Here is a 126,954-nt window from a genome sequence, read left to right as displayed (position 1 = left end):
TCTCTCTACTTCTTTCGACACGCTTTTCAATTATTTGTCGTAGGATAAATATATTATCAAGGCAGGATCTCCCGGTACGAAAGCCGCTTTGTTCTTCAATATCTTGTATCTGTCTTTCAACCCTCTTCACTCAATCGGCCCACAGAGCTCGTCACACTAATACCTCTATAATTGGAACAGTCTCTTTTATTCCCTCTCTTATATATGGAGCTTATATAAGATTTATTCCAATCTTTAGGAATTTCCTGGTCTCCACACATACATTTATTGAAAAGGTCTACTATTAATTCTAAAAGTGCAGTCGGCCCATATTTAACCAGCTCTATGGGAATGTCTCCAGGCCCTGCGGCTTTTCCGTTTTTAACCTCTTTTAAGGTTTCCGTCAATTCAGATAATGTTATTATAGGGATTTCCTGTCTTTCGTCTCTGTTGTCTATTAATTCCCTTATCTTTTCCCATCTGTACTCTACTCTATCCTCTTTCAGCAGTTTCGTATAATATTCTTCCCATTCATTTAACTTTATGAGAGAAATGTTGTCTTCATTTTTCCTAAACTGTTTTAATGTTTTCCAAGCTTGCGCCACTTTTGTTCCACCCATAAATCTGTCCAGTTCATCACACTTAGCCTCCCAGTTTATATTTTTCGCCTTATCCACGTCTTTTTTAACTTCTCTATTCCATTTAGCGTATATTTCTCTGTCTTGAGGATCTTTGGATTGAAGCCATATGTGATATGCTTGTTTTTTCTTGAAAACTTTCTCTTCTAGTTCCGTTGACAACCATTCAGGTTTTCCTTTGGTTTGAACTTTGGATTACATATGCTATTTATCGATTTTAAACAAGCATATGACTCTCTAAATCGAACGATGCTATATGAGGCCATGAGAACATTAGAAATACCAGAAAAGCTTATAGGAAAACAATGGAAGGAAACTTTTAAAAATAGAGTGAATAGAGGTTTAAAACAAGGGGATCCGATCAACGAATTTATTTAACCTAGTATTAGAACATATCGTAAGAAGATCAAATATGAGCACAAACAGTGAAGCATATTTAAAATTTCTTTAAATTTGAGCTGTAATAAGAGCCCCAACCAAGAGACCTCCACCAGATTGAAGCCCGAGCCTAGTACCGTTCTTTGTGTAACCTCTAATCTGTCATTAAAGAGGGTACAACAGGACTATTTTCAATAGCAGGGAACAGTGCATAGCGTACGCAGATGATGTGGTAATACTAGCGGGAACAAAAGCGGGAACATTTAGAAAAAGTATTCCAGAAATTTGAAGAAGACGGATTCAAATACGGATTAATAATAAACCAAACAAAAATGCAATATATGAAAATGAGAGGAGATATAACAAATAATAACAAATATATCAAAATGAAAGGAGCAGAGACTGTCTATAAAAATGTAAATTATAAGAAAAACAATAAAATATAAAAGATAGACAGAACCGTCTTACACACAGGCTAAAAAAGGGAAAGTCCCTGGAAATGATAAAATAAAATAACAGAAATTATGACAAATATAAGAGGCAGCGCAATAATTATGCTATTAGAACCATTTAAAACTCTGCCTGGATTGGTATGGGTTGAACTGAGTAGCTCTATAACCGATGCAGCCAGTCCCAAGCCCCTATAAAAGAGGAGGTATAGAGGAGTAACACCTCTAAAAAAAAACGGCTGATAGCACCCTGTGAGGGTCCCTGCCTGGGGTACAGGTGAAAACCGGTCAACGGTCTCAAGAGCAGAGGATGGCTGGAAAAGTCACTACGGTCGAGAGGGCGGAAGAACCAAGAGCGTCTGATCCAGAATGGGCGTCTAAAGAATAGGTCCTCCAAACGGGGGTTGTGGCGTTAGGAGTTAGCAACCTAACACACAGAAAAACATAAGGGTAAGAAGAACGAAAATCACAAGATGAAAAAGCCAAATACGGAAACTCATCCCTGGGTGGAAATCCACACGTCTGATAGAGGGAGCCCCATCGGATACGGGGGGCAATGTTGCAAAGAGTTCGGAAGACCCAGTCTTATCAAAGCTCAACCAAAAATCAAAACGAAGAAAAGATAGAACATTCATATGTGCAACATGGAATGAGGCCTAAACAATGGAGAATTGAGAGAGCTGGAAACGGTTGAGCGAGGGAAGGCAGTGAATACTGTAGAATCCCTGAATATATATAGAAGCATTTAAGCAAGTATGACAGGAAGAAAGAGTAGCAAAATTAGATTTAGAGATGCAGATTTACAAGAAAGTGCATAACAAGGATTGTAACAGTTAGGCAAGCGGAATACTTTAATTAACACTTGCATTCATAACATCAGAATCCCCGCCATGGTCTAGAATACCTTCTTTTATAAACACTTCCCTCTGTAAAGTTAATAAGCAACAAACAAATAATATTATTTTTCGACAAGCTTTCAAGGATATTGTGAATACATCCCACTATGATAAGGCGCTTTATACCGTTGCATCCCGAAACGCAGATGGGGTTGACTATTCTATCACTACAGTTGATAAAGTATTAGGACAATACCGAATATCCAACGAACATAGCGTGTTTTCAGGAGAACTCTTCAGTATTTAAAAAGCTCTCGAGTTTCCTTTTGACAATCATCATAGTGTAGCTTTGTGCACCGATTCCTTATCCGCAATTCATTCGTTAGAAAATATTTTCAATCAACATCCCCTTGTTTACAACATACTAGAATCGATCCATGTCCACACTTCCCGAGGGACTTCAATGACAATAATATGGGTGAATTCTCATATCGGCATCCAAGGAAATGAGGTGGCTCGATGGCTGACAGCGCTGCAAAAGACGGAACCAGTGCTGTTCAGTGATATTTTATCTGGTGTGCATAGAAAATTAACCCGGTTTAATTTATTTACGGCAACCATAGACATAATATGCACTATTTTATTCGTACTTTTAGTTGAAGAATAGATTAAATTAATTCAAATTTACTAAATTATTAATATCTAAAAATTTAAATTACAGTTCTGTCGTAGTTTGTCACAAATTTCTCAATCGGAGTCTATGTTTCCGTTTAAAACATGGCGATCGCGTTCTGACACACTTCAAATGCGTTATCTGAGAGTGGGCATTGTGATTGTTATTTTTATTTTGTGCTAGTGCTCAGTTGTCTCAGTTAAATTAAAAATCACCGATAATGTAATAATATACGTCAATTTTTTGTTGCCAATAAAAAGTAAAAAAAGCATTTTATCAAACGACTTCAGAAAAAAATATAGGTACAATTTATTAAAACGAATATTTCATAATTTTAATATTTAATGAAAGTGAAATTAAAGCAGTAAAAAAATATTTTAATGTGAACACACACTTGGGACCACTTTCATTTATTTTATAAAAAATGAATTTGTATTTTAATGCTTCGTTTTTTCTTCTGACTAAATGTAAAAGATCTAAATAAAATATACCTATATAAGACTGTAATTCTTAATAGAATGTAAAATATACGAGGAGTATTCGATAGGTATCTAAATAGTGTAAGGCCTCGTTCGGAAAGTAGAATAAGCCTGTTTCGTAAGAGCGTTTTAAACTAATTACTATTTAGTTTTTCGCTGTAGAAAAATGTCAAGATGTAAAATTGTACATAATCCCACAAAAACAATAGAAGAATATCTTGACAATAAGCATCGAGATAGAATCTATGGAGAGGGCATCACGTGACTAAAAACGGCCTCACTTCGGCCATATCGTTAAGATTGTTTTGACACTTTTGACAGATCGTATATGTTTGTTTACGTTTGTTGTTTTTCGAATATTTTTAGTTTTATAATACTTTTATAGAAACTGTAATAATATATTGTGATAGTGCATAATAATGGTTTCTTGTTCTCAACGTAGTTGCAGCAGCAGAAGCAATGTTAATAAAAAATTTTCAGGAATAACATTCTACAGGTTAGTATACAAATATGTAAACAAAGCAATGGCCCGTACTTCAGAGAATAAATTAATAGTATTTGACTGTATTAATTTATCTTTATGTATAATATATCGTGTTTTTAGTGTTTACCGCGGGACAAATAAATCATAGTTTATTAAAAATGTATTGCACTTTGTAGATTATGATTAAATCTTCTGAATAACTAGTCATATTTTTATAGTAATTTTAATATTATTGAGTCCGGCCATGATCCCACCGCCATATTGGTATCATCGTTAGCCACGCCTACCTACGCCGTTTTTAATACACACGTTAATATGCTCATAGCTTCTCCATAGATTCTAACTCGATGGCAATATGACTGAGACTGACTTAATATGCCAAACACTGACAAACCTGTCAGGATAAGGTTGTCTACAATATTCTAAGTCTACAGCCAAAGCTATACCAAAGAGATTAATATCGCATCAGATATTTACTACAATCACTTTTTCCTTCCAGGGATTTGTCATTTGTAATTTAATGGATAGTTTATTAATTAATTCTGTTTATAAGTTGGGTATGGGTATATTTTTTCCTATATTCTTTATTTTTTTCATTGATTGAGTTCCTCGGTTATTGTCTTATGCATAGATCACAAATCACCTACGCATACAGTGTGTAAAAGCCAAATGGAATAAATTCATTATTTAGGTTACTGTACATATTTATAAAAAATCCCGAAACACGTCAAATTTAAATTATAACTTGACATTCTTTAACGTGAAAATGCAACCCCTACCTTCAACCCCCTTAGAATGACAGGTACAGCCACCAATTTTTAAATTAGGAAGTATAGCCTTGTGATATATCGTGTGAAAGGTCTTTTCATTCTCCATTCAAAAATGTTGTCGCTTTCAAGTTTATTAAGATTAATTAAGATAAAATAAATTAAAATCATGTGGTTACCGAAATTCGCTACAATACAATCAAAAACTAAAATGTAATGCAAAACGTAATAAAATGTAGAACACGAAAAAGAACTATGAATGTTAATGAAGTAGATGTTAAAAATGTTCACCGCGAACGTCTTGGCAACATCCTAATCTCAAATAAAACTGTCTTCTAACATTATTTAACATAACAGGCGTGATCGACCTAATCGCAAGCGTTATTCGTTCTTTTAAGTCATTTAAATCAGAAGGTTTAGTTTTGTACACATAGCTCTTCACATATCCCCATAAAAAGAAATCTAATAATGTAAGATCAGGTGATCGCGCTGGCCATTCAATCGATCCTCGCCTCCCTATTGGGAAATATTTTATCGAGGTACTGCCGGACATTAAGTTGGTAATGTGGTGGTGCTCCATCCTGCTGAAACCATATCGTATTCGCTGGAACTTGAAGGTTTCCTGGATCAGGATATAAATTTGCCAACGTTGGAGTGACATCATTTTGAAGTAATGCCAAATAATTGTTGCCATTCAAGTTGCCCTTAATGAAAAAGGGACCAATGATATTGTTTCCTACAATCCCTGCCCAAACATTAACCTTTTGAGGATATTGAGTGGGTTCTTCTCTCATCCAGTGAGGATTTTCCGTGGCCCAGTAGCGGCAATTTTGCCGATTATCATGACCGTTATGTGAAAAAGTAAACTCATCAGAAAACATAACGTTTTCTAATTTCATAATATTGTTATCCAACATGTCCATCATTTGCTCACAAAAAAAAGTTCTCCTATCAAAATCGTCTTCCATGAGCTCCTAAGTAGGTATCATCTTATAGGGATGCAATTTATTTTCTTTTAATATGTTTACTATCGATGTATGGCTAGCATTGAATGTAGTGGATGCCTGTCTACTCGATGTATGTGGATTTTCCTGAAACTCAAGCAACACATCTAATTTGAGTTCATCACTCAGTGCATTGGCAGCTGCTTTTTTTATCTGCCTTACATGACCAAACTCGCGAAACTGCTTCTCTATTTTACTTATTGTTCCTTGGGATATAGGTGGTAAATTAGGAAATTTCTCATGAAATAGGCGAGTTACTTCCTGTTGTGTTCGGGTGTTATCTCCGTAACCAATCATTTGTAAAACTGTTATTTTATGCATTTCCGTTAATCTAACCATTTCTCAGAATTGAATTGAACGAACTTTTTACTTAAATTAAAATACTGACAACTTAAATAAAACAATTTACTAATGCGTGTTAAAATAACGTTGCCACGGAAATTCTTTAAAGTTTTTTAATGGTTACCATCTAAAAACCACATTGCTATGGTTTTTGTTCACTTTCTCATTATCAAGACCTAAACGGGAAATAAGTTTTGAGTATATTTTAGCGAATTTCGGTAAACACATGATTTTAATTTATTTTATCTTAATTAATCTTAATAAACTTGAAAGCGACAACATTTTTGAATGGAGAATGAAAAGACCTTTCAAACGATATATCACAAGCCTGTACTTCCTATTTTAAAAATTGGGGGTTGTACCTGTCATTCTAAGGGGGTTGAAGGTAGGGGTTGCATTTTCACGTAAAAGAATGTCAAGTTATAATTTAAATTTGACGTGTTTCGGGATTTTTTATAAATATGTACAGTAACCTAAATAATGAATTTATTCCATTTGGCTTTTACACACTGTAGATTTAATATACTCAGGACGGAGCATGTTGATAATTTTATATGTAGCTGATAGACGATGGAACATATTTTCCAAAATATGTTAATGTTAAATAGGTAAAATTATGTGTTAAGTCAATCATTTAATGTATCCTTTTTGGTAAATTAATAAATTCGTAAAATTTTTAATATTTTGCATCCAGTCACATCAGTGACGTGCGATGAGCAACTACGTACCTGTAAAATATATTTGTTGTGTATGTTTTTGTTATAAAAATAATGTTTTTTTTTTAATTTTACAATGTTACACATCATTATATCTTTTATTCAAATGTAAATAACAACAAAAATAAATAATTATTGTGCTTTATATATACCTATGTAACAAAGGAATTTTTTTTTGTACACAACTGACATTCCGGAAACAAGATCGGCCATTGTTACTAGCTACTTTGGACGCAAGTATTTATTTATAGGCTCCATCCTTAGTTTATTATATCGATGGTCTGATGTCTGAATCTCTCTATCAATCAACTCTTTTAATGCCTTTTTCTCTTCTGAGTAAAATAGGTAGGTTAACTCAACTCATTGGAAAAGTTGGTTCAGCAGTCAAAATAACTGTGATCACAGCCAATCTTGCTGTGCTAATAACCTGGCATATTTGATGAAAAACAATTAAATAGAAAAAAAACAATATGAGGTAATACTAGTTCTGTATTTCATATAAAAAATTTACTTTTCAAAAAATCATCTCACCATAAACGTTAAAATTGTTACTATCAGCGCGAAATCTTATTTTTAAATAACAAATTGAAAGTTGATAATATATGAGATACAATATTTATAAAATTTTAGTAATTTATTTCATCTTAATACAGGTTTCACTTTTTTACGATGTTACAAAATATTGTTTTAATGTTCCTCTTATAATACGAGCAATATTGCAATTTCATTGCATTTAAATTATATATTATCAGTTTTTTGTAGACATATGTCACTCTAGAAGTATCTTGATTGTCTAGAGCTTATTCTGTATACAGAGCCATCCAAAAAAAAATAATAATAATTAGATAGACCATAGATAATCGTGAATGGAAGGAGTTGGGAGAAGCCTATGTCCAAAAATGGACGAAAGTAGAAAACAGAGAGAAAGATAGAAAATCTACCTCAGAATAGGATGATATGCAAAAGGGTAAAGCCGAAATACAAAGGAATTGAACACCGACGATGGTGATGATGACAAAACTCCAAACGACACTAGCATACACTTTCCCAAAATCCATAAAACCATATTTTGCCTTGTCATGTCAATAATAGCATTACAATTTTTATAAATAGTATAAATAATAAAAATTTTCTTTTTTTAGAGACCTTGGAGAATCGTGCTTTGGAAATAGCGCCATTCCCAACGACTTCGAGACACTTTGCAAGCAAGCGTACACCGTTGTCAGATTGCTAAGCGTTACACACACTGGTAAACTAGAATACAGCTATTTTCCAGTTCCCAGCACTTGCGTTTGTTCGTACAGAAAACTTAATGATTATGGTTAGGATAAAAAATTTGATTGTATCGTTAACACCGTGTTCAATTTGCTGTTCTCTTTAATTCTAGAGAGCTGACAAACTTGGTTTAGAACAATACATATGTGTGAATTTTTGTAAGTGATAAAAAACTTTAATTTATTTTAGTTATAAGTTTGCACTATTATTTAAATAAAAAGTAGCTGTATATTCTTCTTTTTATTATAAAAACCTCGGTCGCCGAATCAGGAATTCGTCAGCACGGAAATTATGGAAACTATGTCTCATTTGGTACATCAACTTAGCAATAACCATTCTTTTATGAAGCAATTCAGCTTGGCGAACAATTTAAGAAAGCAATTTCAGGACCGAAAGGTGGAGTAAGTTGGTGGAAGGACTAGACATACTTACTTACTTACTCCGTGGCGTTACAACTCTTCGTGGGTTTTAGCCAACTCGACAACATGCCTCCACTGTTTTCTGTCTTGAGCAACCTCCATCCAATTCTCCACGCCCATAGTGCTTAGGTCTCCTGCTATATTATCTCTCCACCGGAGACGAGGACGTCCGCGTGGTCTCCTTCCAGGTGGGACTTCCTCCCACATGAGTCTTACTGTTCGTTCGTCAGAATGTCTTCTGAGGTGTCCTGCCCATTGGAGCCTTCTGGACTTTATTTCTTTCATGATGTTGGCGTCTGAGTAAAGTTCTTCGAGCTCTTTGTTAGTTCTTATCCTATATTGTCCTGATGCTTCATCCAGCACAGGGCCAAAGATCTTCCTTAGGATTTTTCTTTCCCAAACACATAGTCTCAAAACTCAAAACTGAACTAGCAGAACTAAAACAAGAGAATAGTGAAATCTGGAAAGAAAATGAACAAATCAAAAAGGATCTGAATGAGACAAAAGGACGCCTTGAAAGGCTGGATAGAATAAGAAGAGAAAATAATGTGATAATACAGGGAATGACAATAGAAACTGGAGATAGAAGAATACTAAAAGAAGTAATAGGAAATTTTATGACAAAAGAGCTAAATATTACCGTAAATATAGAAGAAGCAGTGAAACTAGGAGATAAAACATGTTTAGTCAGACTGCCAAACAAAGAAGAAAAAACAAAAATTATGGAAAACAAAAGTAAACTTAAAGAAGTGAAAAAAGAAAAAATATATATAAACAATGATCTAACGACAGAGGAATTACAAATACAGAAGGAAATACGAAGAATAGCAAAAGATGAAATAAAGAAAGATAAACGTGTCCAAACTAAAGCCAACAAATTTATAATAGATGGTCTAGAAAGAAGATGGAATAGAAACACCAACCAGCTGGAGGACCATCATGGAGGTGGTTCAAAAAACTAGCAAGGGATGAGACGATGCAATATTCGTTGACGGACAAGGCAAAGAAACAGGAAATGACTGCAGATAAACCCGGGTACAACAAAAGTGTAATAAAGAAAGATAGACAAGAAAACAAAAATAAAAAACGAAGACAACAGAACAAAAAAAATAAAGAGTTGAAAATAAGCACATGGAACATAAGAACCATGCTAACTTCAGGAAAAATGCTAGAAATAGAAAAAGAACTCAAAAAGTATAAAATAGATATTGCAGCACTGCAAGAATTACGCTGGGAGGGACAGGGACAGATTGACAAACAAGACTTTACAATGTTATATTCAGGAGGAAAGAAACAAGGGCAAAAAGGCGTGGGATTCATGATACTAAGGCACCTAAGAGAGAAAATTATAAATTTCAAGCCAATATGCGAAAGGATGGCCTATGTTAGAGTCAACAGCAAACCATTTAATATATCAGTCTTGAATTTATACGCCCCCACAGAAACAAGCAATGCAGACGAAAAAGAAATCTTTTATGATAGGGTCGAAGAGGAGATAGAAAAAATACCCAAAGAAGATGTCATATTTGTACTAGGAGACCTCAACGCCCAGATTGGAAAAGAGGACTTTTTACAACAAATTGCAGGAAAGCATACAATACACGAAAACACGAATGACAATGGGCAAAGACTATGGAACCTAGCAACAAGAACAAATTTGTTAATAAGCTCAACAAAATTTGAACACCCTAAAATACATAAGGTAACATGGAGGTCACCAGATCAGAAAACATATAGTCAAATTGATCACATAATGATTAATAAACGAAAGCAATCGTCAATAAAAGATGTAAGAACGTTCAGAGGTGCGTGTGCAGATTCAGACCACTACATGGTCACAGCCACTATAAGACAAAAAGTTAAAATTGAAACAAAACAAAAAAACCAACATAAAAAGTGGAATGTCAATAAAATGAGTAATGAAGAAGTAAGAAAAAAATATGAAGAGGCAGTAACAGTTCAAATAAAAGAGAAATATAAAGCAGAAGATATAAACACAGAATGGGAGACGATCAAAAAATCAATAGAAGAAGGTGCAAATATGCAGATAGGTAAAAGTCAGGCTAAAACAAAAAACGAATGGTATAACCAAGAATGTAGAGAAATAACAGGAAAAAAAGTGCAAGCCAGAAATAAATGGCTAAGAACAGATAAAGAGGAAGACAGAGAAGAATATGAAAAATTAAGAAGGAATGCTAAGAAAGTGATAAGGCAAAATAAAAGAAGATGGGTAGACAAAAAAATGCAGGAAATAGAGCAGGAAAGAACAAACAGAAATACGAAAAGTTTTTACAAAAAAATTAAAGAACAAAACAAAAAATACAAGGGCATAACAAACGGAATAAAAAATAGAGAGGGAATAGTGATAATAGAGGACCAAGAATACAAACAAGTATGGAGAGATTACTACAGAGAGCTCTTGACGGAGGAAACAACAGAAGAAGAAATGCATAATGAGGAGGAAACGGTGCACGAAGAAGAAGCAGATGAAGTAGATATCGAAATTTTAAAAGAACCAACATTAGAGGAATTGGATGAAGTAATACAGAGAAGCAAAAATGGAAAAGCCCCTGGTAAAGATGGCATTAATATGGAACTAATAAAATACGGGGGAAGGGAACTAAGAGGAAAAATACTGGCACTATTGAAAAATATATGGAAAGAAGAGAAAATGCCAGCGGACTGGGAGGTAGGGCAGATCATAACAGTACATAAAAAGGGAGACCAACAAATCTGTGAAAATTATAGAGGAATAACGTTACTAAATACAACATATAAAATAATGACATCGATAATAAAAAAGAGGTTATCAAAGATCACAAAGAAGACAGTAGGACAGTACCAATGTGGATTCACAGAAGGAAGATCTACAATAGATGCAATACACACAATAAAACAAATAATGGAAAAAGCAAACGAGTATAAATTAGAATTGGAAATGTTATTCATAGACTTCAAACAGGCATTTGATTCAATTAAAAGGAACGGATTAATGATAGCACTTAAAAAATTAAAAATTCCACATAAACTCAGAAAATTAATAGAAATGACAATGAGAACTACAAAAATAAGCATAAAGACACAAAGAGGAGAGACAGAGGAATTCATTATAAATAAAGGGATGAAACAAGGAGATACCTTATCAACAACGCTATTTAATCTAGCATTAGAATATGTACTACGAAATATAAATAAAGGAAATCTCAGAACAAGAGGTGGTCAAATAATTGCATATGCAGACGATATTGCTATTATTGCAAAGAACAGAAAAATAATGAAAGAAATGCTAGAAGAAATAAAAGAGAAAGGGGAGGTAATGGGGCTAAGATTAAATCAAGAAAAGACAAAAATATTAAGATTAGGGAAAAAACCAATGAAAGAAAAAATCAAAATAGGAAGTTCTGAGTTTGAAGAAGTAGAATACTTCAAATACCTAGGAGTTACAATAAGTAAATCCGGAGAAAGGAAATCCGAAATAAAAGAAAAAATATTAGCAGCGAATAAAGCTTATTTTGCAAACAAAACATTACTTAAAAGCAAAACACTGACTAAAAAAAGTAAGATGAGCATTTATAACACCATAATTAGGCCAATATTATTATATGCAGGAGAAACAATGACGATGGTTAAAAAAGATGAAGAAGACTTAAGAATAGCAGAGAGAAAGATTATGAGAACCATACTAGGACCAATTAGAACAGAGCAAAATGAATATAGAAGCAGAACAAATGCAGAAATTAAGGAAGAACTTAAGGAAGACATCGTAACTAAAATAAAGCAATGCAGAGTTAGATGGTTAGGTCACATTTGGCGAGCAGGCGATGAGGCAGTGACATACGCAATGATGGAATGGAATCCAGGAGGAAAAAAGAGAAGGGGAAGACCTAGATCAAAGTGGCTGCAAGAAGTTGAAGAAGACCTCCAAAGGGCAGGAGTCAGAGAATGGAGAGGAAGAACTAGAGACAGGAAAAAATGGAGAGATATTGTCAAGAAGATAAGATAAACAAAAAAGACTGATCCACTTAAGAAATCGGATCTAGAAAGCATTTGCGGTTTAACCCCACACTGGGGTGTATAGCCATTATATATATATATATATAAACACATAGTCTCTCTTCGTTTGCCTTTGTTATTGTCCACGTTTCGCTGTCATGTCACGTTAGTTGTTTCGATTTTATAAGGTTTTGGAGGACAAAAAGACATCTGTTGCCGCTCTGGATCCTGTTGTTTATTTCCTGTGATCTGTTATTGTCTTCAGTTATTGTTGTTCCAAGATACTTGAATTCTCTAACGCGCTCAACGTTAAAGTCATCGATGGTGATGTTCTGACCGATTCTGTCTCTGCTTTGGTTATTGCGGCTCATATACATATATTTCGTCTTGTTTTCGTTGATTTGGAGCCCCATCTTCTCTGCTTCCTTCTCGAACCTCACGAAAGTCTCCTTCATCCTTAATCGTGTGTTTCCTATTAGATCGATATTGTCTGCAAATGCCAGTACTAAGTTTGGCCCTTCTCGATGAAATACTGTATTCGGTTTTTCGATTCTTGCACTTCTGATTATGTGTTCCAGAGCTAAGTTGAAGAGTTGTGGTGAAAGTGCATCTCTCAGCATTTTTCCATTATCTGTTTTATTGTGAATATCTGGTCAATGGTAGAGCGACCCGGTCTAAATCCGCATTGATAATCTCCAACGATTCCTTCTGTACCTCGGCCACGTGATGCGGAACGAAGAAAAATATCGAATTCTTCAACTTGTTATGCAGGGTAAAGTATTTGGCAGAAGAGGACCAGGGCGCCGTCGTATCTCGTGGTTGAAAAATCTCCGACAATGGTTTGGGATGACCTCAGCGGAGCTGTTTCGCAGAGCAGTCAACAAAACCATGATAGCCTTGATGATCGCCAACATCCGGACCGGATAAGGCACTGAAGAAGAAGAAGATTCCTTCTGTGTATGTTTTGGTTTTTTCTAGCAGGATGTTTGCAAGTATTTTGTAGGTGGTATTTAGGAGTGTTATTCCCCGATAGTTAGTACATTGCTTTTTGTTTCCTTTTTTGTGTATTGGTACAATAACCCCTTCTTTCCATTCATCTGGCATTGTTTCTTCTCGCCAAATGTCAATAGACATGGCGGAAGGACTAGACATGGCAAAGAATATCTGCCATGCGTCGAAATTGTTAAAAAATCTTAATTTTGGCAATATTCTTACAACTTTACAAGAGGGCATGTACCTAAATTACGAAACATTGGGAAGGCAAGAAAACTATTTCACATTTAAACAGTTATAGCGAAGATTATCTATTGTTTTTGATAAAGCTAAGCGTAAAAAGCTTTTAAATAGCCAAGCTATTGCGCAAATCCAGAGTGGCGACACTATTGAAGCCAGGCAAAGTCTCAACCGAAGCCAAAAATTTTTGACGTTTCTTAACTATGCCACTTTTTTAAACTTTTTGAATGACACGCAATCGAATCTTTGTCACTATTGATAAAAAAACTCATACCTGAACAAGCTGGATGTAAAACTGGCAAAAATCCCTGTGGTTAAATAATAAACTTTGTACAACATATCGCAAATGTTGACTGTTAACTGCTAAAAATTCTTGGTAAAAGCTTAATGACCAGAGATTTTGGTTTGATATGCTTGTGAAAATGTAATCCTTAAACTCTTCAAAAACCTAAACTTACTATGTAAACAACCAGCATGCTAGGAAACAGTTGAACTGTTTGATGGGGATATCAACTATTAGAGTATTGCAAAGAATGCAGTATACTGCATTTTAAAGCCACCGCCAAGATACAAAACTCAAAATTTCCTCAGGAAATAACATATTTCGAAGGTTAACTGGAACTCAGCCCTGGTTTTATGTTTTTCCACCACTCTTCACGTTGATCGCGCTATTAATGAGAAAAGCTAAGTAATGTTTGATGGTTTAAAATCGATTCTAGTCTTTCTGCCTTCTTGGTTATATAGTGCTGGACATATGGAAGCTTTTGAAAATCCCTTGGACTATAAAAGAGAATACCTCGACCAAAAGTTTCTTATTAATATACGATACGGTAACTCTACTACTTACTCAAATATCAGCAAACTGAATGAAGAAAATTTAACTAATAAATATTGGGGACTCAAGAACTTAACTCCAATTTGTGAGGCAAAACGAAACTTTAATCACATTTTCTTCGAATGTGAATAATACATAAAATCTATAATGGAATCTAGCTGTAAAAGCAAGGTTAATATTTAAGTATAATTAGAATCCTTACCTCTATTTTATATCATTTGTCTTTACCTCCTGTCCGCGAGCCAGTCTTTTTTGTCTTAAAAAACAATGTCTTCGTGGGTCCCTAGACGAGAAACAATTATCCATGTTTTATCCCTCCTCCTCTATCTCTTCTCCTTCGTAAGGATGTAGTGGGGTCATGTAATTTGTTTGACTATTTCTATCCAATTATCTCTATCCTGTGCTTGTTGTTTTGCTGTGGAGAATGAGTAACCAGTCATGTCCTTTATTTGTTCCGACCATCGTACTAGAGATCTTTCTCTGGGTCTTTTGTTCGCTACGATAACTTCAACTATCATTAGCTCCATGCCTTCGCTTCTTCTAGTTATATGTCCAAAATATCTCAGTATATTTTGGTTGAGAGTTGTGATGAGTCTAGTTTTTATGTTAAGTTCTGCTAGAATTGAGTTATTTGTGCGATGGGCAGTCCATAGTACGCGCAATATTCCACGGTACACCCACATTTCAAATGCCATTATGCGCTTTGAATCGGCTCTTTTTAATGTCCAAGTTTCTGAAGCATAGGTGGCGATAGGAAATATCAACGCTCATAGAAGGCGTAACTTTGTGTTTTTTGTGATGTCAGTGTTCTTTCAAATTTTTGTGAGTTTGCCTGTTGCTGATCTGGCCATTGTGATGCGTCGACGGATTTCGTCTTTCTTCGCATCCTCCACTGCTTGTAAGAATGGAGCCTAAGTACTTAAATTGCCTGACCACTTCGTAACATTCCATGATTCTTTTCTCTGCCTGGTTGTTTCTGATTCTAGGGATGATCATCACTTTGGTTTTCTGCCATATTTATTTTCAAACCATATTTCGTACTCACCGTACCTAGCCTATTCATAATTTGTTCCAGTTTTTCTAGTGATGACGCCAATATAACAGTGTCATCAGCATAACGTAGGTTTTTGATTTTTCTTCCTCCTATCGTTGCTCCACCTTGCCATTCCTCAAAAACTTGACGCATAATATGTTCACTATGTATATTAAATAGAATAGGGGATATTATGCATCCCTGTCGAACTCCAGATTTTAATTTGAAGTTTTTCGAAACCGCATTATTAACTCTCACATTAGCATAATTTATACATAATAGTTTTATAGTATTTTTTATATTATTTACATAATAGTTTTTGTAATAAATAGATTAGATGTTCTGGCGTACCCATTTCTTTAAGTATATGCCACATTTTATCCCATTTTAAGGTATCGAAGGCATTGGAATAGTCAACAAATCATAAATATGTTTCTATGTTAAACTATTAAGATTTTTCGATAATTTGACGAATATTAAGAATATGTTCTCTTGTTCCTCTACCTGAGACGAATCATCCGCATTGTTCTTGAGGAATTTGTGGTAAAAAAATTGATTTTAATCTTTCATTGATGATGGTTAGAAGTACTTTGCTCGCGTGTGATATCAATGCTACTGTACGGTAATTACTGCAATCTGTCGGTGAACCTTTTTTATATATGGGAATAAACGTGAGTTTACCAAAGGCATTTGGCCACTTCCAGATCTCATTGCAAATTATAAGCATTAATTCCGTCTCTACTTCTCCCATTTCTTCGAGTGTTTCAGCTTTTATTCCATCTTCTCCTTCTGCTTTTCTCAATTTCTGATTTCAATATTTAAGGTTTTTTTTCATAACTTCTTTTCTCTGTATTAATGTCTTGGTCGTTGTTAGAGAATACTATTTCGCAATATTGTTTTCATACCTCCGCGACACCGTCTGGGTTTGTTATGGTGTTTCCACTATTATCTTTGATGACCTGTGTCGGCGGTTTGAATTCTCTCACTAGATACTTAACTTTTGAGAAAAGTTCTATAGATTCTTGGCGGTCAGCGTATTCCTCTAGTTGTACACATGTTTTAATATAATTATTTTTGTCTCTTCTGCACATCTTCTGTTCTAGCCCTATCTCACCCTTAATAATAATTTTAATGCTTAAAATTTGTAATACTACTTAAGTTTGAAGTTTGTATTATAGTTTTATATTATACATATTGAAATTGCTGGTTAAATAATTAAAAATAATAAATAATTGAATAGAATAGATAATAGAAATAAGCGAAATACCTGGCGTAACTCATTAAATATTATTAAATCGTGAAAAAAAGATCGATGACTACGACGTTGCACAGGGCCGCCGCTAAGGTATTGGCCGCCCGTGTGCAACTTAATATTTGCCGCCCCTCTTCCAACACTTTAGACATACATATATTTTTATTTAAAGAAATGTGCAGAAGATGCATAATATAACAATAATAATTTGTAAATAGATAAATACTTACTTGAACATTTAGACTAATTTCTATGATCCAACGTCCATATATTATCCTAATGTATATCCTATGTATCTCCTATTATCCTTATATCCTAATTTAAACGTTCTTTATCCTAATTTGATAACCATGATCCAACGTCCAGAATGTGTATATCGTAATATCCTAATTTAAACGTCCATTTAATTAAAATAAACCGTGAATAGAAACATAAACACATAAAAAAACTAAAAACGCACTTCGGGCTTTCGTCTCGGAAAACTTCTATAAGACAATATCTATAATGTCCAATGTCGTACACACTTCATGTTCTATAGATAAAATTGCTAAAGCAGAAAGTCTATCTTGCTTCATTGAGGATCGCAAATAGTTTTTAATAATCTTAAGTTTTGAAAACGACCGCTCACCCGTAGCTACAGTAACAGGTAGAGTTAGGAATATACGTACTATTATAGTTAAGTTGGGAAATGTTGATACAAGATTATTTTCGTAAATATATTCAAGAATATCACTAGGATTTTTTCTGCGGAAAAAAATGGTTGAATAGCTTTAATTTCTTCATATAAATCGGTTGCACTAATGTCACTATCTGAGCTGTTTATGTCTGTAAGGGCTTGATTCACTTTCTCACAATTGGTTTTAAGTTCATCATCGTTTTAAACTTTGGTTATGCCATATATTACACTAAAAATGTCTGTATGGTGTTGAAATAATTGGAATCGTTCTTCAATTGCTTTTATGGCAACATACAAAATCTTAAAATAAAAATTTATTTTAAATGACAATTCCGGAGATAATATAGGTTCATCAGCTCCTTCATACTCAAAATGCACCTTCTTCAATTTATCGAATTCTCAACTAAGACTGAACAGAAGACCCATCTATAAACATAACCATAGAAACAATATTATAACAGAAACTTTACAACCACTTGCCTAAATTCTTGTAAAGTATCTACGTGTGAAATCCCAAATAACTGAACTCCAAAAGCCGCCAGCCGCTTTGAATTAAAAAGTATTCACGAAACTGCTTTAAGACTGTACCTGCAAAAGGGCGACAGTTCATTCAATAAATAATATTTTCTGACATTTTTTTAGATTAGGATAAAAAAGAAGTATACATGATAAATGAAACGCATTTGAGTATTATCCCGTACTGAATAATTATTATTGTTTGGAATATTAGAGTTCACAGAATTATCTGAATTATTACTATTTAATTATTTGAATTTATTTTCGTTTTAAAAAAGTATTAGAATCAGTGGACTGCTTTTGGCCGCCCCTATTGTTGGCCGCCCGTGTGCGATGCACACTTGGCACACATGCTAGCGGCGGCCCTGACGTTGCAATACATAAGGGCTCGGTGTGGTACCTACTACCGCGAGAATAAGTCATCGTAAACGCGAGACTGTGGGTCTAACCGTTTCGAATGCTTGTGAGCTACTGCTACTGGTGCACTGGTGGTGTCTGGCTTGTGGCTTGTCTGTTTTGCACCACCCCTATTACGGAGGTGATCTCACTCGAGGAGAGTTAAAGGAAGCGTACCCTAATAAATTAGGATTTTAAAACTGTCGCCTTCGACCGTGATACCAAATTACGTACCTACAGAAATTCGTAGAAATTTGATATTTTAAAAGTTTTTAAGCTTTCGAAGTTACAACTAATAGTTTCCAAATACATGTGGGAATTTAGCAAATGACTTTACATATATTAAAAATGTGTTGTCTAGTTTGAATGTGGAAAACTTTGAAGAAGATAATTTAGATATATAATAAAGTAATTAAAAGATAAAAGATGGCCCCTAAAAGACAGAACAGAGAAAATGCTTAGAGCAACAGAAATGGATTTCTGGCGCCGCTAGCGGGAATCTCCAGACGCGACAGAATAACAAACGAGAGAGTCCGAGAAATCATGGGGGTTACACATAATATTGTCGATGACATCAAAACGACACAACTCAAATGGTACGGACACGTAAGGAGAATGTCGGAGAATAGAATACCAAGACAAATTCTTGAATGGCAACCAAGAGGTAGGCGGAGACCAGGAAGGCCTAGAAGAAGTTGGATAGAAGGAGTTGATAAAGAAATCAGGGAAAGAGAACTGGAGGACGATCTATGGAACGATAGAATGAGATGGAGATTGGAAATCGGAAGACGTCGAAGAACGTTGTAAACTGACATTATATATAATTAAAAGATATATAACTAAAAAAACGGGTGTGGCAGTCCAGTGGGACTGCTGGTAGAAGTTATACTTCTACACAAGCGTTCGCCGTTAAAAATTTATATAGGAGTCAATCTGCACAATCATTACATATGTAATGCTATAGGTAAGAGAGAGCAGAAAGAGAAAAATAATTAGTTATATAGGTATATGGTGCATCGTTTGCTGTATATAAACATTTGACCTATAATAGGAGTATAGTAAATGAAGGATTGTATCAATATTTTAATGAAAATATATATTTTTACTTTTATATATGTATAAAAGGAGGTGAATGCAAAAGAAAAAATTTACACATACTCTGCAGTAAAATTCATTGTTTATTTTGTTATTAATATAAAAATTACAATACAATAAATACACTGCAACATAATTCAATATAATAATACAATATAAATTAAAATGTAATATTCATAAGTATTTAAAACTGCCAATATACATAACTTACTTTACGAAGATAAAAATAAAAAACCAACAACTCGGATTATGTTGTAAATGTTTCTTTTATTTTAAAATTTATGTTTTTTGCGTATATTACATATATTTAATAAGATTAACGTGAGGTTTTTAAATATTTCAAAAATAAAAAAGGAAATTCATAATTGGGATTCGAATTCACAACCACCAGCGTATGAACCAAACACGTAAAGGCTTTGCCAATTAGACATGACACTAACGGATTTCAAAATTGACAGTTCTCGGTAAAACAGTGATTATTTTGAAATACAAAAGCCTAAAATAATTATAAACGTTTATTTTTAAATAATACAAAACATATCACATAAATAATACTATTATAATATATTATATTATATATAATATTATATATATTTATATACAATATTATATATATAATATATATAATATTAAATACAAAAGGAACATTTTTATTCTAGAGAGAGGAAGAGAGAGAAAATATATCTTCTGTCTCTCTCTTACTCATTATCTTACATATGTAATGGTTTCACAGATTCACTCTCATGCAAATTTCCAACGCCGACCGTGCGTATAGAAGTATAACTCCAATAAGGTCGTAGTTTCTTCTATTGCTTAGAACATATAAGCATGTTGTGACTGGCTGTATAGCACTTGCCTATACAAAAAAAGTCTCCAGTGTTCAAGATATACCCTATAATTGGAATTATCTCTCGCAACATTGAAAATACCTATATATTTGTTTTTTAATTAATTTCTTTCATTTCTAATTCCCGATGTATCTTCTTTTTCGTTACTCCAGAGCGCTTTATTATTATTCCCAAAACCATCATCCAATTCTTGTCAATATTCCTTGGAGTTATCACAAGCATTGTAACATAAACTAAGCCTTGTATATATCGATTTTATTTGAACATCATTTGCGCCTCATTGCATCACACCTCTAATTCGTCGCCCTATGTCTTAACATACGGAAATATGACTTATGTATGTAAAGTAGGCGACAATTAACGATGCATTTAACAATTAAAAGGTGATGGCAAACGATCGATTAAATTTTGAAATTAATTTTGTAACAAATATTCAAATTATTGTAGCAGGAACTACGAAAGTTACCGTCGAGTGAAAGTGGCCGGTCAGAAAGTAAAAAAATATTTAAATGCGGAGTTTTTATTAAAAATAAAATTAATGGAAATCATTGGTAATAATAGTTAGTATGAATATACAATGGTCGGTATAAATATTGAAATTCATCGTATTATGTGCTAACCATGCGGCAATAATGATACGTTGGTTGTCCTTGTTTTGGTGAATGACATTCTTGTGTGGTAGATATTGAACTGAATCGAAAGACACGTATGAAAGTGAAATTGAAAAAAATAATATATTAAAATAATATACATAAGTTACAAAGCATCAACAATATTTACCTTACAGAAAAATCCTTCGCCTTCATTGCAAAACGGATTGGAAAAGTTAAGAATTACCTACTAATATGATGAATTAACTAAGAAACACCCAAAGAAATGGAAAAACCCCACTAATATTCAGAAGTTTAAAAAATATATTGATGATTCATTTAAAGACATAAGAACAACAGACATCAATATATTTAACAAATAAGTAGTCAACATAATGCAACAGAGACAAACTAAATATTGTCCAACAAACAAAAAGGATGAAAAACTAAGTCAATCTATGAACACCTTTGTAGAACTAAGGCGACAGATGCAAGAAGATAACAGTAAAAGCAAAGAAGTGCCAATAAAATAAATAAAAAGACATAAACTGCAGTGGCGCACCCAGAGGGGGTTTTGAAGGTTAAACCCCCCCTCCCAGGCCACTATTCCGACACTGTTACTCACAAATTTTAAGGAGATTTAAAATGAAGTTAGCATAAAAAAAATCGGTGCCCAACCAAAACCCACCACAGATAAATTTTAGGTGCGCCACTAATAAACTACAAAGCAAAAAACTAAACAAGCAATAGAGCAAAATAAGGACATGAAAGTTTTAAGAAGGAGTGTATTAAAGGGAAAAATAGAAATTAAAAACTAAGAAAAAGAGCTGAAGAAGAAACTAAGAACAAAGATGAAATATTAACAATAGTCGAAGAGTCGGTTCTACATAGAGCTATATAGAGCAAGAGAAAAAGAAACGACACGCAACCTCCAATTACAATAAAATCTGGAATATTAAACGGCTGTGTTCTTTTACATGTGCTGGCAGGTGAAAGGGCCAGGATTCATAGTCGTAGGGGGTGGAACACTGACTGAGATAAGAATGGCCGAGGGATTAGTTTCAATCGGTCACTGACAGCGAGAGTGGGAGGCAACACGTGATGTGGCGGAGTGGACGAAATCACTAATCCCGAACCTTCGAAGCTGGGTGGACTGTGGGCATAGGCAGCTGGATTATTATCTGAAGCAAATGCTCACGGGCCATGGTTGCTTCCGTAGCTACCTTTTTAGGTTTAGGAGGGCTCAGTCCGTTTAGTGCCGTTACTACGGTATCTCGGAAACTGTGACACACACGATGTTGGAGTGTGATTGTTGGGCGGATAAAAGAGAGTGTAACTGCAGAATGTTCAATTCTGAGAGAGAAATGGTGGAGAAAATTATGAGGGATGAGTGGTGGTGGACACGGATCCACAAATTTATCAGGGAGCTGTTCTCTTCAAAAGAACGAGAGGAGAGGGAACTTGTAACAGAATTTTAAAACCAACGAGTAGCACCTTGGTAGTGTTCGAACTGTCGCAGGCCGAAATAGGAGCGAATGAGAGACAGACGACGCAAGAGAGATAGCAGCCTCGCTAATGAAGGGTAACGGGTTATTCAATTCACTTTCCATTCCCTTATCGAGTTTTCCTTGAAGTCGGTTTTTATGTAGAAGTGATTCATTTCAGATGCCCATAATATCTTTTTCCTCTCCGTTATTTTATTTACTACTTGTAAATAAAATAATTAATTACTAATGTATGAAAGTTTTCCATGTTCTTTTCCATGTAGTCAAGGCTTTCTCTAAGTATATTTTGAATAGGGTTGGAGATGTGGATCAACCCTGCAGGAGTCCTTTTGTTGTGGTGAAGTCTCCTATGATTCTTATTCCCATTTTAATGAACACTTTATTTGTTTATACAGAGCTTTTGTAGCTTCTATGAGTTCCGTCGGTATTTCTAATTTGTACATTGCCTCCCATAGTTCTGACCTTGGTACAGAGTCATACGCCTTTGTCAGGTTCACAAATGCTAAATGTATATCTCTATTTTTTGATTTTTTTTCCAACAGTTGTTCCAGTGTGTATATGTGCTCTATGCATGATCTTACTGCCGTGAAGCCTGCCTGATCCTCCCCGATTTTGCCTTTTATTGCTTGCTCTATCTTTTCTCGCAGTATCTTCCCATATAATCTTCCTATTGATGATATTACGCTTGTTCCTCTGTAGTTTTCGCATCGTTTTCTCCTTTCATAAATATAGATGTCATATATGCCTCCGTCCATTTTGGAGACTTTTGGAGAGAGTTTGGGAGCTGTTCTCCATTATGGCTTTCTGAAATATCCATTGTATAATCCGGTGTAATTTTTTTGATCCGTATTTTATAAGCTCAGGTGAGATGCCTCCAGGTCCCGGTGATTTCTTAGTTTTGATTGCTTTTAATGGCCGTTCTCATTTCCCTATCTGTTATTTCTATTTCTTGTTGTGGGGATCTGCTTCGTCTTCGCCTGTTTTCTTTTCCAATGAATTGTGGTCTTTGTTCTGTTAACAGTTCTTTGTAATAGTCCTACCATTCTTTGTCCTGTACATTTCACAATTTTTTTTTTTTTGAGTTTTGTTTCAAACCTCTCAGTACTTTCCATGACTCCGAAGTTCTTGTACCTCCTATGTTTGTTTCAATATTTAAGCAGGTTATTTCCCATTCTTCATTCTTTTGTTGTGTTATTTGTTTTTTCACTTCTCTATCTTTTTCTCTATATTCTTTATAAACTTCATCGTTGTTTGTAGTCAGCCATTTTCTGTATAGTTACTTTTTTTTCTTCAATTATTCGTTTTGTTGGTTCATTTATTTCATTATAGTGCTGTTTATTTCTTATATGTTCTTTTTCTCCAAGGGCTTCGAATTCTGCTTGTTTTATACTCGCCTTTATATGCTCGTATATTTCTTCGATGTTGCCGTATCTAAATTCTATTAATTTTTGGTCTAGACGTTGTTGGTATAGTTCTCTTATTGATTGTTCTTGGGGTAGTTCTATATTGTATTGTTTTTCTCTTATAGTGTTCAACGGTTCTTCTGTAGAGGGGGTCTTGTTATGTTTCCAATTAATGCCCATTTTTGCTGTCAGTAATTTATGGTCCGTTCCATATTCTGTGGAACGGATAATTTACAACATGGAAAAGAAAATGCGAAGGCATGGGAGTACCGGTACGGAACGAATACCTATATACGTTAAGCTTTGCAGACGATCAAGTAGTGATTGCACAAGACCAAGACGACCTCAGCTACATGATGAAGAAACTACAAGAAGAATATACCAAGGCTGTCCTAGATATTAACCTCGCGAAAACAGAGTACCTATCTACAAGTGAAAAAGACATAGAAGATCTACAGATTGATGACAACGTAAAAATCAAAGGAAATGATAAATTCAAATACTTGGGGTTTATAATCACGAAAAAGGCAACAACAGAGGAAGAAATTACACAAAGATTAGGACAAACAAGAACAGCAATCCGACAACTTAACTCAGTATGGTGGGATAGACACCTAAATATGAAGACAAAAACACAGATTTATAAAACATTAGTGCGAAGTATTATGACATATGGGGCTGAAGCTGAAAATTGGATCATAAACAAGAAAAACAGCAGTAAGATAGTAGCAACAGAGATGGAATGCCTGCGAAGATGCTGCAGAGTAACAAGAATGGATAGGAGAAGTAATGACGAAATAAAGCAAAGAACATCAATAGAAACATACTAACATATATAGAACAAAAAAGACTGAAGTGGTATGGACATGTAAGAAGAACTAGCGACAGCAGATGGATAAAGAGAATAACCGAATGGAGCCCCATAGGAAGGAGGAAATATAGGAAGGAGGAATATATATATATATATATATATATATATATATATATATATATATATATATATATATATATAAATATATATATATATATATATATATATATATATATATATATATATATATGTATATATATATATATATATTTATTTAAACTGCAGTTAATCATACTATGATCTTTTGTCTAGGTGTTTTATTATATTTCATGTCTTTCAATACCCTCTTTATTTCTGTTTCATAAATTTCTAATTAAATCTAAGAATTAAAGTTATTTTAGCCGTAGATATTATTTGTGTCCTCTAATGTACATCCATGATTGTAATTTGTTTTAAAAAAGCCAAAGAATTATCAACAATAATAGTTGCCGCTTGAGATAGACTATATATTATAAGACTCTGACGAATTACGTAAAAAACACATAAATTATTCGTCTTACATTTATTTTAATTTTTAACTGGACATTGCTTCAGCAGTTCTCAATATTTTGGTATTTGTGCTACATACGGTAATTTTTATAATACCAAATAATCGCAAACTAACAAATCGCCACCAATAAATCTACTGAATTTATAAACTAACTTAAGGATAACAGATGATATTCTAGGTGATTGATTGAGAAAACAAAATTAAAACTCAAAAAATATAACAAAAAGAAAATATTTACTAAAATAAGAGAGTGTATTTGTACTACAAGAAATTTAAAGACAGAACATGTATTTCGGTGAGGATCAAATCCTACTAAGTTAAACTCTGCCTACTATCTTCAAAATTATGAATTAAAATGCCATCCTGTCACTGGCAACAGTAGCGCAGTGGGTATGTTACTAGCTTGACAAGTTAGAGGGAAAAGAATATTCTTTGAAGATAATGAAATAGAAACTGACATAGATCTACTTCCGTAAGAGTTGGTAGGAGATGAGAAATCTAAATTAAAGGATTAGATAAGAAGTCCAAATTACTCTTAAATCAGGACACGTATTTCATTTTAGAGGTGAAGAAAACACTTCAAATGCTGGAGTAAAATTCAGTCAGTATCAGTATAGTCACATTAAAATTTGTTTTTGCACTTTCCTATTTGAAACTTGTTTACCTCAACTCACTTAAATCTATTCCAACGCCTCTTTTGCCATCATAAAAGGCCGATATTATTTTAAAACCCGCATTTTTTAGTTGGTTTTGTGATGAGTTTGGCAAATTACATACCTTAGCTTCAGTCATCAAATTTTCGTCGGTTAGTAATATCTCAATAATTTTTTTTACGCTGGTTATAGAATGCCTAAGTTGTATCACAAAATGAATCACAATCATAAGCTGTCTCAGACTTTTTTTACTTTGCTGCGCTACTAAAAATAAATATTGTTTTCGCACATGCACGTAATGTTAATATAACCAGCACGTCGATATCTTCAGCTACTATAATAGCAGGTTTATCATCAGGTATTACATTCTTCTTCTTCAGTTGCCATCATAACCCTGGATGGGTCTTTGCTTTTCTGGCTATGTCCTTCCATTCAGATCTCTCTTGGATCCTTCTCCTCCATTGTCTTATATTCATGATTTTCAGGTCGTCTTCCACGTCATCCAACCATCTCGTCCTGGGCCTTCCTTTTTTCCGCCTTCCTACTGGTTTCCACTGTAACATCTTCTTTGTTGTTTTCGTGTCTTCTTGTCGCTGAACATGTCCCAGCCATGACAGTAGATTTTAACAAATCTTACAATGTGATTCCTTTCATTCAGTTCATTAACCTCGTCGTTTCTCCGGATTCCCATGTGCCGTCTTCCTCTTGCACCGGGCCATATACTTTTCTCAGTATCTTTATCTCGAATGTCCTGAGTTGGGTTTCCTCTTTCTTCGTCATTATCCAGGTTCACAACCATAGGTTACTACGATCTAATCAAAGTTCTGTAGATAGTCATTTTGGTTCTTTTGTCTAATATTTTCGATCTCATCATCGATTAGCATAGTATGTACGATTTTTACTGGAAATACGTGCATTAATTTCGATACTTACGGAATTCTTCTGATTGATTTCTGTTCCCAAATATATAAAGGCATCCACACGTTCAATAGTATAGTTGTCTATTGCTATATTATTTTCATTCTCAGGTGTTCTTTTGATGGTCATGTACTTAGTTTTTGTTTCATTTATTTTAAGCCCTCTTTTTTGCGCTTCATGATCAATTTCATTAAACGTTTCCATTAGTCGTGTCTTGCTTCTACTAATAATGACGACATCGTCTGCATATGCAGTAATTTGTACTGTTTTGTTGTTTATCTGGCCGGTTACATTGGTTTTTCTGATGACTGCTTCAAGAAGTAGGTTGAACAGCATGGTTGAAAGTGCGTCTCCCTGTCTCACCCCCATGTTGATGTCAAATAGGGGAGACAGTTCTCCATCTACTGTAACTGCGGCTTTTGAACCCTGCAACGTCATTTTTATGAGGATATATCTATTATTGGAGACTGGTTTCAATCAATGTGTGTGATCCACTTCCGCAGTGCTAACCAAGCCTATTGACTTTATATACATTTCTTGTCAAGTTCAAAACATGAATAAATTGTAAAAAATCCTATACTTATCGTATTATTTATTCAACGGTACATTCTTATTAATTTCTGTGATGAGCAGTGAAAGAGTGACAGGTGAAAAAATGTTCCTATGCAAATATACATTGGATCTTAATTATTGGTTCCTGATTTTTGAACGTGTACCGAATACGACGTGCCCCAAATCAACTTTTATCGTGAAAAATAAAGAAAAATGATTAATTCATTCTTATGGGAAAAAACTGTTTTATGCACTTTATACACGATTTGCAAATGCAAATCGCACAGATAAGTACAAAAGAAATCTTCAAGATAATGGTCCATTTCATTAACATGTCTTTATAGTGTCATATTGCTGAAAGGAAGTATTTTGAATACATCATGTGCTGGCTGGTTTAGAAAAGTTTGAACACCTCTTCAACAGCTGGCAAAATCAGTTGCTCTTCGATTTCATGAGGTTTTCCTGATTTTGCTATGAGTAGTGCGAAGAAGTAAGCATATGGATCAAGGAAATTGCATAAAGGAATCCTGTGAAAGCATAACAATAGCTATAAACAAGGCTCACGAAGCAAACGCAAATAAAATAAAAAGAAATCACAAAAACAAGTGGCTGACGGAAGAAATACTTAAAAATCTACGTAAGACAAGAGCAAAAATTAAAAGTACGTTGTAAAGAATTAGAATTAATAAAAGAAAAGGGAACAGCTTTGAGACTACTGTAACATTTATTTTAATTTCCATTTAAAGTTTTCTAACACTAACACTAAAACACAATTCAAAGAACCCAGTAGAATTTCCTAGGCGTTATTAAAACAGCTGCAAAACGAATCCTTGCTTAGTATATTTGATCAAATGCGTAGAAAAGGCTTGACATAACACTACATAAAAAGTTAAAAAAATTCCGGTTGTGTAGTTACTCGATCGAAAAATGATTAAAGAGACTACATACCCAGGAAGAACTATCTCAAATCTGGAAATACTACGATTCTTTCCTCTTTAAGCATAATAGACCGAATCTCCCACCTTACTATCTTTCCCACAGACCCACAGAAAATGTATCGTTCTCTTCCATTATTCGTGCCAACGTGGAGTACGCTATAAAAGTAGAAAAGGTGCGCAAGGCTTCTGGATCGAATGGCATTACTACGGAAGCCATAAAACTATTTTAATATGACAACATCAACATGTTAGTAACAATTTTCAATGCCCTATAAACAACACCGGTCATCTTCCAGTAGATTGGCTTTAGTCAAAATTTATTGTTATTCCTAAGTCACCAAGAGCGGCAAAATGCAAAGCCCATCGACTGAGCAGTTTAATGAGCCATCTGCTTAAAGTATTCCTTCGCATCCTTCACACAAAAATGTTCAGAAACTTGGAAGAGCTAAGCAGCGAGACATAATTTGGTTTTAAGCGCGGAATAGGTACCAGTGAAGCAACTTTCTACTTGGATACATACTGATACTTGTTCAGTATCCAGAGCACTTAGATACTGAACAAGGCTTCTCTCGTACCCAAGCCACTCCCAAATCCGAATTTTTTGGCGTATATACGGTTTTATAAAAATTCATTTTCAATCCCATCTTGGTGGCAAACCTTTTTATATATAAATACAAAAAAATTATAAGAATAAACATAGAAATAGTATTAAAAGAAAATAAAAATATTAGCAATATAATAAAAAAAACCATAAGATTTAAAAAAAACATATGCGATTGCAAAGAATACTGTATGAGATATTTGGTAAAAATAAAAACTGGGAGGTCACAAAGAAAACAATTATTTCGAAACCATTTTATACATTTTGCGCAAATGAAGGAAACTCCTCACACGTTGTTGAGAACCTCTGAAATAGTTCAAATCAACCAAGGAGAAAGTTTAATTAAATTACGGAAACATGTTTCACAAAATTGATGTGATATTTGTTGATGATGTGAATAATTACAACGATAATATTGTTATGCTATAAAATAATCTGTGTATACCACTTAACAATAACAAACACGATGTAAGTGTTTCAACAGTTGAAAGAAACAGCATACAATGACTCAGTACAGTATGTAGGTGTCATTGAACGAGTAATTATTTCAGTTTTCGCGGAAAACAATGAGGTAATAACTATTTTTAAAAATAAAACTAAGAAACTTTATTACGCAATGAATAATTATAGCTCTATAGGCTATGCACGCCTGTGAGTTGATGTTTTTATACTGACAATGAGGCTCTTGGAGTTCTAAAATAGAACTCTACTGTAACTCTCTATACTTCATTTGAAAATAATTGATTGTAAAGTTTTTATGATACAACTTATAGTCCTCAACGTAATGACATGATCAGTGATGAAGAATTTTAAAATTATTTGAAACTTTCTTACAGAATAGAATAGAAATATGCTTTATCGTCACTGAAAATTGTACAATTTTATAGACAAAGCTTACAAAAAGTCAAAAAAATAACAATAACAATTAAAATTTACTAAAATTACATAAATCGTCAATATCACAAAATAAAAGGTAATAAAATAAACAATCCATTGCAAAATTTAAATTAATTGCAAATTGGAACTTGGAGAAAGATTTTGCAAATTTAAGTTGTAAAGAGAGATGATTGTATAGTTTTTTTGCAGAATATAATGTAGATTTCTTTACGAACTCAGTGGACGGGATCGGTAAATAATCATCTAAGGTTGAATTTCTGGTGGAGTAGTCATTATTAGGTCTTTCTTGGAAAACATGTAGGTGTTTACGAATTAAGCAAACAGTTTCTAAAACATTTAAAAAGGAAAGCGTTAAAATCCCGTGATTTTTAAGTAGCTTCTGCAATGTGTTGTTCTTCTGAGCCAAACAGCTACCGTATTGCTCTTTTCTGTAAATTAAAAATAACATCAGATTGGGCAGCTGTACTAGAATACCAAAAAGGAAGACTATATCGAAAGATGCGACTTGAACAAAGAAAAATATGCTGTTTTGAAAGACGATAAATTGATTTACTTCGAAACAGATCTTATTGCACAGCAGGCTGAGGCTAGTTTCTTACTTAATAAATCGATTTGAAGGGACTATTTAAGGCTACTGTCTACCTATAAAAATAGCAAGAAATTTCACAGAATCAACTGATACTGTCTTATCCACTTTAAAAGAGAGTAAAGTAGATCAGAAGTTATAGTTGTATGAAAAATTGAAATATTAGAGTTTATCCAGGCGATACTGGTATCAACAGAAAAAAGAAAATATTTTCCATTGCTTTTTAAATTACTGGCGTCATTTATATGGATAAGGAAATGTAGAGGAGCCAAGCGTGACAGACGGAAGAAGAAAGAATGGATGTCTGATGAGATAATGGATATGATGGATGAAAGACGTAAATTCAAGAATAAAAATGAAGAAAAATACCAGCAGATCCACAAAATCATAAGAACGAAAATTCGAGAAGCCAAAGGAAAATGGTTTTCCAACGAATGCAGGGAAATAGAACAAACGAACGAAAATACGACAGTTACAATATGCACAAAAAAATAAAATCAATGACAAACAAGAGGAAATTCAACAAGTCACCCAACAGCATAAAAGATGGCAATGGAAATCTTATCTCGGAGCCATCAACGATCTTAGAAACATGGAAATCATACATAGAAAAATTATTTGCATCTGACAGGACTGATGATCACCTATATGGAGAAGGAGAAACAGGACCTTCAATCCTTAAATCGGAGATAGAAGATGCCATTGCAGCACTAAAAAACAATAAGTCAGCAGGTCCGGACAATGTACCCTGCGAAATATTAAAGATCCTATGTAAATCAGACAAACAGTTCCTTGATAATCTAGTTGAACTTTTTAACAACATATATAATAGCGGTAAAATCCCGGAGAACTGGCTGCAGTCAACATTTATTACAATCCCGAAGAAACCAAATGCCCAGATCTGTGATGACTACCGGCTTATAAGCTTGATTAATCATGTCACTAAAGCGTTCACTAAGATCATTCATAGAAGAATATATGATAAATGTGAGTCAAATATTGATAGATCGCAGTTTGGCTTTCGGAAAGCACTTGGAACTAGAGAAGCAATTTTCGCTCTCCAGGTGCTTATACAGCGGTATAGAGACGTTGATAAGGACGTGTATTTTTGCTTTGTGGATTTTAGAAAAGCATTTGACAATGTCAATCATGAACAATTAATAGATATTCTGCGAAAGACAGGTATTGACGACAAGGACATTCGAATTGTGGCAAACCTATACTGGGGTCAAACAGCAAGAGCAAAAATTGGCAACGAACTCACTAAAAGTGTGCAAATCAAAATAGGTGTCCGTCAAGGTTGTATATTATCCCCACTCCTATTTAAATTTATTCCGAAGAAATATTTAATAAATGTATGGAAAATGCAAATGAGGGCATAAAAATAAACGGCGAGTTAACGAACAATATAAGATATGCCGACGACACGGTGATCCTTGCCAGTACCATAGACGAATTACAGCAGGTAATGGAAAGAGTTTATTCAGTTAGTGAGGAATACGGCCTGAGCCTCAACTTCAAGAAGACAAAGTGGATGCTGATAAGCAGGAAGCAACAGCCTGCTCGACAGTTACGGATAAGTAACATACTAATTGACCATGTAGAATCTTATGTGTACCTTGGCACCAACGTAAATGCAAAATGGGAACAGGCCACAGAAATTAAGGCGAAAATAGAACGAGCTAGAGCAGCATTTAGCAATATGAAAAAGCTCCTCATAAGCAGGGATTTGTCTCTTCCCCTAAAACTACGTCTAGTTAAATGCTACATTTTTCCGATCTTACTGTATGGTGTGGAGGCCTGGACGCTGACGGAGACGCTCAAGAGAAAACTAGAAGCATTCGAAATGTGGGTGTACCGACGCATTCTTCGTATATCCTGCACCGAACATGTCACCAACATAGAGGTAATCCAAAGAATCGGAAAGGAGAAAGAAATCGTGAATACAATTAAACAAAGAAAGCTTGAATATCTAGGCCACATATTGAGACACGATAAGTACCGTCTACTGCAATTGATTGTCCAGGGAAAAATAGACAGTAAGCGAGGAGGAGAAGACACTCGTGGCTCCAAAATCTGAGGAAGTGGTTCGGGCTCACATTGGTCGAACTATTCAGAAGCGTCGCAAACAAGATCAGAATTGCCATGTTAATAGCCAACGTTCGCAACGGACAGGGCACTTGAAGAAGAAGAAGAGGAGCCAATACTGAACCATGTGGTACTTCGCATACAATGCTTTTGTGATTAGGGTCAGCATTCTTGTATCAAATGTTGCAGTAATTTTAACATGAATTTTCTACCTCTGAATTCTGTCGTAGTTATGAAACGGCAGTTACCATTCAGGCTTAAAAAAAGCATTGGAATAACTCTAAAAAGAAACAGATCACGAAAAGAAGCTTTTGTACAGCTGTTTCCTAAAAAACTGATACGACTCTTAGAAAGATTTGATCATTTTGAGCAGTGTATTTGATTGTTCTGACATTATATTATAGTTATTATGACAGATAAATAATAAAATAAACAAACAAACAACAAACAATTGATTATATATGTTAATTCATAAATTGTAATTATTAAGGTCTAAATTTTGATATTATTTTGAGTTCCTCCATTTTGTAAAGAGTATATAAATGATAGTTTTTACATAAAATAGGGAACAAGAAACTCTCGAAAGAAAGCGAGGGTCTGGAAGACCAAAACTATACAAAAATAAAATTAATATTTTGTAATATCTCTATCAGCATTGATAACAGCTTGAAATCTTCGGCTCATCTGCGTGAAAGGAACTATGACATTGTCTTCTTCAGAGAGCTCTTACCAAACCTGTTATATATCGTGACACAGCTCTTCAGTATTTTGAAGTATAAAATTACGCCGATACAACCGTTTAATAATAACCCCCCACACCTTCTCGATTAGGTTTAAATCTGGACCGTAGCTGGGCCATGGTAAGGTTTCGATGTTGTTATCCTGGAGCCACTGTTTATTATATTTGCAGTGTGAACATGACAATTACCTTGTTGGAGGATACAATTATTTTCAGGATACAACTTCTCTACATTAGGAAATATGATGTTTTTTTAGAATATTCAGATAAGTCTGCCCAACAAACCTGCCATTAATACGGTATTCTTTTTCTTAACGTGCCCCATCCCTAAGGACATTGGCGATCATCATTGCCCATTTGACTCTGTTTGCAGCCGTTCTGAGAAGTTCTATTGACATTTTTCCACTCCATTGTCCCAGATTCTTCAGCCAGGCGTCTTCTCCCCGGTCCTCTTTTGCCTTCCACCTTTCCTTGTATGACCAGCCGCATCAATTCGTATTTCTCATTTCTTAGTATGTGACCAAAGTAGCTCATTTTTCTTTTGTTTATAGTGTTGACTATTTCTTTATCTTTTTTCATTCTTCATAGCGTTTCCGCATTTGTTATGTGTTGTTTCCAAGATATTTTCCACATTTTTCGATAACACTACATTTCAAAGTTAATGAGTTTTTTCTCTGTTGCCTCTGTAATTGTCCATGTCTCAACTCCATACAACAGGACAGAGAACACGTAGCATCTCAATACTCTAGTTCTAATTTCGATGTTGAGTTTTCCATTGCATAATATTGCTTTCATCTTATTAAAAGCACTTCTAGCTTCTAGCTAGATATCCATATACGCTATACCATTCCCATTCCTCGAGATGAAATCCATCCTCATACATTGGCGCTAAAATAATCAGCTGCTCGATATTTATCAACATAAAGAGGATTAAATCTATTATTATCTGGTCTATACACCCCAACTTTGCCTTTTGTAGAAGATTGAAAAATGGTCTCATCTGTAAATATTACCCAAAAAATCTTGATTTTGTAGCTGATGGTTTAAAGCAAATATAAGTCTTGATTGCTTCTGTTGTGGTGTAAGAGCTTGTTTTTTGCTGCAGTTCTGTACCTAAGACACGATGTTTTAATTCTGCGCCAAGTTGTTGACTTTCTTCCCGGAAACTATGACATAATTCTTGCAGTTTTCGCATCTCCAAAAGGATTCTCTTCTAATCTCTCCAAATGCGTACGATCTTCATAAGCGGTAGATATTTTTGGTCTTCCAGAACCTTGCTTTCTTTCGAGAGTTGCTTGTTCTCTGCTTCTTTAATTAATATTAAAAACTGTTTTCCTGCTTACGTTAAAATGGCGACCAATTTTAAGATTTGGCAGTAATAGTGACAGTATGTAAATAATAAGTATTTATCCTTCACAATACACCGCTCAATTTTCTACAAAATACGCTTTAAGAGTCGTATGAGTTAGAATCGTCGTATCCAAGTAGAAAGTTGCTTCACTAGCTCTTGAAACCAAACTATGTCTCGCTGCTTAGCTCTTCCAGCCTTCTGAACATTCTTCTGTGAAGGATGCGAAGGAATATTTTAAGCAGGTGGCTCATTTAGCTGATCAGTCGATAGTCTTTGCATTTTGCCGCTCTTGGTGACTTAGAAATCACAATAAATCTTGATTAAAGCCAATTCATTGGAAGATGACCGGTATTATATATGGCATTGAAGATTGTTACCAACATGAAAATGTTGTCATCTTCCAATAGTTTTATGGCTTCCGTAGTAATGCCATCCAATCCAGGAGCCTTGCCCAGCTTTTCTACTTTTATAGCGGACTCCACGTTGGCACGAATAATGGAAGAGAAGGATAAATTTTCTGTGGGAAAGATAGTTTTTGGAAGATTCGGTCTATTATTCCTAAAGAGGAAAGAATCATAGTATCTCCAGATTTTAGCTAGGTCTTCCTGGGTATGAATGTAGTCTCCTTGATCATTTTTCAATCTAGTGACTGTACACAACCGGAATTTTTTAAATCTATTTATGTAGTGTTATGCCAAGCCTTTCCTACGCCAAGAAAATTCTACTGGGTTCTGGGAGCCTTCTAAACAGCGGGGCAAAGTACCTACATATAAGAGCAATTTATATTTTTTAGAGTAAGTCTAAAATATAAAATTGTACGATTTGATAAGTAAATGTTATCAGTTAATAAGTTAATTGCGTTTTAGTGTTAGTGTTAGAAAACTTTTGAATGAATTAAAATAAACGTAACAGTATTCTCAAAGCTGCCCCCTTTTCTTTTATTAATTTTAATTCTCCACGACGCACTTTTATAAGCTTCCGTTTGCGAATTTAATTTTTGCTCTTCTCTTACGTTGGTTTTTCTTATATTTTTCTTGGTTATGATGTAGTTTGTACTGTCTGCGTTGCTCCATTAGATCAAGTATTTCTTCCAGCCACTTGTTTTTGTGATTTGTTTTTATTTTATTTGTGTTTGTTTCGTGAGACTTGTTTGTAGCTATTGTTATTCTTTCACAGGATTCCTCTATGCAATGTACTTGTTCCATATTCTTACTTCTTCTCACTACTCATAGCAAAATCAGAAAAATCTCACGATCGGAGAGCAACTGATTTTGCCAGCTGTTGAAGAGGTGTTAAAGTCTGTTCTACACCATCTAGCACATGATACTGTCAAAAAAATTCCTGTGAACAAGACAGTGTTTAGCATAATAATGAATTTTTCTTTATTTCTCACAATAAAGGTTGGTTTGGGTCACGTCGTATTCGGTATAAGTTAAAAAATCAGGAATATACCAAGCTTCCACTGTATATTTTCATAAGAACATTTTTTTCACCTGTCACTCTTTCACTGCTCATCACAGAAATTAATAAGAATGTACCGCTGTATAAATAAAACGATAAGTATAGTATTTTTTACAATTTATTCATGTTTTGAACTTGACAAGGAATGTATATGAAGTCAACAGGCTTGGTAAACACTGCGGAAGTGGATCACACACGTTGATTGAAACCAGTCTCCAATAATAGATATGGTTTTAACAAGTTTTCTTTAGAAAATGTCAAGCGGGTTATATGTATAGCTTTTACATTTAGTTTATTCATACCCAGTTAGTATTTATTTTAGTATTTTCTGTATAAACAAATGAATAGAATTGAAAAACAGTTTGTTAAATTTATTAAAGGGTCAATTTGATTTCATTTAAAAAGATATATCTTGGCTGTTAATATGATTTTTGTGCCTCTACATTTTATCAACAGAAAAGGATATTATTTTGATTGATAAAACTTTAACCATCTTTACCTTCTGTTTAAAGATTTGTGAAAATTTGCATTTTAGATCAGGCGGATCTGTTTTGAGATGGATGTGATAGGTATTCTGATTTTTGCAGAAAAAGTTAACTTCATTGACAACTAAATTGATAACTTCAATAAGAATAATTGACTCATCCTCTCTCTAAAATAGGTCGGGAATACTTTCTATTTTCTATTTTCCTTGCATATAACTTTAAAACGATTTATTTTATAACAAAGTCGTAATGAAATAAAATAGTAATGTAATAATAACATTTACTGTAATACCTGATAAAAACAATAATAACGAAATCTACGAAGGAAACTGTAGGAAAAGCCAAAAGGCAAAGAAATGCGGAATGGTATGACGAAGAATGCAGAACTGCAGTAGAGGAAAAAAGGCAAGCTAGGCTTAATCAACTTCAAAGAAACACAATAAATAGAGAAATTTATAACGAAAAGAGAATACAAGCGACTAGAATATGCAGAAGAAAAAAAAAGAGAGGCTTTGAAAAAACAAGTACGAGAAATCCTAGAACATAACAACAGACACGAGAGCCAAAAATTCTATAAAAGAATAAAAGAAAGCACACAGTCATTTAGACCAAAATTGACAATATGCAAAGACAAGGACGGAGAACTACTAACAGAAAAACAAAAAATTAAAATGAGATGGAAAGAATACTTTGAGTAAAACCTAAATGCACCAAAATTCAAATTACCTGATAAAGTTGATATGGACCAAGGAGCAAATGCCGGAGGAATGGGCAGTTGGTCTTATACAGCCAATATATAAAAAAGAAGATAAGAGGGAGTGCCAGAATTACAGACCAATTACATTGTTAAATGTAATATACAAAATATTGTTCTAAAGCTGTTTTCTTGTGGCATTTTAAAGTAATTAATATTTAAATGGGAATACGCCACAATCAAAGGCTAAAGCACGTTTATTGACGTTTCAATTTCCACTTCGGAAATCGTTTTCGATGCAGTTGAAGTGACGATATTGGATCATTTACAAATGAACAGTCTATCAGACAGCCTTCGTGTGCATCTTTTATACCAGAATCTCGTGTTTATCGAATTATAAAATCCAATAAATTCCACCCCTATAAAAGACGATTACTTCATCAATTAATCAAAGATGATTCTGATTGTCGGCTTCATTTTGTAAAAAATTTAGTGAAATTATAAATAACAACCAACATCTATTGTACAATACGTGTTTTTCGAGTTACGTGACGAGTGTACTTTTATGTTAAATGGTAAAGTAAATAGACATAATTGTCGTTATTGGAGTAACAGTAATCCTCATTTATTTATGGAGACACATACACAATCACCTCAGAAATTAAATCTATGGGTTGGCAATTTAGGGAATCACGTTATTGGACCATTATTTCTTAAAGGAAATCTCAATAGAACAACTTATTTAAACTTATTAGAAGACGTTATTGATCCGCTCATCACTGACAACAATTTCCGAAATGGAAATTGAAACGTCAATAAACGTGCTTTAGCCTTTGATTGTGGCTTATTCCCATTTAAATAGTAATTACTGTAATATACAAAATCCTTTCTGGTATTAACTACATTAGATTATCAGAATACTCCGAAAATATAATTGGTGATTATCAAAATGGATTCAGGCCAAATAGAGCCATTACAGACAACGTATTCATACTTAGAACAATACAAGAAAAAGCTTATGAATACGACATAGTTTCATATAATATGAATATAGACTTTAAACAAGCTTTTGATAGTGGGAAAAGAGACAAAATGCTGGAAGACCTCCGAAATCTGAAATCCAAATCTAGGTATGGCAAAAAAATATATCAGCTTCATAAAAATTACGTTGCAGGGTTCAAAAGCCACACTTACAGTAGATGGATGAATGAATACAGTCTTCACTGTTTGACATCAATATGGGGGTGAGACAGGGAGACGCTAAGAGTCTGCTAAGAGGGTTCCTCAAATTAAACTCTTGTATTTCATTAGGGATTTGATCTACAACTAACTCTAGGTTATGAATCTCCCTTTCGACTTCGCTACTGATGGTATAGCGTCTAGTCTCTGGGATAAGATTACTTCTTATAATTACCTGGTATTGATCTGCTATTCTTTATTCAGATACTTGAATCTCTGGGTACTTCCTGCAAAATTCGGCATACAGATGTTGTCGATAGCCGATCGTTTCTTGACCGAGATGCGTCACCTTGGAATAGAAGCGCAAAATGTTTTCGTTTATAGACATAGTTCATTTCATGCGCTGCTTCGGTCGTCCCGCTTGAGTGAGCGCCGGGTGATGTTCCAGAGCAGCAGTTCAGCGAGTGGAGCTCTTGTTGTTGTTTAGCTTGCTTGTGGTTGTTGTTCTTGTTGGGCTGTAGATGATTGTATGACAGGGGCCCGCCTCCTCAACACCCTGCCACCGACATCCCGCATGCTGTCACGTCCAGCGCCGGCTCCAGACGTGCCTTGGCGATTCCCAGGCAGCGACCCTAAACATAAATTATTATACTTCATTATCATGCGTGTGCATTTTATACCTATTGCCAGGTGTCAGTTTTTGTTACACGGCAGGTATTCCTGCTACCCTCTGGGTATCTGCGCTACGAATACCCAGATAGCATCTCCCATTCGCAGGGGGCCGCAGCTGATAGAAGAACTGACAAATAATAACTCCCACAGGTCATAAACTCTATTATTATTATTATTTCTTTTGTTGACTAGTACTCCCAAATATTTGAATGTTTTAACCTCGAAACTGTGTGCATTTATTGTCAGTTATGTCATTTGTGTCTTCTTTTTCTTGCTTACGTTCATCTATTTTGTTTTATTTTCATTTCTTTCTAGTCCTCTTAGTTTGGCTTCGTTTTCTATTTCTTGGCAGGTTTTCTTAAATGCCTTTTTATCTGTTGCTACTATGGTTATATCGTCCGCATATCCTATTATTTGTACTGCATTCTTGTTTATAGTTCCTGCGTTTGACAACTTTTTTATTATCTTGTCCAGTGATAGAATAAATAGTACCGTTGAGAACGCATCTCCATGTCTTACTCCATTTATTTGTAATATTTCTGTTCTTTCTCTTCCGATGTCTATTATTGCTTAGGAATCTCGCTGTATTATTAGTATTAGTAAAAGATAGAAGGTATTTTTCTGGAATTTGTTTATTATTTAATTTAGATATTATTCTGCTATCTTCGTCTTTATATTTTGTTCCTGTTGCATTTATTTTGAATCGCGCAAGCACTAATCAGAAGTTTGTTATTAATCTTTGCATTTTAGTCTTCTACTACAAATTTGTACTTATATCTGATATTTCTCATCATAAAGTGTTCACTATTATCTAATAGAACATTGTTCTGTTATTTCTATTAGCAATATAAACAAATAAAAATATTTGTCTGCAAAAAACCCCACAATGAAGTTGTTATGTAATTTAACCCGTTCCATTGAACCCGACAAGGATGCAGCCGTTGGGAAACACATAACTCATATCTTCGGCCGTAATCCTCGATTAGCGTACCAACTTTCCGGTTTCTTATGCATAATTTGTGATCACTACCAAATTTTATCAAATGGGGATGAAGTAACAGTGGGGGTATATAACGAAGTGTGTCAAATACGCCGAATGCAATTTTCAAAGTGAGAGTGAAACTAAGTGTGTGTGTGTGTCACAATCGTATGGTGTATCTTCTTCGCGAGTGAAGTGAATGTGACCTGGACCTCGACTTTGATACCGCGTCGCAACTATGAAGGTGAGTCTTTGCAAGTAAAAGTGCTTTCTGTCCGCCGGACAGCTTTCCAAACGTGAACAATTGGACTTTATGTCTACTAATTCATTAATCGTTGTTTTATATGTCTTAATTTTTTTGCATGTCATTTTTATAAATTTAAATAAGTTTTAGAAGTTGAAAACTGTTTTTTGATTCAATGCATTCATAGACCAGGGAATTATTTTCCCGTGACATTCGTTGATACAGTTTTCTAACGACTGTTTTTGATAAATTTTGTGATAAAAATATGTAAGCAACAAAATATGCAAAAGATTAAACGTCATTTTTTACTTATAAACAATATAGAAACAATGTAAGATGACTATTTGATTTTAAAAGATGAAAACCGGTAAACTATATGCCAAAGTGACACAGTTTTACTGAAAAAGTATAAAAAATCCTTTAAAATGAGGGTTTGTAAAGTTATTTTTATTAATTTGTTGCTTAATTATCGTAAAAATAGCTACAAACGGTGATTTTTTGTAAATTATTAATAACTTTTCTCAAAATGCACAACAAAATTTGATTTTACTTGAAAATAAGGATCATGTTACAAATATTCAGCTTTGAAACTTTCAAAAAGTATTTTAATAGTAGTTATTGCAAAATTGAAATTATTTATCCCAAAAAGCTTTTATCTACAACGTTATTATTCGTAAACCATTGGGTCTACATGAATTTCGAAAGCACCAGATTAAAGAAAAAGGTCTTTTGATTTTAAGCTTAGAAACAATTAATTAACTAGACGCAATAACATGTAGGAAGTTATTTTTTTTTAATCGCCATATTGGCATTTTTTTACAAATTCAAAAAATATATAATAATGTCCTACGACTCTTTAAACCAGAGTTGGCATTTTTTTTAAATTCACCGAAACTTTGTATATAAACAATAAGCAATTAAAAAAAAAAACAATTTGAAACATTAAAAGTTTAGACAAAAAAAATAAAAACGATTCCTTTAAAAATGAGGCGTACATGATGCGCCAAATTTATTAAAGTCGCAATATATCTCGTTCTAATCAATAAAAATTTATATTGTTTTATTAATTTGGGGTACCTGGTGTCATATATCATAAAAATGCATTTAAATAATTTACTTGTGTATTGTATATTTAACCGAGTAGGCAATTTATTAAAATGATTTAAAATAAATATTTATTTTAAAAAATTTTACTTTTCTCTTATTATTCCTAGTAGTAGAAAAGGTTATAAAATAATAAGCAACTTAAACATTTATGTATTATAGTTATAAAAAATATCTTTTAAAAATAAATTTTACAAAAATTATTCCCAAAAAACAAAACAAAGAAAAATATCCTTATAAAACTAATACCAATTATAAAGTAACAATTAAGTACATCATACAGAAATTGTAAAACAATAAATAAATAAAGTGGTCCTAAAATAACACAATCCTATAAGTAAAATAAAGAGCTATCAAGTTTATTTTTAAAGATGTTAACACTAGTTGCCGATATGGTGTCTTGATCAAAATTATTCCAGATATTAAATATTCTATTTGGCAGGAAGTTCCCCCAGGACCTTGCAGTAGTTTGTTCCCTCTTTAATTTGTAACGATGGACTCTTAATCTTTCGCCTTGATTTAAAGTGAATATGGTGTTAAGGTAATTAAAATTATATTTTAAAATACGTAAGGATATAATTAAGTCACCTCGAAGACGTCGCTGCTCGAATGTCGTGAGATGAGCCATGGATAGTCTATCATCATAATTAGGTCTTACAGGACCGTATGCCAGTCTTGGCTAGCTTTATGACGAATATTTTTAATTAGGATTTTATCGCGATTGAGATCTGGATTCCACACTTGCCCGGCAAACTCAAGAGTAGGTCTAACGTATATTGAGTAAAGTTTAAACAGAGGTTAAAGATATTGGCGTAAAAGATTTACGGATCAAAAACAGTTTAGAGTTAGCACGTTTACATACCGACACTATGTGATCAGACCAATTTAAGTCACTATTAATTATCACTCCGAGATCGTTGTGGGCGGTTACCGAGGTTAAGGGATGTCCATTAAAAAAGTACGGTAGTGATGGGTTATTTTTGCCGATATGTAAAACAACGCATTTTTCAATGTTAAGCGGAAGTAACCATTCTGAGGACCATTTGAATATTTCATCAAGATCGTGTTGAAGAACATGTTGGTTAATAGTTGGATTCACATATAATTTCTATCATCTTACCTTGAAACCTTACTGGATACAATGAGCGGAAAATCACTAGTGTAGACACAAAAAAGTAGCGATCCAAGTACTGATCCTTGTGGGACTCCACTCTTGACTGGCTTATCTAGTGAGTGGGCTTTCCCAACACGAACCCTGAAGTATCTGTCGGATAGAAAATCTTGAATCCAAATGTTTAACTTTCCGTGGATACCACAGTGATCCAATTTAGCTAGTAATCGACGTTTTGGAATACGGTCGAAAGTTTTGGGGAAGTCTAAGTAGACTACATTCACAGGATGCTGTTGGTGAGGGATGACATTTTCTTGAAGAAGAAACTCAGACATAGCTTCCGAAATAATCGATTCCATGACCTTGTTGACAATAGGAACCAGGCTGATTGGACGATAATTATTGCAATCAAGTTTATTTCCTTTCTTGAATATAGGAGTAATCGAAGCCAATTTTCAGGTCGAGGGGAGAGAACCTTGATTAAAACAAGCATTCATTATGAGAGATATAGGGATGGCTACAGATTCTGCATATTGTTTGAGGAAAAAGGAGGTAAGTCCGTCTAATCCAGGTGATAAATTATTTCGTAGTTTCCATAAATGATGTTTAATTGCATCCGGTATAAAAGATATATTGTCAAGAGTTTTAGACAATCGTGGGCACATTATTTGAGGAATGGTATTGTTAGGTTCATATTCTACTTTTTGAAGTAATGGTAAGGAGACTTTAGAAGATAAAGATGTGCGAATGCACCGATAAACTTTTTACTATTACCACTTGCAACGATAGATTCTTTAAATTCTGTTCTTAACTTTAGCTACAATTGTTTGACTTGGTTAGAAAAATTACGGTAGGCGAGAAAATCATCAAAGAAACCAGTAAGTTTATATGTTCGCCAAAGCTTTCGCTTATGTAGAATTAAATGGGTAGCTGAGAGATTAATCCAAGGTTTTAGTAGATTTCTGTATAGCTGTCGTTCGGTTGTATGATCAGAAATTGTTGTAAAAGCAGTATGAAGAAAAGAGTCCCACATTGACGATGCATCAGAGTGATTAAGAAAAATAGATTGTCACTTTAACTGGGATAAAACGCTTATTCGTTCGCTTATTATTTTTATAATTACTTTTTCTCTAAAACAGTTTAAACATATTTTACACAAATTAATTGTCATAAACTTTGTATTATTATAAATAAAAATTATGGAATTATATGTATATATAATTAACATATTACAATTTTCACTATTTTTCTTTATATCACGCTCATGAGTCATTTCACTTATTATTTGCTAGACTCTACATTAGTTATAATTAACACAATGTCATTTAATACCTTATCTCCACTGATTTGCATGGAAATTTGAATTTAGGTTATACTTGGCTCCACTTCAAAATTGGACTTGTACTTTTGGTTGCTTTTAATTTTTTAGGGGTGAAAACGACCCCTATTAGAAAAAATTATACATTGATATTAAATTTAGATTTCTTTACTGTTTTAATGTATTACCATATAATTTCTACCCTTATAAAAACCACCGCTTGCGAAAAAATTCCAATAGTTGCAGTATTTTTTTTTTTTCATTGAAACTATAAATACAATAATTTTTAATTTTTAACCAAAATGTTTATGAATGAAATAAATTTATTTTATTTCAACTTAAAAAAAAACAATCCTTATTTGCAAGGAAGGGTTATAGTTTAAAAGGCTTAAACGAGTCACTAATCACGAGTGTATGTAAACTTTGAACAGCAATATATTAACCAATTGTTGTCTTACAGAAAAACTAAAAAAAAAAAAACGAAAATATTCAGAAAAGTAAAACCTATATTTTTTTACTCTTAATATTTTTCGTATCACTAATACTTTTTAAGTTATTTTGAAAAATAAGCAACTTTTTTTCCAAATTTCATAAATTTTTCTTTTACTTTAAAACCGTATTTTTTTAAAAACAAGCTCTTTGAACTGGTTAAACATACATATCATATAAACAATACACATATAAAGTAAATTGTAAAGCGGTAACGATTCATTTTTCTTGGAGTGCTAATTAGGGGGTGATTTTCTCGATGTTTTTACCAAAAAAAAAGGAACCAACTTGAATTTGAGCGTAACTCACTTAGTATTGGCACTAGAAACTTAAATAAAAAAAAGTGGAACAGTAGGTGGTACCGTAGATTAGCGCGGAGCTTCATACTATCTTTTCTCTATTTTTAAAATTTAAAAATGTTTGAAATTAAATAAAGTACCTAATTTTTTGGGTATTTATTTTTATACTTTAAACAAATTCAATAAATTATTATGGTTGCTCCTAACGCCACCTGTTAACGTATTAACAGAGCATACGTTGCTTACTTGTAATAAACCTGTCAAATTCAGACCACATATTAATAATAAAATAAAAATAAATATTTTTCGATGGTAAATTTAGTTATTATATGAACTAAATAATATGTTTAAAATTAATAATTGTATTTATATGAAATTATTTAAAAACGAGAGTTATTATAAAAATCGATGTTAAGAACCGTTATTCTATGACGCTACCCGTGACGACGCCATCTTGTAGCGCTAGTTCCGTGACGCCTGCCCCAGCGTTTTACTGTAGAGAAAACAAGTAATATAATATAGGAATACATGCTTGGAATTCTACACGCAGGGTTGTAAAGTTAAAAAGATGATGATGATGATGATGATGATGATGATGATGATGAAAGAAAGTAATACAACGCCGGTAGAGAAGCTTCGCTTAAAAAAAAACAATAAAGCTTTTTTAAACACTATCAAAAAGTTTTGATGAGTTTTTCCTGAAAAAACCTAAATTTTTGGTGATTTCCTGTTGAAATATTCGATTTGGAATTTAACAAATAAGCTTTGGAATTTAATAAATAACCACTGTTCATGAGCTACAATTCTGCTTCTACTGGATCTATAGTCTTCATAAGTACACCATTTTTTTTTTGTTTTTTTATAAGCTACATTTTCTTCAAGAATATTTTTTCGATAAATACTTACTTTTTGAGTTACTTGTGAAAAACCGATTGAAACCGTGGTTTTCATTTTGAAAAATGATGATTTTAACTCGTAATTAACTCAAAAAGTATTGACTTAGTGAAAAAACTCTATAGCACATGTAAAATCAACCCTGGGCGTAAGACCAAAAGTAAAGTTGAGGGTAAGAGTAACCTTACTCCAAATTTTCAATCAAATCTGTCCTGACGAAGAAAATTGGGCTCCAAAACGGTCATTTACTGGAGTACAACACAAAAACATTCAGTGAAAGACTCTGTAGTGCTATTAATTTAACATAGATATAATTATTATATATTTCATGTTTTTATTATGTTATTCTTGAATGTTTTTGCTGTCTATTATGTTTCTTGTGACGGTATTATTAATTTCCGTCCAATTACTTCACATATTAGAACATACGCATATAATAACACCCATTTCTGGTAATATAATATTTCTTTAGTTGTTTCATAATGTGTTAAAATTTAATTATAACTTGCAATCAAAATTTATGACTTATCCCGACTTGTATAGGCAAATGCATAATGCACTTTCTATTTATAATTACAGATAAAAACTTATTGTAAATACCTATGTCAACTCATCAAATGATGCGAAACGTATAATTGATATCACTGTTTAATTAAGAGAGAATTTATCCATGTCTTTTAAATTTTTGCATACATTAACTAAAAATGCCAAGAATAGTATAGAAGTATTTTCATATAAGAATCGTTCTTAAAATAGTTTTTGAGGACTCTATTACAAACCTCGAAATTTTTCTTTTTGTACTTTTATTAGACTACCAATATAGCAAGAATTCCAAACTCTTGTTATTTGAAAACACTTCTGTAATCCAGAAAAATGAGGTTTGTTTTTAAGTTATATAAAACCTAAAGCTCTTGTGTGTGGTTGGGATATTGACTGCGAAACCTATGGTTTCATTCGTCTAATCATGTTTGACTTTGATTCTTAAGACAATAATTAAAATAAAATCTATTAATATTTGAAATTTACATTATTAATATTGTACATAATTTTTATAATTATGTACAATATTAATAATGTAAATACATTAATAATACAATTGGTGAACTTACAAAAATCATATATTGTTTATACAATTTTATACAATTTTGTATACAGTTTTGTATACATTTAGTAGTAGGTATTCAGTCTCGTATCCATGCATCCAGTGTGCAGAAGTTATGTTTTTCCAGTATTATCCAGTTCCGCAGGCAATGTTATTTTTTATTTTTTTTATTTTTTTTTGTTGTTTTCTTTTTTTTTCAATATTTTCAATATTTTTTATGTTTTTTTATATTAATATTATTTAATATTTTTTTTTTGTTTTTTTATTAAAATGCTTTTTTATATTTTGTTTTAGTCTAAAATGATAACAAAAGAGAATCCCAAATATATTCTGAACATATCGTTTTAAGGGAATAATTTATAGAAATAAATTAGGGTAAAGAAATAAATATTAGACTTACTTACATTTAGTTTATTGTATTTCAGACGATCGGTTTTGAACATTAAACTTTGCTGTTCACCATCAGGTTTCCCTGAAAGGCTACTTAAATGCTCAAAATTACAAATTGGGTAGGAATAGTAATCTTTTATGCATATTTTTTGGGTCCCAAAATTAACATTCTCAAAAAAATTCAGCTTGTTTGTATGAGTTTTATAGATTCAGTGGCATTTTCGTCTCTGAGGCCTGGACTATAAATAAATTTATTTATTTATAACAAAACTAAAGCCTCTTTGGCATTTGCTAATTCATTTTTTAGATGCTTCTATTCGATTAAGGTCGGATTAAAAAAAAAATTGCTTTATTGGAAGCCGAGAAAATACATTGTTTTTACGTAAACCGATTTTGACAGTTGAAATTCAATTTTATTTAAACATTTTTTTTGGAATTTTCCAGGCGTAATACCGATGGTTTTTATTATTATAATGTATGTTGTAAATACCTTGAAAATATGAAATATTTTATCGAGAACGAGATTCGAAATAAAAAAAAAACGGGTGTGGCAGTCCAGTGGGACTGCCGGTAGAAGTTATACTTCTATACACGCGTTCGCCGTTAAAAATTTATATAGGAGTCAATCTGCACAATCATTACATATATAATGCTATAGGTAAGAGAGAGCAAAAAGAGAAAAAGAATTAGTTATATAGGTATATGGTGCATCGTTTGCTGTATATAAACATTTGACCTGTAGTAGGAGTATAGTAAATGAAGGATTGTATCCATATTTTAATGAAAATATATATTTTTATTTTTATGTATAAAAGAAAAATTTACATATACTCTGTAGTAAAATTCATTGTTTATTTTGTTATTAATATAAAAATTACAATACAATAAATACACTGCAACATAATTCAATATAATAATACAATATAAATTAAAATGTAATATTCATAAGTACATATTTAAAACTGCCAATATACATAACTTACTTTACGAAGATAAAAATAAAAAACCAACAACTCGGATTATGTTGTAAGTTTTCATTTTATTTTAAAATTTATGTTTTTTGCGTATATTACATATATTTAATAAGATTAACGTGAGGTTTTTAAATATTTCAAAAATAAAAATGGAAATTCATCATTCGCATTCGAACTCACAACCACCAGCGTATGAACCAAACACGTAAAGGATTTGCCAATTAGACATGACACTAACGGATTTCAAAATTGACAGTTCTCGGTAAAACAGTGATTATTTTGAAACACAAACGCCTAAAATAATAATTATAAACGTTTAAAGCAGTCCCTTAAATTCTTCAACCATGACAATCTCCTTCTTCCTATACTCTTTCCTCCTCTTATCTTTCCCTGTATTATCAGCCTTAGCAGTTCATATCGCTGTCCCCTCATTACGTGTCCCAGATATTGTAACTTTCTTATTCTTATTGTGTTTATTATTTCGTATTCTTTGCCCATTTCTCGCAATACTTCCGTGTTAGTTTTCTTCTGTGTCCATGCTATTCTAAACATCCATAACACCACATTTCAAAGGACTGTAACTTATTTATGTGTTCTTGCTTTAATGTCCAGCTTTCAAGTCCATATTGCAGTATCGAAAACACGTAGCATCTCAGAGCTCTTACTCTCAGTTCTAATCTAAGGTCTTTGTTGCAGAGAATTGTTTTCATTTTTACAAACGCATTTCTTGCTATTTCTATCCTGGCTCTTATTTCGGTTGTTTGATCATTATTGTCTGAAATCCAGGTTCCTAGGTATTTGTATTTATCAACCCTTTCTATCGGTACATTTCCCAAATGTATGTTTGTTGGTATATTTGTTTTCTTTGTTATTATCATGTATTTGGTCTTTTTTATATTCATTTTTAGTCCATATTTTTCACAGAAACTGTTTGTTTTGTTTAGCAGTAATTGGAGTTGTTCAGCAGAGCTTGCCATAATCACGGTGTCATCTGCATATCTTATGTTGTTAATAGATCTTCCGTTAATTATTATTCCTTCACTTTGAGATAGTAATGCTTCTTCAAAAATGACTTCACTATATACATTAAATAGTAATATATTCCTGCCTAACTCCTCTCCTGATTTCAATTTCTGGACTGGGTTCGTTATCTATTACGATTTGTGCTCTTTGATTCCAGTAGAGGTTTGTTATTATTTGTAAGTCCCTATGGTCTATGTTTTTTGTCTTTAGAATTTGGACTAATTTTTCATGTCTTACTTTGTCAAATGCTTTTTCAAAATAAACGTAACAAACATGCACATCAACATTCATATATATGCATATTTAAGCTAACACATTAAAAGTAAATAACGCTTCTCTGGTTCCTTGTCCATTTCTGAACCCAAACTGACTATCATCTATTCCTTCTTCTAGTTTTTTATTTATACGACCATGTATTACTTTCAGGAATAATTTGAGAATGTGACTTATTAGTGATATTGTTCTGTATTCACTGCAATATTTAGCGTTTGTATTTTTAGGGATAGCACAAAAGGTGGAGAGTAACCATTGTTTGGGTATGTGTCCTGTTTTGTATACTGAGTTAAATAAGTCTACTATAATGTCTAAGGTTTCATCATTTATGCATTTTAAGGTTTCTATAGGGATATTGGACTGGACCTACTGCTTTATCATTTTTGCTGTTTTAGAATACCATTTTAATTTCCTCTTTTAATATCTTTAAAACCATATCCTCTTCTACTTCTATCTCCATCTGTTCTGTTCTATGATCCTTAAATAGTTCATTGATGTATTCGGTCCATCTCTTTAATTTGTCGTTAGTATTCAACACAAGTTTCCCATTTGCATCTTTCAGTATTTCCGGTTTTCTTGTTCTATTGTTGTGAGTTAATTCTTTAATTTTTTTATGTGTGTTGAAACTATCATGTCTTTTCTGGTATTCTTCTAATTCTGCGCATTGTTCTTTTAACCATTGTTCTTTCGCTTTCTTAATTCTGTATTTTATTTGTTTATCAACTTTTTTGTACATCTGATCATCTTTGTTTTTATATTGACGTCTTTCTTCCATTAAATCTTAAATTTCTTCCGTCATCCATTGCTTCTTTTTATATCTGGTTGATATTAGAATTTCTTTCTGACTTTTATCTATTTCTGTCTTTATTAATAACCATTTTTTATTCGTCTCAGTATTTTGTAGAATTTGTTCTTTAACATTCATTAATTCGTTGTTGATTTCATCTGCCAGGCGTTGCCTTATGTGTGGGTTCCTTAATTTACTTGTATCGATTTTTGCATGTGTTGTTCTTCGTTTTATTATTTTCATTTTGAGCCTAATTTTGGTCACTACTGGGTTGTGATCTGATCCTATTTCGGCACTTGGATAGGTTTTTGAGGATATAATTGCGTTCCTGTATCTTTGTCTAACTAATACATAATCTATTTGGTTTCTTACAATTCTCTCTTCTTGATCTGCTGGTTTCTTCCAGGTATATAGTCTTCTCTTTGGCATTTTAAATAATGTATTAGCTATAACAAAATTATTGTTTTGGCAAAATTTGATAAGCCTGTCACCCCTTTTGTTTCTGTTGCCAGCAATCAAAGCTTCAGGAGATAAAAAATTAGATTGGACCATGGCAACCACCCGAGGTATCCAGACGAAAGCAAATAATTATTTCCCGTTTACGACTTGGATATACCCAGTTTTCTCATGAACATTTGTCAAGAAAGAAGAACGCCCAATTTGTGATGAGTGCGGTTCACCAGTTACGGTAAAACATGTGCTAAAAGTGGAAAAGTGCGAAAATTTCAATCGTCACAGGATTAAATACCATTTTCCAAACAATCATAAAGACATTTTAAATTTAGAAAACACTATAGATAACCTACTTTTGTTTTTAAAAGATTTTAATTTACTAAGCAAAGTGTAATTGACTGTTACCGTTCCGCTAATAACTTTATTATTGAAGCGGTTTTTTGTAAATAAAAAAAAAACAAATAATACCGATAGTGTTAGTCAGTTTTAATTATTGTATGTTTTCTACTGCATAAAAACATACTACTTGTAATGTGAATATAAATTGTTGTTTTCCTAATTAAAATGTTTCATGCAACGTGTTTTTAGGTAATTGACTAGAAAATTACGATGCCCATTGTTAGATTGCCATGTAGATCTCGTGGATAATGTCGTATCCACTTTTGTTTTTAAATAAACTATTATTAAGTTGGTGTTGAAAGAAATCTAAATATTGTAATTTTTTTATTATGTCTTTACGATAAACAAGCCTTTGCCTTGGTTTTTTGTTATCGAACTGGCCATCTTATTTTACTGTGACGACATAGTGCATTCCAATTAACATGGACCATCCTAAGTAGGTAAGTTGATATTGGTTCATAATTGACTGGACAATTCTTTATGGATCTTGGTCTGCTTACAGAGAAGTTGCAACTTTCATCGATTCCTAGCAACTTTGTAACGATATTTATTTGCCTACCATAGGGTAAGATTATGGGTGTAGAAAATTGGGGACAGAAACTATGGGGGCGAAGATAGGGCAAGCAAAACAATCGTTACTTGTGCGAACGGCACTCAGGGGTTAACTGGAGAGCTGGGGTCGTGGATAAGTTGAAATAAATGGCAAAGGGGTCGGATTGGGGTAACTAGACAATGAAACAAAGGGGTTACTTACGTAAATCTCCTGGACAAATGGGCAAATAAAGACAAGAAGAAATACCTCTAGCTATTTAAAATGGGACGCCGCTTCGAGAAAACTTCCTGCTGGAGGAAAGAAAGGTTCTTCCTTCTTAAAATAAAGAAACACGAACAGGGGTTAGGAGATTTTTCTAAACTAAAATAAACAAATGGATCAGAGAAACAAATCAAACGTTTATTTTTGTAACAATAAAACACTGAAAACTTTGTTTTCAAACTTCCACAAAATTTATTTTAAATTGTTATCACTACAGCTGTTTCGGCTGATTGCCTTTCTCAAGTTGAGAAAGGCAATCAGCCGAAACAGCTGTAGTGATAACAATTTAAAATAAATTTTGTGGAAGTTTGAAAACAAAGTTTTCAGTGTTTTATTGTTACATAAAATGAATTTCCATCAAGTAACGGTCGAATCCATCAATTGTTTATTTTTGTCTTAAATAAACAGTTATCAAAAATACAGATTGCACAAGAAGCATACTAAATAACATAATAACAAAATTAACAAAAACTTACGTGCTTATCTGTTTACAAAGGAGATTGCTACAAAAATTTTCGAAATGGTTCCTAGGTTATTTATTAATATGGCCAAATTAGATTATTAAAAATTAAAGATATCCTTGTTTATGAAAATATCTTAAAATTTAACCTTATATATGAAATATCTTTTCTATATAATAGTCAAATTAGAATTGTTTCACAACAACAGCAGATTTAAGCCAAAATGTCATATGTCAACATAACATTGTAAGACAGAATAAATTATGACATTTTGTTGGCCACGCCTCTAACACAATATAAAACTTTAAATATTACAAATTCTTTTATTTTAATGAAAGCAATTATCAATTATCAAAAATAATGTCTATTTAATTTCATCATCATCATCATTGGCTTTTACAACTCTTCGTGAGTTTTTTCAGCGTTTACTATTGCCTTCCATTGATTCCGATCCTGTGCTATTATTTCCTATGGCCTTACTTCCATCTTCTCCAGGTCTTCCCTGACTGCGTCTTTCCACCTTTTTCTAGGCCTTCCTGTCGATCTTCTACCATCTGGTCTTTCCCAAAACACATTGCTAATCAGTCTGTCGTCATCACTACGTACCACGTGGCCTGCCCATCTTAATCTATTGGCTTTTATGTATCTTACGATGTTTCCTTTCCCGAAGAGAGTCTCTATTTCATTGTTGTATCTGCTCCTCCATTCATTTGTCACGCTGTCCCTGCAAGGATCATATATAATTCGCAGGATTTTGCGTTCCCATACTAATAGCTGATTGTTTTCTTTCTTTCTCAATGTCCATGTTTCACTTCCATATGTCACTGCTGGTCGTATTATGGTTTTGTATATTTGGATTTTGGCACGCCTTGAGAGAAGCTTTGACCTCATTAGATGTTGAATGGCAAAGAATCATTTATTCCCCGCCAGTATTCGTATTTCAACCTCCCGTTCTCCTGTGTTTTCACTGGTAATTGTTGCTCCTAGGTATTTGAATTCTTTGACCATCTTAAAATTATGATCGTTTATGGTAATGTTTTGTCTTATTCGCTGTCGTTCCTTTTTTGATACGACCATGTATTTAGTTTTTTCTTCGTTTATTTTCAGGCCTACGCTTAGTGTTGCTTCTTCAAAGTTCGATACTATATCCTTAACTTCCAGTGTTGTCTGTGCTACTGCATCTACATCATCTGCAAATGCGAGAATAATCTTTGCTCCTCTGGCAGTTATGTCTGGTTTGACTCTGGTATAGATTTTTCGCATTGCATATTCCAATGCTAGGTTAAATAGTAATGGGGACAGCGGGTCTCCCTGTCTGAGTCCTCTAAGTGCTTATGCCGAAAGCCTCTATTTAATTTGGAAAAATTAAAATGTTAATTGTTACCTTAATTCACAAACTTTGCCACTTAACTTTGAGAAACTTGCTACTATCTCTGGGATTGGAGCTGCAAGGACAAAACTATCAACTGGAACAAAAAGGAAACCATTTCTATACTCAGGAACGAAGATCTGACGTAGATGGGGTTGGATCAAGCAGGCAAACGACAACAAAGCTGGTGGGACATCCTATATAATCATTTTCAAAATTTCATCAGTTTCGGTGTACTGCACAGATCTTATGGTTGATACTCTGTTCTAAATTGCATTATTGCAAAAGAGTATTATCCAACCTTTCACCGGTCTTAAGGCATAACACAAAAAAAATGAATCGACTCCTGATTCAAAATCGCCCAAACATCTTTCTAGTCTGAAATCTCTTGCTTGACTCCTTATCTGCCTTACATTTTACAAATTCAACCCAAATAATTTCCCTTCACGTCTCGCAGCCAGTTTGTGGTCTACGAACCTAAACAAACAAAATACCCCTCTTGACCTCGTTCTTAGCAACGAACCGACAAAAAAACATCTTGAAATGTTTACTTTTAAATTGGGTAACTGGAAATTTTTTACCTCACAATACATACAGAGAATAGGGGAATTTTAATGTAAATAAAGACAAAAAAATATTCTCAGCGTTAATACGTCTTTACTACGAGATAAAAAACACGCATTTTATTGATTATTTTAAACGTCCTTGCCTCCTAGCCTTAACCGGAATAATTTTCTACCTGACAATGTAACAGAGACAAAAACAACTATAGTTTGAAACAACTGAATACAAAACTTAAAACAGAATTTATACTATTATATGGATATTAAATATAAAACGCTATAACTTCCCGTGATCTCTTTACCGTTAGAATCTTAAGGTATTTTATTCTTCCATATCATCAATACATCTATTACGCGGTCGTCCTCGTGTATTCATTATCTGACAGCAAGCTACTGCAGATAGGCCTGATAACTGTTTTGTAAATATCCACCTTCTTGTTGATGAAAATTAGTACATTCGTTCGAAGATTACCAATATTGTAGAAAAAAGAAATTTGTTGAAATTTTTCATTTATATTAAGATTTATTTTCGACATTATGTAGTTTGGACATTAAACTTTCCGTAAGATCTCACGTAACCACAAGACGACTTTTATTTTATTGCAATCTCTCTTTGGCTTTATGACTGATCCGTTAATAACCTTCTAGTCATCCTCTTAAGCTTTCTCCAAATTATATTAATCCTGTCATACGATCTTGAACACACGAATTAAAAGTTCGTTCATCTCGGACATCGGTCTAAAATTAGCATCACTTACACTTTTTTAAAGTCAAGGTGAGGATAATTGAGATATTGGTCCTAATTGATGAGGAGTATGTAGGTACTTCGTTAGCGTGAGGAAAAATATTATCTGTGTGATAAATTAAGACATTTCCGGTGGTTTTGAAAGCAAATATTGAATTGAGATCAGTTTTCTCTGCTATTAATTTAAAAATGACTCGTAAGTGTTAGAAATAAGAATAATGTACTAGGAATGAGTTATATTAAAACATAGGCGTAGATGATCTAAGTTTCTAGGAGGCTTAAGATCTTTTCCAAAAAGTGCATCTATAAATAAATCTTAGATTTTAAAATTGAACAGAAAACAGAAAAGCACCTGGTTCTGATAAGATAAACAATGAATTGCTAAAATATGGAGGAGGAACACTAAGCAAATGGCTCCTAAAATTATTCGTCGATATAATAAATACCGGAGTAATACCAACGGAATGGAAGGAAAGTCTCCTGCTACCGATACTTAAAAAGTGAGACTCGAGAAATCCTGAAAATTATAGAGGCATTAGTCTGATGAATAGTACATTAAAATTGTTAACGGCAGTCATAAAAGATAAAATCGAGGAAAAAGCGAACATGGCAGATGAACAACAAGGCTTCCGGAAGAACCGCAGCACAATAGACGCAATTTTTATTATCAGACAAATAATAGAGAAGTCTATTGAATATGAAAAACCAGCATACATGTGCTTTGTAGATTTAAAAAGAACTTTTGACAGGGTGAAGCGAAATGACATCTTAAATTTATTACAAGCTGAACAAATAGACCATCAGATAATAAGGACAATTATTGAAATTAACAAGAACAACAAGACCAGAGTTATAATGCCAACAGGGGAAACATAATGCATATAACTAAAAGGAGGAATCCGCCAAGGAGATTCGCTCAGCCCATTGTTATTTAATATGGTGATGAATCAAATAATTCACGAAGTAAGATACCATATGGGAGCGCATAAAATCACGATACTATGCTATGCCGATGATGCAGTACTAATTGCTGATAACGAAGATGACCTACAAAGGCAGCTCCACACCTTCAATAACACAGCAAACAAACTTAATATGAGAATATCAGTACAAAAAACTAAATGTATAGTGATCAGTAAAGATTCGCGTAGATGCAAACTAGAAATAGACGGCAAAATTATAGAACAAGTAATGAAATTCAATTACCTAGGAGTAGAGATCACTAGTGACAGGGATATAAGAATAGAGACCACAAGGCAAGCATCAAAAGCGGCAAGAGTAAGTGGTTGTCTCCGAGAAACCATATGGAGAAACAAATATCTGACCACGGAAAGCAAAATGAAAGTATACAAGACAACAGTAAGACCAATACTAACATATGCAGCGGAGACAAGGACCGATACAAGAAAGACGAAACAACAAATCAACAATATCGAAATGAAAGTATTAAGATCAATAGCGGGCATATTATTAAGAGACAGACAAACCAACAGAAGTATACGCGAACAATGCAAAATTCAAAATATTAACAGGTGGATAAAAACAAGAAAAAAAAACTGGAACGAACATGTAAACCGAATGGGACCAGATAGATTAGCGAACATTTGTAAAAACAACAAGCCGTATAGCAGAAGACCCGTTGGAAGGCCGCCAAAAAGGTGGAAAGATAATGTACAGTCAACAACGACTGAAACAGAATAAGAGGCAGACAAACAGGAGTAATCCTAGTCGCGCGAAGAAGATTTTAAAATTGCTATATCAGAATATCACCTTACCCAATTGCTTATCCACTTTAGGGTTTAATTATTTCTTGCCTGTTCCAGCATAAATCTTTTTATGAAATGTTTTACAGCTCTTTATCCCTTTTGTTTGTAATTTTCTATTGGTTTATTAGACTTTCATTCATTCTATTTACACGTTTTTTCCATTTAGTTCTATGGTTTTTTATTTATGTTCCATCCCTTCGCATATATTCTTCCTTTAAATATTGTTTATTATTTTATGTCTATGTTTTTATGTCTATTATGTGTATGTCTTTACGTATGTAAACCAATTCGGTCCTGTAAACATCTGGCCTTATTAAAGGAGGCGATAAAGATTCGGCGTGCACACACATATCTCAGTATTAGTGTAACCGCTGTGCGATAACTTCAGTTTGTGTAAACATCCACTCCCAGTGTAAACAGACGCTGTCCAACCAGTCCATAGATCCAACATAGTTCGGTGCACTGGAAAGAAGATTTCTTCATCATCACAGGTACCGTACTTTAATCTGCATCATCATCATTCTGGCTTTACAACCCTGCGTGGGTCTCCTCAAGAATTTCTCTCCAGTCGTCCCTATCCATCGCCTTCCTCCGCCAAGCACGTATTCCCATATTTCTCATGTATTCATCGATATTATCAAGGACTTCTTCTCTGACCAATGGGTCTGTCAACGAGCGTTTTTCTAGCTGGATCATTTTGTTCCATCCGCATTACATGCCATATCCACCTCAGACGTCCTATCTTAATATGTTTTACGATATAATGGTATATTCTGTAAAGTTCGAAGTTGTATCGTCTTCTCCACACTCCATTGTCATTCACTGCTCCACAGATAAGCCTTAGTACTTTTCTTTCGAAACATCTTAACATGTTTTCATTATTTTTTGGTAGAGTCCAGGTCTCTGAACCATATGTTCTGGACGTATTATTGTTTTGTAGAGTTTTATTTTTGTAATTCTCGATATAATTGTGGATTTATGCGGTTTATGCAAGAAGCTTGAGGACGGCTATAGTGGAAACGAACTTCGTCAGGGTTCTTCACACTCTGAAAGCTCTGCCTGGATCAGCAATCCACCGCCTTACTGGTCGGGGAGAGATTTCGTCAAGGCAATTCAGCTGCGAGGAAATCTACTACCAACTAGAGGCATTCCTTTAAATCCAGCACGTGATCAGAGGTGCCGAAAGGGATGCGAACGTAACGAGAGCCTTTCTCATGTTTTGCAAAAGTGCCCGCAACACACTGGCACCGAATTAGAAGACACGACCAGCTCGATACGTATCTACGAAAAGCAGCTGAAAAGAAAGGGTGGATTTGCGAGGTTAAGCCTCGGATAAGATGCGCCGAAGGGTCTCTGAAGATACCTGACCTTGTCGCGCATCGGGATGAGCAGGCAATTGTCGTGGACGTTGCCGTCAGCTGGGAGGGTCCTGAACCCCTAAGTACAGCTGCTGTCAATAAAACAGCGCTGTACACAGAGCCTCGATTCCTTCACACCATGCAGACCCGATATCCAGGGAAACAGATTTGCATGGCACCTCTAATCGTGGAAGCTCGCGGAATATGGTGTCAGTCGAATTCTCGTGTCATGAGAATGCTAACCCTATCACGGTTCGACGTCCGCAACTTCATCACTAAGGCAATTATGGGTGACATCCATATTCATAGTCCTTTTATGAGGTCCTAACATAAATGACTTATGAGATTTTTCATTTTCAAGTATTCGTATCGGCTTCTTCCTATCGCGAGATCTACGTTCGTTTAGTTAGGGTTTTTTCTATTTTACCTACTGACTACGTAGATGTTTGTGTTTGTCTATTCATGTTTGTGAATGTCTCATTTTACTATAGTTTTTTCATATACTTTATTTACTATTTTAAACTTTTATAACAGCACTTTTGCTGTCTTGGCTAATTTTTTTCATGCCCGCTTTAGAGCGTTTGGCTTTGGTTGAACTACAGAGGGAGGAGGTCGGTCTCTCACCGTTAATAAGCTGGCTAAACATCGGGCCAAAAAGGGCCATACGCTGCTGGTCTGTTGCTTTCCGGATCGGAACAGGGAGGAACAGACCAGCAGGATTGGGCCGGTTTTCGGATGGCGGGGATTTGGTTGCGTGATGATCGTAGCCACCCAGCCGGCATCGCCCGGCCTGCAAAATAAAAGAGGTTATGGCTCCACTCTGAGCGCACCCAGGTAAACAAATTCGTTCACTGTTTCGATGATGCCGTTTTCTATAACAAGTAGTCGTAGGATTTTTCATTGTGTGCTTATTTTCATATACTTAATTTTGTTGGTGTTTATTATTAAACCCATTTTTGTAGCTGATTCTTTTAATGTTACATACGCCTCTCGTAGAGCGTTTTCCGTTCTCCCAAAAATATTGATATCATCAGCATAGACCAGGATTTGCACTGATTTATTATATATTGAACCAGTGGTTGTGATTTGTGACCTACGTATTACTTTTTCCAGAGCCAGATTGAACATATTACTTTTTCCAGAGCCAGATTGAACAGTATACAGGAGAGAGGGTCTCTCTGGCGCACCCCTTATTTGTATTAAAATGTTTAGATAGTTCCCCCCGAATTCTTACTCTACATGTAACCTTTTGAAGAGTTTATAAATACGTGATGAGTATCAATGCCATATTCCAGTGTTTTTTCCAAAATTTGTTTCAGATTTGTAATCTGATGAATTGTCGATTTACCACCTCTGAAACCAGCCTGTTATTTTTTTACTATCCGTTCTGCATATGGTGCCATACGGTTACATATTACTGTGAAAAATATTTTATACGCTGCATTTAGAAGCGTCTTTCCTCTGTGGTTAGAGCATTCAAAAATATCTCCTTTTTTGCGTATGGTGCAAAGGATTCCAATATTCCAAACTTTAGAGAGGGATTTATTCTTCTTCTTCTTTTTTTATATAGACATGGCTGTCTGTTTTTTAATGTGCCTCCAGTAAGTCGTCGTTCCATCGTTTTCGTGGTCTTCCTACTGATCATCTTCCTATTGGGGAACCGTCTCTTGCCGTCTTTACTACTCTATTTATTGTCATTCGGCTTATATGATCGTTCCATTCTCTCTTCTATTTCTTATCCAGTTCTTGATGTTCTCCACCTTGCCTCTACGTCTATATCTGTACTTCTAGCTCTGTCCCATAGTGTCTTACTATTAATTTTTTTATCTCTGCTGTTTCCTTTATCCTTTTTGTCCTCTCTGTGTCAGGTCTTGTTTCTGCTGCGTATGTCATGATTGGTCTGATGACTGTTTTGTAAATTCTGCCTTTCGTTTTTTTTTCCGATATTTTTATTTCTCCATATTGTTTCATTTAGGCAGCCTGTGGCCCTGTTTGCTCTATTCACTTGATCTTCGACCTCAGTTTCGAGCTTTCCGTAGCTAGATAATATGATGCCTAGATATTTAAACTCCATCACTTTTGTTATATTATCTGACCTTCCAGCTCCAATTTTCATCTTAGTAAATTTGCTGTTGTAACCATGAATTTTGTCTTTTTTGGGGAAATTAACATGTTAAATTGTCTGGCGGTTATATTAAATTGGTGCAGCATATGCTGTAAATCATCTTCGCTTTGAGAGAGTAGTATTGCGTCGTCTGCCTAGCAGATTATTTTAAGTTGTGTTTCTCCCATTTGGTTCTTTTTTTCTTTCTTTTTTTATTACTTTTTCTTACTTTTCTTATTATTTCATCCATAATCAGGTTAAACAATAGAGGACTCAGGAAACCTTCCTGCCTTATCCCATTGCCAGCTTCAATAGAGTCGGAGGGATTTCTGGGTTCATATTTCTTTTATAAGCTGTTGTAATGCCATTATGGTATCATGACCACCTTTTTTATATAGTTCAGCTAGGAGATTATCTATTCCGGGTGATTTGTTTCTGGCTAGTTTTTTAACTGCATCTTGAACTTCAAGAATCGTTGGTGGTTCCTCTTCCCTCTCGTCTGTTCCCCTTAACTCATCTCTTTCGTCTTGTTTAACTTATATTCAGGGGAAATATTTACAAAAATGCCTTATTAGGTGCCCATGAACGTATAAAAGTTAAAAGTATATAGAACATAATTATCAACAATATCCGATACGCAGATGACACGGTACTAATCGCTGACAGCGAGCAAGATCTACAAACTCTAATGGATAGAACCGTGTAGGAACGAGAAACGTATGGTATCAAATTTAACAAAAATAAAACCCAAAAATTGATTATTTCCAAAAGTAACTAACTCATCAGCAATAAACATATCGATTAACAGAAACTTATATGAGTCGATAAAAACGCACGATACAAAAAAATTTGCAGAATTAATCACCAACATTCGCTAGAAGAAGACGTCTCAAGAAGAAAGACAAACGTCGATAGGTAACATAAACATCCTACCTAAAAACGATGAAAAACTTTCATGACATACTTAAATATTATTAAATTAAAGAAACGATTACGGAAAATCCCACAAATTACAAGAATACTATATCAATAATAATAGCTGCTGACGATTTGTAATTATAATTGCATGCAATCTTCAATTGAACATGTTTCTTTATCAATTGTAACTATATTTTAGAAAAGATAACTACAGTGTTCTTCTTTTTGTATGTTAATCGCTTGATTGAATGCATATTTATTATGTTTCTTTCCGGTATATAATTGTCAAGACTTTCCTTAGCTGACTGCAATGTTAATATATCATTGATTGATGGTCTTTCAAGAATATATGTTACATTTATTTTTCGTCATTAGGACTTTATATATAATCCAAGTGGTATTTTAAAAAAATATTTCTTCTACTTGCTTACGTGACAGCTAAACCTTAGCTCAATTTTCCTTGATCTAATTCTTCACAGTAGTGTTGAGAATGGTGCTTCACCATACTACATGTTCTGTATATCATTTTTTTCAACCCATGTTTTCTCAAATAGTGGATTACTAAAAAGGAGATCGTTTATTGGCCCATAACATCTTTAGATATAATACCATTGGGTCGTTTTTTTATGGGGTCGTTTTGAAACTGTTGTTTATAAAACGAACTTTTGGTGACATTAGATTGATTGTTTATGGCGAAATAACCACTAAAACGCTACAAAATATTTGTAAAAACCTAAAAGATTTTGTACCTATCTGACACCTCCAATAGGTTCTTTGAATTAAATATAACACGGAATAAATAAACGTTTTGTATAAAACTTAAGAGGTCGCTGGTTAAATGATATTAGATAAATAATCATGAAGAAAAAATGCGATATTTTGTTTGTAAATAAATTAGCAAAAAATAGCAAATACAACTGTAAATAAGTTAAGAAATTAACTGGTCATACTCATTATTGTTGTTTGTACAAAGAATATAGACTTTCCCTTTGAAATATTGAAGTAGTATTCTTAGCCAGGGGAAATCTCATTGGTACGTCTGAACGCCCGCCGACGCTCGATGGCACGAGAGCCAAAAAACTTGGTGTATTTCGTTCGCTGTCTTGGGATAAAGTGAAGCCTTGAGATCGTCAGAAAACCATTCTCTGACCATGCTTCGAGGTGGTCGGTTGCAAGAGGGTAAACCCATAAATCACTCTATTGTATTGCGATTTTGAGTGGCAATAATTTAAGTTAATTGAGACCGTAATACGAAACCATACACTTGTGTGTATTGGCGACACAAAAGTAACAAAAAAAGTCGAATTCTCGGTACTTAAAACATAATAAATGAGATAACCAGTTTAACAATTTTACGAAATAACAGGAAGCAATATATTTTACCAAAGTCGTTAGAATACAGCATTGAATTAGATCACATTATAGTACACTAAAAGAAAAATATTAATAATAAACATATGAAAAGAAATAGCACATACTTTCCCAAACAATCAATATGACAAAAATAATTAAAATACTTGCCGATCATTGTCAACATGGGCGTAACAATTACCCATAACGATTATATATTCATCATTTGGGGTCTCGTTTATGACAGTCTGTGTTCGCAGATGTTTTCCCTTGTGGTGATATCTCTGTTGTTCTCTGGTGCATAGATTGCTATCACATTCAGAGGTTTGACATTCAGTTTAACTTTAACACTTACTATTCTCTCAGAGGTATATTCACATTCTTGTACTTGCTGTAAAAATTTTCTGTGTACTAACAGGGCGACTCCTTCTTTGGCTTTGGTGTCTTTCGCAACACCACTGTAAATCATCAGATAGGCATTTAGCATAATTTGACCCTTTTCTTTTTTCTTTATCTCTTGTAGTGCGCATATGTATATTTTTTCTACAAGCTCTTTTGTAATTTCCTGCTCTCTTGTGTTTAGAGACTTTACGTAGTACCGATGCGAAGTATATTTCCCCTTTTTGTATGAATTCGTTGTCCTCTTTCTCGCGTTAGTCGTCGTAATGAAATCATTACAGTTCCAAGGCATAATCCTGTTTCTATGAGCTGTATCACTAGAGTATAGTAGACTAACATTTCTGTGTTTGATTAAAGAAAGCGTTTGACAGAGTAAGACTTATAGATGTAATTCATCTTCTGTATGATAGCGAAGCTCCCCTAAATATTATAAAAACTATCGAAAATATCTACCAAAACAACAAAATGGAAGTCAGAATAGATGGACAACTTACAGAACATAGAAATAGGCAGCGGAATAAGACAAAGCAACTCATTGAGGCCTGTGTTCTTCAATTTGATCATGGATGAAATCATCAAAAGCGTTAACAAAGGAAGAGGATACAGAATGGGAAACAACTAAATAAAAATACTTTGTTACGCAGACTACGCAATATTGATAGCCCAAGATGAAGATACTCTGCAAAGACTGGTTAACAGATTTAACATAAGAGCAAAAGAATTTAATATGACCGTCTCATATCAGAAAACTAAAACAATATTAATCACCAAAGAACCAACCAGATTAAAATAGAAATTGATGGCATCAGTATTGAATAAGTAATGGAAATAAAATACTTGGGAATTACCTTGTCTAGCTATGGAGACCTGGACAAAGTAGTATGAGATCAAGTACAAAAAGCAAATAGACTGGCAGGATGCCTGAATAACACTATTGGCAGACGCATTAACACTGAGATGAAATCAAAAATTTATAAAGCCAGTGTAAGACCAATAATGACATATGCTTCAGAAACAAGACCCGACACAGCCAGAACGCAAAGGCTACTGGAAACGGCAGAGATGAGAGTACTGAGAAAAATTACAGGAAATACGCTGACAGATCGAAAGAGAAGTGAAGACATTAGAAGAAAATGTAACGTACAGAGGATAAATGAATGGACACAAAATATAAAAAAAGAATTGAATAACCACATAAGCAGAATGGAGGAGACCCCTTTCGTCAAAATAGCAAGAGATAAGTTACCAATAGAGGTATTCCATAGAGGTATTAATCCGCCAATGAACAAGCAGAATTGCTTATAAAGAGGAAGAAGAAGAGGAAGAAGAACTTAAAAGAGATTTGACCTATGCTTACTGATTAGATGCCGACTGTAACAAAGTTGGTTTGAATATAAATTTTGGAAAGACACAATACATGGTACCAAATGTGGTGGGAAATCCAAAAGTCGACTGCATCGGAATAGAGTTAGTATCTTGCATGTTAGCAATTTTGGCCCATTTTATTTTAAGCGCCTTTATCAGGTTTCTTCTTCTTCTTCCAATGGTGCTACAACCCTTTGTAAGTCTTGGCCTGCTTAACAATGTTCTTCCATTCTGCCCTGTTGGATACTTTCCTTCGCCACTGCCTGATGTTCATGGTTTTAAGATCCCTCTCTACGTCGTCTATCCATCTTTTACGGGGCCTTCTTCTTGTTCTGTTTCCTTGGGGCTTCCATCTCTGGACTACTTTTACAGCTCGATTATCTGGCATTCTTTCTAGGTAACCAAGCCAGTTTAGTCTTTGTGACTTTACAAATCTGACAATATCTGCACTCTGCATTAGTTCATCCAGCTCGTGGTTCATTTTAATTCTCCACGAACCATCGCTGCATTGGGTTGGTCCAAATATCTTCCTTAATATTTTGCGCTCAAATATTCTCAGTTGATTTTCATCAGTGGTTGAGAGGGTCTACGTTTCACATCAATATGTGACCACTGGTCTAATTACTGTTTTGTAGATTCTCAGCTTAGACTCACGATTCAGTAACTTACTTTTCATTAAGTCTTTGTATGCATAAAAGCACTTATTACCGCTAAGAATCCGTGCTTGTATTTCTTGACTGATGTTGTTGTTGTCATTTATTATTGAGCCTAGGTAGGGAAAAGTGGAGGCATATTTGTAGGTATGGTTGTCTACCTTTAGATTCTCATGTTCATTCGATTTTGTGCACTCCATATATTTTGTTTTGTTTTCATTTATATATAGACCAAACGTAGCAGCTTCTCGTTTCAGTTCTATGACTTTTTCGCTCAATACCCTTTTGTTGCGGCTTACTATGGCAACATCATCCGCATATGCACATATTTGCATTGATCTTGTATTAATACAGCCGTTTACATCCAGTTTTCTAACAACAGCTTCTAAAGTTAGATTAAAAAGTGTTGTTGATAAAGCATCGCCTTGTCTAACTCCATTTCCAATATCAAAGGCCTGCGTCATATCTCCATCTATTCTCACCATAGCTTTGGAAACCTCCAGAATCATTCGTATAAGTTTAACCAACTTGTTTGGTATCCCTAACATAGATAGTTGGTTTAATATATTTTGTCGATCTACTCCATCAAACGTCTGTTTGAAATCGATATACAAGTTGTAAATAGGTATTTTATATTCAACACATTTTTCATGTATACCTCTTAACATATGTATTTGATCTATAGTTGACCTCTTTGGTCTGAAGCCACATTGGTATTTACCAATAATCTCCTCCGAAAACGACTCCAGGCGGCTGTATATAATTCCTGATAATATCTTGTAGACGACATTTAAAACTGTTATATCCCTATAATTTATACAGAGTATAATTCCTACTATAGAAGTATGATTCCTACTTTCCAATCTTCTGGGATGGCTTCTAGTGTCCATATGCGGTCAATTAGTTTATGGATACGCCTCCATAGCGCATGTCCACCATTCTTTATCAGTTCTGCAGTTATTCCATCTGTGCCAGGTGCTTTGTTATTTTTTAGATGTTTTATAACGTTTATCGCTTCTTCCAATGTTGGTTGCTCAACTAGTTGTTCTGCTGTGTAGTGAATTATTTCTTCATATTCTTCAAATTGCCCCATTTTTGTTCTTGCAAACTGTTGATCTTGTCATGTATCCTTGGGTGCATTGCTTGGATTCCTTGTAAAAATTTCTAGTCCATCTTCTGTTATTATAATCTGTAATTTGTTGTATTTTTCTATTCAACATTTCTCTCTTTTTCCTTCTACATATTTTCTTTGGCATCTTTTCTGCTTTCTTCATATCCCTTCTATTCAATCGGGAATCCCTTTGTAGACATTTCTGTTTAGCTAAATTTTTGCTATTTATTACTTGTTGGCAATCTTTGTCAAACCATTCCTCGTTTCTTTTGCTTGAGGTTTCCAAAGGTTACCAAATGTGGTGGAAAATCCAAAAGTCGACTGCATCGAAATAGAGTTAGTATCTTGCATGTAAGCAATTTTGGCCCATCTTTTTTTAAGCACCTCTATCAGGTTTAGACTCTAAAATTTACAACATTTTAAGACTCTTTGTGTTCCCCATGCTATTTTTTTTGCAATACTGAAGTAATGAATATCATATCAGTGAAATCATAATATATAATTTGCTTCAAGTACCTCCTTACTGTTTTATTGAATATTAAAATGGTAATAGTTTTTATTAAAAAGACGAAAGACTTTCACTGTTTCCTTATATAATTATGTATATTTATGAACTTACTGATTTATACTTTACTATTACATATTTATTAGTAATTTAAAATGAACAAGAATGAGAAAAGGAGAAGGAGTTTCCAATAACAAAACTGTTAGCTGAGGTTATTCAACCGTAATCGTCTCACTTATTGTCTCTAAATCGAACTAAGTTTTAGTCTACTCGTTTATTGTTATTAGATTTTATTTATACAGAATGTATCCATAATTATAAACATTTGAATCGGTCAATTCAGATACAACATAAGTCAGAAAATATAGTTTTGAGTAAATCACAAAAAAATGTTTTAAAGCGCTGTAAATTTTTTTTTTTTTAATTATATTGTGTGTCAAAGTATAAGCATTAATCATCATTAATTGCATCAGTAGTAAGCCACTGCATAATCTCTTCAAAAAATAATCTTTTTTCCTCTGGTATGTAATCCATGAGCTTGCGTATATCTTCAATTTTTATTTATTAGTTGGTACTTTACCCTCCGGTTAGGCCAGAACTGTTGGTAAAAATGGAATTCTATCACTTATTTTAAGCTTAAAGTTGTTAGTGATAAAACCATTAATATATTCCGATATTGTTACAGTCCCTGGTTGATTTGAAGAATAAAAAAAATGGTAGTAGTTTGAAATCTGGAAATTGATTTTCTTTTTCTGCCCAATGAGTCGGTAGATAAACACGTTTTTACCTAGAGGTAATGTAAGTCGAAAAAACTTCACCAGCTACAGGGGGTCATGTAAAATGCCCCCATCTTCAGTTTTTAATAATCAATAAGTTAAGTCTATTGCATTTACCTTGATAAAACCATGAGGATTATATTTTAATACGGATGTCCTTCGAAAGTTTTTTTTTTAAGTGGCCATACAATGTTTTTTAACAACTTTTTATGTAAGTAGTAAAAAACCAACGTGTTATTTCTATATATTTAAATTTTAACTTGTGTTTTTTAATATTGGTATTTTTACTCTCTCTTTTAGTTAACTGATGATGGAATGATTTAATTCCGAAAAGATCTTCTTAAAATAAAAATTTAAGCTTGTAATAAGCAATTTTTTTTATACCTTAATACACACGAACACCACGTGCTTTTTTGTTCTATATATGTTAGTATGTCTGTTTCTATTCATGTTCTTTATTTCGTCATTACTTCTCCTATCCATTCTTGTTACTCTGCAGCATCTTCGCAGGCATTCCATCTCTGTTGCTACTATCTTACTGCTGTTTTTCTTGTTTATGATCCAATTTTCAGCCCCATATGTCATAATACTTCGCACTAATGTTTTATAAATCTGCGTTTTTGTCTTCATATTTAGGTGTCTATCCCACCATATTGAGTTAAGTTGTCGGATTGCTGTTCTTGTTTGTCCTAATCTTTGTGTAATTTCTTCCTCCGTTGTTGCCTTTTTCGTGATTATAAACCCCAGGTATTTGAATTTATCCTTTCCTTTGATTGTTATGTTGTCATCAATCTGTAGATCTTCTATGTCTTCTTCACTTGTAGATAGGTACTCTGTTTTCGCAAGGTTAATAACTAGGCCAGCCTTGGTATATTCTTCTTGTAGTTTATTCATCATGTAGCTGAGGTCGTCTTGGTCTTGGGCAATCACTACCTGATCGTCTGCAAAGCTTAACGTATATAGGTATTCGTTCCGTACCGGTACTCCCATGCCTTCGCATTTTCTTTTCCATGTAGTCAAGGCTTTTTCTAAGTATATTTTGAATAGGGTTGGAGATGTGGAACAACCCTGCAGGAGCCCTTTTGTTGTGGTGAAGTCTCCTATGATTCTTGTTCCCATTTTAATGGACACTTTATTTTCTTTATACAGAGCTTTTGTAGCTTCTATGAGCTCCGTCTGTATTTCTAATTTGTACATTGCCTTCCATAGTTCTGACCTTAGTACAGAGTCATACTTCTAAAGTTCATAAAATTAATACTTCACTGAATTATTATTATTATCAGGAAATTTGGCACAAAATAGGTCATACATAATTCGCACATTCAATTTTTTGTCTATATAATGGTTCTCTTTCCCTGTGTAATATGAAATCTTGGTGGGAAAACTCCCAATATGAGTCTTAATCTGTTCTACTAAATTTTCAGACTTAGCATTTCCTGAAAGATTTTTTCCACGTTTATCTAGTAGTGCTTTTTCTTGTACAAGAAACTTAGAAATTCTTCGAAGTCTTTCATGATCCACAGTGTGAATTCCCTTGTGCATTCTTGGTAAGCATGTTTCTGAATTTAGCAAGTATTTCAGCCCTTACATCCGCATTAACTTTTTCAAAGCACTTTAAGCGACAACTACAAAAAATATATAATAATTTTACGTTTTAACACTATCGTAACCTTAAAACTTACCGACAGTCTTCTCCTGGTTTTCTTGCAGGTACAACATTACCTTTATAATTTTCATATTCTTCCCCACACAGCCTCGCTTTATTAATAATTTTTGACTTTTTTGTCTATTCTGTCTTTTTTACCTCTTTTTTTCCTTTTTTCTAAATATATATATATATATATATATATATATAAGCGGGGATCCTACAGCTTCTGCCGCTTCCCGCATTTCGATCGCCATCTTTTTCTATCTCTCCAGGTGTCTTCATCAATGGCTCTGTCTTTCATGGTTTCCATAACACCTTGTATCCAATACTTGGCTGGTCTTCCTCGTTTCCTTCTATTACTTGGATTGTATTCCATAGCTCTTTTTGGCCATCTGTTGTCGTCCATCCTCTGTACGTGTCCATACCATATTAACTGTCTAGTTTCTATTCTTTCAGAAGTTGTATGTACTCTATCTGTTTTTCTTCTAATTTCAGAATTAGGTATACGTTCTACTCTTGATATACGGCAAGCTCTTCTTAGGTAGTCCATTTCAACCGTGTCAACTTTTTTCTTTCCTTTTACTGTCATTTGCCAACATTCTGCTCCATATGTAAGAATGGGCTCTACAATTACTTTTTTCTAAATTCAGATCATTATTCGTGCCATTTGTTGTAGCCATCTTGATCGTTTTATTTACAAATGACAATCCCGCGCCGAAACAACATCAGTTATAAGCTATTCAAATGCCACGATTTATCAGTACCCATAAAAAACAAGTTACTACGATGTAACATCTTTCCTATAGTGTTGTACGGAGTTAGGTCGTGGATTCTCACAGATGCTACCAGCAAGAAAATTGAGGCTTTCAAAATGTGGCTTTATCGCCGAATCCTGAAGATATTGTTACGATAAATTCTGACCCAAAAACGGTAAATATGTTTATTACTGATATGCTATTCATTCAAGTCTTTTCTAGGTCATGACACATGATGCTATAAAAACAAAGTTCGAGGCGAGTCGATGGGAAATCCAGTTTGCCCTTACCGTTTCGCCGTTCAGTCTACTCAAGAAGGTTTTAGACTTTTCGAGATAACGGCGATTTATGTATATAAATAAAACATTTTTTATATGGAGGAACAGTTAATTCTGAAAACCCGCGGCCGCGATTTTAATTGTTACGCTCGCCTTTAAATAAATTATGTATTTTTAGTGATTAATAAACTTATATAAATTATCGTGCTTTTTAATAAATTAAAGTAGGAACAATATAATAAATTAAATAAAGACAGCAGTTAAATAAATATCATTTCAATATCCTATATCAACCACGTTACTAACCAGGACGTTAGCCAAAATCGAATACCTCGGTCACATTATGAGGAAGAGCGAAATATATGGTTTGCTGCAATTAATTCTGCAATTAATGCTGCAAGAAGGGCTTGATATTTTCTGAGATCTAACAATGAAAGACTTCTCAATACAATATTTTGGGAAAGACTTGGTTTGGTAGAAGGTCAGTTGGTCAGCAAAAAAAAGATGTATGCTTGTAGTAACAACTGATCTATGTAAGATGGAAGTACAACAGTAGGTGATAACACAAGACAAGACTGGCATCTTTAAACGGTTTTTCAGGCTTTCCCTGCCTATGAACGTATTAATATAGATAATGAAATCCAAATTTATCTAGAATCTCCCTATCAACAACCAATATTTAATATCTATTAATAGAGACGGTACCCGCAGAAGTTTTCAAAATGATGGTTACTAACATTGAGGAAAAGACATAAATAAGAAGAAGTACTGAATCATCACTAATGCTGAAATTAATTTCAAGAATCATATTCCCAAACATCCCGAGCATAATGCATGAAGTATTTTCGTAATTAGCAACGCCAACCAAATAATTAATGTTCAAAAGTTTTGATAGGTGATTTCACTGTCACTGTCACCGATTTCAAACGTTACGCTCGGTGCATATGTTAATCTTCCTCATACTAGACATTGGATATTTCGAAAACAGCTGAATAATTCTTCAAGAAAATCTTTCCGTAACGCATCCGTAACTGTTTTGTGTCGATGTAAATACAAATATAACAGTTTTTTATAGACTCATTATACGATCAATCAAAATCAGCGGTGTAGTGAAGGTCGTGCATATGAAATTTTTATTGGTATCATCGCTTCAACTTTCACTCTCCAACGAATTAAAACATTTTAAATGTGGTTTCACTTTAACATTTATATTATCTAACACAAAATTGATTTAAGCTACATACGATAATATCTGTAATAACTATTTTCAATAAAATAAATACTTTAAAAGCCAGTTCGTTTTGTTAGTTTTATTTACTACAAGATTCATTATACTCACTATATACTCTCTTACTAACAAATTTTCTAGAGATTATAGGTATGATTCTCTTCTTATCCAGAAACATAACCTCATAAAATATTTACAACTAATTACATGATTTTGCATGGATAAATAAGTTGTAGAAACAGCTTTATCACCTTGCTCATTAAACTAATCAATCTATTACATTGATTTGCTCTTGTTTTTTTTTTCGTAAAATTTTTGAAAGTGAATTTAAACCAATTATGATCTCTTCTACATTATTGGCATGAGTCTCCTACATCAAAACTACATCAACTTTAGTTTGACAATGAGCATTTTATATAGATATTCGCTTTTCTCTCTCGAAATAATTTCTATGTTTAGTTGACAAACTTTCTACTAGAGAAATGTACCAAAGGAGGCTAGCACAGAAGATACAGCTGAAACAAATAGACGACATCGAAGATATAAACGCAAGCTGGGAGAAAATTAAAAACAACATTGAAGAAGCAGCAATAGAAGCTCTAGGAAAACGCAAAGTCATATTGAACAAAAGAAACAACAACAATACACCATGGTTCAGAAAAGAAATAAAAGAGAAATGTAAAGAGAAAGGAGAGGCCTACACGAAGTACAAAACATCAAATACTCCAGAATCCCGAGACAACTATAGAAGAATACGAAATAAAACAAAGCAGTTGGTAAAGAAAAACAAAAAAATGAACACTGGTAACAGTTTACAAAAACGATGGAAAGCGACTTCTACGGAACTACAGTGGGTGGCCAAATTATTAGGGACAGTAAAAGATTTCTTAATTTTTTAGTTTTACTGATTTTTTTTTGCAATTTGTTGGCTTTAAGGTTTGCATTTATTTTTTGTATAAGAGATTGAAAAATTAGGGTCACAAAAACATTAAGTTTTGTTAGTAAAACCATTTATTTTTTTCGCAAATTTTTTTTTTAACATAATATGACTAATTTTAATATTTAGTGATGCCACCCTTTGCTGCAATTACAGCTTCTACGCGTCGGGGCATGCTCTGAATACAAACTCCTGCGTTGTGTTTTAAGTTAGGGTTATGATGCCATTCTCTAATAAGAGCTTCAATCAACTGCCGCTTCGTGGTGATAACATCTTTGGCGATCTCCCGTTTGGTTAACTCCCACATGCTCTCTATAGGGTTCATGTCAGGTGAGTTTCCCGGCCAGGGCAGAACTACAATATTTTCTTTGATCAGATATGAAGTTACACTCCTGGCTTTGTGGCGCGGTGCAGAATCGTGCATAAAAATGTAATTTTTTTCACCAGGGAACCATTCTTTGAGCTGGGGCAGTAGCCGAGTTTCAAGTACTCGATTATACTGGTCCTGTCTCATTGTCCCTTCCACGATGTATAAGCGTCCCATACCCTTTGCCGAGATTACAGACCACACCATGACACTCACCGGATGTTTAACTCTCTCCACAATGCAATCTGGATGGAACTGCTCCCCAGGACGTCGTCGGACAAACGCACTTTTATCCACCAAAATCTGAAATGTTGATTCGTCGGAGAAGCATACCTGTAAAAATGATAATATTCGCTGTTCACAAACTTCATTTGTTAAAAAAAGTCATAATTACTCGACTCCAGTCTTCAACAGTCATACTTCGGTGTTCTTTGGCCCATTGGAGTCTCTTTCTCTTCATGGCTTCGGTGAGCCGTGGTTTTTTCATAGGCCGGCGACCTAGCAGATTCTCTTCGGCCAGTCGTCGTCGTACTGTCCTTCTGGAAACATTAATTCCTTCATCATTAATCATCGTAGTCAGATGTGTCACACTCTTTTTACGATTTTGGAGACAAATATCCCTAATTTTACGATCAGTACGAGGAGTAGTAATCCTTTTCCTGCCACATTTTCCAACACGGCCCGGTTCCAATGCCTCGTTTGAATTCATTTTTATTTTTATTCGATTAACTACAGACTTTGAAACACCTGCAGTAGTTGCTATAACTCTCTGGGAAAGCCTCGAGTGCAGTAATAATGTTTTTATTTCTCTAATTTTCCCTGGAGACAAGTCTGCAATTTTGGCCATGCTAAAAAAATAATTTTGAATTTAAACAATCTTTTTAAATAAACTCGTGTCATTAAATGTAACAAAAATTACTAAATAACAAATATTACTTACCTGTTAAATATATCTGACACGAAAACCGACCAAAAACAATTTAAAACGATTTGCAAATATTTTTAAACCTCACTGCGGTGACAGCCGATGACCAACTGCGATCGAGATGCAGATGCAACAATAATTATTATTTTATAGATAAGCAGTCTGCCAGTGTTGCCGCTTATCAAAAATTTTAATAGTTATACCAGAAGAATTACCAAGTAAAATACAGATATGAACACCAATTTTTTTGGTCAAAAAATAATTTTAAGTAGAAAATACAAAAATATATGCAGTGTCCCTAATAATTTGGCCACCCACTGTATTTAAAGGAAAGGAAAATAATAGTCGATACAATAGCTGACTGAAGATACAAAATAAAAATCAGTTTTCAGGAAGTAAGGATAGCCATAAATTCACTCAAAAATAGAAAGTCACCAGGACCAGACGGAATAACTAACGAGCTTTTAAAACACGAAGGAGAAAGTATAATCCTAGAGATGACAAAACTTATACAAAAACTAATATTGCACTGCAAGATACCAGACGCATGGAGAAATAGCTTAATGATACCAATGCTCAAGAAAGGAGATAAAGAAGACACCAACAATTATAGAGGTATAAATCTACTGAACACCGCACTTAAGCTCACCATAAAAGTCCTAACCAACAAAATCTATAAATCAAACAACTTTATCAGATGAACAACAAGGATTCAGATCCGGAAGATCCTGCGTAGGCGCCGTATTTGTACTAAGACAAATCACAGAAGAGGCAATCGAGTACAATAAACCAGCATATCTATGTTTTATAGACCTGACAAAGGCTTTCGATCGCATCCAAGTCGAAGAACACAGTGTATACCAGTAAAAAACGGAGTCATACAGGGTGACTCGTTAAGGCCACTTCTCTTTAATATAATAATGGACGAAATAATACAAGCAGTATGTAAAAGTCATGGTTACAAAATGGGAAACAAAGAAATCCAAATATTATGTTAATCGCCGCATTAATCACCGAGACAGAAGACGAGCTCCAAAGATTACATCTTCAATACAACAGCCAAGAAATGCAATATGATAATATCATAAGAAGAAAACCAAATGTATGACATCTAAATACCCACTACGATGTAAAATCGAAATTGATGGGAAAATAATAAAGCAGTAAGCAAGGTTTAGATATTTGGGAATATATATATATATATATATATATATATATATATATATATATATAAATGATTACGGAGATGTTGAAAAAAAGTATGACAACAAAGATTAAAAGCAAGTAAAGCGGCGGGATCTCTTAATGACACAATCTGGAACAATAAACACCTAAGACAAGACACAAAACGAGAATCTATAAAGCAGCAATTAGACCTATATTAACATACACGGCGGAGACAAGCCTGACACATCTAAAACGAGACGACTACTAGAAACAACAAAGGTAAAAATACTCCGACGAATATCAGGGAAAAGTCTGTTGGAAAGGGAGAAAAGCAAAAACATAAGAAGAGCATGCGATATAGAAGACATAAATGGATGGGTAACAAAACGGAAACAGGAGTGGAAATAACACATTAGTAGAATGGCAGAGGATAGGATAGTACGAATAGCATGAGATAAGTCACCAAATGGACGAAAAAGTATTGGCAGACCAAGAAAAAGATGGTGCGATAATTAAAACAATTTAGGAGGCTAATATTGAAGAAAAAACAGGCTTTGAAGCCTACATACAAGAAGGAAGAAGAAGAAGAAGAAGAAGAAGTTGACAAACCTTAGTAATGTTTCAAATGCTTCTGATCAGTTACCTTTTAGAAAAACTTCTTATTTCAGTCATATTTAATGTAGTTTCCATTTCTTCGAAAATTCAGTCCAGATGAATATATTTCAACTGGCTTGTAAACACTATAGCTCATTTAGCATTACCCAGGGTGCACGTGTGGTATTCTACCACGGACGCGAGCTACTTTACACCCCAAAACTAGCTTGAAAAATAACTGCTCGATTAATCGACCAGATGCTAAGTGACAGAAGATTCCAACTTATTATAGGCGACAAAATAAATTAAGAAAGAAAATAAAAATGACTTGCTGAGGCAAATGAAGCAACTCTCTCTCTTTAATGGCACTATAGCCCAAATTGAGCCTTGGAATCCTCCAAATTATACTTTACCGATCCCTTGTCGATCTTCTCCAGTTTCTCAAGTCTAGCAAATTTTGCACGTCCGTTGCCAGTTGGTCCTCACACCTTTTTGTGGCCTTACTTTTGGTCTTGCGCAATCTTCCGGTCTCCATCCTCACTGACCGGCCCATCGAAATCTCTGAAGTTTAACGAATTTTGAGATCGGTGCGTCTTTGAACAGTTGGTAGAGTTCGTGTTTGTACTTGTACCTGGATATTTATACTTCGTTTTTGTTGATAGGTCCAAATATCTTTGTTAGGACTTTTCTTTCAAAGACTTTCAGCTTTCTTTTCGTGTTTTCTGATAATAGTTTCGTAAACAATGATTTTGGATTTTCAGTGTGTGTTTTTGAAGCGGAAAACATGGGTAATTGAAAAATAAGCTTTGTTTCGCTTAACTATTCTTGGTAGAAGATAATAGCAGATACTATGGTTTAAATGGTTCCTCATCCACTCGCAGACGACCAACAAAAATGAAACCAATTAGGAAGTAAATCTTCTTACCATTTAGAGCATCTTAAATCGTAATGATTTCCAACGTTGAAGGACCACCCACTTTACATGGGAAATAAAACCACAAGCGTTAACAATACTTAATTTAATGATTGATTTTTTACTACACTAAGTTGATATCTAGCCAAGGGTTTGTCATGTAAAGTTCTTTTATGTAAACCGCCCGTCACTGTTCAATCCACACTAGTCCGATAAACACTACACGAACACTGATACAATTTAAATTATACTAATACTACTTATTATTTTGAACCAAGGATATTTCTGCCGTGCTAACCAAGTAATATGCTACAATTATTACTAAGCGGAGTTATACAGAACTCAAACTAACAAAGAATCGACCCATTGGGTCTTAAACTAAATTTGTAAGTAAAGCGTCCAGCTTGGCTGGTATACAACGTGACACTTTTAATATTACAACGATACTCATCGATTGCCATGCCTAACTACCACTGAGGGGTTTGAGGGGAACCGGTTCTCGCTTTCTAACAGGGAATTAGTCGGAGAATTTATCTAGGTAGATTTTAAGAATTATTAGCTATTTAATGCCAGTGGCGTAGCAACGCTTGGATACATTTCTTACTGAAATTTATCCAATTCTTAATAGGAATAACGTTATCAATATATTTGTTGGTATTTTGATAACCATTTCCAAAGTTCAAATTGAAACTTCAATAAACTTATTTTAAACTCCAATTATGGCTTATTCTCATTAAAATAGTTAGTATTATGACATAATTTGTAACGATGCTACGATCGTTTAACAGTTCGAACCGTGGGAGTGTCAATATTTGCGCATCCACTTCTACAACGTGAAGACGTAGTGGGATTCAAACGGCTATTTAAGGCGTGTGAATAGCGGAATTAGAGAGTCTTGTAGCTAGCGCTCTAGGCTCCCTGACTCGCCGGTGTAGTGAACCAGCGAGACATTCTGGACAGAGATAGTTCCGTATTGAGGATCATACTCTGTCCCTAACCAAGCGGAACCCATCGGTATTGCGTATTGAGCATTACCGTGGATCTGCACAGAACCAACCGGGACAGAGATTTCCGTATTGAGGATCATACTCTGTCCTTAGCCAAGCGGAACCCGTCGGCATTGTGTATTGAACATTGCCGTGGGTCTGCACAGCTAAATATTTTGTTTGCGAGCATATACGGAGCTTTCTCTGAATTGAAGCGAAAGCGAGTATATTAGTAGTACTAATTAGTTTCTTTTCTTTTATAGACGTTTGCCGGGGAATTCATTTTATTTTTGTTTTATAAGTATACAACGTAGGATTCCTTTTTTTTTAGTTTTTATTTATTGTATATATATACTTAATAGATTTATTTTTATTTCAAACCTGTGTTTTACTGAGTCTGTTGCCCCGAAAGAGCTACCCATCACAAACTGGCGCCCGAGCAAAAATTAATAACATGCCGACAGATAAAGACACAGACTCAGTAACAGGTACGTCGTGGATAAATCGACTTTGCAAAGAGGAATTGCAGAGCGAGGCCGAAAAATGCGGCTTAGATCCCAAGGGAACCGTCGACGAATTGAGAGCACGACTCAGAATCTATTTTAAAAATCGCGAGGAAGCTACAGGAACAATCCCAAAAGAAAAAACTTCCAAGGGAACAGAATCTGACACACTGGCCCAGGAAATTTCGGGCATCCGAAGACAATTACAGGAATTAGCAATAACGAAACAAATGGGGCAACCAGAATTGCTAAACCAAGTACGAAAGTGGAACACACACTTCGACAAGAAACATTCGGATGCAATAGAATTCTTAGAGAGGATAGACGAATTAAGCTTGGCCTACGAGATCGATAAACAAGATCTACTAAGAGCATTACCAGAATTATTAGGAGACCACGCCTTGTTATGGTACAGAAACAATAACAAAAATTGGAAGTCATGGACAGATTTCAGCGAAGATTTTAAAAAAGCTTTCTATCCCAGGGGATATTTGCTACAACTAGAAGAGGAAATCCGAAACAGAAAACAGAGACAGAACGAACCAGTAGATAGATATATCACGGAGATTCAAACATTAATCAGACGAGAAGGATCTTTTTCTAAAAACCAAGAACTCGAAAGGATATACAAAAATTTGTTACCAGAATATAAGCTTTATGCTCGCCGCCGGGATTTCGGAAACTTAGCCGAATTACAGGATTTAGCCCAAGAATACGAAGCTATAGAAGACGAAAAGACTCGAGCAAATCAGATTTGCCGTGGAAACTGGAGACGCACGGACCAAGCAGAGTACGATGCGAAAACGGCATGCTTTAGATGCAAGATGCCAGGTCACAGCCGTAAAAACTGCAAAAACCCATGGAAAAAGTTTTGTTCGCGTTGCGGCAGAGAAGGGGTTTACAGCAGCGACTGCTGTTTCAGGCGTCAGGGAAACGAATTACAGACTGGAGAAACAAGGAGTCGTCCCAGTCTGTAAAACAAGATTCGACTCCATTCGTTTTCGCCGTTACACAGCCAGCAAGCAATGACATTCGACTGTTCGCATCACTAAAAATAGGGCAAAGAACATACAGAGCGCTCATCGACACAGGAACTACTAAAAATTACGTCGGGGATAGAATAGCTCAGATATACAAGGACTCTCTAGATAGCTACAGCGGGAGAACAAGACTAGCAAATGGAGCGTTAATGGAGCTTAACCAGAAGTTGACAATTGAATGCGAGATCGATAAGTTACAAACCCGACAAACATTCATAGTAATGCCAGGGTTGACGGAAGATGCATTAATAGGAGTGGAATTCCTCAGGAACCATTCTATCGAACTTAAGTTCGATAAACATACGACCAAACAATACATACAACATCAAGAAGAGACATGTAACACTTTAAAAGACTTCACTCAAAATACGGAATTAGAAAGGTTCCTGAGAAAAGAACTAAGGGAGTTTGAGAGCATAACAGGACCCACCAACTTAATAAGACACGAAATAAAATTGAAAAAAAAGTGCGATCCAGTCAAGCAGCCTTATAGGCGACACAATCCCGCAATGCTACAGATCATCAACCAAGAAGTGGACAAGATGTTAAAAGAAGGAACCATCGAACCATCCACAAGTGGTTGGAGTTCACCGATTGTACTAGTTAGGAAAAAGGATAACTCGTACAGATTTTGCATTGACTTTAGAAAAGTCAACGAACTATCAGATAAGGACGCATATCCGTTACCCAGAATATCGGAAATTCTGGATAGACTTAAGGAAGCAAATTTTATATCGACCCTCGATTTGAAACAGGGATATTTTCAAATACCCCTAGAAGAAACAAGCCGCCCAGTGACAGCATTTAGCGTACCCGGAAAAGGCCATTTTCAGTTCAAAACCACCCCATTCGGACTGCATTCCGCAGGAGCCACTTTCCAACGCCTACTGGATAAGGTAATACCTCCCGATATGGAATTCGCGTTTGCCTACTTGGATGATATCGTAGTAATATCTAAAACGCTCCAAGAGCATTTAAATCACCTACATGAAGTTTTCCGAAGACTGAAAGAAGCCAGATTACAGCTGAACTTCGAGAAATGCACGTTTTGCCAGTCAGAACTCAGATACTTAGGACATGTGGTTGGAGCAGAAGGAATAAAAACTGACCCGGAGAAAACCAACGCTATAACCGGACTTACAGCACCGAGAAATGTGCGTCAACTCCGCCGGTTCCTAGGAATAACATCATGGTACCGCCGATTCATAGAGAACTATTCGACAATAGCAGGACCGCTAAACATGCTTCTGAAGAAGAAGATAAGATGGAAATGGACCGATAAGCAGGAAAACGCGTTTGAAGAGCTAAAATCAAAACTTACATCAGCCCCAGTATTAGCATGCCCCGATTTTTCGAAAACATTTTACCTGCAAACAGATGCGTCGAACTGTGGACTTGGAGTTGCACTAACACAGAAATACGACGGCCAGGATAAAGTAATTGCATATGCTAGTCGAACCCTCACACCAGCCGAGACAAAATATTCCACAACGGAAAAAGAATGTCTATCCATCGTGTACGGGATAAAGCAAATGAGGCCGTATATAGAAGGATACAATTTTAAGGTCATATCAGACCATCAGTCCCTCAAATGGCTGAAGAACCTTAAAAACCCGTCAGGTCGGTTAGCCAGGTGGAGTTTAGAACTGCAACAGTACGATTTCGAGGTAATATATAGAAAGGGAGTCCTCAACAAGGTAGCAGATGCTTTGTCACGACAACCACAAGAAAACCAGAGCGAAGAACCAGAGTCGGAATTATTAGCATCAGAACTGGAATCATGCAGTTGGTACGATAATTTATATAGGAATGTACTCCAGAACCCAGACGATTGCCCGGATTTACAAATATCAAACGGGAAATTATATAAACACGTTTGGAGCAGCCGTAATTTAGCCGACCCAGAGTTTAATAACCCATGGAAATTATGCGTACCAAGATATAAAAGGAAAGATATTTTGGAGGAAAATCATGACTCGACCACAGCAGGCCACTTAGGAATTGCAAAAACAATTTGCCGAATAGCGCAAAAGTACTATTGGCCTAAGATGTTTAAACAAATTGCAGACTACGTTAGAGCCTGTACGAAGTGCCTCCAATATAAACCATCTCAAATGCAACCAGCCGGGAAAATGCAACCGTCCACTGTAGAAAAGCCTTGGCATACTGTCTCAGTTGATTTAATGGGACCATTCCCAAGATCTGCAAAAGGAAACATTTTCTTAATAGTCGTGCAAGACCGGTTTACCAAATGGGTCGTCGCTCAGCCAATAAGAGCAGCATCTACGAACTCAATCATCGACACTCTACGATCAAAGGTAGTCATGCAATTCGGTATTCCGAAGAAAATCATCTCGGACAACGGCGCGCAGTTCACAAGCGGAAATTTTAAGGCGTTCCTAAAATCCTATAACATAAATCACATTCTAACACCGCCGTACTCACCTCAATGCAATCCAGTAGAACGAACGAACAAAGTACTGAAAACGATGATAGCTACTTACGTGGAGGATAACCATAAAGATTGGGACAAATTCATACCAGAATTCTGCTACGCCATAAATTCGTCAAGACACGATTCAACAGGATTTTCACCAGCGCTTCTTAATTTCGGAAGGGAATTAGACATAACAGAGGCGACAAATGGACAAGATATACAGGGGTATGCAGAAAACTTAAACAAGTTAGAAGCGTTAAGAGAACTAGCGAAAGTGCACATGGAACACGCTTTCGAGGACCAAAAGAAACATTACGATCTAAGACGAAGAGACTGGCAGCCGCATCCAGGAGATCGAGTCATGAAAAAGGAACACCATCTATCATCAGCTAGTGCAGCTTTCACCAGCAAACTAGCGCCGAAGTACTCAGGACCATACATAGTAACGTCAGTGATATCACCAGTAATAGTAAAACTGAAATTGGCCGATAGTAGTAGCCGCAAGCAGACGACGGCGCATGTAAAAGATTTAAAACCGTGGGGAGGAAGATTGTAATAAAGATACCGAGAGGGATAGATGGCATCACGAGGCTGTAGACACCATCTACACAAAAAAAAAGGTATGTTACTTTTTTTTTTTTCAAAGAGAAGGGGGTGTAACGATGCTACGATCGTTTAACAGTTCGAACCGTGGGAGTGTCAATATTTGCGCATCCACTTCTACAACGTGAAGACGTAGTGGGATTCAAACGGCTATTTAAGGCGTGTGAATAGCGGAATTAGAGAGTCTTGTAGCTAGCGCTCTAGGCTCCCTGACTCGCCGGTGTAGTGAACCAGCGAGACATTCTGGACAGAGATAGTTCCGTATTGAGGATCATACTCTGTCCCTAACCAAGCGGAACCCATCGGTATTGCGTATTGAGCATTACCGTGGATCTGCACAGAACCAACCGGGACAGAGATTTCCGTATTGAGGATCATACTCTGTCCTTAGCCAAGCGGAACCCGTCGGCATTGTGTATTGAACATTGCCGTGGGTCTGCACAGCTAAATATTTTGTTTGCGAGCATATACGGAGCTTTCTCTGAATTGAAGCGAAAGCGAGTATATTAGTAGTACTAATTAGTTTCTTTTCTTTTATAGACGTTTGCCGGGGAATTCATTTTATTTTTGTTTTATAAGTATACAACGTAGGATTCCTTTTTTTTTTAGTTTTTATTTATTGTATATATATACTTAATAGATTTATTTTTATTTCAAACCTGTGTTTTACTGAGTCTGTTGCCCCGAAAGAGCTACCCATCACAAATTTTTGCGTAATTTTATGTACAAAGTACTCTTTTTTAGGTCCAACTATGGTTCCTGCTTATAATTCATGTAAGCTGCTTGTTAGGAATCACCAATGCCGTACGCTCATCGATATACGCCCCTTTGCACTTGATCAGTTTGAAGGATATAACAGCCGATGAAAGAAGACAGATTGCACTTCTGGAACAGAAACTAGATAGAGCAAAAAGGTAAGAAATGTCATACAGATTCACGGTGTAACGAATATATTTTGCCTACCACATGGGGTATTATTATAAGGGGTAGAAAATTGGGGACAGAAATTATTGAGGCGGAGATAGGGCAAGCAAAATAATCGATATTTATGCGAACGGCACTCAGGGTTTGTTTGGGGAGCTGGGGTCGTGGATAAGTAAATGGCGAGGGGTCGGATTGGGGCAACTACAAAAAATGAAACAAAGGGGTACTAACGTGAATCTCTTGGGACAAACAAAACAAAAGAAAACAGGAAATAGTCCTTTACCACATTACCACAAGCATGACTGTAGCAGTTTAAATGGTTGTGGTACTGCGATGGGGTAGGCAACGGGAAAACCACCCCATTATGATTTCCACAAATCTAAATGGCAGACGAGAAAAAGAAAATGGTCCTCAGTCCGGGGCACCCCTTAAATGGGGAGAGGGTGCGAAGAATCCCCCCGTCAACTACCCAAGAAAGTGGACAGAGAATACAAATATACGACCGAATAGTACGCATCACCACCTGGAACGTACGCAGCTTATTTATGTCCGTGCAACTGGCAAACACTGAAGCCGAGATGCTAAGACTGAAAATAGATATCTTGGGGATGAGTGAAGTAAGATGGCCTGGATCAGGAGTACAAAAAACATAACATATATACATATACTATTCAGGTGGAACCGACCCAGAACATCAATATGGAACTGCTATATTAGTATCGAACAAAATTGCTCAATCAGTCACAGACTTCATCCCTCTAAATGATAGAGTAGCGATGTTGAAATTACAAACAAAATACAGAAAAATAAATATTATTCAGGTCTATGCTCCAACAAGTGACAAGTCAGACGAAGAAATCTAAAAATTTTATAACAACATAGATGAAATATTGCGACTGACAAAAAGAGGTGAGATAACGATGATCATGGGTGACTTTAACGCTTAAATTGGTCGTGGTACTGAAGAAGACCACATAGAAGCATACGGTCTAGGTACCAAGAATAATAGAGGAGATAGACTTGTACAATTATGCGTAGAAAACAATCTGTTAATAGCCAATACCTTCTTCAAACAACATCCTAGAAGGCTATACACATGGAAATCACCTGCAGACAGAAAAGACAGAATTGTTAGAAATCAAATTGACTTCATTTTGCTCAATAACACCTTTAAGAAGTACATACAATCTACGAAAACATACCCTGGAGCTGACATACATAGCGATCACAATTAAGTTATAATGGATTTTAGATTAAAAAGATTTCTCAAAGCCAAAAAAAAACAGTAACAAGAAAAATAGATATCTCACAACTGAAGAACCCTGAACAGAAAAAAGAAATAAGTATCAAGCTTGAGGAAGAAATAAAAACGATCGAAAACTTGGTACAGACAGACATTTAAGTAACATGGACTGCTCTAAAAACAAAAATAACAAAGATACAAGAAGAAGACATCGGGTTTATAAAACACAACAAAAAACAAGAATGGATAACGTAAGAGATCATGGACCTCATTGACGTAAGAAGAAAACATAAAACAAGCCCAACAGAGACGAAAGAAAATTGGATGTCAACAAAGTGCCTAGAAATCGAACAACTTCAGGAAAAATACGACACCTTTAATATTCATAAAAAAGTAAAAGAAATGACAGGTAGACACAAAAAGAGACAAGCAACAATATTAAAAAATGATAATAACGAAATAATTATGGGTACAAAAGATAAACTGGAGATATGGAAAAATACATACAAACTCTTTTTGACGACGATAGACCTTGTGCTCCACCATCCACAGATAATCGAATAAATGAAAAAGGCCCAGAAATAACCAAAGAAGAAGTGATTCACGCAGTCAAATCTGAGAAAGATGGAAAAGCCACCGGTCCAGACAATATCAATGTCGAAATACTAAAACTAATTGCAGATAACGAAAGTAAAAGCCTAGACTTAATAACAACACTATTCAATAAGATATTATGACACAGGTAAAATACCAACAGACTGGCTAAAATCAGCATTCGTAGCATTACCAAAAAAATCGAATTCCTCACAATGCGATGATTATTGAATATTAAGCTTAATGTCTCATGTTCTTAAAACTCTCCTCAGAATTATCTATACACGAATTTACAAGAAGTGCGAGTTCCAGATGAATGACACTCAATTCGAATTTCGAAACGGATTGGGAACACGAGAGGCTCTTTTTGATTTAAATGTGTTAACGCAACGATGCAGAGACATGAATGTAGATATATATGCATGTTTTATTGACCATCGAAAAGCATTCGACTGCGTTAACCATCAAAAGATGATCGAAATTCTGTGAACAACTGGAGTTGACGAACAAGACTTGCGAATTATCTCAGAACTATACTGGCACCAAACGGCAATAATTGAAATAGAGCACACAACATCCGAAGATATACAAATCCGACGAGTAGTGAGACAGGGTTGCGTCTTATCACCGCTACTGTTTAATTTGTATTCAAAGTCTATATTCAGAGAAGCATTAGACGAGGTCCGAGGCGGAATTAAGATTAACGGAATCAGCATAGACAACATCAGATATGCTGATGATACCATCTCAATAGCGGTAGTTCACCACAGCGAAATGTTCGGTTTACAGCTAAACGTTTCCAAAACTAAAACTTTAGTGTTTTCAAAGACACCAATAAACGTACATGTGCATGCCAAGGGTCAAATAATAGAACAGGTAAATTCCATAAAATATTTGGGAGCAAATATCAATAGTCAGTGCAATCCAAAAAAAGAAATCCTATCAATAATCGAACAAGCAAGGAAAGCATTCATGAGCATCAAAACATTTTTTACAAGATCAGTCTACAGCTTAGACTCCGAATGATCAGATGTTACGTTTTTTCTCTCTTACTGTATGGCTGTGAAAGTTGGACAATGGACTCTGAAATATAAAAAAGGATAGATGCCTTTGAGATGTATATATAGAAACGAATGTTGAGAATTCCATGGGTACAAAGAGTTACTAATGTTGAGGTACTTCGTCGCATGTGTAAACAAAAAGAATTACTAAGAATAATCAAAGAGAGGAAAATGCAATACTTGGGTCATGTGCTGAGAGGCGAAAGATACGAATTACTTCAAGTTATACTGGAAGGAAAAGTACAGAGCAAAAGATCAGTAGGAAGACGCCAGAACTCGTGGCTGAAAGACCTGAGGAGATGGTTCGACTTCTCATCCGCAGAAATCTTTCGCCCAGCAATTTCCAAAACTACAATTGCCACTTGGATCGCCAACTTTCTAAAGGAGACGGCGTCATAAGAAAAAGAGAACTAGTAAACTTTTTTGCATATTTCTTGGCGTCCCAAAATTATTATTCTCAGAAAAGTTTAGCTTGTTCGTATGATTTTTCATACTAACTATTTCTGCAAAAATCCGAATGCCATCTCTCACGTTCAAATTTAGTCGATTTTTTACAGATCCGCCCGGACTACTATGGCGAACTTATTAGGGAGCCATTGATTTCTTACCGGTTTTAGAGTATCGCTTAAATAAGGTATCAGTTTGTCCGAATGGTCAAAAATCCAAATACAGACTTTGAGGGATTCAATAAATATCTACGCTTATTTAGGGCTCTCAGAGCTCACTGATTAAAGCCACAATAAATTCTAGGTACCTAATAAATAATCTGGTTGTAACAAATATTTTGCAGGTAAATACAAAATAAAATATGTTTAAAAAATCTAAATCTTCTCATAACCTTGTTAATTAACATCGAACTTTCTTTAATGTTGAGCAAAAAAGGTAAAACTGCTAGACAAAATTACATTTCCGCGTAAAATATGGTAAATAATATATTTTAAATAATGTGGTATATAAATTAATACTGATAATATGTAAGTAGAAAAATTATTTTTAATTTTCCAGATCAGGACACTCATCAGGATCATCCGGGTCGGGATCAGGAGATATTTTAAACGCTATAAAAAACGCTATTGGTAATAGTATCAAGAAAAAAGTAGGACAATTGGCAATGGCATCGGCATCTGCTTCTGGAGCGTTCAGTAAATCTAGTAGCGGTGGCGATCATTCTCACCCGCACGAGTATTACGAACATCATCCACATCCACCGCCACATTATGAGGTAAGAAATACTTCGTCTACCACTGTATTTTCATATGAGCTGTTATATTCTAATCCAACTCGCCGCTCCATACAGCAATCTTAACATCATCATCATCAACCTGTATGCGTCTACTGCTGGACATAGGTCTCCCTCAGCTCTTTCCATCTGTCTCTCTCTTGTGCGGCTTGCATCCACATATGCAGTTTTCTTGAATTATTTTAGTTATTTCTCTTGTATTATTTGTTTTTGCGTCTTTTCGAATTGACCGGTGGATATTTTTATTTAATTTCTTCATTGTTGTGTAGTTGGAGCCGTATTTTTCCGTATCTTAACATAACTTTACCATTATCTTCATTGTTGCAGAGTCACAGCTCCCATAGCTCATTCGATTTCTGGGATCTCAAGAAATCAGTCCTCAACACACTACTCCAGGCCGTCAAAGCTATCAAAGGTGGTGTAATAGCTGTCAAAGGACAGCTAATAAAAGGCGGAGGCAAGTTGGTGTCAGCTTCTGGTCATCTAGTAAGTTCACAGGGAGACTCTATCACCAATCTTGGAAAGCAAATAGCAACTAGTGCTATATTAGTGCCATGGATGGGGTCTTCAGGGAAAGGGCATCCCCATGTAGGTAAGGAACTAGGTTTTTTATAAAGTGATGTTATTTTTTGTTAGAAATGTAAACAAAGTCTTTTAAAATGTATATTCCGGTGTATTTGCATCAGTTTTATGCTGTTTTGAAGCACAAGTACGGAGATACTAGCTAACTTGTCGATTGATAAAGAGTACCAGATTTTATGAGCCTTATAAATGAATTTGCTAAGCATGACAAAGGAATCGATGTACTACAAGTAAAGGTTTAGCAGGCACCTTTGATCGATGAGCCATTATCTTTCGTATTTGTACCTACAAGAATATGGCTGATAAAAGCTTTTAAGAATTATCCAAAATTATCAAAAATACCTTTGAGAAAAAACTATATATATTGGCATCTAGATTCCATTAAGTTCTTGTAAAGTCTCCTCCTTTATTACAAAAGTTTTAAGAAATCGACAAAATATATTACTTTTACTTTATTTTCTAACGTTTCATTATTTTCTAATACCAAAACAGTTAACATGGATTCTCATTATCATACAATGACACTAGCTATATATAAATATTATTGGGAAGCTAGTTTATTTGATAGAAAGTTATTTAAATGCTTGTATTGCGTCAGATTTATTTAACAATTTAGTTAATGTAGCACTAATTGATGATAAAATTAGAAGGCATAGTTTAAGATGGTTAGGACACATTCAACGCCTATATGATCATTATGCAATACGAATAATTATTGTCGATCAACGCTTCTGTAGGAACTGAAAAAAATCACTTTAGATTATGGTAATGCTTTCGCGTATGATACTATTCTAAAGTAATTACTATTTCAATAGGAATCAGCCACAATTGAAGGTTAAAATAAGTTTATTGACATTTTAATTTCGACTTCGGAAATCGTTCGCAAAATACAAACATTAATTTTGTAAAAATATACTCTTCCAACTATATATTTTGTGTACCTAATGAAATGTTTATGTTTTTTCATGTTTTTTAACGGACTTTCATTTTTCTACGTTTGTTAAACGTCATTTTATATTTATATATGGATTAAATGAAATAAAACTATAGAAGCCTAGTGGTGGAATCATATAAAACATATTGAAGTTACAATTAGGGTCATTCATCGAGATAAAAAATATCCTATCTCCTAAGTTATACCAAAATATACACTTTCACACAGTTTTATTGTAATCGGTTCAGTGGTTTTGGATATTAGCGCGGACAAACACCGTGACACGAGATTTTTATATCTTACACTTAGACATCTTAGACTTAGTATAGTGAAAATAAGAAGGATGATGACATATATTGTCATCAAAACTGTACACCTTTGCAAGTGTCTTCAATTTGTTTATTCGTATATCATTTTTCTTATGTCTGTCATCTACGTGTTTAATACAATGATTATATTTATTTCCAGAATACGAATCAGATCACCATTACACAGCACCAAGTGCTCCAGAGGATTTGTACCATCACGGCCATCACTCAGATCACCACGAAGACTATCACGTTCCGGAACACTATCCACCACCTCATCGAGCAGGTTTGATTGATTTAATATATTATTTATTAGTATTATGCAAAGATAAGAATGGAGAAGGAAGACCTGGACATCAACGGAGTATACGGCCTAGAAAATAACAAGCCTCAAACAACAAGGGAAGCGTTTTATGACAAAATTCCAACAAGTAGTAGATCAAGTCAGAGGGAAGATGATAATGTTGGGGGATTTTACCGCTCGAATAAGCAATCAAGTAATAACCAACGACTAAGTTGTACTAATCAAGTAATAACCTACGAGGACTTGATGATAGCAACTCAACTTGAGTTGCTATCATCAAGTCCTCGTAGACACTTCGTCTCAGGACCAGCAATTTCATGTGGAGTCTTACGTAGACACTGATGATGGTATATGGATTCCGAAAAAGTTTTGTCTTTATGACATAGCCCGTTTGGGTTTTTAAATTTATATACAGATTTTAACAAAAATTGTTTGTGATACATGGTATACAGCCAGCTACAGGAACTTAGTTTCCTTGTGAATGAGGTTTTAGGTCGAGAAGATCATGCACCGACGCTATATTTATACTGAGGCAAGTGCAAGAGAAATCAGTAGAATACAACAAACCGACATATCTATGTTTCGTGGACGTTAAGAAGGCATTTGACCGGGTCAAATTAACAGACGTTATCGACTTACTGTACGCAAGAGAGATACCTCTAGAAATAATCAAAACGATCGAAAATATCTACCAAAACAACACAATAAACGTAAAAGTAGAAGAAGAACTAACCGACCCCATTGAAGCTGTCAATGGGAAAAGACAAGGAGATTTCCTGAGTCCTCTATTGTTCAACCTGATTATGGATGAAATAATAAAAAAAGTAAGAACTAAAAAGAACATCAAGTGAGAGAAAAAAAAACTTAAACTAATCTGCTATGCAGACGACGCAATACTACTCTCTCAAAGTGAAGATGATTAACAACGTATGCTGCACCAATTTAATATAACCGCCAGAAAATTTAACACGTTAATTTCCCCAAAAAAGAAAAAATGGATGGTTTCAACAGAAAATTTACTAAGATGTAAATTGGAGCTGGAAGGTCAGAAAATAGAACAAGTGATGCAGTTTAAATATCTAGGCATCACATTATCTAGCTACGGAAAGCTCGAAACTGAAGTGGAAGATCAAGTCAATAGAGCAAACAGAGCCGTAGGCTGCCTAAATGAAACAATATGGCGAAATAAAAATATCGGGAAAGAAATGAAAGGCAGAATTTACAAAACAGTCATCAGACCAATAACGACATATGCGGCAGAAACAAGACCTGACACAGAGAGGACAAAAATGATGTTAGAAAGAGCAGAGATGAAAACACTTAGAAAAATTTATGGTAAGACACTATGGGACAGAACTAGAAGTACATATATACGACGTAAATGCAAGGTGGAGAACATCAAGAACTGGGTTACAAATATTAGAATAGGATGGAACGATCATATAAACCGAATGACAACAAATAGAGTAGTAAAGACGGCAACAGACGGTTCCCCAATAGGAAGAAGATCAGTAATAAGGTCACGAAAACGATGGAACGACAACTTACTGGAGGCATATTGAAAAACAGACATGTCATGTCTATATAAAAAGAAGAAGAAGAAGAAGATTTACTATTATATAAATTATTTAATATTAATTTAATTTAAAAAAAATAACAAAAAAGATATTAAAATTTGATAGAACAAATTCACTTCAAAAAATACTTATAGAAGACAGACCATGTGATTATAGGAAATGACTTAAGTGTTAGGATTTGATAAGCTTTCTTCTTCTTCTTTAGATGCAAATCCACTAATGGATGTTAGCGATCACATTTTCCATTAATTCTCTATTTCTTGCAATATGTATCAGAGATTGTATGTCGTTAATCCCTGTCCATTGCCTTATGTTTCGGAGCCAGGACATTTTCTTGCGTCCCATTCCTCTCTTGCCTTCAATTTTACCCTCGATTATAAGTTGGAGGAACTGGTATTTTTCATTTCGCATGATGTGACCTAGATACGCCGTTTTCCTTTTCTTGATGGTTTCGAAAAGTTGGCGTTCTTGGTTTATTCTTTTAAGGACATCTATATTTGTGATTTTCGCTGTCCATGGTATTTTTAGGATACGGCGATAGAGCCACATTTCGAAAGCTTCTAATCTGTTTATATCCCTCGTTTTGAGTGTCCAGCCCTCTACGCCATATAGCAGCACTGACCACACGTAGCACTTAGTAAACCTTAGTCTCAGTTGAAGATCGAACTCTGAACAAGTCAGTACCTTCTTGAATTTTACGAAAGCTTGTCGAGCTTGCTCAATGCGACATTTTACTTCCCTGTCCGATGCCCAGTCTTCAAAAAGCCACGATCCCAGGTATTTAAATTCACTCACTCTTTCAATGGACTTAGTATTCAGTGTTATGGTGGAGTTTTCAAGTGCATCCAAGTTTCTGGAGATGATCATAAATTTGGTTTTTTTGGTATTAATCTCTAATCCCATTCGCTTACTGTATTCTCCGATTATAGTGACAAGTTGTTGAAGATCGACTATGTTGTCACAAATTAAGACACCATCATCAGCATATCGTATGTTGTTGATCAGTACTCCATTCACTTTGATTCCCATCTTTGCGTCCTCCAGAGACTCTTGAAATATGGCTTCCGAATAAATGTTAAATAAAAGAGGGGAAAGCACACATCCCTGTCGAACGCCCCTTCTTATATGTATGGGTTTGGATATAGAATTGTCTATTTTTAACTGTGCCGTTTGATGCCAGTACAAGTTTTCAATGCATCTTATGTCTTTTTGGTCTATATCAACTTTCTTGAGGATCTGCATTAACTTGTGGTGTTGGACACGATCAAACGCTTTTTGGTAATCTAAAAAGCATAGGAACACATCCTTCTTCTGATCGTAACAATTTTGGACCAGCACCTGTGTTGCTACTATTGCTTCTCGTGTTCCTAAACCTTGCCTAAACCCGAACTGGGAGTCACTGATGTCCCATTCACATTTTTTGTATACTCTTTGATGTAGTATTTTTAAGAATATCTTTAAAGTGTGACTCATCAGGCTAATGAGTCTGTGATCCTCACATCTTTTTGCATTGACTTTCTTGGGCAGGGGAATAAAGGTAGAGCGTAACCACTGTTGAGGATAGCAGCCAGTTTCATAAATTAGATTACAGAAAAATAACTTAGTAGTTCTTCTGGTATGGCTTATAGTAGTTGGAAAGTATTATAGAATGAAGTGTACAATGGATAAATTTGGATATAACAAAGCATTGATTTGAAGGAAGAATACCGTCTACAGTGAAGTACCAAAATTATAGCGAGTAACTCGCTACAATTGTGATACTGTGGTATATGTGAAGACAAAAGTGTTAAATCCTGGAAAAAATTATTATGCTGATTTTTTTTATAATTATGTTAATTTACAATCTACATTATTACAGATTATTAAGTAAATGTTTTACAGGTTTTGCTCGTGAAATGATGTCTCACCTTATTCTATTTTGGTTTAGTTTTAAAGTAGGTCTTGGGGCCAGGTTCTATCTGGTGGCTGGATCATTGTTGAATAATTCTCTTACAAGCTCATTTTTATGGTGAATAGTATGTTCATTTTGTGACTCCGTGGCTCGACGGATTTCTTCTCTGATGAAAGGAATCTTTAAGTCGTAGTGAAGTGTTTGATTACTTACGTACCATGGTGCATCCACTATTGATCTTAGCACTTTAGACTGGAATCTTTGGATAATATTCAGTGACGTTGGCTTTGCATAACCCCATAGGTGTAGTCCGTAGAACCAGATCGGTTTGAGTATGGCTTTGTATAGAAGAATTTTGTTTTGGATGGTAAGTTTTGATTTACGTCCAAAAAGCCAATACATTTGCCAGAATTTTAAGTCGAGCTGCCTTCTTTTAGTCTGGATATGTTTCTTCCAAGTGAGAAGTTGGTCAAGATGAAGGCCAAGGTATCTAGCGTCTGTTACTGTTAGTATTCTTACATTTTCTATCCTTATAGGTGGACATATGTTGTGACGGTTGGTAAATGTTATTTGAGTTGCTTTTGTTTTATTTACTTTTGTTCTCCATTTCGTATACCAATCACTGAGTATGTTCAGATGATGTTGCAGGTTTTGTGAGGCTTGTATGGGATCTTCATTTACAGCTAGTATTGCTACGTCGTCAGCAAAGGAAGCGATTGTAGTATTATTAGTCTTTGGTATATCGGCTGTGTAGAGTGAGAAAAGCAGCGGCCCTAGAACACTACCTGCGGGACTCCGGAGTTGATAGGACACAGGTTGGATTGTTGGTCTTTGAATTTTATACAGAAATATCTATTTAATATGTAGGATTTAAGTAGGAGGAAATAGTTACTGGATAGTGCTATGTTTATTTTGTAAAGCAGACCTCTGTGCCAGACTTTGTCAAACGCTTGTGAGATGTCTAGAAATACAGCGTTGTAGTATTTTTTTTTCTTCAAGACTTTTTTATATATCATTTATGATTCGATGAAATTGTTGGGTAGTGGTGTGATTTTCCTGAAAACCAAACTGATGTTTTGGAAGTAATGTTAGGAATTCATGATCTACGTATAACCTTTGTAAAAGCAATCTTTTACATATAAGGGTTATATAAGGGTCGATAAGATGTTACTTCATTGGGCTCTTTTATTATTATGCTGCCGTATAAAAAAATATTTATGAAGGCTTTTTAAACAAATACAAATCTATTTTTGTACATATTTAAACATCCACATATTTAGTATATCTTTTTATATTTCAGATGCAGCTGGGTTATTGCTCCTAAAGAAAGTGACAAACCGTGGCAGTCACAATCATCATCAACCAGATCACTACGCATCACCGTCAGACGTCAACCCCCACCAAACGTCTCCTAGTTTCGGTACTATCATTGGTAAACTATTGTCAGCATCCTCATCACTCGATCCCCACAAACCTGACTTATTCGGAAACCGACCTGTAGACCACGAGTCTCACGATAGTTATCAGGCGTATGTGATACCAAATGATAAAGAGAATGAGGTTATACATGCAGCTTCTGGTGTGGTTAATCAACAGGTTGTTCCCTCTAATATTCCAAAAGTCGTACATAAAAAACCTACCTATGTGGCTCCGGTTAAAGATGACTCTGTTTTCGAAGAACCTCCTGAAGATTTGAATGAAAATTTCGACATAACTTCTCATCATAAAATACCAGTTTCACATCAGAATAATGCTTATCTTATAGATTCTGATAACAACGAATTTAATGTTGATCCCCGAGGACAAACTAGTCCGAATTCTTTTCAGTCTGTAGCAAATTCTTTCGATGTAACGTTAGACGAAGCCAAAGATATCATTTCAACCAGTCCATACCTCTCACCCCCTTCCAAAAATCAACAAATTGCGACAGATTTTAATTCAGACGAACCCGAAAATGATGAAATGCAAGCAGCTTCTGATTCTAAGTACACTCAAATTGCCGAAGACAGTAATCCAAGCTCTCTTAAATCAAAACCTTCTCCTTATTTAGAAACGCCAATAGTAAAGTACTTTCTACCGACACCCAGTGATCTACTCCCAGTCAAAGTTAACTATGCCCCTATGGCTTTTTACAAGAGTCCCTCCAAACAGTCTTCCAACCGGAGCCCCAGCTACAAAAAACAATCTTCCCACAAAACCTCCAAATACAAGCATCAAAACCATGATCTTGTCCAATCTATTTCCTATGAATTAGGACCAAATGGACCTAAAAGACTGACGTAGTTTTTAAGGTAAATAAACCTTGTTGTATGCTCTTTGGACTAACGCCTGGACTAATCAGATGGAGGTGGTTGGAAGTCGCGAGAAAATAAAATAACCACCATATAATTACTATTACATTCTTTTACTTTCGGATATGTAAATCATTACAATTTTTTAACCTTGTATGTCCCTAGAATACTATTGTTCCAGGAAGATTTACACCAGACAATGTATCGCACCTAAGAACGATTTAGTATTAAAAAATTGAATGGTTTGAAGAATTAATTGTTAGAACAGCCACTCTACTCGCCATATTTAGCTTTCTCTGATTTTAATATACTGAAAAATCTTAAATTTCTCTCTGGAAAATATTTTGGGTCAGATAAGGATATAATTTAATTGAAAAATACTGAATTTAGGTACCAATTTTAAAAAAACTCGTCCCAATTCCGCACTAGACGCTTATTTTTATCGTATGCTGCAAACATAATACAATTATTCATTTAATAAGATCATTAATCATATGAATTACATTTTCTTAAAGGATATGTTGCTGTAAATCTTAACAGCTCGTTGTATATTTCATAACAAATTTCGATAAGGTGTTTACGATAGTGTTTATGGACAATATTATGGTGTGCTGCGTGTGTAGGTTCTTCATTCTGCGTTTTCTTTGATATTCATTTTTAACATAATTTACCAAACATTCTAAAATAAAAATCTGGACCATCCGTGGTTTGATTTAGTATAAATAGCCACTTCATTTACAAACAGAAACGATTCTTACTAAAGATTGAGTGAGGTAGATAACCTCTCTCTCCAGTAGCTATTCACCTCAAATAGAGAGATCTTTCAACGTTCTCAAAAAAAAAATAAAAAAATGTACAGGTATCCAAAGAAAACGAAAAAATTAAACATAAAAGAATTATTTATTACTTGAGAGCTCCTACAAACTTCAGAGCTTACTGAAAGAGATACTGAATCGACCTCTATGATAGCACATATAAACTACTTTACTTACAAAATCGACTTTAAGAGCAAGAATCCTTTTCCTCAGATTAGATTTAATATTTACCGATTATTTTAAATTCACTTTAAAAATTCCGAGAGCAGGAACAGAAGCTCTAGGAAAACGCAAAGTCATACTGAACAAAAGAAACAACAACAATATACCATTGTTCAGAAAAGAAATATAAAGAGAAACGAGAGGTCTACATGAAGTACAAAACACAATACAATATGATAAATAATATCAGCAGAAAAAACCAAATGTATGACAACATCTAAATACCCACTACGAAGTAAAATCGAAATTGATGGGAAAATAATAAAGCAGCAGGAAGCAATGTTTACATATCTGGGAATAGATATAACCAGTTACGTAGATGTTGAAGAAGAAGTACGACTACAAAGCTTAAAAGCAAGTAAAGCGGCGGGATCTCTTAATGACACAATCTGGAAGAAGAAACACCTAGGACAAGACACAAAAACAAGAATCTATAAAGCAGCAATTAGACCTATATTAACATACACGGCGGAAACAAAACCTGATACATCTAAAACGAGACGACAACTAGAAACAACAGAGATGAAAATACTCCGGAGAATATCAGGGAAAAGGATGTTGATTCATGTTGAATAGGAAGAAAAGGGAAAACATAAGAAGAGCATGCAATGTAGAAGACATAAATGGACAAAACGGAAACAGGAGTAGAACGAACACATTAGTAGAATGGCAGAGGATAGGATAGTACGAGTAGTACGGGATAAGTCACCAAATGGACGAAGAAGTATTGGCAGACCAAGGACAAGATGGTGCGATAATTTAAACATTTATTAGGCTAATATTGAAGAAGAAACAGGCTTTAAAGCCCACATAAAAGAGGAAAGAAGAAGAAGAAGACTTTTAAAATAAAAACATGGATGGTGGATGGGGCTGGAACACCCACTCAAAAAATTACCAAGCGATTCCATAATCTCTTCTGGGATTCTTTGGTATTAACAGTTATAAGAGTGAGTTATTGCATAAGCAAATGGATCAACAAGCATAACTGGATAGGCTGAAGTTGGATTGTAAATACTTCAAAGACAGTTTTCTTTAAAATTTTTAACTTTATCAACAATTCTTTTTTTATTCTTCTTTTAAAATTCATCAGATAAAATTTTTTTAATGGAACTTAATGCAGGTCACTAATTTTTCTAAGCAAATCCTTAAGAACCAGTTCCATTCTGTTTAAATCGGATCATATTATGATAACTTTATTTCTAGTTCTTCTTCTCCTATCATTTTGCCCTTTCAGGCGTCGGATTGGGATTCCGGTTCTTTCTTTACCCATTTTTTTTCATGCATTTCTATTTTTGAGCCATCGTCTTTTAATTCTTCACTAGTTTTCTCTTTAATGGTAGCTTTATTTAAAATACAAATCTGCGTACAGGTTGTTTATGGATGTAATACACTTGTGAATGAAGGGTTATAATTTTCGCAAACAACACATAAACTTCACCTACGATAACTATAGTATTCTAGGGACAATTTATTAATATCTTAACAGCATAATCATCAGCTTTTTAACAGGTAATAACATTTTCAACCGAGGTGTAAGTTAGCTAACAAAAAATTGGTTCTTTTTACTGGACGACTTTTGTACAAGGGTGAGATTGTATTTATAAAGGGTATTGGTTATTCGGCCGCCAACTTTCTACCCTTATTTGATGAATTTTGATATGTAAATATTTACGGATTTTTGCAAAATTATAAAATTTGCCATAAATCAAAAATGTTTTTAAAGAATTTCTTCAAGTTTGTAGATCAATATACTATTTGCTTTTGATTATAAACAAAGGGTATTAAGTATAAAATATTAGAACAATTAAAAATCCAGAATAAAGCTTTATAAAAGCAATGTGTTATGCAAAGCACCATACGTTCAATTGGCGCCCAACGTGGGGCAATCACGTACGATGCTTTCTTTGACATTTATGTTTCATACATATAAAGGAATAACACTAAGGCTAGTATATGAGTAAATGAAAAGTACAATGTATTCTATATTCTTATTGATTCAAGCAATTAGACGACAAATTAAAAAAATCAATAAAATCTGTTATTCACTCGAGCTACTGCGTATCACAGTAAATAGATAGAAAAAGAAACGTATGTGTTCTTTATAATGATCCTCAAATTAACGTTTTATTGGTAGCTAAAATGGAGAGATTTGGAGCTTGTGAACGGACCTCTTACTGTTTCATATGTTAGTTGATTGTTATATTAATTTTAGTTGTTTGTGACCTAGTTGAATGTTTCTTTCATTTTAAATTATGGTCTATCTCTTCTTCTTCTGGTTCCTATCCGTTTTGGATGTTGGAAATCATATTGGCAATCATGACCTTGCTCGCTGCGGCTCGAAACAGCTCCGTTGAGGTTTTCTTAAACCACGTTCTTAAATTCCGCAGCCATGATATTCTCCTTTTACCGTGTCCTCGCTTACCTTTGACTTTACCTTGCAATATAGACTGCAGCAGGGAGTAACGGTGCTGATTTCTCATAACGTGTCCCAGATATTGCAATTTTATGCGTTTGATCGTAAACACAATCTCTCGTTCCTTCTTCATTTTTTCTAGAACTTCCTTGTTCGTGATCCTTGCTGTCCATGATATTCTCAGCATTCTTCTATAGAGCCACATCTCAAATGCTTCAAGTTTTTTAATAGTGGTGTCTGTAAGCGTCCATGCCTCCGCCCCGTACAACAACACAGAGAAAACATAGCATCTCAAATGTCTCATTTTTGTATCTAGGGATATGTTGTGACTTTTGAAGATGGCGCTCATTTTGTTAAAGACCGTTCTTGCCATTCCTATGCGGCACTTTATTTCCTGTACATTGCCCCACTATTCGTTTATAATAGTTCCCAGGTAGCAATACTGTTTTATTCGCTCTATCTGCGTCCCATTAATGTATAGATGAGCCCCATTTATATTCTCCTTGCTGATAATCATTTGTTTCGTTTTGTGGGTATTAATGTTTAGTCCGTACTGTTGACTATGGTGTATCTCAGAAACCATTTAACGGAGACTGAAAGTACATACAGAAAACAGACAGTAACAGAAAAATTAAAACACTGTTGAATACCACAAAATCAACAAAGAAATCAGAAGGAAAAAATGAATATGAATGTTAAATCTTAATACTTTTAAGACAAAACTTACAGTTTTCAATAAACAGAGTTACAACCAATGAACATCAGAGCGTATGGAATAAAGTTAGAGAGTCAACAATCTGGAACGATAACGACAACTGATATGTAAACAAAGAAATAAGAATATGTATTAAAAAATCCAGAGCCGCCTTCTATAAACTAAAGAAAATTCTCATATAGGTAGAGATATTACATTAAATCTTAAAATCAGATTAATATGCTGCTACATATTCTCGACATTTCAGTATGGTGTGGAGAGCTAGACCCTTACAGAGACACTAATGAAAACATTAGAGGTCTAGGAGATATGGATCTACCGACGAATATTACGGATAAATTGAGTTGATAGAATAAGAAATGAAATAGTTTCACACTGAATGAAAAAGAGCACAGGAATAACGAAATCAATAACAATTTAAAAGTTACAAAGCCTAAATTCGAAATATTCCGGCCATGTAATGGAGACATCAGAGAGACTTCATAATACAGGGCAAGATCGCCGAAGAAGGACATCCTGGCTCCGAAATATCCGAGAATGGTATCAAGGGATATTCGCTAATCTGTTTGAAGCTCCCGTAAACGAAGTTATTATTGGCAATGATCGCCAACGTTTGATAATCAGACAGGGATGGACCAAACTAGGACTTCATTCTTCTTCTTCATTAAATCTTCATTCTTCGATTTAAATATTAGCAGACTCTTTCGTCTATTCCTTTTAGACGAATTACCCTTCTGATTGGTTTGTAGAAAGTGTTGTCGAATACTCCCTTATATCGAGAAATTTACCTTTACCCAGCATCACATCTTGGTTGTCCAGAATGTACAACCCTACGTACTAGATGGAGCTGTCTGTTTTCGTAGATAATCCTGCTCTAAGCGTGTATTGTTTTTCATGCTTCGGAATTCTTACCCTACCACTCTTATGAGTCTCTATGCTTTTGGTGTTTTGTCATTTCAGGTTATTTCTATTTTGTAGAAGTTCTAGAAGCTGCTTATAGGATAAGCAGAAAACTCGCATGCTTAATGCAACTAAATATTTTCGCATTATTTAAGAAACACCCTATGGATATGGATGATTTGTAAAATAAAACTTACCGCCTTTACACATGCTCTACAAAATAATTTACGTTCGAATGTTAACTCTTTATATTCCTTTACTCATTCAGTTATGGATTGTTTTGGATTTTGTATTTTAATTTTATTTACAAATATATAACACAAATACCACTACAATGTCTACAGTCTCAAGGGGGTTTTATTTACAGACGGAATGACGTTGACTGGGAAGTCCCGGAAGTATCTAAATATAGGTGGAGTATATGAGCGAAAATATTAACAAATAAAGATTAGCAAAAATATCAATATAAATAATATTTTTTGACATGCTTTTATAGACTATGTTTTGAAGAATAGAATCATATAAAAACTATGTCAAATGCAAAAATGATAAGAATATCTATAAAAAAGCATGGAGTAACCACTAACATTTAAAAAAAGGCATATAAATTAAAAAAAAGCATAAAAAATTAATGTCATATGACTTATTTTTGCATATTTCATTCATATTTAAAAAGAAAATATTCTTGCTTTTATTATTTACCATAAGCATTATACTTATAATCATACGAAAAAGACAAAAAAATTATGTAGATTGAAAAGAAATCAAAAAGTAGAAATTATAACCGAGATAGAAACAAAAAATAAAAGACACAGCTCAAAACCATTGTACCAATACTTAAAACTAGGTAACCGAAAACGGACAGCTAATATAGCTATAGAAGCAGATAACGGATAGAAAAGAAGAAAGAGAAACAATAACGAACACAGAACAAGATGAAAAAGAAGAATTAACCTATACAGAAGTGAAAGAGAAAATACAAACTTTAAAACGGGAAAACGGCGGAAAAAGACGGAATATGTGCAGAACTTGTAAAATACGGTGGGGAGGCACTATACAGACAGATTTATGAACTAATGCAGAATATATGGAGAAAAGAAATATTGCACGAAGAAACATAAAAATGAAAATCTACAAAACGATCATAAGGCCAATAGTAGTATATGCCGCAGAAACATTTACATTAACAGCAAGAGAAGAGCAATTGAAAATTTTTAAGAGGAAGATTATCAGAAAAATACGAGGACCAAAGAGGGTAAACGAAGAGGATGCAAGACAATGGATATGGGCCAAAAGAACATAGAGCAATAAAAGCACAAAGAATTAGATGGTATGGACACATAATGATCCGTTAAGAGTTATAATGAAATGGATACCACCAGTTAAAAAACAGAGGCAGACCTAAACTGAAATGGAGACAACAAGTGGAAGAAGACTTAATGAGTATGGAAATTAAAAATATAGAAAGGACAATCAAAGAGGGAGAAGCATGGAGAAAAGTAGTGGAAACAGCGAAGTCACACCACAAACTGTAAAACCAAACCCAGAATGGGATGATCCCCACACAAATAGTATCTTCAAGTGAAAACAGCTTCAGTTTCTTCGGAAGCGTCTATATATATATATATATATATATATATATATATATATATATATATATATATATACAAAACTCAAATATTTGGGTGTGCAGCGGAAGATAGGACAAAAAAGTACTCTTTTTAGTTAACCAAGCTTTCGCAAATCTTTATTTGCATCATCAGGGTACTACAATAAACAAAATTAGTACAAAATACAGAAAAGAATTATTTTGCATCTTACACTAATTGAGGTTAGTTGTCGTGATGTTTATTAAATGAAATGTGCAACTCATTTGATCCCTACAAATGATGGCGAAAACTATCCAAAATTGTTTTTAAAAAAACGTTCTTTAACAAATACATATTTAAAACACTTTAAAACACATATACAAGAACACTCAAATAAAATTATGTTAAAATAATTACAGAACATGTCATAATATAAAATTTAGGTTATAAACATTCTTATCAGAAACAAAAGAATTGGTTGTGAATTCGTTACTGCCAACTTAAAACGATAGAACGTTAGATCTTAATGATAACAATGTAAAGGTAATAGTATACCTGATAGACGCTGAACTTCTTGAAACAGAAAAGGTAAAAAGACTTATATTAGAAGAAGTAGGAGAGGTACTGTATATCTCATATATAATGAAACTTATATTGTTGATGATGAATTGTCTGTGTTAGTAGATTCGTGTTTATCCAAAGTTAACAATAATGAATATAGGTTGCTTAAATTATTGGTATCTGTCTTTTTGTTAATAGTTTCTTTTTCTTGAAAAATGAAAGCCATCTCGAGAAACAATCTTTTTAAATAATTGCTCTCCGTGGATAGGATTTTTACATTTGGAAAATCGAAAGAGTGCCCTGTTGTGTTAGCATGTGTGGCTAGAGAACATCTATCAGGGTGTAACCTAATGTCACTCTTGTGAAGAGTCAAGCGGCTAGAAACTTTTTGGGAGGTGTGACCTATATAAGAACCTTCACAGCCCAAACAATTAAGTTTGTAGACAACATCACTTTTATCTAAGTTTGGTACTTTATCTTTCAATGACTTGTACAAAGATCCCACAACTAGAGTGCTTTTATAAGCAATTTTTACATTTGGTAGGTATTGAGCAAAAATTCTGGTCAATTTGGGAGAGACGTCCTTAATAAATGGAAGTGATACAAAAGATATATTAGGAATATTGTTAGTCAGTGAGTGGGAATCAGAGCTAACTTTCATAGCACCTGTATTTTGGGGAGGGTTTACTTGTGTGTTGAGTATAACAGAGGATGTGTTAAAGATGATTTTCCTGAGTAAGGATTCGGGGTAAGAATTATCTAGGAACAACTGTAAAAGGATGTTGAGATTCTTTTTTCTAAAAACAGGGTCAGCTAGTTTACAAACTCGTGTGGTCATTTGTTTGACTAGATTAATTTTCATGCTTGACTTGTGGTAAGAGTGGTAGTTGAGATATCTTCCAGAGTTACACTTTTTTCTATACCAATCAATTGTAATGATGTTATCCGGTTCTCTAATAAACATTGTGTCGAGAAAAGGAACAGATTGGTTTTGATCCTCTTTTTCAAGAGTAAATTGAATGTGGGAGTCGTAGCTATTGAAAATGTCTAAGAGCTCAAATTCTAAACCTTGTGGGCACGACATAATAATGTCATCCACATACTTTTTAATAAAAGGAACATTGAAAGGAACAACCTGAAGAATAATATCCAACAGATCATCCATTACATATGTAGCTAGAATTGGAGAGATACTGGCTCCCATAGGAGTGCCAAAGGTTTGTTTATAATATTTGTTATTGAAAGAGAAGCAAGTGGAATTAAACAAGAACTCTATCATCTCAATAAACATATCGTAATCGATGCTACATACTTGTGAAATTTTATTCCAGTGTTTATGAATAGATCGGAGAACGGCATTTAAATAAACATTACTGAAGAGGGAGACCACATCTAGACTAACGAGAACATAATTATGTGGTAATACAGTTCTGTTAAATAACTCAACAACTTGGAAAGAATCTCTGATGTAGTAGTCATTACTTGAATCATAAGCTTTGGTCAAAATATTAGTGAGAAAGCCTGCAATATGTTCAGTTGGTGAGCCTATGGAGGAAACTATAGGTCTCATAGTTAAGCTAGGTTTATGGATTTTAGGGAGGGTGTAGAATTTAGCAACAACACTTTTATAGGATGAGAGTCTCTTTTTTGTGTTCAAATCAATTTGTTTATGTTGCCAAAGGCGTTTTATTATGGCATTAGATTTATTTTGAATATTGCTAGTTAGGTCACTAGGGAGGGTTATGTAGGATGAACCCTGATCAATATGTTGAGTTATTTAACAGAACTGTATTACCACATAATTATGTTCTCGTTAGTCTAGATGTGGTCTCCCTCTTCAGTAATGTTTATTTAAATGCCGTTCTCCGATCTATTCATAAACACTGGAATAAAATTTCACAAGTATGTAGCATCGATTACGATATGTTTATTGAGATGATAGAGTTCTTGTTTAATTCCACTTGCTTCTCTTTCAATAACAAATATTATAAACAAACCTTTGGCACTCCTATGGGAGCCAGTATCTCTCCAATTCTAGCTACATATTGTAATGGATGATCTGTTGGATATTATTCTTCAGGTTGTTCCTTTCAATGTTCCTTTTATTAAAAAGTATGTGGATGACATTATTATGTCGTGCCCACAAGGTTTAGAATTTGAGCTCTTAGACATTTTCAATAGCTACGACTCCCACATTCAATTTACTCTTGAAAAAGAGGATCAAAACCAATCTGTTCCTTTTCTCGACACAATGTTTATTAGAGAACCGGATAACATCATTACAATTGATTGGTATAGAAAAAAGTGTAACTCTGGAAGATATCTCAACTACCACTCTTACCACAAGTCAAGCATGAAAATTAATCTAGTCAAACAAATGACCACACGAGTTTGTAAACTAGCTGACCCTGTTTTTAGAAAAAAGAATCTCAACATCCTTTTACAGTTGTTCCTAGATAATTCTTACCCCGAATCCTTACTCAGGAAAATCATCTTTAACACATCCTCTGTTATACTCAACACACAAGTAAACCCTCCCCAAAATACAGGTGCTATGAAAGTTAGCTCTGATTCCCACTCACTGACTAACAATATTCCTAATATATCTTTTGTATCACTTCCATTTATTAAGGACGTCTCTCCCAAATTGACCAGAATTTTTGCTCAATACCTACCAAATGTAAAAATTGCTTATAAAAGCACTCTAGTTGTGGGATCTTTGTACAAGTCATTGAAAGATAAAGTACCAAACTTAGATAAAAGTGATGTTGTCTACAAACTTAATTGTTTGGGCTGTGAAGGTTCTTATATAGGTCACACCTCCCAAAAAGTTTCTGCCGCTTGACTCTTCACAAGAGTGACATTAGGTTACACCCTGATAGATGTTCTCTAGCCACACATGCTAACACAACAGGGCACTCTTTCGATTTTCCAAATGTAAAAATCCTATCCACGGAGAGCAATTATTTAAAAAGATTGTTTCTCGAGATGGCTTTCATTTTTCAAGAAAAAGAAACTATTAACAAAAAGACAGATACCAATAATTTAAGCAACCTATATTCATTATTGTTAACTTTGGATAAACACGAATCTACTAACACAGACAATTCATCATCAACAATATAAGTTTCATTATATATGAGATATACAGTACCTCTCCTACTTCTTCTAATATAAGTCTTTTTACCTTTTCTGTTTCAAGAAGTTCAGCGTCTATCAGGTATACTATTACCTTTACATTGTTATCATTAAGATCTAACGTTCTATCGTTTTAAGTTGGCAGTAACGAATTCACAACCAATTCTTTTGTTTCTGATAAGAATGTTTATAACCTAAATTTTATATTATGACATGTTCTGTAATTATTTTAACATAATTTTATTTGAGTGTTCTTGTATATGTGTTTTAAAGTGTTTTAAATATGTATTTGTTAAAGAACGTTTTTTTAAAAACAATTTTGGATAGTTTTCGCCATCATTTGTAGGGATCAAATGAGTTGCACATTTCATTTAATAAACATCACGACAACTAACCTCAATTAGTGTAAGATGCAAAATAATTCTTTTCTGTATTTTGTACTAATTTTGTTTATTGTAGCACCCTGATGATGCAAATAAAGATTTGCGAAAGCTTGGTTAACTAAAAAGAGTACTTCTTTGTCCTATCTTCCGCTGCACACCCAAATATTTGAGTTTTGTATTCTATTTGATCAGCGTTGATGACAAGCGTTTATCGCTTTTTCAGTATATATATATATATATATATATATATATATATATATATATATATATATATATATATATATATATATATTATCCTTATAAATCCGGACTCTAATAATAACCATCATCTTTGTTTTGGTAATATTTATTTTAAACCACGATGATTCTTCTTCCTGAATTACCTGGTTTAGAAGATGTTGAAGAGCTTCTGGGTTGTCAGCAAAAAAAAACTGAAAGGCCGTGTAAAAACGACAAAGCTAACTTTACTTAGTAACAAGTCATTTATTCAACACTTAAACTACACACTACAAATTAACCTTGTAATATCATATAACTGGATGTATAACCAACGGTTCAAGCCGTAAAAAACATGTTAAGTAAGTTTTGGTCAGAAGTTTTCCCATTAAATTTATTGATGTAAATTCTTTTGCAATTATTCTTGGATTTCTTGTCCAGTATTGGTAACATATTTATATGTTTTAATTACTTGACATGCTAAATTTTTTTTTTATTTGTAGGTATATCTAGGAAAAGTCAAGAATACTACCAAACGTTTGATCCATATTTCGAATAATCGGTTTCTATGGAAGGTGCACTAATGTGGAAAATCTACACGATAGACTAAAACCTGGAACTGAAATTGTCTGCTTGAATTTAGACAATTTATCGTTTTATTGTTTTTATATATATTTTATTTGTTATATAGTAATATACTTTATTTATTTTTTACTAGAAGAGTTCGTTTATATATATGCCCGTCCATATTTACACAATGCAGTTTCTTATTTATTTTCATAACACATGTAATGTTTATTTTACTTATTTAGAGTCTTCAAAAACTAACACTAAAACACGATGAATTTATAACGTTTATATTTTTAAACGTACTAATATATCTATTGGACTAACTCCTAAAATCTTATTTCTCTTAATCTGACCCCTCCTAATATATAAATATATATTATTATGATTATTATGAATTGTACTACAATTATTCAAATAGTTTACCTTAACTCAATCTTACTCAGGCTATGTTTTCGTGGTTTAGTATCTCTGCTGTTGTATTTGCAAGTAAGAGGACCATAAGGAATAATAAAACACATAAATATTTAAAATAAATTTCATCAATATATTGTATAAATAAAAAAAAATCAATAGAAAATGTCATATGCAAAATTCCTCCATATAACATCAGCAACAAAAATTCATATACCTGCTATAACATGGATAAAATTTTCTAATAGTTTTAAAATTATGATATATAAATTATAAGAAAATCGAAACATACAAATCACATATCCCTAGCATGTTTGACAAATTGTAGGAACAAAAGAAAGTTGTTTCTCTAATCACGTCGATAACCTCTAGTAAAAAACAAACTTATCTCCCTATAATTGTCCTTTTTGAGAAATGTAAGATCAAAGTTGAAATTGCAAATTAGATCGTCTTCTTCTTCCAGAATCTGGTTTCTCCTGGTTGAGTGACCTCTTCTCCTGAGCCGCATAACAAATAACACATAGCGGAGTGTGGTGCCGCCATTGGGAATTTTTTAGCGAAATGTTAGTAAACGTTCAATAAGTTATAATAATAAGACAAAGTATAAAAATTTATTATAAAATATAAATATGTCCATTATAAGTCATTATTGGATATAAAACGATTGCCTTCTGAATGTTTTCCGCTATACCTATATTGGCATTTTCCATAAACACCTAAAAGATAACAGAGAAGTTAAAAATAGATATAAAAAAATGGATAATTATGTATATCTCCTATTTCTATGCCGCTTTACAATCTTGCATTTGTAGTTTCTCGGTAAATGAGTAATAGAAATAAAAGTAATATAGTCACTAACATTGAGCTTTAGGATATCGCTCATTACAGAATTAAATTGAGCCACATACCTTTGAAATCATCAGGACACCTGATATTTTTTGGAAGAGGGTTAAAATGATTGTTTTCTATAGTAAGTGGTACTTCTATATCTGTGAATGGTACCGATCTGCTGGGTTTAATAACGTTCATGAATTTTCCACGACGTAAAGCTTCACATCTTTCTGTGTCGTTCACTTTCCTAGAGTCTAAGAATTTTAAGTTTTTTATGTGGTACAGGACATAACACCTACAATTTTTTGAAAGAAATTAATCATCGCAAAGCTTTATTAATCGCTCCAAATTCATAGCATAATAGTCAAAGTCTGGGAAGAAGAACAAATACCTGAGGAATGGTGCACTGGAAGCATATGTCCACTGCACAAAAACGGAGATTTTTTGGAATGTAAAAATTACAGGAGTATAACTCTTATGAAACTCTTCTAAAAACATAGACAGTAGAGACATTAGAATCATATGTAAACTCTATTGGAACCAAACAGGAAAAGTGAAAGTTGAAAATGAATTGACCGAGGATATCCAGATTCGCTGTGGGGTCCGCCAAGGGTGTATTTTATCACCCTTGTTATTTAATTTATACAGTGAATCCATCTCAGAACTAGCGCTTGCCGAGGTCAGTGAGGGACTTATAACAAACGATGCGCCACTTAATAACATAAGATATGCTGACGACACCGTCCTTCTGACAGGAACACTAAAAGAACTGCAACACCTTGCTCAAGAACTAAATATATATTGCAACGATTATGGACTAAAAATAAATTTGAAGAAAACCAAGTTCATGGTATTTACAAAAGTACAAAACATCAAAGTTAAGCTAGTACTAGATAATACAGAAATTGAACAAATATCTTCGTACAAATACCTTGGAGCATGGATCACAGAAGATACTGATCAGACAAAAGAAATAAGATGCCGCATTGAAATTGCACGTTCAACTTTTAATAGAATGAGAAAACTTTTTTGTAATCGCGATATCAATATATCGCTCCGAATAAGAATCCTTCGATGTTATAGTTTCTCTACCCTTTTGTATGCGGTTGAAGCTTGGACACTTAAAAAATCCAGCATTAAAAACCTAGAAGCATTCAAAATGTGGTGTTACCGACGTATTTTGAAAATACCATGGATGGATCGCAAAACAAACGAACAAGTTCTCGAACAACTAGGAAAACAATGCGAAGTTTTAAATTCCAGAAAAATCAGGAAATTGGAATACTTGGGGTACATCATAAGAGGCGAAAAATACGAACTACTAAGGAATATAATGCAGGGTAAAATCAAAGGCAGAAGAAGCGTAGGAAGACGTAAAATCTCGTAGCTACGCAATCTCCGTGAATGGTTTGGATGCAGTTCAATTGAACTATTCAGGCGCGTAACCAACAAAATTATAATTGCCAGAATGATTTCCAATCTCCGATAGGAGCGAAACTTGAAGAAGAAGAAGCAGAACTCTTTTGTACACAATATACAAAATATTCTCCAACACCCTGTACAGCCGTTTAACTACGCACGTGGAAAAACTCCTTGGTGAATATCAAAGCGGTTTTAGGCCGGGTAGGTCAATTGACCAGATTTTTGTGATACGTGAGTTTAAGTGATCTGCAGAGTGCAAATACAAGCCTTTGAAGCATATGCGGCATTACGGCAGGGAGATGCGCTGGCGTGTCTTCCCTTCTAATATAAAATTAGAAAACACTATAAGAGATAACGAGTTACACAACAGGGGAACAATCTTAGTCAACATATATTATAGTTTACGCTGACGATTGGTTAGCGTCGATGCCAAATAACAGAGATAGAGCTAGAAACTCCGAACAAAACTTTAGCATAGACCACTATAATTTTGAGGTAGTAAATAAGTTGACCTATCTGAGTTTTCTTATATCAAGCGATAATGACACACCTGAAGAAGTAAAGGGAAGGGTACTGATAGCAAACAAATGTTATTTGGACTAAATAAGCAGATAAGAAAAACAGAAATTTAAGCCGAAAGCCCAAGTTAACAATATATAGAACACTCATCCTAAAAGTGATGATATATGGATCAGAAACATGGACCATCTCCAAAACAGAAAACAGACGCAAATCGTGTCGCCTGCTCGTCTTCAAAAGGAAGATAATACGCAGAATAATGGGCCCAATGTGTGAGAATGATATTTGGAGAAGACGATATAATTTCGAATTGTACGAGAAGTATAAGGAAATAGTTAATGGTAGAGAGATCTTACATAAAAATAGGTAGGCTTGGATGTCAAGGCTAGGCACATGTGTCAAGATCAAATGAAAATTACCCACCCAGGCAAATTATTATTATTAGTAGCACCAGTAGGAAATAGGAGTAGAGGTAGACCAAGACTGGGATGGAGGGATGGTGTCGACGAGGACGGGAGGAAGATCGGCGCAGCAAACTAGCAACGGTTGGCAAAGAATAGAAACGACTGGCGAAATAGATTGGGAAAGGTCGGGGCTCAACTAAAACTGTAGCACCACTGAAGATGATAATGAATAGAAAAAGGACACCAAAGAAATTGAAGCAAACAGAGCTAAGAATTAAAAAAAGAATAGGACGTCCTAGAAAAAGAAAAGAAGGCTCGATGAAGTACAGATGAACCTAAAACAGAAAAACTTTCAAAACTGAGTTAGTGAAAACCGAAAATCGAAAAGAATGAAAAGGAATTGCCAAGCTATGCATCTAAAACGCATGTGAGGATTATGCATATTTATAATTTGCACAGTACAAATTATCAATCTCTAACTAGATGTGATGGTGCCACCACCACATAAATACTAACATAAGTAAGATAGTCTTTTTGTTCATTATAAAATTTTATTACCTGTATCTCTGATAATCATTCTCGTCGTTTTCGTCTCCTGATAACTCATTAGGACATGCCTTATTGCCGAGCAGGCTTAAGTAGGTCAGTTTGGGCAAATTTGTACATATTTTTGACAGCAGTGATGAAAGATCTTCAATCTATAGTATAAGAAAAGTTATATTGTTTAAGTTATTTATGTAAAATATAGTGTAGTAGAAAAAATAAGTTAGAACACGAAAATACAGTCAATTAATAACAATTTATAGAAATATGGATATTATTATTACAAAAAAATGCATTTGAAATATGTGGACGAAATACATGAATGAAAGAAATTTGATTATTGTATTGGTATAGTGTAATGCGTTGTATTGGTTACAGGAAGTTCAAGAAAAAAGGTAAAAAAAAGAAAACATCTATAAAAATATTAGCTGGATTAGGCAAATCTACATTAGACCAGAGCGGATCTGTAAAAAATCGACTAAATTTGGATGTGTCTGGTGGCATTCAGATTTTTGCAGATATAGTTAGGTGAAACTCAAAACAGATCCGCCATGGTCTACATTTCAAGCCGAAGTTATTTCTACACATAAAATGATAGTTTTGTAAAGTAAAAATATTTTCAAAAGTATCGAATGTCCGTATAACTAAAGAAAATACTAACTTTATTTTTATTCAGCGACAGCGTATGCAACTGAGGTAGGTACGGCACAGCAATGAGGTCCGTTAGTTGATTATTGTCGAGTATCAGTTCTTTCAAATTTGGAAAATCTTCTATACCACGAATACTTACTAAATCGTTGTAGCTCAAGTCCAAACTTTCAACTTTCGGGCCGTATATATGCATTAATGATTGTGGAATCATTTGGCAGTTTTGTCCTGTATAACATAACTACAAAAATAATAAATATTAGTAGACATTTTTAAGAAGGATTTTTTATATAGCATAGCGATGCTTTCTTTGTTTCAGTAACATATTGATTTTATTTCGTATCCCAACACGGAATTCGTGGACCTTAAGAAGGCATTTGACCGGGTAAAATTAAAAGACGTTATCTATTTACTGTACGCAAGAGAGATACCTCTAGGAATAATCAAAACGATCGAAAATATCTACAAAAACAACACAATAAAAGTAAAAGTAGAAGAAGAATTAACCGACCCTATTGAAGCTCGCCATAGTATAAGACAGGGAGATTCCCTGAGTCATCTATTGTTCAACCTGATTATAGATAAAATAATAAAAAAAGTACGCACTAAAAAAGGATACCAAATGGGAGAAAAACAACTTAAAATAATCTGCTATGCAGACGACGCAATACTACTCTCTCAAAGTGAAGATCATTTACAACGTATGCTGCACCAATTTAATATAGCCGTCAGAAAATTTAACACGTTAATTTTCCCAAAAAAGACAAAATGCATGGTTACAACAGCAAATTTACTAATATGTAAATTGGAGCTGGAAGGTCAGATAATAGAACCGGTTATGGAGTTTAAATATCTAGGCATCATATTATCTAGCTACGGAAAGCTCGAAACTGAAGTGGAAAATCAAGTGAATAAAGCAAACAGAGCTGCAGGCTGCCTGAATGGAACAATATGGAGAAATAAAAATATCGGGAAAGAAATGAAAGGCAGAATTTACAAAACAGTCATCAGACCAATAATGACATACGCCGCAGAAACACGACCTGGCACAGAGAGGACAAAAAGGATGTTAGAAACAGCAGAGATGGAAACACTTAGAAAAATTGGTGACACTAGGTGACAGAGCTAGAAGTACAGATATACGACATACATGCAAGGTGGAGAACATCAAGAACTGGGTAAGAAATAGAAGAGTAGAATGGAACGATCATATAAACCAAATGACAACAAAGTAGAGCAGTAAAGACGGTAAGAGACGGTTCCCAATAGGAAGACGATCAGTAGAAAGACCACGAAAACGATGGAACGACAACTTACTGGAGGCACATTGAAAAACAGACAGTCATGTCTATATAAAAAGAAGATGCAGAAGAAAAAGAACATGGAATTCAAGATAGCTAGGAATAAGACAGAATAGACCTATACGAACAAAGTTCAATGTTAGAATACTACAAAATAACGAGACAAAAATATAATTCGTACCAGAATTATGAGCCAAAATAGACAGAAGATTCTGGAATATTGAACCTTCTTCCAGCTTCGAATATTTCACCACCATTTTTAACGAAGTCTAGACCCGTGCTCATAGTTTCAGCATCCCCGGACGCGTTTGTGGTTTTTCGTTGATATTTTGGCATCTAGAAAATAATGGCTTTTCTAAATAAAACATGTTATATGAACGTTTAGACCTATTTTGTTGCAAAATGTTAATAAGGATCGCTTTATTGAAAAATCTGTATTCAATTTCATTGACAGAATTTATGGCAGTCACAAAACGTAACAAAATGTGGAGTCGTACGTTGCCATGTTATCATATCCACTGGTAACTTTAACATCCTTATATATAAGACTAAATAATGTAAACTAAATTGTAACATATAGCTTTTAACGGGTTTTTACCCAGATATTCAGTGGCTCAAAACATGTACACCTAGACACTGATGATGGAATATGGATTCCGAAAACGTTTTGTCTTCATGACATAGCCTGTTTGGGTTTTTTAACTTATATACCTTTTATAAAGGATTTTAACAAAAAATTTTTGAAACAAAATACTTTTATACAGTGTAGGTAAAAGTTTTTGGTCGGTATGGACCTTATGTGAGATGGAGTGAGAAACACCTGTTTAAAAAGAGAGAGGTATATTAGGTCCGCCCTTTAAATATCGCCGAAAATACATGAGTGGAAATAATAAAAAAGGGGAAATTCAACGTTGCCAAACTTATTGGTTTTATTTGACCTGTTGTTTTTTAGCATTTGAACAATGTTCCAAGATAATAAAATTTGGGCGAAATGGATTTAAATAGCAGCTTAGTGTTTTTTATTGGAAATATGCCACAATTTTACTTTACAATAAGTGTTATTTAACATTTTGATTTCCACTTCGGAAATCGATTTATATAAATAAAATTTATTAATGTTTCGTATTTTAAGTACGATTTCCGAATTAAAAATCTAAACATCAAAATAAGCTTATTTTAAAGTCACATTGTGCCTTATTTCCAATAAAATAATAAACTGTATTATAACGCCAACAATAAACAAGCTTCATACATAATTATTTGGCAACGTCGCGTTGCAACAGCAATAGCTCACATGCGATAAATAAGAAACTAGAGGTGGGACGTTGACATTTTTATCGTTAACGAAATTGAATCGTTTTTCGTAAACCAGTAACTAGTTGATTGTTACCAATAGTTTCAAATAAACAAACACAATGGATATTATCGTTTATGTGTATATTTATTGAAGTGAAAGAAACTAATGAAGGATATATTTATTATAACTTGAAAAATAAACTAAACAATATAAATAGTAAATCGTACATTTACATTACACGTTATTATTAAATCGCGAATCGTCTAAATTGATATTTAAAAACATAAGTTTTTCTACTTTACTTCTTGTTAACCGTGCTTTTCTTTTATTTAAAATTAAATCAAATTTTGAACATTTTTTACAATATTTTATGAATATAGTGGTTAAGTTAGAATATACATGGCGATGGTTTTTCCACCATTGTAATGGACTCACGATACAGGTGTACGTTTACAGTGGCTTACCAGTGAGAAACCGTAGATTCAAAAATGACAAATAATGATTTAAAATGCAGGAATTTTCTGATAAAAATGAAGGTAAAAAAACAAAAGAAAGAGTTAAGAAGCTGGTTACTTCTATAAAAAAAGAAAAAGAAGATTGTACTATTGAAAATCAACCAGTACAAGAAAAAGAAAATGATAAAGATGACTTAAATCTATGGTGTATTTTTGATGAATTGGACATGACTCATCTAAACATACACCTGTATCGAGAGATATAAAAGAAGTCGACATGTATTTGTCTGATGATATCTTAACTTAACCACTATATTCATAAAATACTGTAGTATTGTAACAAAATCTGTTCCTTGTGAACACATGTTCAAAATCTGGTTTAATTTTAAATAAAAGAAGAACACGGCTAACAAGAAAAGTGGAAAAACTTTTTAAATGAAATTTAAACTTTTTAAATGTCAATTTAGACGATTCGCGATTTAATAATGTGTAATGTAAATGTAAGTACTATTTGTATATTTAAAATGTCAACGACCCACTTCTAGTTTCTTATATTAGGATCGGAACCAGAGATATGTAAAATATCTCTGATCGGAACTAATCGTCTCACCAATGGGCAATGAGCGTCAAATATGGAGGGGAGACCAAGAGGAAATATGATTGTTATCTTTGTCGTATTCGCTGAAAATATGATTTTATATCTGTGTTAGATATCCTGTTAAATTTTACCATACCGACCATAAACTTTTACCTACACTGTATATCTCGGTGGGTAATGGTGCGCAATGCGCACCATTAGACGACCCTCCACTTCACCACATAACACAAAATTGGATAAAAACGAAAAAGAATCGGACAGAACTAAATATACCAGTGTCTAAAATGGTAAATAAATAACGTGTACATGTACTTTTTAAACTATATTTTTATCAAGAAAAAAAACAACACACAAACAATTAGATACCACGCGAAAACATGTAAACGATAATTATCAACCGGTAAAGTATCTACCGACGTTCGTTTGTATGGGATAGATCTTGAAGTTGCTAATAGATGGCGCTACAATATAGTTTTTGCTATTTTATTAAATAGGAGATTAGAAACATAGATGCGCACAATTACCCGACGAGCACCATGATCCGACTCTGCCTTAACATCACGATAAGAACAAGTCAAAAGATGGCATGAATATTTCAGCGAGTCTCTTAGTGCAGTTCCAACATTAATAGAAAACGAACAAAATATAAACCCCAATATCAACATACCAAGAGTTTACACCAATAAACCAACAACGCCAGGAATAGAAATGGCTATAGAAAACTAAAACCGCACAAAGCAGCCGGACCTTAGTATTTTCCTCAAAATTTTATGTTGTAGATAACCGTTATAGCAATTGGTGTATAGTGTTCTACTCTTTCATCTTCAAATAATTCAGAAATGTAGTTTTTCCATTCTTTTAACATTTCATTGATATGTGGACGAACACAATCTACTATATTGTGTTCGTTTTTGTCTTCCAAATTTTTGTAAAGTTGTTTTGACTCTTTGTCATGGGCGCCCATAGGGGGGGCAAGAGGGGACAGTTGCCCCCCCTATCATTAGTAATATTATTTAAAAAATCAGTATGTATGTAAGTATATTTAAAAAAAAATACATTATTTACGCATATTGTGGCGAGAAACTTGCAACAATACCTCAAAACAGCAAACAACCGGAAACTAATCTAGCGAAATACCGAGAAATGCGGTAGGTACTTCCTTAACAATGCCTCGAATGTAGCTACCTACCATAATAATATTGTACAATGCAAAGAGGGATTTTGAGATGTCGTAGGTATCAAGCCTTAATTGGTAGAAAGTGTACCTGTACCAACAATTTTAAACTTTATTTCGTCCCATGTCAAATGCAAAATTTACTCTCACAAAAAAATATCCGCTTAATAAATGCTACACGTTTTTACTTGTTTGACTTAAATATTTGGTATAGTGGCCTAGTAAATTTTATTGAAATCAAAAATGTTTTAGAAACAATAATAGCAGATAACAAATTTAATTGCTCAACAAGATCAAGAGCACAGCAGCTTTCATGTGCCACATCTGATTCCACTTTTATAATTTCCCTAAATTTGATTTCTAAATATTCTTCTTTCTTAGAACCCATAGTAAACATTTTACAAACTAAATCAATAGATATGCTGGCAGTTAAAAATCATATACAGTTATTTCTTGATATGATAACAAAGCACAGACAAGAAGCGGAAACAACTTTTAAAACAATTTTTGAAAAGAGTACAAATGATGCCGAATCTCTAAGTATTACCCTTGAAAAACCACGAATCGCTCCTAGAAAGCAAACACAACGGTCGAACCATGCGGTTAATTCCGCTGAAGACTTTTTTAGAGTGTCATTATTTATTCCGTACCTAGATTCTTAAATTAGTTCTCTTGGTGTCAGATTTTCAGAAGACAATGATCCTGGTATGTTATTGTATAACTTGCATCCCAAAAACATAATAAAATTAACTGAAGAAGACCTCGCCAAAATAATAGAAATCATAAATAATTTATACAAAATTACTAATCTAAAAGAACAGGCATCATTGTGGCTCTGTTATTGGAAAAATCAAACCAATTTAGATGTAGAAGATATTTCAATGATAGAGCTACTAGACCATTGCTTATTTTACCCAGCTATAGCCCAAGCTATAGAAATTTCTCTGTGCCTTCCTCCCACTACATGCACGATTGAAAGATCATTTTCAACTCTTCGAAGGGTTAAAACCTGGATTAGGTCCACTATAAGTGAGCAAAAATTAGATGGGCTATGTATGATGAGCGTTCATAGAAATAAAATAGAAAACAATCGAAATAATTTTATTAAAAAAGTAATAGATGAGTTTGGACAAAAGCCCAGAAACCTTCAGTTTTTATTTTCACAAGATACAGAGCACTAGCCTTCAATATCAAGTTTACTTTTTACGTTTTGTTGGGTTTAACATTTTACCATTTTAGATTCTATTGGGAAATTATTCGTTTCAATAAATTATAATACATACAATACTAACTGACAAAATATGTTAATTTTTTTATAATAAATTATAACAAATAAATTTTTAATTAAATTTCTTCAATTGTTTACAACATAGTACAAATTTTTAATGTCAAATATAAATAAGTTGGTACCCAGCGAAGTATTTGAAGATTGCACACATTTGACTATTTATGCAATTTCGGCTAAGCATGGTAGTAGAAGGGTGTACACCCTACCCTAACCCTTTCAACGTAGTACAGTTTTGAATATTTGTTTTAATTTCCTAGTAAAAGAAATTTTTCAATTCAGATATTATGTTACTTACATATTATTTAAACTACACTATTGCTTGTGTTGCATTTCGTATCTCAGAGTACCTGCTTTTTTTATTACTATTTTTTAACATCCTTGCTTAAAATTAATTTTTTTATTCCTACATAAAAAATTTTGTATAATAAAATTTGTATGTATAAAGTCATACCATAAAATATGTTGTTAATAATTTTTTGTTTAAGATTACTTTTACTTTTCTGGTATTTCTTTACTGTTTGTAAATCATGTTTATATTTTTGCATTTTTGCAATCGGCTATTTTAGTTTTTATTAAGTTGTATGGATCAAAATAAAAATTTGAGTTGACTTGCCCCCCCCCTGGATTTTGATATATGAATATATTTTGAATTAGTCAATTTGATTAATCATGATAAGGAATCTTTTTGTATGGTTAAAGGAAATGTAGGCATATCTGAAAGAAATAAATTGCATTATTTTTCCAACAGAAAGTCGGGATATTCTATTTTAGAAAAAGTTGCGAAAATGCATCAAGATGATCCTGTACCATTCTTGAACTACTGTCTTCCAACATAAACAAGTTTAAAAATTCACCAATATCTTGTGTTGATGTTAAAAGAAGTGTTTCGAATTATAAACATGTATATACGTATATACAGATAGAAAGCATAATATTTTATGAAATGAAAAAGACAGAAAAGATTTGATTTCACGTTCAAAGCGTCTATGTATCTATTGATACGTATTTCGCTTAATAAGTCTCATCAGAATAGTTATTCATAGCCGTTCTTAACGTGAAAAATAATCTTCTCTGTCTTATAAGGAAGCAACAATAACATGGCTTCGTTATGGACGTCCTTATAAGACAGAGAAGATTATTTTTCACGTTAAGAACGGCTATGAATAACTATTCTGATGAGACTTATTAAGTCGAAATACGTATCAATAGATACATAGACGCTTTGAACGTGAAATCAAATCTTTTCTGTCGTTTTCATTTTATTCGGATCTACTCTGTATGAGTACGAGAAACAAATTCGTTAAGGATTTCTGCTTAGATGAATAGACATGTCGTGGAATGCAAATTTTAGATTCCCCATGTCTCTATTAACATCTTTATCATCGTCTGGCCATGCCTTGCAATTTTTAGAAGGCTCCAGATTAAAGCAGAAATCTGAATTTGTTTCAAAACTATCTTACCATAATATTTTAATTGCAAATTAAAAGAAACACATTACTGTAGAAGCCACAGTAAGAATGCAGTGCAGATAAGATGGGCAATGTATTTCTTACGGGAGAACGGCCGACCACGTTGCCGGTTTGCCCCGAGCGGCGCATCAGGACCGGATTTAAGAAACCTACCACTGGAATATACGCTCACACAACAACTGCCTACGGCTGTATGAAAGACTATCATTATTGTTTCAACTAAAGCATAATTCAATCATCGATGTGTAAATAAGGGAGTTACATTCTCGAACTAAACAATACCACGAAGAAAAATGCTATAAAAAAGCTAAAATATATCAAAAACTCATTCTCGACAGCTTATCTATATTTTTATCAATTTTCAATGGCTTCCATAGCAAACACATTCTTTGGGAAATAAAGATCATTGTAAAGTTATTACGAGAAGCGAATCAGTTTTATCCCCATTGTCCACGCAAAGCAAACATGTCTCTGCCGATTTGGGTACTGGCCATTAGACCAAAAACTTGTTGGCAAAAACTAGAAAAGCTCAGTTCTATTTGAAAGCTTCTTTTAAAACTCAGTGTTAAATGTATTGAACTATCATCTGAACTTAAAACATGGTGACAGCTTGACAATTACTATGGAAAAAGTTTCGAAAATTTGCAATTAGAGTGTTTATGAGCAAAATTTATGACATCCGCGAATAAGCCCAGCAAGGCGAACTGAAACCGGTACAAAAAGGCAAGAAAAACAGTTTCCAGTCCAATTCACGTGAGAATACTTACGATGAGGGAGTGAAATCTCGAATAAGAAACATTGTCCATGATTTTTTTTTTTGGAAAACATACCACCAACCGCCGACAGCATAATGAACACAGTGAAGGATGATGAGGACCTACCAGCTTTTTCAAAAACCACATTTTGTAGGCTACTAAATGATATCGGTTTTGAATATGGTAAAAGAGGTCAAGATTCCACTGTGCTGACGTGAGCGGCATCGCTGAGGGCCGTAAGACCAACACTGCATTCAACTGTGAATTATTATTTTGTATACAGGGTGGTCCTAAGTAATTGTACAAACGGAAACCGTGGATTCTGAACTTTAAAATATTACGATTTAAGCCAACTTGCTTTAATAAAATGTTGATATTAAGAAAGATACAGGGTGTTAAATTGGAAATTTAAAATTTTATTTTTCGCTATAACTTTTACGTTTGTAAATATTTTTGGACAAAAATTTACAGTTGGCTGCATTTGAGTAGGATAAATTATAATTTTATACTTACTTTAATATAACTAATAGAGGGCGCCACATATGCCAGATGTGTGGCATAAATTTGCACTTAACTTTTTCGCTCTTTAAGTTACCTCTATTTGTGTTAAAAAATATTAAAGATACATTATTTTTACAAAGAAAAGGTATAATTGTTAGTAACCTTAAAATTTAACCGTTTTCGAGATAAATGCATTTTATAAGTCAGTTGCACAATATTTCTTAGTTTGATATTTGTGCGGTAAAGCCCTGAATATCTGTAGATAAGCATAATTCATAGTTTATTCTTATTAAAACAACTCAAAGATGATAATGTAACATTACAAAATGATTTGTTATGGGTGCTAAATGTCTTATTGGAGAAAACATATTTCATCTTCTTCTTTAGGTGCCGTATTCAGACGTTGTCGTCATCATGTTTACAATTTCCCTTTGCTATCGCTTCTTAAGTTTCTATAATGGCGTTGTATTACTTTTCTCTATTATAAAATGCTAAAAACCCAAAATATGTGGTTTATGCAAGATGGTACACCACCAGAATCTAGAGAGAAGGCAGTTAGAACATACTTAAATACAACTTTTCTGAACGTTGGATTGGTCGTGGTAGTCATATTCCTTGGCAATGTGATGAGATATTGATTTAATTATTAAATTCATAAAAAATCCAAAAAGAATACTTATTGTTTATTACGTAAATTGTTTACCCATTTTTATTAGAACAAATAGAAACTAGAGCACAGGTATTGAATAACACATATGTGTCCTTTTTCATAATACTTTTGCTACAAATCTAACCTGAAAGACTCAGCATTTTTACAAAAACATCATCGTTGTCCTAATAACCGATATTGTTATAAATATAGTAAACACACAGGTAATTTAGTTCAGCATAATATTAGTTCGCTAGTTAATCATAATAGTCCATTTGTTCGAGATGTAATTGTAGTTACTTGTAAGCTATATCGTAATCATATAAATAAGTAATGTCATCGATAGGTTATTCCGTGTGTATATAAGTAACCAATGAACGAGATACATCACAGTTTAATACATTATTTAGCTTCTGCGACAAATAAGATGTAGTTCCATAATATACCATATGATTTGGATATGTATCCAAAATAATATATTCATCCATTATACATTATAGCCACCACTTAGCCCAGAATTTAATCCGCTTGATTTTGGTGTATGGGGCGCATTAAAACAACGTGTCTATAAGAATCCCATAAACATTCGCCACCAACTATGGGAAGAAATAAATACTGCAGCAGTTTCTTTAGAACCAATGATGCTATTTAATATAAGACGATCTTTTATGGAATATATTGACAAATGCATTAAAGAAAATGGTGAACATATCGAACACTCACTTTGACAAAAAGTTATGTTATTTAGTTTAACTATTTCTTAATTTAGTTTGTAAATAAAATGTTTTGATTATGACTTTAATTTAACATAAAACGTAAAATTTTTGATGTAAAATCCTATTATTCTGTTATTTTGTCAAATCCTATTATTAATTATCCTGCTGATATATTTATTTTATTTAATATTTCGTTAACTATTAACTTTAGTTAATGGTATTTTATACCAAAATTCAGAAGTATTAATGTTTTTGTCTATTTTTTCTTCGTTGTCTAGAGTAATTGCCTTATTACTCTAGACAAATTATAATTTCTCATATTTAAAAGTACCCAGCTGTAAATTTTTATACATAAATGTTTACAAACATGAAAGTTATAGCAAAAAATAAAATTTTAATTTTGCACTTTAACACCCTGTATCCTTGTTAATATCAACATTTTATAAAAGCAATTTGGCTTAAATCGTAATATTTTAAAGTATAGAATCTACTGTTTCTTTTAGTACAATTACTTACGGACCACCCTAAATATTAAAATAAATAAATGTCAAAATTGTACTTCAATCTATAGAAAATACGTCTTTGTAAATACTAGCAGGGAAGCATTTTAGATTAAAATTATTATTATTACATGAATTGGCTTTTAAACGCAAGATTTATTAACAAGACGACAACTATCGTCTGCATATTTTCGTATATTACGCATATTCTTTAAAAAATTGTATATTTGCGCCAATTTTGTTCATATATATATGCCCATATTTACTGTTTTCTGTTGCATATATTTCGGTCTCTAGTCATAACTTCTTATCGTTGTCGCCCCCATTAGAGGACAATAATTCTATATAATTATTTACATTTATAATTAAATCTAAGTGTAAAAATATCGCAGTATCAAACATCCAAACGTACTGGTGTGATATGGACATGTCATATCATGGACAAAAATAGAATTTTAAAACAAGTCGTGAAGGAAAAAAGCATACCTACCAAAAAGAGCTAGAATTAGCTCTAAGAAAGGAATTAAAATGAAATGAGAAAAAGAGACATAGTAGAAGACTCGATGGGCAGACTGGAAATCTTCGGAGGCTGTCAAAAAACCGGAATACAATAAAAATAATGTTTATTTATTTCGTAGGAACGCTGAAACAAACTATATTTCCTCGGTATTAGTAGCTTTGTTGTAAATGTCACTCTTATCAAACAATACGATCATATATAAAACAGTTAGGTACACTTACTCTTTTATCAACAAAAGTCACAGCACTGGTTGTCATAATTACACATTAAAATATCCTTTTCTTATCTGTTTTCCAATAGACTCACAACCTCACTTTAATATCTAATGAAACTTAAAACCCTACAAGTTGCTACATTCTCGAATAACAGTGAACTACTTTCATGAGTCTAACAAGTTAAAAATATCATACTGACGTTCAAAACATATTAAAATATAATAAAAGAATTAATTGTTGTTATATGTTATTTACAAGACACGATAAAGTTTTAGAGGTATTTAAAGATAACTATGTGTTTTCTGTAGCAAACTGATAACTCTGCAAGGCTGGGTCATTACTAAAGTCATGGACGTTGCCAGGCGGGTGGTATTTGTTATTAAAAGTCTGAAATTATTAAAAAAAATAATTGCTTAATTGAAATAGGATATTTAAATTGAATTGAATTGAAAAAAATTGACTGATGTTTAGACAGATGTGTTAGTTTTATAGTATTTTTATTTAACTATCCGTATCAACTATGAACTGATTTTAGTAAAGGAAAAATGAGTAACGATAAATAAAAAATAAATTTAAATAATTTTGAAGCGACTTCTACGGTACACAAAAACAATATGGAGATTCGTAAGAAAGCAACGGAAGGAAATGGCAGAATGGAAGGAATACAATAACATACCAGCAAACGAATGGGAAAGATACCTGACGGAACTGTTTAAAGGAAAGGAAAATAATAATCAACACAATAACGTACCTGAATTCGGACACGAAATAGAAATCAGTTTTAAGAAGTTAAGATAGCCATAAATTCACTCAAAAATAGAAAGTCACCAGGACCAGAATTACCAACGAGCTTCTAAAACTTCTTCTTCAGCCTTAAGTAAACCAACTTTGGACATAGGCCTCCCCCAAATCAATCCAGTGTTTTCTATTTTGCGCCACTTGCTTCCAGTTGTGTCCTTCGATCTCCTTAATGTCATCAGTCCATTTAATTTGTGGTCTTCCTTTGCTTCTCTTTCCTAACCATGATCTCTATTGTTGTATTTCGTGGTTCCATCTTTTGTGTCCTGGAAGCTCCATTTTAATTTTTGGCAGCATGTTCTCCTGGGCCTGGGTCTTTTACTTTGGTTTTGTTTCTAATCCATTTGTTTGTTTTTTTTGTCTATAAGTCTCACCCCGAGCATTGATCTTTCCATCGCTCTTTGTGCCTTTACTATTTTTTCCATATTAGACTTAGTGAGTGCCCACGTTTGTGAACCATACGTGAGAATAGGCAGAGTACACTGATCGTAAATTCTGGTTTTCAAATATTGTTCTATTTTAGTGCTTTTCAAGATCCAACTCAGTTTTCCAAATCCTGCCCACGCTAACCTTATTCTTCTGGTAATTTCGACAGTTTGATTTTCTTTGGTAACTTTCATTATCAGTCTGTTACTGTTTTTAAATTTATGTCGTTCAACGATATTTCTTTAATGTTCAGTGTATTTCTCATTATTTTTGTTTTTTCTAGGTTCATCTTAGGAACTGAACTACTTTTTCCGAAGCTTGACATAGTTGTGTCATCATAGTCTGTAGTTCTTCGAAACTTGTAGCAAATATTACAATGTCATCAGCGTATCTCAAATAACAGTTTTCTTCCATTAACATTTATTCCTTTATCTGCCCAGTTAATGTCTGTGAACACGTCTTCCAGTCCAAGTGTGTGTGCTTCTAAATCACGGAGGAGAAAGTATAACCCTAGAGATGACAAAACTTATACAAAAACTAATATTGTACTGCAAGATACCAGACGCATGGAGAAACAACATAATGATACCAATGTTCAAGAAAGGAGATAAAGAAGACCCCAACAATTATAGAGGTATAAATCTACTGAACACCGCACTTAAGCTTACCATAAAAGTCCTAACCAACAAAATCAATAAACTAACAACTTTATCAGATGAACAACAAGGATTCAGATCTGGAAGATCTCAATCCATCCCAGGAAGGCCATCGAGTACAATAAACCAGCATATTATCTATTTTTATAGACCTGAAAAAAGGCTTTCGATCGCATCCAAGTCGAAAACGCCTTACACCTACTGTATAAAAGAAACATACCAATCAATACTATACAAACCATCGAAAACATCTACTTCCATATTCGAATACAGGCAAAGATAAATGGAAAACTAACACAGTGTATACCAGTACAAAGCGGAGTCAGACAGGGTGACTCGTTAAGCCCACTTCTCTTTAATATAATAATGGACGAAATAATACAAGCAGTATGTAAAGGTCATGGTTACAGAATGGAGAACAAAGAAATCCAAATATTCTGTTATGCAGACGATGCCGCATTAATCGCCGAGCAGTGGCGGATCCAGAAATTTTTGTCAGAGGGGGTCATGGGTCTTGAGGGTGATTTTGATACAGGATTTAGATTTTTGCACCTTTCAGTGGCTGATCTCCAGAATTTTTTTGTCGGGGGGGGGTCATGGATCTTGAGGGTGATTTTGATATAGGATTTAGATTTTTGCACCTTTACGATTGATATGATTTGTATGATATAATATGATATGATATTGATATGACAAGGGAACCATTTTCTCAATAACTATTTTAGGCGATGTATTAAACGAATGAGAAATTATTAAAACCCAAATACTCTACGGGTGCAAAGAAGGATATAACATTAAGTGATCTTAAACTTAAGCCAGAAAAAAAAAATTTAATCCCACATACTCTATGACAGTAAAATCAAGTGTACATTCAGTACACTACAATACAATACATACAGTATTAACCATTCCTAATGAACTCTATCTTAGCGTTGGATATCCGATATCAATTTGTAAAACCATTCATTTATTCCTTATTGCTATACGGAGTGGAAATATGGACTCTCGGAATTACAAGTATGAGACGTATAGAAGCCTTTGAGATGTGTGTTTTTCAAAGGATGCTGAAGATTTCGTGGACAGAGCACGTGGCCAACAACGAGGTGCTGAGAGTAATGAAGGCAGAGAACTCCTAAATATTGTAAACAACAGAAAAACGAGTGATCTAGGACATATTTACAGAGAAGAAAAATAGATTCATAACTTTCGGTGGAAGTCATTCTTCTAAATCAGTTAAGATATTGTCTAAAAGGGGTAAATAAATAGATCTTCGGAAATTTTCTTCGCAACAGTTAGCAGATTGGTTTTGACGACAGGTTTGACGAGAAACTATACGAGGCATCTTCAATTGAATGTCTAGTTGGTCAGCTATTTTGTTTACTTCATAGTAAAGTTTGCTAAAAACAGATTCAGCATTTGATCTTTTATCTTAAAGAATGCATTTGGTGTCCTCTATGGCCTCAGTAGCCTACTTCAAATCTAATTTTGATGACTGAAGAAGACGACTAAGTGATACAGTTGTACCTAACACATCACTAAGACAAACTACTAAAATGAGAAATTCTGGGCTCCTAATAGTTTCCATTAATGAAAATGCATCAGCTGACATTTTACTGTCCTTCCACGTAGAAATTGTTTCAAGAGCGTTGTATATTTTGATGATTGATTCGGCCTGGAACTGAAAATGACCTTCATGCTTTTTAACCCAACGAGTTTCACAAATACCTTGCACAGCAGCCTCCAGTTCCTTTATTTGTATTTACTAACTTATCAGACAGAGCTAATGCAACAACAATATTCACTTTGATATTTATTATAGATAAATTATAAAATGTAGCACACAGTCTCAACAATTACAATACATATTCAAACTACAAACAACCAATTCGTAGACAAAACTGAAGATAAGAAATACCTAATATACAAAATAAAAATGTGCTGATTTCGTGCGAAAAGTCATGTCATGTACATTGAATGAGCAATAATGTGTGGGCGGAAATTCTATTTCATCGAAAATGACGAATTGACAAAATTTGAAAATCGCGTAACTCTGAATTCGTGGATGTCTTAGTCGAGATAGTACTGTATTTAGAATTGTTGATTATTTTAAAGAGCTTTTTAAAGACTTCCGTATAATTCTACAGTTACCCCTAGAATAAATGAGTTTGAATCATTTCAACTCTTGACTTCCTGCTTATAAGGTTGATGGGTATTAAATTATTTTTTTAGGATTATTTGATTCTTATTTAATTTTGTTTTGGGGGTGGTCATGACCCCCGTGACACCCCCCCTTGAATCCGCCACTGTCGCCGAGTCAGAAGACAAGCTCCAGAGATTAACACACATCTTCAATACAACTGAGAAGAAATACAACATGATTATATCAGCAGAAAAAACTAAATGTATGACAACATCTAAACACCCACTACGACGTAAAATCAAAATTGATGGGAAAATAATAAAGCATAAAGCAAGGTTAAATATCGTGGAATAGATATAGCTAATTACGGAGATGTTGAAGAAGTACTACAACAAAGCTTAAAAGCAAGGAAAGCGGCGGGATCTCTTGAGAACAAACACGTAAGCTAAGACACAAAAACAAGGATTTATAAAGCAGCAATTAGACCTATATTAACATACACGACGGAGACAAGACCTGATGCATCTAAAACGAGACGACTACTAGAAACAACAGAGATGAAGATACTTCGACGAATATCAGGGAAAAGTCTGTTGGATAGGGAGAGAAGCGAAAACACAAGAAGAGCATGCAATATATAATATGGCATAATAGATAGATAGATATTATAGAAGACATAAATGGATGGGTGACAAAACGGAAACAGGAGTGGAAGGAACACATTAGTAGAATGGCTGAGGATAGGATAGTACGAATAGCACGAGATAAGTCACCAAATGGA

General features: G+C 34.1%; 3 protein-coding genes across 6 annotated transcripts in view; 2 read left to right on the top strand and 1 right to left on the bottom strand.

Moving 5' to 3' along the window:
- LOC140450034 (protein spaetzle-like) overlaps window positions 1-8,251 on the top strand; it is a 21,580-nt gene extending 13,329 nt beyond the window's left edge. The window contains exon 3 of the mRNA XM_072543458.1: window positions 7,888-8,251. Within this exon, the coding sequence (XP_072399559.1) occupies window positions 7,888-8,071 (184 nt within the window). The 3' untranslated portion in view covers window positions 8,072-8,251. The remainder of the gene's footprint in view (window positions 1-7,887) is intronic.
- A 31,818-nt stretch (window positions 8,252-40,069) lies between these two features.
- Window positions 40,070-106,087, top strand: LOC140450033 (uncharacterized). Of its 3 annotated transcripts, none has more exons than XM_072543457.1 (7): window positions 40,070-40,212; window positions 82,211-82,380; window positions 86,294-86,510; window positions 86,856-87,120; window positions 88,513-88,638; window positions 93,425-93,544; window positions 105,871-106,087. In XM_072543457.1, the coding sequence occupies exons 1-7, from the start codon at window positions 40,207-40,209 to the stop codon at window positions 105,924-105,926; spliced, it is 960 nt and encodes a 319-aa protein (XP_072399558.1). In that variant the 5' UTR covers window positions 40,070-40,206; the 3' UTR covers window positions 105,927-106,087. The 3 variants fall into 3 exon arrangements, with proteins under 3 accessions (XP_072399558.1, XP_072399557.1, XP_072399556.1); XM_072543456.1 differs by having other exon boundaries at window positions 93,425-93,653; XM_072543455.1 differs by having other exon boundaries at window positions 93,425-94,415.
- Window positions 106,088-106,945: 858 nt separating this feature from the next.
- LOC140451490 (leucine-rich melanocyte differentiation-associated protein) lies at window positions 106,946-122,475 on the bottom strand. 2 transcript variants are annotated; one of them, XM_072545324.1, is made up of 5 exons: window positions 122,160-122,475; window positions 110,858-110,956; window positions 110,083-110,222; window positions 107,257-107,474; window positions 106,946-107,064 (listed from the first exon to the last, which is right to left on the bottom strand). In XM_072545324.1, exons 1-5 carry the CDS (start codon window positions 122,193-122,195, stop codon window positions 106,985-106,987), a joined length of 573 nt encoding a protein of 190 aa, XP_072401425.1. In that variant the 5' UTR covers window positions 122,196-122,475; the 3' UTR covers window positions 106,946-106,984. The 2 variants fall into 2 exon arrangements, with proteins under 2 accessions (XP_072401425.1, XP_072401424.1); XM_072545323.1 differs by having other exon boundaries at window positions 110,729-110,956; window positions 122,160-122,474.
- Between the last annotated feature and the right edge of the window lie 4,479 nt (window positions 122,476-126,954).

Source organism: Diabrotica undecimpunctata, chromosome 9 (assembly GCF_040954645.1).
Source record: "Diabrotica undecimpunctata isolate CICGRU chromosome 9, icDiaUnde3, whole genome shotgun sequence".
NCBI classification, from domain to species: Eukaryota; Metazoa; Arthropoda; class Insecta; order Coleoptera; family Chrysomelidae; genus Diabrotica; species Diabrotica undecimpunctata.
Note: the sequence above shows the minus strand (reverse complement) of the source record. Positions and strands in the feature narration are given on the sequence as shown.

Bases quoted from the DNA above. Each gene is read 5' to 3' on its own strand.
- LOC140450033 (XM_072543455.1), top strand. The intron at 82,381-86,293 runs GTAAGAAATGTC...TTAATTTTCCAG, and splicing joins AAACTAGATAGAGCAAAAAG to ATCAGGACACTCATCAGGAT. The intron at 87,121-88,512 runs GTAAGGAACTAG...ATTTATTTCCAG, and splicing joins GAAAGGGCATCCCCATGTAG to AATACGAATCAGATCACCAT.
- LOC140451490 (XM_072545323.1), bottom strand. From the start codon at position 122,195: ATGACAACCAGTGCTGTGACTTTTGTTGATAAAAGA. The intron at 110,223-110,728 runs GTTAGTATTTTC...CTTATACTATAG, and splicing joins TGTCGCTGAATAAAAATAAA to ATTGAAGATCTTTCATCACT. The intron at 107,065-107,256 runs GTATGTGGCTCA...GTTATCTTTTAG, and splicing joins GTGTCCTGATGATTTCAAAG to GTGTTTATGGAAAATGCCAA.